The sequence below is a fragment of the Rattus norvegicus genome, chromosome 5, assembly GCF_036323735.1.
Source record: "Rattus norvegicus strain BN/NHsdMcwi chromosome 5, GRCr8, whole genome shotgun sequence".
In the NCBI taxonomy this organism is placed as follows: Eukaryota; Metazoa; Chordata; class Mammalia; order Rodentia; family Muridae; genus Rattus; species Rattus norvegicus.
This window is the reverse complement of record NC_086023.1, coordinates 49,612,229-49,756,407: the sequence shown is the minus strand read 5'-3', so window position 1 is coordinate 49,756,407 and position 144,179 is coordinate 49,612,229. Positions and strand designations below refer to the sequence as shown.

The 144,179-nt window shown below is 37.9% G+C and overlaps 1 long non-coding RNA gene across 1 annotated transcript; it reads right to left on the bottom strand.

The window, feature by feature from the left end:
• Positions 1-36,997: 36,997 nt before the first annotated feature.
• Positions 36,998-101,114, bottom strand: LOC120102847 (uncharacterized). The gene is made up of 5 exons (XR_005504682.2): positions 100,971-101,114; positions 99,925-100,017; positions 97,581-97,672; positions 40,185-40,257; positions 36,998-37,412 (listed from the first exon to the last, which is right to left on the bottom strand). It is a non-coding gene; the product is annotated as an uncharacterized LOC120102847 (long non-coding RNA).
• Positions 101,115-144,179: the final 43,065 nt, after the last annotated feature.

The following is a 144,179-nucleotide window of genomic DNA, read 5'->3' as shown; positions in this document are numbered from 1 at the left end:
CCAAACATTCCAAGGAAAGTATGCTAAAATATCCCCTGGGGACTCTCTTAACTCTATGCTCATAAATGTAAGCATGTTCCCTGTTCTATTTATTCAGAATATTACTAGAAACTGTTTCAAAAGATTTATGCAAAGCTTTTGTGGTTATGTGAGTTAATTAATTTAGTTGTTTACTATCTCAAATACATTGACCCTTCGGTGAATTAATTGCTTTTTGTTACTAGGAAAAAAAGAACTAAATAGAAAATTACTTGAAATGACTAAACAGATAGAAGTCATAGATAAAAATAAAATTAAGTTTACTCAGTTAATTTATTCTCTGATAGTTATTGAAAGTGGGGTTCGGTAATTCCTAAGTGAAACCTACGAGTAGACTGTTTAGCAGTTTCAGCTTCTCTCTCAACATCAGTGACATGGTTAGGGGTTAATATCTCATGGGTTACGAGTGTATGAGTTTACACACATACTCCATCCCACTGTATATGCACAGCTCATATATACAATGTTTATGCTGTTTCCTTTATGTGCTGATACTCAACGTGATGAGGTTCCTCTGAACGTTCCTTCACTTAGTGTTAGACATCAGAGAATACTTGGCTTTGTTCTAGTAGTTTTCTTCGTTTTTAATTAAACCAATAGCCTCTTTCATTTGATAATTACTGTTACACACAAACGTTGTTTGTCTGTCTCTCTCTGTGTGTATATATGCCCAAATATCATATGTATAAATACAAACTATTCAGCCCATTTATGCTGTAGGTTGAGTATATAACATTTTATCAGATAACCAATTAGTTTGCTCATATTTGGGGGAGGCTAATTCTCCCTCCCTGAGTAGTCTTTAGTTTCCTATAATTTATTGCCTAGGTTGGGGACCTTTGAGACTTTCACTGTTCCACATTACCATACCTATTTGTATTGTTGCTGTTCAGGTGTTGTTTCTGTAGACATCTCAATGAATGACTCTTATAACAGGTATCATGTTTTCTAGCCTTTACTATTTTTTTAAACGATGTTCCCTGAGCCACAAATTCAGGAGCTGGGTCAAAATGCCGACTGAGACTAAGTTCTCCATGATCCCTTTATTTTTGCATGATTTCCAGTTGTGTTTTTCCATGAAGGTCTCCACACTTGTTGTAAGGAGAGGATTGTTTTTTATTTAGGGTGAGGACTGTCCTTGTTGTTTGAACTAAGGTTTCATTTTTTAGAACAATCTGAGCTTAAAATTCTGGCCGTGTTGTCCTTCTGCCTGATCTGTATAATTAGCCAGTACTCTAGGATTATGCTGGCTATAATTTTTCAATTTATTCTTAAGATAATAGCACTTGTAAAGATCTCCCCATTGCCAATGTTACTCCTGTGAAAAACACTCACTTTCATGAGTATTTGCTGAGATGAATGATCTCTAATTTTTTTAAAGTAAAATAAATATCTTGAACTAAGAACTTTTATATCGTATATTCTGGACAGGGTTGTGCTTTTCCTCCTTCCTCCAAGATCCTCCCTATTTTCCAGACCCACCCAACTCCATGCTTTCTGTTTTCTTTCTCTTTAGAAAAGAAACAGGCAAATAAAAATACAAACAAAACCAAAAGTAAAAAGCAGTAGAAACATACCATTGTGTTTGAGCTAATGTGTGCACAAAATCAAAAGGACAAAATCAGAAACCATAAGATAAAAATAAAACACAAGTAAAATTTAAAAAAAAAATCGGCCCAATCAACAAATAAGAGACAAAATTCTACAAAAACATGATAGATTTTCTTTTAGGTTGGCCATCTACTGTGGACATAGGGGATGCCCTTAAGGGTGGTTTATATATCATGTGATTCTTCTGGAGAAAAGTAATCTTTTCTTTGCAAGTGGCAGTCAATTAGAGATAGTTCTTGCTTAGTGATGGAGACTTTTATCTACCATGTACTTTTAGGGATGGGACTGAATATATATATTCAGTCATGGTATGTTCTTGGTGCCATCCTTGCCCTATGATTCTTACCTTCTTTCTTCTTGATGTTCCATATAGCCCCCTCAGCTGACACTTTTTGCCCATACCTATTTTTCCTGACTTTCCCACTGTCTTTCACAGAAATCAGAATTTATATTTAACTGGCTCGCTTTATTACTTAGTTTTATAAAGGCATACCTTTTAGCAGAATTCAAAATTGGTTATCATCTCTGAAAGGCATTCTTTAAGTGAATCTTGACCTACAGTCACAATACAAAATGAGGGCACAGTTGGTGCAAAAAGTTTTCAAATGGGGAAGGAACCATGGACATCTCACCCTCTGTATGCTCTCACTGGAGATCTAACTCACAGGGTTTACCTTAGCTGGCCTTCTTAATCCTAAATCGTCCTTTAAGCAAGTCAGAAATGGAGTCACTGCAGCTTCACAGAAGTCCAGTGGAGCCAGCATGCTGACTGAAGTAATGTTCTCACCTTAAGCAGAGGTTTTTCCTTATTGCTTTTTTTTTGAATTTAGCAAAGATGACTTTGATATACCCTCCCGTCTGTCATGAAAGACTCCACTTCCCCTGGCTTGTGTTCTTCCTGCCTGCCTCTGATTGACTTCGTGTAATCCTGATGTTCTCTTTGCTGTTACCTTTCTTGAAGCTAATCTCCTGCAGGGGGTCGTTCACTGCTTTATCATAATACAGTGATAGCTTGTGAGATCTTTTTTTCATCAGTAAAGCTGAGGAATTATCTGCAGAGATAATAAAAATATTTTTCCTTAGAGATGTCACCTCATTAAATCTTTCTGAGTTCTTTTGATAGCTTGCAAATGATACCTTGCCCACTTGAAAAATTAGGAATTTGAGACATTAAAAGTAAAACAGGTTGTCTTTCTATTGCAAGAAATTCTTCAGGATGAGAATATTATTCTAAAGTAGAATTCCAACTCTGTTTCTCTTTGCCATTAAACTAAGTCTAGAGAGGTTTATTCGGGAACTTATCCATTGCTGAATCACTGTAGATGATAAGTATGTATTAACTTCCCTACTCTTTCCCGAACACAGCAATAGTTCCTGAAATTTTCAGTTTTTGTGAAATATTTCTCAGTAGAAGTATCACAGTCCCAATATGTGTTTGGTTCCCGGTAGTGTATATGGGACTCCTATTGATAAGAGGAGAGATGATCAGTCCATGGTTGGCATATCCCTTCATACAGATCATGACACCATTCATCTTAGCACCACACTGACTCAAGAATGAATGAAATGACTACACTACCACTGGCATCACCTGTCTCATCAATTGGCATCTTAGATATTTTGCATATAAAGGTTTAGGATGATATAGTCACTAACTTGGATTTCCATCTCCTACAACTTTCAATCAGTTGGAAAGTAATTCTAACTCATTAAGAACACACTAAGCTACTTACTAACTTAGCACTGTTCCGATACACATCATTTTCCTCAGTTCCACAATGGTTGTTCTAGCAGCTGAACAACACTGTGAAAGAAAGAATGCTTTGTTCTTTGTTACAAAACCAGCTATTGGCTCTGCTAACTTTAAATGTTTAGCATTTTATTTAAATAAAGTATTTTATTTAATAGATTGGGTTGTTTACTGTACAATTTTAATTTTGTAAACATGAACATTGATACATAAATCAATATATATTTGGAAACAAAATTTATATAATTGGTATGTTTTCATAACTGGTTTGAATCACAGGAGCAAAGAATATCCTCTTATTCTGCATTTTAATCAAATACTGAAATAAATAAATCATGTCTTCTTTATACACATTACTTTATTTACTTGCTGGAGGTGGGAGCCTTACTATGTTGCCAAGGCTGTTCTCAAACTACTCAGTTCAACTCCTTTTTCCAGCTCATCCACCAAATAGGTTGTATAGAGGAATTTTCATCCAGCAACATGACTGCTCTGGCTGGGATATAGACAAACACTTATTACAAATCTTTATTTCTTAACATTGTAGGTAATTTTAGTCTGTAGGATGAAGCAACCATATTGGAATGTATTGTCCAATTGAGTGGCATATGAAATCAGAGAAAATGAAGAAATCTGAAAAAGATATGACAAAATGAGCAAAAGTAGGATATCCCCAACTCTCAGGAGAACAGCTTAGTAAAGAGAGTCTACTTAAGAGCAATTCAGGGAGAGAGAGAGAGAGAGAGAGAGAGAGAGAGAGAGAGAGAGAGAGAGAGAGAGAAACAGAGAGAGAGACAGAGAGAGAGACAGAGAGAGACAGAGAGAGAGACAGAGAGAGAGACAGAGAGAGACAGAGAGAGAGACAGAGAGAGAGAGAGAGAGAGAGAGAGAGAGAGAGAGGAAGACAGTTCAGTCTAGTGAATTTGAGTTCTGTTCAGTTCTATTTACATCATTCATTCAGTTGGGAGTCATTGCAATGAGTACAGTGTAGTGGAGTTGAGTTCATTTGTGTGTTCACGCAATTCAGTAGAGGTCAACCGAGGCAGTTGAAGCCAGAGAATAAGAAGGAGACTGAAGATTAAAGCAAATTGTCAAAGTTAGTATGTGGCCAAGCAGAGCAATTCAGTGAAAAGCTTAGAGAAGCCAGATTGAATCAGTTAGCTTGGAGAAGAGTTTGAGCCAGAACGGTTGAGTCGAATGAGCTAGCCAGAGTTCATCTAGACATACAAAGGGCAAGATTATTTAGCAGTAGCCTGCAAGATGACAATTACTTCAGATACTCTTACAAGGTGGGACTGCAGGTGTGCTCCATTGTAGGAGTACAGGTGTGCCCCACTATGGGAATCAGGTGTGTCCCAATGTAGGATTGTAGGTGTGTTCCACAGTGCCCTACTCTGTTGATTCTTCATGATCTCCAGACTTTGGTTGTCCTTTTGCCTAGAAAATGAGGTATTATTTAAGAATGTATATGTTTTGCATTCAAAATATTTTAGCTTTCATAAGGTCAAAGAAAGTACAATTTAATAATAATGGGAGTTGTGATTTCATGTGTTTGGATGATTATATATTTTTACTTAAGTTATATATTTTTTCATGTTTCATATGTGGTAAATGCCTATATGTATTAACAAATCTATTAATGAAATATCTACTTATTGAATAATGTATTTGGATTCATTAGTTTGGTAAACTAATAGTTTTTGTTTACTCCATACCTCTTGCTATTATAAATTTCAATAGAATGCTACTATTACTTGAAAATAATTTAAAGTAAATTTCATGTTAAAAGTTCTCTAGTTATTATGTGTTTTGCTCTATAGTTACAAAACTTATTTTTAAGAGAAGTAAAAATATATTGACTTCTATTTTAATTAACTTTAGAGGAGAGGCTCATCTTAACTTTAAAATTTTAAGTTTTTTAATATAATCTGTTAATTTGGGAACAAAAGAAACATGACTATAAAGAGGGTACAGGGAATGGGGGTGCAAGTTATGAGGAAGCTTATTTTGAGAGATGACTCTTTTGGGGGATGGGGAAGTGTTAGAAAATGAAGCAACATCAGCAATTAAACAAAGGGCCTGAGAGACTGTGACAGACTGAAACAGATGTGTACTATTCTTCTTCAATGAAAAAAGAAGTCTGACCAAGGTCATTTAAGAACTAGGAAGGAAGAATTAATTTTAGCATGACAAAGAGAGATTTTGATTTCCCACACTGGGGACAACTTGAAGGAGACAGAATAGAGGTAGGAAGGATGGTGGAGAGAGCCTTGAAAAGGGCAAATAGAAAATGCATGGCATTTTTGCAGTGTGTTAATAATAACAAGCATGACCTAGATTCCATGTGGTGTGATTTTATAATAAGATAGAGGCAAAATGTACAGCTCTTCTCCAGGTGCGAAAATAGCACATGCTCTTTATGTAAAATTTTAGTAGATCAAAAGTGTAATTTCTTTGTATCGGTTTCTGCTGTTTGCTATTGAATAATTCGTTACTGTTAATTAGAATATGTAGCTGATAGCATAGCAACTTTATTCCACTCAGAGGAAGACCCTCAGATGACACAAAGTAGAGAAAGAACAAACATAGAATATTCCAGAAAAAGAAACCATTTTAACTTCTTCCACTGAATATACAAATGTGAAAGCATCAGGATTGGTTTCCCTTGATTTGAATCACTTTCCATCATAGAACATATTGCACTGACTTTGAACAGCCCCTTAATCATTACTACTTTTTATCCAGAGTAATAATTTCTCATCTGTGTCTGTAGCTGCCGTCAGAGAACAGAAACTGATTTTCTGGAGGTGAACATTCACAAGTGGTTTTGAAGGGCTAATGTAGGTGCTGGGAACCATCCTCTGGTCCTCTGAAGGAAAATGAGCACTTAAAACTGTGAGTCACATCTGAGTGTATGTATACAATATGAGTGAAATAATTTAGGAGCTGATACATAATATTGAGAGGGAACAGTGTACTATCTAGTTTTATGTATCAACTTGACACAAGCTGGAGTTTTCGCAGCAAAAGGAGCCTCAGTTGAGGAAATGCCTCCAAGAGACCCAGCTGTAAGGCATTTTCTCAACTAGTGATCAAGAGGGGAGGACCCAGCCCATTGTGGGTGGTGCCCTCCCTGGGCTGGTGGTCTTGGGTTCTATAAGAGAGCAAGCTGAGCAAGCCAGGGGAAGCAAGCCAGTAAGTAACATCCCTCCATGGCCTCTGTATCAGCTCCTGCTTCCTGACCTGCTTGAGTTCCAGTCCTGACTTCCTTTGGTGAGGAACAGCAATGTGGAAGTGTAAGCTGAATAAACCCTTTCCTCCCCAACTTGCTTCTTGGTCATGGTGTTTGTGCAAGAATAGAAACGTGACTAAGACAAACGGTAATAATCAAGAAGTGGCCTACCTTATAAATATCTTCCTATAATCTATATTCTATCAGATTGACAAATGTGACAATCAGATGTCAGAGAAAGTCATTTCACAAATGGTCTGGTACTTCTGTTTTCATGTTCTTGATCTGGGCATTTGAATTGCAGAAACCTGTCCATGTCAAATTTATGGTTTTGGTTCCATGTTTCCTTACTAACCTCTCTAAATGCCTCTTTATCTAAAAAGAATAACTTAATTTTTATCATTTCTTATATGATTTTTTAAAACGTAGATGTATTCAAAAACCGTGTGGGATAAATTTTGGTTAAGTGCCACTGAACAAAGCGTGCTTTTGTTTTCTGAATGTCTAGGCAAGGGGGGTTATATATCACAATTCTCTGAGGCTTTACTACTCCTAGTATAGAGCTTGTTACACCCTCTGAGGTACAAAATACCAACTGGTATGGGAAACAAGTATCAAAGACACAACCATGGATTCAGATGTCTTCCCACATTATTATTAGAAATCCCTGAAGGGGTTAAAAGTTTTGCTTAACTTCCAGATACAATCTCCCGGGATTTAAAATAAATGTGAATTTTCTAGAATGTACTAGCTAATTCTTGTGATCAGGAATGATTTGAATTAATATATTACAAAGAAACCTGCTAAATACTTTTTGAGAGAAAGTACAATTTATAAATAAAAATTTAAAGTCTGTTAGATAAGGCTTTCAGGATCATGGTAGAATTTTATTGCTTGAAGCAGAAGTAAATTTATACCTCATTCAAGCTACCCAGCATGCAAACAAATATATGTGTATTTTACAAAACCAGAATATAGAACTGTCTTGTTTCCTGTGGATGCTAAATAAAACGCAGTCTAATGTGGTATGGGGTAGACCGCATATTAATTAAAAGTACAGTTCATTGGTCAGGCCTGTTGTCAAATAAAAAAAAAAGAAAAAGAAAACAAACAAACCAACAAATAAATAAGCAACAACTACAAAAAAGATCCCTTCCCTCTGGTATAAGTTAGCTAAAATATGTATGTTTGTTAAATATTGCTACTATGTTTTAGCAAAATTAAAAGACTATATTTGTTTTTCAAAAGACAGTTTGTAAGACATACATGTAGGCAACAAACCTGTATAATAAACCCACATTGTGTCAGGAGGAACATTTTTACCAAAAACTTCCTTGGAGTAAATCCCTTTATAATGAAACCTCATTGTTCCTTTCTAGATGCAAGAGAAAGAAACAAAGTATGGAGAGCATGATTATGAAACTCATATTTAAAAACTCCCTCAGGATTGAAAATACCAATATTAATAACTTCTTTGCAAAGTTAATACTTATAGACTCTCAACTAAGTTGTTATCATAGTTGTTAACATTCAAAAGTGTCATGTAACATTATACATTTCCATGTATATTTTGAAAACTCATTACTTCTTGTGTCTATTTTATATTTCCCGCTAAGTAGGGTTTTATAAACTGTAATATTTTTCTCCTGTATGTAGCACGTAATGTATACTGCTATCTCTTTGCAATTTTATGACTTTTTTTCTCAAGAATAACATCCACCTGATTTCGCTTCCAGATCTATTTACTAGGTCCTATTAAGTGTCAGACATTACAGTAAAGCTCTTGGATACTGTCATGTGTGACACAGACACTTGAAATAAATTTTTTACTGAAGATGCTTAAAGAGATACATGCAAGAAGTGCAGACATCACTTCTGCTCACATTCTTGGCCCAAGAGGAATCCATCTAGAGACCTTTGGACACAGAAACCTAGGAGCAGGCTGGGACAGGATCCTTCTGATTTCCACATAGGCACAGAGTTCCCTGTACCAGATCCTGCTGGGAGAAAGCCAGTCTCCAGGATGCTGACACACAGCTTTACAGGAGGGTAAAGCCACTGTCAGAGACAGCAAGACCAGCTAACACCAGAGAGAACAAAGAGGCAAGAGGCCAAGCCTAGGAAATGAAGCAACAGAAACCAAGACTACTTGGCATAATCAGAACCCAATTCTCCAATGAAAGCAAAACACTACAAAACAAGATTTGAATATATAATCACATCTCATGATGATGATAGAGGACTTTAACTAGGACATAAATAATTCCCTTAAAGAATACAGGACAAGTAGAATCCTTTAAAGGGGAAACACAGAAATCCCTTAAAGAATTACAGAAAAACACAACCAAATAGGTGAAGTAATTGGACAAATCCATCAAAGATCTAAAAATGGAAATAGAAACAATAAACAAATCACAAAAGGAGAGAATGCTGGAGATAGAAAACCTAATAAAGAGATCAGAAGTCATCACTAGCAGAATACAAGAGATAGAAGAGAGAATCTCAGGGGTAGAAGACACCATAGAAAACAATGACACAGCCGTCCAAGAAAATGGAAAATGCAAAAGCTCTTAACTCAAAACATCCAGGAAATAGAGGACACAATGAAAAGATCGAACCTAAGGATAGTAGGTATAAAAGAAAGCAAAGATTCCCAACTTAAAGGGCTAGTAAAAATATTCAACAAAATTATAGAAAACTTCCCTAACCTAAAGAAATGGATGCTCATACACATATAGGAAGCCTTCCTTCAAAACTCCAAATAGATTGGACTAGAAAAGAAATTCTCCAGTCACATAATAGTCAAAATGCCAAATGCATAAAATGAAGAAAGAATATTGAAAGCAGTAAGGAAAAAGTCAAGTAACATGTAAAGGCAAACCTATCAGAATTATACCAGACTTTTAACCAGAGACTATGAAATCCAGAAGATTCTGGGAAGATGTCATACAGACCCTAAGAAAACACAAATGTCTGCCCAGGCAACCATATCTAGTACCACTCTCAATTAATATAGATGGAGAAACCAAGATATTCCATGACAAAACCAAATTTATACAATACATTTCCACTAATCCAGATCTACAAAGGATAATAGATGGAAAATTCCAACACAAGGAGGGAAACTAAACCCTAGAAAAGTCAAGAAAGTAATCCAACAACAAAAATAACAGGAAACAACATTCATTATTCCTTAATATCTCTTAACATCAATGGACTCAATTCTCCAATAAAAAGACATAGAGTCACACACTGGGTACATAAAACAGACTCAAGATTTTGCTGCATACAGGAAATGCAGCTCAGTGACAAAGACAAAAACTACCTCAGAGTAAAAGTCTGAAACACAATTTTCTACACAAATGGAGTAGCCATTCTAATATTGAATAAAATTGACTTTCAACCAAAAGTTATCAAAAAAGTTAAGAAAGGAAACATCATATTCATCAAAGAAAGAAATTGTCCAAGATAAACTCTCAATCCTGACTATCTATGTGCCAAATGCAAGGGCACCTACATTCAGAAAAGAAACCTTACTAAAGCTGAAAACACACATTGTACCTCACACAATAATAGTGGGAGACTTCAACACCCTACTCCCAGCAATGGACCGATCATGGAAAAAGAAACTAAACAGAGAAACACAAAAACTAACAGAAACTATGAAACAAATGGAATATATATATATGTATATATACATATATGTAAATAGATATACCTTCTTCTCAGCACCCGATGAACTGGCCTTAACAGATACAACAAGATTGAAATAATCCCACACATCCTATCAGGTCACCATGGACTAAGCCTTGTCTTCAATACCACCAAACAGGACAGAAAGCCCACATACACTTGGAAGTTGAGCCAAGCTCTACTCAAGGATAACTTGGTCACGGAAGAAATAAAGAAATTAAAGACTTTTTAGGATGTAATGAAAATGAAGGCAGAGCATACTGAAACTTATGCGACACAATGAAAGCAGTACTAAGAGAAAAACTCATAGCTCTGAGTGCCCCCACAAAGAAATTGGAGAGAGCATACACTAACAGTGTGACAGCATACCTAAAAGCTCTAGAAGAAAAAGAAACAAATACACCCAAGAGGAGTAGAAGACAGGAAATAATCAAACACAGGATTAAAATCAACCAAATAGAAACAAAATGAACTAGACAAAGAATCAACAACATCAGCAGATGGTCCTTTGGGAAAATCAACAAGATAGATAAACCCTGATCCAGGCTAATCAAAGGGTACAAAGAGTATATCCAAACTAAAAAATCAGAAATGCAATGGGAGATATAGAAGAGAATCTGAGGAAAGTAAAAAAAAAATCATCAGAACCTACTACAAAAACCTATACTCAACAAAATTGGAAAATCTGGATGAAATGGGCAATTTTCAAGACAGATACCACGTACCAAAGTTAAATCAGGATCAGATAAACCATCTAAATAGCCCATAACACCTAAAGAAATAGAAGCAGTTATTAAAAAGTCTCCCAACCAAAAAGAGCCCAGAGCTGGATGGGTTTAGTGCAGAATTCTGTCAGACCTTCAAGAACATCTTAACCAATGCTCTCCAAACTATTCCACAAAATAGAAACAGAAGGGACACTAGCCAATTCCTTCTAAGAAGCCACAATTACTCTCATACCTAAACCACACAAAAACCCAACAAAGAAAGAGAACTTCAGACCAATTTCCCTTATGAATATTGACACAAAAACACTCAATAAAATTATTGCAAACAGAATCCAAGAACACATCAAAATGACCATCCATCACAATCAAGTAGACTTCTTCCCATGGATACAGGGTTGGTTCGAAATAAGGAAGTCCATTAACATAATCCACCATACAAACAATCTCAAAAAGCAAAAACCTCACATGATCATCACATTACATGCTGAGAAAGTATTTGACAAAATTCAATACCACTTCATGTTGAAAGTCTTAGAAAGATTAGGAATTCAAGGCCTACGCCTGAACATAGTAAAAGCCATATACAGCAAACCTATAGCTAACATCAAACTAAATGAAGAGAAACTTGAAACAATCCCACTAAAATCAGGGACTAGACAAGGCTGCCCACTCTCTCCCTGCTTATTCAATATAGTACTCGAATTCCTAGCCAGAGCAATCAGACAACAAAAAGAGGTCAAAGAGTTACAAACTGGAAAGGAAGAATTCAAAATATCACTATTTGCAGATGATATAGTACTATACTTAAGTGACCCAAAAACTTCCACCAGAGAACTACTAAGCCTGATAAACAACTTCAGCAAAGTGGCTGGGTATAAAATTAACTCAAACAAATCAATAGCCTTCCTCTACTCAAAGGATAAAGAGCATGAGAAAGAAATTAGGGAAATGACACCCTTTACAATAGTTACAAGTAACATAAAATACTTCAGGGTGACTCTAACCAAGCAAGTGAAAGATCTGTATGACAAGAACTTTAAGTTTCTGAAGAAAGAAATTGAAGAAGATCTCAGAAGATGGAAAACCTACCATGTTCATGAATTGACAGGATTAAAATAGGAGAAATGGCCATTTTACTAAAAACAATCCACAGAGTCAATGCAATCCCCATCAAAAGTCCTACTCAGTTCTTCATAGAGTTAGAAAGAGCAATTTGGAATTTCATTTGGAATAACAAAAAACCCAGGATAGCAAAAACTATCCTCAACAATAAAAGCAGTTCAAATGGAATAATCATCCCTGACCTCAAGCAGTATTACAGAGCAATAGTGATAAAAACTGTATGGTATTGGTACAGAGACAGACAGTTAGATCAGTGGAATAGAATTGAAAACCCAAAAATGACCCCACACACCTATAGTCACTTGATCTTTAACAAAAGAGCTAAAACCATCCAGTGGAAAAAAGATAGCCTTTTCAACAAATTGTGCTAAAAACATTTTATTCTTATGCCCCGTGTAAACATCCTCGGCGTTAGTCATCCTTACAACCTTTTCATTCCTGAATCTTGTTTCTTGTGCTCTTATTCTTCTCCATTTTACTTTTTCTTTTTTATGTATTTTTAATGTTTTAGGTATATGAGAGTTTGCCTTCATATATGTTTGTGTATCACACATGCTGGCACTTGAGGTGCTGGTGAAAATGAACAGGACCAATTACAACAAGTGCTTTCAATCACTGAGGCAATCACTCCAGCTTCTATTTTCTTTCTCTATTCAGTTCATCTTCCCAGATGTTCAGAGATTCCATCCACTCTCCATGCTAGAGATGACTGTGTCTTCAGGGGTTTATGTTTTCCGTTTGTTCTACTTTGGAACATATATTTGCTTTGATAGCCTTCAATTTCCCAAACATTTGAAGTACTTTTATTCACCTCTATCAACACTCATTTCCTATTAATTTAATACAATAAAACTTTATATAAACAAAAATTAATAAAAGCATTAATATTTAAGTAACATCCTCTCCTATCAAATTCTCAGGAATGTTATCAAATATCTTACCAATATCTTCTAACTGTAAATTCCCCTTTACAGCATTTTGCATTTTAACTAATCTAGCCTAATTTTATCTCAACACGTTTTCAGATTTCATTCTGAAATATTTGATCAGGGTTCTTTACCAGACACCAGCACTGTCTGCTTAGTGTGTGGGCACCTTCACGAACTGCAGTTGTATTTGTTTTCTCAGAATTGTATTCATGATCTTCCTTCACTGTAAACCATACTTAAGAAAGGTTTTCTGTGAAATAATCTATAATATTTTTTGAGAAAAATTTTAAATAATTGATAAAGTTGGTAACATTTAAGTGAAAAATAGAACAGTATAGCTAATTAATGTTTTCATTTTCTTCATATATACATTTTCAGTTATTTTGAAAGAAAAATGAAAGTTCAGAGGAATGTATTTAGGGTTAATGGACAAAAGTATTTTCCCTGCCAGCCATTAACCTTCACATGGTGTGTTAATCCTAGGTCATTACTGTAATTATAAGGCCAGTGTTTAAATAGCTTGGTTGTACTAGTATATATGTTTTTGTACTTAGGTGGTATTATCATAATTAGCATGTGTATAAGATATCTGAAAAATTATGATTAACTTATTAACCATAAAAATTGGTAGTCTAGATTATCACTCATTTTCCGTTCCCATTATTATAATTAACTCGTTAGTCCAGTTGGAGTAATGTGAGAATCAGAGTTACTTTCAATAATAAGCTTAATATTATAGTTGAGTAGGCTGGGACTTTACTATTGAATTGAAAGTATTTCTTATTAGATGTATTTCATTCACATGAAAAGAACTTCAAGGGTGCAGTTCTGCTAATCCCATGAGGAACTGATGTTAAAGAGAAAGGTGGTGGTTTAGAATATTTTGTAACACGTGCTCCAGATAGAATGTATTACGTTGGGGCTGTTAGATGTTGTAGCAGGTGCTGGGTCTCTGATAGTGTTTTAAACCCTATGATTTCCATTTTAACAATTCTAGCAGAATGAAGTCAACAGAGCCATAATGCAAGCATTTTTTTCCAACCAGGCTAACAACTGAGTGAAATCTGTATAATAGTAGTCCTTACTTTTTTTAAAGATTTATTTATTTATTTTATGTATATGAGTACACTTCAGACACACCAGAAGAGGGCACTGGATCTCATTACAGATGGCTATGAACCACCATGTGGTGACTGGGATTTGAACTCAGGACCTCTGGAAGAGCAGACAGTGCTCTTAACCACTGAACCATCTCTCCAGCCCAATAGTAGTTCTTCTTTTCCATCAAATTAGCACCCTACAACGTACCTCCTGCAGTTCTATGTTTTCCTTACCCCCTATAGGGTCACAGTCACTATCCTTTGACATTCAACCAAGTTTTCTTGTATGCAGGTTAAATTCTAGAGTTTCTTTGATATTAATAATGAAATGTTATTTTTGAACCACTCTATATCAAAGGAGTTAATTAAATAGTTTTCACAGTATGTAGACAATCTGCCTATGAATAGCTTTAAACATACAAAGATGCTAACTGCAAGCCAGGCACTTGTAGACTAGCTTCTTCACATATTCTTTGGGTCATGTTTGCTTTCAGACTCCCAAATCCTAAAATAGCTAATCCAGAAACCTATGATGATTGCAAGAAATTGATTCCAATAAAGACATCAACTCTGGTTGACAATTCACTAAGCATAGTCGGCAGTAAGAAACAGGGTCAGAGATGTTGTATATGCAGGTCACGGGGTGAAAATCTTATGCTAAGACTGCTTCAAAATGATTTCTGATTTGATCTCGATATATTTGCTTTTAAATAAATGAGTCATGGAATTTTCAAGATTGCCAGGCTACTGGCTCTTTGACCCTAAATCTAACAACAACACTGTAAATAGTATCTTTGCATAAGGAGGGTAGGAAAATTTTATTTTAATATAGATAAGCAAATTTAAAACCAGAGGAACTTAGCAGGAATCCTGCTTTTACTCCATGGTTTCTGTGTGAACAAGGGAAATCATGCAATATTTCCATTTTATACTTATATAATTTAACACATACAAGTCTTTTACACATTAATAGGAGATGATAATTTACAGATCATCTATATTAGTGTATGATTATAACTGTTAATGTCAGAATGAAAATGCTTGATATTCTGCAAGGGAGAAATGTGAGGTTTATTACACATTGACAGGTAGATATTTTAGAGGAATTGTGGCTCTTTCTCCAGAGTTAACTAAACATATGGGGAACAGCCATATATAGGGGATGAGTGAATATGATTAATTTGGGGGATGAATATTTTAGATTTATCAACTTTGCATGCAGTTTTAACAGCATAACAATATTTAAAGTTTTCCTTTTTGACAGTAGTTTGTACTTGAATGCCATGCTTGATATGTACTTTAGTAGAATTGTATTGGTAAAAATAATTTCTAGAATTGCATTTTTTGCAGTTTAATTTATTTTTAACATCTATGTTTCACATGCTAATCAAACCCATCATTATCTTTAATCACCAGACCAGATTACTTGATAAAAACTAAATAAATGAGATGCTAATATCGTAGCTTCGGCAGACTTGGATTCTTTGTGGTCAAAAACTCAAGGCATATAATGAGTAAAGGGTTTCTTTGGTCATGATTCTGAACCAATGTTTAGTACATTCCCATAAGTAACTGATCTGACTGAAGGCTTGCTAGAACTAAGTAGTCAGGCTCAAGTCACAACAACTAAAAGCTTAGGAATTTTGGTTGGAGTGATGATCCAGGCTCCTTATTGTTATTTGTGAAATGGCTAACATATGTGTCCAGATGTTTTAGCTACCTTCTAATGGTCTCATTTCCCAGTAGGCAGTAGGTTTATCATGCTTTTCCCATTAATTTTAGCCTCCTCCCAGCATCTGTAACATCTCTGCTGTATGATTTCTTCTGCCACTTTTGTTGCAAGGGCAACAAAACTATTTTTGCCCTTGCACCTGCCTTGACCAGTTTCCAGAAAGAGCTGGGATTGTTGAATCCTGAGCATTATCAGGCAGATGTCTTACCCTCCAGAGAGGCTGGTGCTCCACTCAAGAGAGGCAGGTGCTCCACTCAAGTCCTCTTCTCATCACACTGCCATACAGTTTTATCTGGACTCTGCATTTTGTTCTATTTGGACAGCAACTAGAACTTTCTAGGTAAGCTATTATTTTACAATTTTGAGTAAGCTCTTTTCTCAGCAAAGTAATAAGTATTTGGGAGAAGTAAGCATCAATTTTCAGATCCCTTTTCTATGCCATTCCCCCTGAAGAAGGTAGCAGGGTACAGTTGCTCATCCTTTCCAAATGCCAATTAAGGCAAAGTTAACTGCCTCAGCTGCTTTCAAGTCAAGCAACCCCCAACTATATTTCTTTGTCTAGAAATTTTAATATATATGTATATATAATGTCATATAATGTATAAAATATGTAATATATTAATATGACCCCTTAAATTGTAGGAATTTATGTTTATATATTTGAACCACTATATCTAACAAGTGGGATGCTTACCAAGAATGATAAATACCCTGCCAACCAAGAAGACCCAATCCTAACCTAGTTGATTTCCTGTACTAGATACTGAGTTGCTTAAACCTGAGAAACAGTCTTTATTTGTTTGGTTTCATTTATTTAAGAGATAATAAACCTCACTAAACTCCAGGTTAATAACACAGACATAGAGAAAGGAAGCACACAGTATTTTGGTAAACTACATATTAGTGAAGCAAATCAGTCTGTTGATCTGAATAACTTTTATCCTCAATACAATGTCACTTTAAAGAAGTATCCCCTTCATTCCTGCCTGGCTGACATCTAACAAGCTTGAGAAGAAAGGGATGCCATGTTTTCACTGATATTACCACTAGTTAGATGCTCTCAACTGGCATTTACAATTATTCTCTATTAAGTATATGGAGCATCAGCTAATTTGTCTAAATTGTTCAAACCATGGTTAATTATATAAATTATTCTAATTCGTGCTTAATTCTTTCCTAAACTAACTGCACAGCATGGCAACAAGTGGCAAACAGGAACCAGGAGAAAGGTATCAGTATTTGAGAAACTTATACTGGCAACCATTCTCCACTTGCTGACAGAATGGGATGCAAGAATCAATGTAATCGAATTCCCAGATCGATGTGGAAGTTATTGAAGGAATGGAGGGACCCATGGCTCCAGCTGCATATGTAGCTGAAGATGGCCTTATCTGGCATCAGTGGGAGGGGAGGTCCTTAGCCGTGTGACGGGTCAATGCCCCAGCATAGGGAAATGCTAGGTCGGTGAGGTGGGAGTGGGTAGGTGGGGAAACACTCTTATAGAAGCAGGGGGGATAGGGTAATTGCAGAGGCGAGACCAGGAAGGGGATAATGTTTGAAACATAAATAAGTAAAATAACCAATAAAAATAGCTTTCTATAATTGGACGTTACCATCTTTTCTCTATTCTTGATGAAATGTTGACAGTTTAAAGATCTCAAGTAATATTCAGTTTACAATACTAAAATCATTTAGTTTTTATTCTTACTTAGTAATTGCTTTTAGAAATAAAAATTATCTCTGATGTCTACTGTAGCATTTTCTTAGTATTACCTGTTACCATCTAAATTCTCTAGCCTTCTTCCAATGCTGGCTCGATTTTTATAATATAAACAGGGTTGTGTGTGATAATATTTTCTTCAATTCTAAACAGTTATGTACAGAGCGTATATCATTTTAAATTTTTAAAACTAGATTCTACGGTATAATTGTTACCAGTAGGTCCTGTGTCTAAGAAATCATGCACAATTCAGTATATTTACTTCTGAGAGCATATTATAATGTCATTCCAGAAGAACAAAAGAATAATGGTATAAAGCAAATTGGTTTCACATATTAAAATCATTGAATTATTGAATTTTCTACAAAATCATTAAATTAGTTTTATGAAAGTGTGTAACCAGTTACACACACACATACACAAACACACACAACCACAATCAAACATGTGCATGTATCCTACAGTAACCAAACCTAATTTTACTTTGAACACACAAGGATTTAATCCATATCTTTAAAAGAAAGAAAAAAGATCATGGTGAACTCCATTACAAAAGTCACATTATTCTGACATAAAATAGAGCTTGACATTTGGCCTAATTATACTTTTCAAGTCTTTAATAATCTGCTTATCATTATGGATATTTAAATAAAGAAAACTTTTGATACCTTTTGCCCTTTTACTGTTTCATAGACTTCTTGGAATTAAAAAGGAAATTAAAGTTGTTTCAACTGGAAGTTTTAAGTGATATGTGAATAATAGGTAAAAATGCTGAAACTTCCCTGTCCACATTTTAGAGGAAGGCTATGTTGTATATAAATAAGAGCATCTCTCACATTTGCAAAATGCTTGAAACATTTCAAGGTAGAAAGCAGTGAAAAATTAAATTTTTATCTTTTCAACCAACTATACTCCTCTTAAATATTTAGAGATTTTCTTCATCCTCTTGATTCATATGGTTTAATATTATTTCAATGCATTTCCAGAAATCAACATGTAGTGTGCCTGGCAATGATAAGATCATTAACTTATATTAAGTGCACAGGGAAATCCTTTATTTATTTTTTCAGATAATCAATTAAGTTCTATAAGTTTGGCTTTGTACAATTCTTAGACTATTTAAACATCTATATTTTTGTTAGAATTATTAAACTAAAATTAATTTTACCTTTTTCTGTCCATATTCCTCATTTTATTTTAAATTCTGCCTACATTTTTCCTTCCTCCTCTGTTCCCAGTCCCACTCTCTCTCTCACACCCATAAACACCTCCTCTGTTTCTCTTCCAAAAATGGCTCACCTTGTTAGATACCACCCAGCCTTGATATATTAAGTTGCAGTAAGACTAGGCACCTCCTCTTTTATTTAATTTTTAATATTTGATATACAGAGAATATCATATACAGAGCATGTTACAACAAATGTCAATGTTACATATTTTAATAAAATTGCAACTTCTTTATGTAAATATCAATGAAGTGCTTAGGTAAACTATAAAATAATTATTTAAATAACAATATAAAATAAAGGTAAAGAGAAACTTGCTAAACTTGGTTGGATTCATCTCATAAAAATTAAAGAGTGATTTTTTTTGAAGAGTGTAAACTGAATATAACTATTTTTGTCTATCTTGTCCATAACTGAAATAGTTACAATAGTTTACTAGTTTTAATAAGTACACATAACAGATTAGGTCTGATGTACACTCTCTTCCATTTTATTTTAAGATGAAACCTTAATTCATGCCCTGGGAACTCAGCTATTCCCACACTTTAATATTTTAAATTTCCTATTGCAAGCACCCACATTAACACTGAATTATTAGCTATATTTGGTGCCTCTCAATTTTGGTGCCCTATAAAACACATATTAATATCAAAGACTAAAAATTGTTCTTAATGTCCTCTTCAAAATCTGAAACAATACTTTCCCTGACCCATGTTATTTAGACAATGATCCCTTAAATCCCAAATCCTTAAGCTGTAACATTCCTTAAATTATCAATAATTCCTTATTCAGGATATCTAAATAATTAAGATATAACAAATTTATTTTAATGTATTTCTTTGAAGCTTTAATAACTGCTTTAAATATTCATTTTATTTATTTATTTTATTCATTTAGTGGCAAAATGGCTTCTCAAATTAGTATTTCAAAATTGTGTTGTCTTTACTATATTATCCCAAATCTTGTCAAATTAATGTTTATGATTATATATGGAATAAATATGTGTTATATTCATTTTAGTCTTTCAAAAAGATCCTGGATTTATATTACTTAATACTTTGTCCCAACACTTAGTGTCCATTGGATATTAATTTAAAAATTATACCTGAATGAATAGTGACTAAAGAGACACAACATTCAATGTATTAGTAAATTATGCCTCTCCACAGATGCTACCATAATACAGATATACGTGCATGATGAATTCTACATAAAATAATACCTCATGTCTTATGATTATCCCTCTATTCCTTGTGAGATGTGTCCAAGCTATATATTCATTAAATTATTGGTGTCCTTTATTTTCTAATTAAATATTACCTTAATTTAGATATTTTCTCTCAGGCTGCAGAAAAATTCAAGCTTCATATCCTTTTGTTTTCTTCCAAATTATTATTATTACACTCTTCCTTGAGTAGCTAGTTATGTAAGTGGAACACTGTTTCTGATACATCTGTTTGTGTTTATATGTATCTTCAGGCTCAGAAGCAGTCATCTTCAACTACGCAGTGAGTTCAAGGCATGCTTGGTATACATGAGATCTTATGAAAGAAAGAAGAAGAAAGAAAGGAAGGAAGGAAGAAAGAAAGAAAGAAAGAAAGGGAGAAAGAGAGAAAGAAAATAAATAAATAAACATGGTAATTTTCTCGTGTTCTTTTTATCATATCAAAGTCATTAGCCCCAAAATTCTTCAGCTAATACATTCCTATTCACAGATAAGACAACTATGATCTTCATTTTTCTGCTTTTGCTTATTTTACTATTTGAATAACAACACTGAAACATTTTAAAATATTGATATATTTTTAAAGTCTCCAGCACTTAGGACTTAATGAACATTGCAGAAGAGAGCATGGAAATATCATAAGACCCAGAGGAGTATGCTGTGAAATTGTGTTTCTTAGTAATCTTAGGCCTATACCCATAAAGGTTCCAGATGTGAGCTGAACAAAGATGAAACTGATGGACATACCAAAGTGGCTGGAGAAAATCCCATGAACCCTTACTAGTACATACATACATACATACATACATACATACATACATACATACACACACATACACACATACATAAACACACATGCATGCATGTACACACAGAAATAAACAAAAAACTATACAGAATTGTGAAAAGCTAAGAACAAGAGAGATGGTCTTTCCCAGGGAAGAACGCACCATTTGTCCTGTGGCAAACAGCACTAAAAACATATATATGAGTAGTATAATATAAATTGGAAAAGTTATATCTAGAAATATTACGTATTATTACATATTATATATTATAATACATTACACATTATATATTATAATATGTCATTATATATTATATAATTGTTATACAGTTATACAAATATACTATAATTATATATAATTATATTATATATAATTACATGTATGTAATATATAATTACATATAATATATATGCATGTAGTTATAGTGAAAAATGAGGCTTTGAATTTGAAAGAAAATTTGAGACACAGGAGCATTTGAACAAAGGAAAACACAGGGAGAACTGATATATATATATATATATATATATATATATATATATATATATATTTAAAAAAAACACAAAATACGTTTAGCTTCCATTATAGAACATTGCATCTTCATAAAGTTCTCAGAAATTGTGCTTCTCACAGAGCAATATAGTGGAAAGTATACAGCATAAACCAAAGTAGTAACTTCCCCATAGTTCTAAATTTGTTCTCACCTAAGTCTTAAAGATGCAGTTCTGCCCAATTAAAGAGCCTGTTACAAAAATAACACCTTGTTCTTCTAGGCTCAGCTACATACATCAGCAGAACAACAGCTTCAAATAAGATTAAAATATTCCAGACCTAATTACTTCCAAGACAGGATTCCTCCCTCATAGTTTACTATTGTCAGCAGTCTGCCGTCTCCCAGGAAGACACATGCTATCTTATAGCCTCGGCTTTGACATGGGAAGAGCTGTCCATTGACTTCTCTTTGACACAATGTCCTATATATCCTCAGCACTGGTTTCTCTCTCTCTCTCTCTCTCTCTCTCTCTCTCTCTCTCTCTCTCTCTCTCTCTCTCTGTGTATGTGGTTGTGGCTGTGTGTGTGTGTGTGTGTGTGTGTGTGTGTGTGTGTACACAAGGGAGTATTTATATGGATTCAAAAGTGCTCATGTGACTTTCAGTATATGTGAAGGGAAGAAGTCGGACAGAGTGCAGCTGTCTTCTTCAGTTGCATTTCATTCTACCTATTGAGGTAGAAAATCTCACTTGATCCCAGAGCTCATTAATTCACCTAGACAGTTTGCTCTAGGGGTCTCCAGTTTGTGTCTCTAAAGCAGTGGGAATACAAACAGACTACCCACACTTCTGCCTCATCTGTAGGATTGGAGAGACATCTCATTTTCACACCTAAACAGCAACCATTTAAACTCCTGAACCACCCCTTAACCCTTAATGTCATCTAGGAGGGCTTCAGAGGAAGTCATAGATCTCTGCAATGGAGAAATAGAATAGATTTTGCAGGTGGACTAGAGGTGATTGGGGATGGAAACAGGAGGGATCAGGCAATGCGTGGTGAGTCATGGCTGCAGGTTGGGAGAACAAAGAGAGATGAATGGAACTCAGAGGCGTTTGAGGTGATGTGAAACCTAGTGCAGTGGAAAGTCCCTGCAATCTAGAAGAGTGACTCTGTTGAGGGTTGTTAGTGATGGAGGATACAGAGCCTGAACTCAACATCTTTTGTAATCAGGGATGGCTTTCAGTGGAGGACTGGGATACCAATCCATCCATAAAACCATTGGTTGAAAATGTGTCCTGCCTGCACGATGTGCTGGAGTAAAGGTGATACAGAACTTAGGAGAGCAGTCAACCAATGATTCGTCTACTTTGAAGCAGCCCACACCCGAAAAGGGAACCCATGCTTGATACTGCCTGGATAGCCTGGAAAAACAGATTCGATGGCCTAAGGACCTAGGATAGAATTAAACACAACTGGTAAAAACAAACAAACAAACGCAATGATTCCTAAAGATATTGTGCTATACTCATAGATCAGAGCCTAGCGCAATCATCATCAGACAGGATTCACCAGCAACTAATGAGATCAGAGGCAGAGACCCATAGCCAAATATTTGGATCTTGGAAATCCAACAGAAAATAGGAAGGAAGAATCACAGGGGCAAGAAGGGTTGAGGACACCAGGAGAACAGTCCACAGAGTCAAAAATTAGGGCTCATAAAGGGTCACAGAAACTGAAGTGGCAGTCTGATGTCTGGATGGGTATTCTCGGTCTTCTGAATATATTTTATGGTTCTATTGTTTGATGTTCTTGTGGGTCTCCTAACAGTGTAGGCGGGGTTGTCTCTGACTCTAGGCCTGCTCTTTGGACCCTTTTCCCCTTACTGGGTTGGTTTTTCAAGCATAGGTATAAGGGATTGTGCCTTTTGTACAATGTTTGTTTGATATCCTTGTGAGGCTTGACTTTTCTGAAGGCAAACAGAGAAGTGGATTTGGGGGAGAGGGGAAAGGGTCTGGGAGGAGTGAAGAGAGATGAGACATGGACAGCCTGTGTTATATGAGAGAAGGATACGTTTTGTAAATTACAAAAAAAATTAACTTATTTTAGTGAGTAGATGTCAGAGGACTACTTGCTGTAGTCTGTTTCTTTTTCTCTTATGCAGCTTCTTTGTATCTAACACAGGTCTGCAAGCTTTGTAGAAGGCCTTGATCTGAAGAGCAGTCTTGCTGCCTTCATCCCTCTATTTTTAAGGGATATGACCATTACTCAGTTTCTTGTAAAGTTTTATTTATTGTTTTATCAGCATAAATTCTATTTGCCTTTCCATAAATTTGTTTTATTTTATCATTACATCTTATTCTGTGGATGAATAGTTTTGCTAGTAGTACTTCTAAAATAATTTTGTTTCATCATACCTTTTTTAGCATTCTTTTTTATTCTCCATTCTGTCCCAACTTTGATACTAACAATTGCACTAGTCACCATTTTTCCCATTAGGCACTTGCTTCTTGGTGTTCTGTATAGACATCCTAGCCAGTGATAGGGTATTGGTTGGTTTTTGTAAACTTGACATAAACCTAGACATATCTTTGAAGAGGAAACCTCAATTAAGGAAGCATCTCCATGATACCGGCATGTAGCCAAGTCTGTGGGGACATTTTCTTGGGTACCCAGATCACTGTGGGTAGTGCCGTCACTGGGCAGGTGGCCTCTGGTTATACAAAGAAGCAGGCTGCGGAAGCCATGCAAAGCAACACAGAAAGCAGTGTGTTTCTATGCCTTCTACTTCAGATCTTGCTGCCAAACAATTTGTTGAGTTCGTATCTTAGCTTATTTCAATGAACTGTGACTCAGGACATGTAAGCTAAATAAACCATTTCCTCCCTGAGAGATTTTGAGTTTTTATCGGAAAAATAGCTGGTAGTTGCTTTTTTACTCCATACTTCAATGGCTGACATTCTTTTTCCTCCCCATTTTGGGAGAACTTGTGGAAAAGCTTTCTTCTGTTACACAAACACTCCAAATCCTCCACCAACCAAAGGCCCATTATTTCTTCATCAAATCCCATATCCTCTCACATATTTATGAAAGTTTATGGGGAAATTTTATTTCATGCTTACATGGCACAATTTTATTTCAAATAACATAAAGAAACTCTGTGGCAGAATCCTTCTGTTAAGTCTTTTTTCATGTTAACTGTGATTTAAAAGTGAAAATAAGTGTGTACTAATCTTAATGTTGTCCTCTTATCAAATCCAACACATTAAGACAGTAGAACTTCTGAACATAAAACTCTCTATTCTATACGAAAGTCATATTTGTAAATAAAGCCACATTTGGAGGTAGTAGGAATAAGATTTCGACACACTGACTTGATGGTCACAACTAAGTTCATAAGAAAGATAAATTAATGGGACTGAATTCATCATAGAATTTTGAAGCTCTGTAGTTACCACTAATAGAAGATTATCAAGAATATCAAGGGGTTGGGGATTTAGCTCAGTGGTACCACGCTTGCCTAGCAAGTGCAAGGCCCTGAATTCGGTCCCCAGCTCTGAAAAAAAAGATAAAAGAAAAAAAAAGAGTATCAAGACAATCGAAAACCAGAAAGAAAACCTAGAGCTCCGCCAGAGACCTGCTATTTGGAACCAGTATTCTTTAAGTTGAACAAATGCTCTTTTTAAAGAAAACTTTTGAAACTTGTAGTTTATTCTGTATTTTATTTATGCTGGTCCTTTTTACAGAGTAAACATGAAATAAAGGATGCTTCCAGGAGTGCATCCTCAAATACTTTAATCATCTGTCTCATATTTCTTCCATAGTCTGAGAAAGTGGAAGCCATGAAGAAGTTGTGAAGTTTTCTGTCATATGTAAATTCAGAAAAGTTGATAAGACACTAAATACAAGGTTGCTGTGGGAAGAAAGGCTAAAATAATAAGAGCCTTAGACCAAGAACAAACGAGTAACGTCTATCCTGTTTTCATTACTTTTGCTCCCTCTGACAGAGATAAAGTTAATTATTCTGAGATAAGCAGAGAAGTCTGTTTATTGAATATGACATGCTAGATGCAATTCTGGATTGCGGAATATTGTAATATTAAAGATCAAGGAACTTTTAATGGGTATCAAATGCAATTTTTAATTGAGCCCATTTATTATACACGTGAGCTGTGTTGAAGATTATCCTAAATCAAAAGATTAGGAAAGAGGGTAACAATTAAAAAGTGAATCTAATAAGCTGAGTCTTTTTTTACTTAGATTTTCCTTGAAGTATGTTACATGTTAAACAACAACAAATTACTTTTGCTGACAGCTAAAACTGCATGAGCTCCAAGCTCATATTTGCCTCCTTGCTCAGATCTGTCCTCTCTCTTTGACCTTCAGCTGATATCATACTACTTAGTCTTCACCGCAAATGCTCTATTGATACATTGTCTATGTGGTGCCATGACATCTGAATGAAGGATTTGGTATTTGCGCTCCAGATGCTTGCCTTGCTGACGCCATCTGGATGCTTGGCCTTGTTCTTATAAACCATCTGGGCTTGCTGCTACACTGTCTACTTTCCATCCAGATGTTTGAACATTAAGTGGACAAAGCATGTGGCATAGTCGGTCAAACATAAGTCCATACAAATAAATAGCATTGTGTAAGTAACTGGAGTGACATTATCCCCTCTACTCATCTCAAATTTTTTGTAATGTAGTCATGATGCAATAGATGTTCTCAGATACATATTATTTTTTTAAATATCACATGTCAACAATTAAGGAATGTATAAAACAGTCATTAACATTTAATGAGACCCTACAATATTTAAGACATTTCAGTAGAAAAAATATGTAGTTTAAATTATTTTACATGAGGTTCACTGCCTTTCCCCTGTGCATCTCCCAGGGACCTGTTCCATCTGCAGGACACTGCCAGGCTAAGCTGCAGACACTCATACACGACATACCCCTGGCAAGTCCACAGAGAAGCAAGCATGCACATGATACCTCCATACTACAAAGCTCAGTCGTCTCACTCAGCTTCTGCACAAGCCTGCCCAAAGGACTGCCTCGACGTAATGCCCCAGCACACATACTATGAAGAAGATATTTCTTTTTTTGTCTTTATTAACTTGAGTATTTCTTATTTACATTTTGATTGTTATTCCCTTTCCCCGTTTCTGGGCCAACATCCCACTAACCCCTCCCCCTCCCCTTCTCTATGGGTGTTCCCCTCCCCATCCTCCCCCCATTACCGCCCTCCCCACAACAATCACGTTCACTGGGGATTCAGTCTTGGCAGGACCAAGGGATTTCCCTTCCACTGGTGCTCTTACTAGGATATTCATTGCTATGAATGCAGTTGGAGCCCAGGGTCAGTCCATGTATAGTCTTTAGGTAGTGGCTTAGTCCCTGGAAGCTCTGGTTGGTTGGCATTGTTGTTCATATGGGGTCTCGAGCCCCTTCAAGCTGAAGAAGATATTTCTATGTGAGTAGGTTGTATTGCAAAACAACATTCGGTGTAAAAACAGTCTGTTCTATTACCAAAGCCCATTTGCCATAGAGAAATGGTCTCCAATGGGAATCACTTACAGAAATCTGAAGATGTAGACTATAAAAAACAATTATTAAACCCATTAGGAAATTCAAGGAGCTTAAAGAGGAAATGAAACAATAGCTCAGTAATAAGTCAGGCTAGTGATAAATGCATGAATAATGTTGAAGACAAGATATGTCTGAATGAAATGATGAAGACAACTCAGGATTTGAAACTGAATTCAGTAAAAGATAATTATTCATAAGAACTTAAACTGAAACAAAGATATTATTTAAAAAATTCAAAAGTAGAATTGGAGAACACAGGTCAAATTTTTATAATAAATTAGGTAAAATGGTAGATAAAATAATGGATTACAAAATAGAATAATTGGACCACTGAAACAAAAACTGTGGGAGAATATTAAAAACACATGAATAACAACATGTAGGAACTAACATGAAGAGACCAAATCTTAAAGTTATAGTACTCAATTATGGAAAACCCAGTAGTCCCTCTGGTTTGAACCTACACCCAGAGAAGACATGGGGTGCTGGCTCTGCACCCACTCCTATAACACCCAGAGGGAGCCGGACTCCCAAGTTCTATGAAACACCCAAGATCACATGTGAGGTCACAACATCTGCACCAACAACAGGAGTAACTGGGACCCCGAGGATCCATGGACTCAGAAACCCCTGACCAGCAAGTAGCACAGATTTCTTCCAGTTTGAACCTGCACCTAAAGCAGACCTGGGGCATTGGCACTGCACCCACTCCTACAACACCCAAAGTGAGCCTGATTTCCAGGTGCTCAAAACACTCAGGATCACAGGTAAAGCCACATCTGCCCTAACACCAGGAGTAACTGGGTTACCCCAGGATCCATGGACTCAGGAATACCCACCCAACCAGAGAAATGGGTTTCTTCCAGTTTGAAACTGTGCTAGAGCAGACCTGGGACATTGGCTCGGCACCCACTCCCACAACACCTATAGGAAAATCCCAGGTGCTCTGACATGCCCAGGATCACAGGATCACAGAGGAAGCATGACTCCCAGGAAATGAGAAATACCCAGGATCACTGAAGATCTGACACACTCAAGACCACAGTTGAGGCCATCAACATCTTTCTCAATGCCTGGCATAACTGGGACCCCCATAGGAACCAGAGAAGCACAAGTCCTTGCCTGGTCAGAGGCATGGGTTACTTTCAGATTGCACCTGTGCCAGGAGCAAATCGAGGACACCAACTCCATAAACCTGCAACACTCAGTAGAAAAAAGACACCATTTTTGACAAATGGTACAGGTTCAACTGTTGGTCAGCATGAAGAAGAATGTAAAATGACCCGTTATTATTTACTTCTACAAAGCTCATATTCAAGTTGATCAAGGACTTCCACATAAAACCAGATACAATGAATCTAATGGAAGAGAAAGTGGGAAAGAACCTCAAACACATTGAGAAAAGAAAAATTTCCTGCTAAGAACACCAATGGCTTATGCCCTAAAATCAAGAACTGACAAGTGGTACCTCATAAAATTGAATTTTAAGGCAAAGGACACTATCAATAGGACAAAATGGCAATTTACAGATTGGTCAAAGATCTTTACCAACCCTACATTTGAGAGAGGACTAATATTCAAATATACAAAGAACCCAAGAAGTTAGACTCTAGAACACCAAATAACCATATTAAAAATAGGGTACAGAGTTAAACAGAGAATTCTCAATTAACGAATCACAAATGGCTGAGAAGCACTTAAGAAATGTTGAACATCCTTAGTCATCTGGGAAATGCAAATCAAAACAACCCTGAGATTCCACTTCACACCGGTCACAATGGTTAAGATCAAAAACTCAGGTGATAGCAGATGTTGGCAAGGATGTAGGAAAAGAGGAACACTCCTTCACTGTTAGTGGAATTGAAAGCTGGTACAACCACTTTAGAAATCATACTGGATTTTCCTCAGAAAATTGGACATAGTACTACCTGATGACTCAGCTATACCACTCCTCGGCGTATACCCAATAGATGCTCCAACATATAACAGGGACACGTGCTCCATCATGTTTATAGCGGCCTTATTTATAATAGCCAGAAGCTATAAACAACCTAGATGTCCCTCAACAGAGGAATGGATACAAAAGATGTGGTACATTTACACTATGGAATACTATTCAGCTTTTAAAAGCAATGGCTTCATGAAATTAGCAGACAAATGGACAGAACTTGAAAATATCATCCTGCGTGGGGTAACCTAGACACAAAAGAACACACATGGAATGTATACACTTATAAATGGATATTGGCCAAAAAGAGGCTCGAAATACCCATGATACAACTCACAGACCATGTGAAACTCAAAAGGAAAGAAAACCACACCAAAGTGTGAGTGCTACCGTCTTACTCACAAGGGGAAAGAAAATAATCTCTGGGAAGCAGACCAAGAGAGGGAACTGGGAAGGAGAGAGGAGGGGGAGGGAAAACAGGGGCTAGTTCAAATATGGGAGAAGAGGGGGAAAAGTACAGAGGGTCAGGAATGTGAAAGTAGGTGTGTAGCAGTGGGGTAGGGGGAACTAGGGGTAGCCACTAGAAGTTTCAGATGCCAGGGACCCAAAGAGGTATCCAGGACCCAAGAGGGAAGACATTAGCCAAAATACCCAACAAGTTGGAGATAGAACCTGTAGAGACCATATCCAGTGGATAGGGTCGGCCTCCAGTTGAGGAATGGGACCAGGGTCACCCACACACCTCACAAATATTTATGCAGAATTCTTTCTGTCAAAAGGAAATCCAGGGACAAAGAGTGAAGCAGAGACTGAAGGAAGGGCCATCCAGAGACTGCTTCACGTGGGGATCCATCCCATGTGCAGACACCAAACCCAGAAACTATTGCTGATGCCTAGAACTGCTGGCATCTGCTAGGAACCTAATATAGCTGTCCCCTGAGAGGCTCTGCTAGAGACAAATACAGATGCAGATTTACAGACCCAAACATCGGACTGTGTGTGGGGACCACAAGGGAGAGGTAAGTGCAAGAACTGTAGGACCTGAAGGGTTTTGCAACCCAATAGGAAGAACAACAAAATCAATCTACTAGATGCACCCGCCCCGATAAAAAAGAATCCAATATCATTGTTACAACATCGTTCAAGAGGATTGCAAGACAAACCTTTTCCAAAGTAAGGGAGGATGTACCTAGGCAAGGAACAAGGAACTCACAAAATATGAAAATGGTAAGATCAGAAAATAAATTTATCATGACACACTATCGTTAAGATAGTAGCTATAAAACACAGAAGGTTAAAGTGTCAAGGAAAAAAAAGTGCAAGTCAGACCTGTAAGAATAATAGTGGATTACTCGGGGTTGGGGATTTAGCTCAGTGGTAGAGTGCTTGCCTAGCAAACGCAAGGCCCTGGGTTTGGTCCACAGCTCCGGAAAAAAAAAAGAATAATAGTGGATTTCTCAATAAAAATTTAAAATCTGAGCAGATACTGAAACAATGCATTTCAGATTTAAAAAAAAACAAAAACTGTTGGCATTCTATAATACTGTACATAGTAGAATATCAAGTTCATAGACATTTTATTAAGAACATGTGTTTCAAGTAGCTAAAATTCTACACACCACAGTAGTGTTTAACATGTAAACTCACAGTTTCTTGTAGCTATGTGAGGTTATATAGAAATAAAAAAATCTGTCTTATTATGTAAGTTTGAAAATTTAGTAGTCTATTACACGCACACATTATCATGTAGCCATTCATTTCTATTTTACTGTTGCTACTGCTGCTATTCCTCGTCCTCCTCGTCCTCCTCTTCCTCCTCGTCCTCCTCTTCCTCCTCGTCCTCCTCATCCTCCTCATCCTCCTCGTCCTCCTCATCCTCCTCATCCTCCTCCTTCTCCTTCTCCTCCTCCTCCTCGTCCTCCTCCTCCTCCTCCTCCTCCTCCTCCTCCTCTTCTTCTTCTTCATCTTCTTCTTGTAAGGGCAAGGAGAACATGACCTCAGGTGGGTAGGAATGTAGGGACATCGACATAGAATTGGTGAGTGTAAAAAATATGATAAATGTATACTGAATAAAAAAAACTATGAAAGTTAAAATGAACCCTAAGACTATTTGTGAAAAGATCTAAGTTTAGAAAACATGGGCTAAAAAAGAACAATGTGATAGGATCATTTCTGAATTTGATTTGTACATACATTTCTAAAGGCCAACTGTGAAAAGGGAGATGAAGGTCCAAACAATTTGACAAAGGAATTATTAAAAATAAAGATTTTACTTTGCAGAAACTGAATGCTTGAAACCTTAATATTTATAAGTGACAGGGAGTTATTGACCCAGCAGGAATAAAGGGGTCATCTGTCTACTTTCACAATATCACTGTATATGCCATGTATCTGAGATGTAAGGGATCAAAGATGAAATTGTACAACCATTAACAAAGATATCACACAACCCAGAAGAGATCACAGCTTAAACAAGGACTGAATTGAGGGATCAGAAAGTACAAGATTGCTTCAGGAGACACGAGTTAGAATTTATAAGCCTGAAGATCAGTAGTTTATAGTAGATGAAAGGCAGAGACACTAAGAATTAGCTCTCAGATATCTGACCTTCGCAGGCAATGCCCATTCCAGCAGTCACAGAGAGAAGGTGAGCAGAAGGAGGAAGGCTGAGGGATGTTAAGGAGAGTGCAAGTAAGATAGTTACTATCAAAACTTCCTATGGACCCTTTGATGCATCAGTAATATAAGCTACCCATAATGCAGATAGATGTAAACACCAGTTTTCTACTTGTAGAGAGTCTTTTCTGTTTGCAATCTTATTCTTATGGGAAAATATTATCTGTTTATAAAACTGTTGCTCTCCTGTTTAAATAGTCAGTAACTGCTGACTTTACTGCTGTGATCTAATAAAAAAGAAAAAGAAAAGAAAAGAAAAAGAAAACCTTCACTTGGTGAACAGGAATTCAGGCTTAGGCAGTACCTGAGTTAATCCCTCTTCAGTAGAGGTGGGCTTGAATATATCCTCTCAGGAGCCCACTGGCACCTTCCTTATGCAAGGACAAAGAAGGTTACTGTGATAAAGAGGGAAGACACCTGAACCACTGCTTTCAGTGCAGGGAGGCTCTTTAAAAAGCCAAGGATTGAGTCAGACTAACGGCTAGCCAAGAAGCTTAAATGATATAAGTTAGGTTCTACACAGAGCAGATATAAATGATATTCCAGCTCAGACATTGCCTGCGGTTTCAGATAAACTTTCTCTAACCATGTTTCTAAATGAACAAAGGTAGAAACTCTGGTAAGCTAAAAGTATACTGACTAATATGCTACTTCTGCACATGGGGGCCCTATTCCTGTTCCTCTTTATCAAGAACTCTTTTGTCCTAATCCTGCAGTATTTTATTGGATACACCAGTGGGTGTGGAGCTTTGATCTATATCAGTACAATATAGGAATGAATGTGTCTGTAAATACACATGAGCTCATGCACACACAGACACACACAGAGACAGACACAGACACACACACACATGCACATGCACACACGCACACACACACACATGCACACACACACAGAGCTGGGGGTGAGAATAATGGGAAAGGGAAAGAGAAAAGGGAGGAGTGATTTAAGTGCCATATTTCCACTAAAAATGTCAAATTCTGCTTTAATGAAGATAATATTAGAGAAAACGATAACTAGAATCGAATATCCAGATAAGATACTTAACTTTTATATTGGGTACTTTTTTTGATTTTTGCCTTGTTTCATACTAAGTTTTATTGACATCTATCAATTGTATAAAATGTTTGCTTCTGCAGTGTCGTTGTTACTTCCTCTTTACATTGACTCTCTTGGGTCCTCACAAGTACCCATCTAGAGATCATCAGCTAATCCAGCTCTCAGAGAGAAAGTTTTCCGCTCTTCCTTCTCTGATGTTGTTGCTTGTAGCCTTGTTACACCGAGGAACATTCCTTCCATATCTAACTTGTTCAGAACATTTACTGTGAAGTGATGTTAGAAGTTATCAGTGGCTTTTGTGCACCCGTTTTTATGATGTAGCTTCTGTCCTTCCTTTTTTTGATCTATTAGATCATGTTTTTCATCCAGATTTGTTGACCGATCCTTTTATCAGTATAGTATTGTACTGAATTTGATATTATATCATTAAGGAACCCTGCACCCGTGTTAAGTATATTTGTAAGTAGATTTATGTGTATATATTCATTTATCCAGTGAAACAGGTTCCCTTCCTAATTCACACACGCGCACACACACACACACACACACACACACACACACATACACATACATATATATATATGTGGTATTACACACAAACATGCATGTGTGTGTGTGTCCCATATATACTATACTTATAAATATATTTCATTCATTTATTGACTTTTTCAAGATGACAACAAAATGCACAGTTGCTCTTTATACCAACAACTGTCTGAATGATGAAGAAAAATCCTGTCATCCATTTTGGAATGTGATGCAGTTCACGAGCTTCCAGGGTTATTGGAAATTTTCTGGCTTCGAATTCTTATAACTACTGAGCCAAGCTTGCAGGTGTCTGTTGCATCTTTGACAGGGAAAGCAGCAGCTGTCTTTGTCTCTTACACTTATTAGACAAATGAGGAGACTTGTATAAAATACTCCAAGTCTTAGATTTTTAATTTGGAATATAATGTTAAGCAAACCATCAATAAATTTGAAACATTGACTAACAAAAATAATTTTGTTTTTATTTGTTTAAATAAAAGTTGTTAAAATTTGATGTGTATTATTCATTTTTATGTAACTGCTAGGAAAAATATAAGTTTGAATTGAATATATCACTTTCTGTTGGTTTAGTGGTTTGTAAAGAAAGATTTTAGGTAGCCATTTATGCATTCTATTGTTTTCTCCTAGTGTTTACCTACATAACTGAGGTTAGAGTTGAGTACTGTATGTAGCCTAGAAAATCCTTAAACTCACTGCCCTCTTCATTCAGGTTTCTAAACTCTAAATGTACAGTTATGTACCCCTTGCTTAGTTTATCTAAAAGTTTTAAATATATGCATATATGATGTGAGGTAATATTTGGGTCAATAAATGACATTATATATAGTGGTTTTCATTTGATGATACAATTGAGATAAAATTTTTACTGTCCAGGGTCATAAGACTAACTTCATAGTGCTAAGTGTCTTGATATGTTTGCGGTTAGGTTAATATAAGCAATCCTAAAGCACTGCCAGGCATACAAAAATAGACTATAGATAGCTACATTTAGTACAACATACTCTAACCTGACAAGTGACCATGCTAGTAGTTTATGCAACGGTACATCATGTATGGCCTATGTATTTTAACTTTTAAAGCTAATTGCCCATTTCTAACATGGGCTCTGTTAAGCTGGTTATAACCTCATAACTTTGGTGTTTGTCTGATGATTGTATACTTTCCATCTTATTGTTGATGCCTTTATATACATATACTTTCCTTTATAATGACCACGGTGCACACAACATTCACTGTTAGTGTTGAAAATAAGAGGTCGCAGTGAATCTTAATTGTAAAATTACAATTAGAAATGATTAAGACATGTAAAAATGGAAAAGGCAGTGGTGATTACTACTACTCAGACACGTCCTTTTGTACCTCAGAAAATCTAGAAGAATAAGGAAAGAAGACAGAGTTGCTAACTGATTCACTTCACTGAAAATATCAAAAACAATACAAATTCCTGAAGGACTTACACCAAATATCCAGAAACTTCTCCAAACTCATGTTAAAGAGGGGACAGATATCTCTATCAGTATTAATATAACCATAGCAAAATCAATACAATGGTGTTGAGAAAAATTGCTGGACCTAATAATGATGTTGAAATTCTGCTGTAGCTCAAGTAATTTGAGAATCATTACTCATTTTATAATGTCAATGAGAACATTCAGAGTGAGTTTGCTTATGCTGATATTAGAGCAACTGTAGACCTTTTGGAAATCATTGAGAATGAACATGAAGGAAAGCTATTTGTCAGGGGACATTATGATAAGGATGAGATGGCTATTTTGGAAATGGATAGATAAAAGGAGTTTCATCTATAAGAAAGCAGAGTCAATGCCAGACTTTGAAGTTTTTAATTTCTTCAAAATAGTTTTATTTGGAAGCAATGTTACATATTTTTAACCAAATACCTGGTGCCATAAAATGCCAGGGACCTCAAAGACCTTTCACTAAATACACAGTGTAGTTTTAATCAGAAGCACTTACTAGCTAGGGATAAATTAGCCTCTCTTCCAGTGTGCTCTCTTGACATGCTGTGTCAACAAAGCAGGCAATTACTGATTGGAAACTAATATTCTCTTTCTAATTTTGCTTATAACTGGTAATGATCCATAGTTCCTTATAAGATTCACCCCAGGATTAAGGTGGTTTCTGTCCTCAAACACCAAGGTTTTGATCGAACTAATGGAACAGGAATTGAATAAATTTGAGGGAGCACCTCTACATATGGTGTTACATTAGCTGAGGAAGGTGTTGAAAATACACTGACTCAGTTATTGACTACATCAGAAAAAAGGTCTAGGCTTGATGTCGTGCTATAAACGAGAGTGTGTATGCCCTTTTTAGAACTGAAGAGATCCACCATCACAACAATGTATTCTTCAAGGATGAAAAGGAAGTAAAAACTCTATAGTCTGTTGTGAAATGATAACTTCCACCTTCGTGTGGATAAGGAGAGGATGTAGGACCCCCACAGAATTAGATAGAAGAGCCACCTATAATAGAAAAGAGATTGCAGAAAATAAAACTGGAATAAAGGGAGAAAAGTTTTATAGTAAAAGATTTTGAAGCTTTTGAGCAAATCCTTAAAACCTGCATAGTCTGCAGCAAATGGAATTGCAGCACTGAGAGACATGGATACATCCCACAATTCTTAACTCAGAGACTGACTTCTACTGACAATCATGACAAATAAAATATTACTTTTTCTCCAATGGCCACTCAATGGGATTACAGCCCACTGTTAATGGCAGGTTCCATACCTAGCAATATATGGCCAAAACAACAAATTGAAACTTTGGCGGTTCTTTGCCTTACAATATTTTGTTAAGGCATTTTTCTTTCTTTCTATTTTCTTCTCTTTCTTTCCCCCTTTCCTTACAGGCACTGGGTTACACACTATAGCTTTCAGTTTTTTGTTTTTATTGGATTCCTATGTTTCTCTGCATCTGTGTGCAATTCTCTTGTTTTTTTCTTTGAAACTTTTTTTCCTGTTCGTTGTTTTGCTCTATTCCAATTGGTCTGCTTTTGTTTTAGCTTTATCTTGTTTTATTATTATTCTTTAGATGCCTGCTTGTTTTATAATATTTATTAGCACTTTTCTGCATCCACTTTGAACGTACAGCTTTTTTTCCTTTCTTCTTTTGATGTGGCCTATCATGTTTTGTATTGATGAACCATTCTTTTATCTGCAGTAAGTTCTTGGGTGTTATTCCTTTCAATGTGTTACTGGAGTAAGTTCGTTAGTGCATCATTAAAGATCAGTGTACCTATGTTAACTATATTTGTGTGTAGATTTAAGTTAGTGTTTTCATTTGTGTTTGCATATTGTTTTCTAAGGAAAGTGAGAAAGGGTATCTATTTTCCTGGGAAGGGCAGTGGAAAGAATCTTCTAGGAGATAGAGGATGGGAAACCATATCAGAATGTATTTTATGAAAAAGATTTATTTCATTAAAAAGAATATTCTACGTTATTCATTTTTATTTATATTTCAAACGTTATCCTCTTTCCCCCACCCAACCATCCACCCCTTCCCACCTCCTTGCCCTAACATTCCCCTACACTTGGGGGGGGTTGTCCAGCCTTGGCAGGACTAAGGGGCTTCTCTTCCCTTTGGTGCCCAACAAGGCCATGCTCTGCTACATATGCAGCTAAGTCATGGGTCTGTCCATGTGTACTCTGTGGATGGTGGTTTAGTCCTGGGAGCTCTGGTTGGTTGGTATTGTTGTTCTTATGGGGTTGCAAGCCCCTTCAGATCCTTCAATCCTTGCTCTAACTCCTCCCATGGGGACCCCATTCTCAGTTCAATGGTTGACTGCTAACATTCGCCTCTGTATTTGTCATGCTCTGGCACAGCCTCTCAGGAGACAGCTATATCCGGCTCCTGTCAGCATGCACTTCTTTGCATTAGCAATATTATCTGGGTTTGGCAGTGCCAGCGGCCAGCCCTGACATTAGTCTTCTTTCTCCTGTTGGTCCTTCTTGAGGCAGTGAAGGGGAAGAGCATTGGCGGGGCGGGGGTTAAGACTTCGTCTTTCAAGATATTTAGGGTTGCTTTATAATAAGTTTACTTATCTAAGTCTAAGTTACTATGTTACTATAGCTGATTTACTTATCTATGTCTAAGTCACTATGCTCTGCTACTGTAAATGACCCACCTTCTGTGTTCCTCTCAGGCCAGAAACTGCAGTCTTTGGCATTTAGCACCCCATTCTAAAATAGCAGGAGATAAAGTAGAGGATTAACTGCTAGAACCTTTTCCCTTTTGTCTCTATGCCTCTTGCTTGTCAGGCTAGGGGGAAGTTTGGAGGAATAAACTTCTATTTAACCAAGAGAAGTGAATAGCGCTTGCAGAAGTGAAAACTTTTACCTCGGCACATATGCATAAACTTACTTAAGTTCGTACACAGATTCGTGAATGCACATTTATTCATTTCCACTCAAACCAGTTGGGTTCGGGTTACAATTCTCACAATAGCATTCTTACACATACATATGCATACATTCTCACAATTACATACTTACACATACATCCATACTTACATATGCATATGGAGCAAAAGACCAAGCACCATTGCAGAAAGAACTCACTCATTCTGGATGAAAGATTAGCTCCAATCTTTATTGCATAGGGAAAGAAATAGCTTCTATCCTTTTAAAGCTAAATGAATTAAACCCAAGTTTGTAAGAGAAAAGACGTGTTCCTTTTGACAAGATTAAGCCTGCCTGGCTATTGAGAAATAACCTGTTCTGTCTCATGGTAAGGAAAAACCTGCCTGTTCTGCTCTCTCCAACTTCTTCTTTTTTCCTCTTTCCCTCTGCATTCTGCACATTGCTCTGTTATGTTACCTACAGTCTCTAAGTTGTTCCACTCTGCATCTTGTTAGCCCAGATCTTTTTTAAGCTCAGCTCTCCTTAGCTCAATTCACCTTCGCTCAGTCCTCTCCAGTTCAGTCCCTTCCCAGCTCAGTCCTGACTCTTTTTGTCCTCAGCACTTAAACATCTTTCAGAATACATGGTCAGTGTTAAAAAGTTCATCACAAGTTCACATGAAAAATCAAATCATAAATTGAAATAGAAGTTTACAACAGAGTATGTTTACATGCAAACCCATTAGGAGTAATTATTTGGCTAAATATCCATCACCTGTCTTAGCTCTACCGGTTCACTGAAGGTTTAAAACCATAACTAAGTTATTAGTGAAGTTTTGTATAGATAAACCCAGTCAATATTTTGTCCTCTGTCCTAGTATCTATAATAAATTGTTAGTTCCCTTATCATGACCTTTGGTTAATTGTTTTACAACCTCTTGGAATGTGCTCTTAGTAGGAGAAAGTCTGATTATCATCTAAGAGCAATTGACTAGTGACACTTGGGAGACTGGCAGAGTTCTCACTGCAGTTTTGACTATCAGAAAAAGACTTAATAGCAGTCCCAGTATAAAAGAGCTTGGTAATCACTGATATAATTTTGGGAATTCTTATAGGATCATCATTAAGACTAAAGAAGCCATCTGTTTGTCTATATAGCATCACTACGAGACAGTAGATCTTCATAGATCTGCAGAGATCTGCTCCAAAGGGGTGTGCTATTACTTAATGATTGTTATATATGTTTAATAATAACAACAGGAAAAGCATTTTAATAGCAGGAATCTTTCCTAAAATGAATCCCTTACAGCCTTGCTTAATAGGGGCAAACCAGTCGCAGATTATGTAATAATTGGAGGCTGGTTATCTCAGGATGATCACCCGCTAGTTATTAGCTTATCCCGTTATAGCTCCTGACATGGCAACTCGATGTATACAGGCTGGATCTACAGGTTGGGCAGGCTCTGATTGGCCATTCCTTCAGTCTCTGCTCCAAACTTTGTCTCCATATCTCCTCCTATGAATATTTTTGTTCCTTCTTCTAAGAAGGACTGAAACATCAACACCTTGGTGGTGCTTTTTGAGCTTCATGTGGGTTGTGGATTATATCTTGGGTATTAAAAGAGGAAAATGCTCATATTACCTTTCAAGTAATCTATGACATACTGTTATAGAAAACGGCAAAAGCAATTGAAACGAAGCAAATCTTCACTGCGTATTCCTCAGAAATCCCTGTACCAGCACCATCACAGAGAAATGGCAATGCAATGCACTGGTGTGAAAGTAGACAGATGGTGCTGATGATGGGATCCCATCACAGCAATGAATAATAAGTGTGTATTGATTTTTATAAATTAATGCAAGTTAGAGAAAATTAAGCAGTAAGTTCTTATAGAATTAATATTTTTAAATATTTTTGATTCATTGTGAATTTCACAGCATGCACCCCAATTCTAATAATTTCTCTTCCCTTCCATATCCATTCAATACCCTCATAATCCCCCTTCAAAATAAAATAAAAATAATAAAAAGATTATCTCTCTCTGAAAACTATAGTGTTCATGGTGTGTCACACAGTATACTCTTGTCCAAACAGCTCACTTACAAATTCTTATTAACATGATTTATTGGTGTGATTTGAAGCCTTTGACTTCTGCAACAGGATGTATACTGGATTATCACCAGGAATCCTCTTCAACACCCTGATGTTGTCCCGTGTCATGCATATCCTGCAGCTTTGGTTTTGCAGAAATCGTCCCTTCACAAGCTCCACCAGGTTATAGATATAGTAGACGTTGGGGGGTTGGGGTGTGTGGCAACTCAAAGCTCTGAATCTGGGTTTTGTGGTAGCTGAGTTGGTCATGCACCAGTTCTCCTGCACCCATGACCTAAGGCCATCTATCCCAGGCAAGGAGCATGGCCAGCTCTCCTCTGCTTATACTTTCTAACTCTCCTTTGCTGCCGTAGTGAGGGACACAATTTGTTCTCTCACACCTATGAGACCAGAGCGAGCCCTTCTGAGTTGCCCAGGTGAGGAGGGCAGGAGCACCCTTCTAATACTGATAAGATCAGGGCCAGCTCTTGAACAGAATGACCCCAGTACCAGATCTCTCACCTTGACACCACCAGGGCCTTCTCTCCAATACTTCCCAGGTGAGGAGTGGTGCCAGCTTTTCCAAGTGTTGCAGCTGGAAAGGGAGAATGAAGATTTATAGAAGCAATATCTGTTTTGTTTGGCTATGCAAAGTATTTTAAATGAATGCTGCAGATGCAAATTTATTTTGAAAAACTATACATTCATAAGAGTGAGCAAATGGTAAGATATTACTAAAGAAATAAAATAATTCTCATGATTTTACTGTATCAATATAGTAAGTGATCTATACTTAGATACAATAATAATTTATAGTACCATACACGAATATACTTCATAACAATATTTAATAATAATACAATGTAATACACAGTCTGGAGTAATGTGAACTAACAATTCTTAGTGTGAACTAAGAATATAGTCTGTAGCACTGTAAACTAATATAGTCTGAAGTAATACTCAGTATTATAAAAAGGAAATGTGAACAATAGCATAGACTGGAGTGATAGACAGTGATTAAGTCTGGAGGACTGTCCAGACAATAATTCAGTTTGGATTACTGTATGAGAATGCAGGTTGGAATATTGCACAGTAAGAGTGCTGAAAACTATATCATGATATAATCTCCGTTAGTTTCTAAGAATACAGTCTTAGGTAATGTATAGGAATACAGATCTGTACTAATATGTGCAATGCAGTCTCTAGCACTGTACACTGATGCTCACCGGTGAGTACAATAAGATTTTAGTATTCCACATTCATTCACCTCTTACTGACTTGCTTATGTACTTTCTATTCTACTGAGATCAATTTAAAAGTGTACTCCATCAGTAGTGACATTAAAATAAACTAAGAGGAAAACTTTTTCTGAATGGCGGGAAAATAATGAAATTGCAGTTTATATTAAACTTAGAATTATAATCAGTGGTCATTAATCTGAAAATAATTATAGGCTATAGGAATCAAGGATGTAGATTGAGTGGGAACATGCAAGATTGTAGCATTGCCTTTAATTGAGAGGCAATAAATTTTCAAAAGGGGGCACAGGAACTGATTTATATGTGGAAATAGAAATCAAGTAAAATTTGTTACCTGTGAGCTTTAAATGTTCTGACACATCATAATGTATTTAAAGTAAATTAATATTGAAAGTTCACCTAATTTTTTTCACAAAATGGAACTTTCATGGAAAATGGAAAGCAGAACATAGTTACAAGATAATTTTGCAAAAATCCCATCCTTAGAAGAAATAAAAATAAAATAGAAAAATCGTACATGGAATAATTGAATTTTATTATAGAATTGAGTAGTCACTCCCATGTACCTTAAACAGATTTGTACCATAAACAATACACCTTGATTAAAAGCCTGACAAAGTTTTTAGTGAATAAATGTCAATACCCAAATGCATTTAATGATCAATTATAAGGTTAGTGGAACAGATACATTACAGACGCACAAAATGTTAGACAGGGAAACGAAAAGCTATCAGTTCCATTAGAGGCTGAGAGTTAGAGTTCACAATTGTCCAAGGTTTCCGTAGATGGAGGGAACATAGATGAGGCCCTTGCTCTTCCTTATCTATTTGTTTGTTTGACTTCAAACAAGTAGCTATGACTTTGCAAGCGGTTTGCAAGTCACTTCTCTGCTCTTGATAAACTATAGGGATACATTTTTCTGTTGGTTGCATGATTCTTAAGTGTTTTAACGTATATGTGTTCATTTTAAAATTTAATATGATGTCATAAGCTGTTTCCCGTGAAGACACTATTCCATTATACTTGAAAGGGCCTATGTAATCCCTGAAGTACATTCTTCTACTTAAAAATAGTAAAGACACACCACGGAAGACCTTGGCATCTGATAGCTCAATGAGAAACAATGAGAATGTCCCACATATTTTAGAGGTTTAAGACCATGTCTCCATTCCCTTACCATCCATTGAGATCAATTGCACTGGTAATATGCCTCTTTCAAGATAGGGGGGCTGATACTATAGTCGACCCTGGTACCTCATACCACATCAACACTGATGTTATGGCAAAGCACTGTCATAGACTTCACTAATACCATCAACACAGTGAGCATGACCCATAAGTTTCAGTGCAATGACTCCCTTATCCTAACTTGTTCTGCTTTCCAAACACAAATTGTTAACAGCTATCCCAGAATGATCACTAAATACCCCTAGATTTTAACAAGATTAAAGATTAGAGGGAACATATTAACATACTCAAATCTGTATATCAAAATCCTACAAACAATAGCATGGTAAATGGAGAAACATTCAAGGAATTTCTACTATAATCAGGCACAATAAAAGCATATCAATGCTTCATCCTGTTGAAGAGAGTGCTGGAAGTCTTAGAACAGTAAGACAAAATACATAAAAAATAAAACTTGATGTATACAGAATATAGATTGAAAGGGAAGCACTCAAAATATCCTTGCTTGCAAATGACTTACTGTATATTAGTGATGCTAAGGCTTTGCCAGTGTAGGGAATGTCATGGTGGGGAGGCTGGAAGGGGAGTGGTTGGAGAAGGGGAACACCTTTGTAGAAGAAGGGGGAGGGGAATGGGATGGGGGTTTATTTGAAGTGAAAATAAAAAAAAATCCAATAAAGAAAGACTTTACCTGACAACTCTTAGAGCTGATAAAGTGGCAGGTTACTCAGTAACATTCCTCTATGCCAATGACGAGCCTGTGAGCAAAAGTACTTGAAAAAGAGTCCATTTGTGCTAGTCTGACAAGAAAAGGACATTGGAGTAAACATAACCAAGGATATGAAAGACATCTACACTGAAACTTTCAACACTGAAGACAGTGAAAAAGATACTAGAATACCATAATGACATCCCATGACATGAATTAAACACCTTTTAGAAATGATGCAGAGAAACTAGGTATCGAATACAGTAGAATTCAATAGATACCTATCTGATACTTGGCACAAAAATCAACTCTAAATCATTCAAACGGTTCAGCAGAGAACCCGAGACTCCTGGAGAATTCATAGGCTACTAGTATGCAGAAAAACAAGCACAGGCAAGATCTTTTTAAATAGGCCTGTGGACACTCAGGGAAGAATGCCAACAACTGTGAAATGGGACTACATGAAACTATAATGCTTCTTTCTCTACAGCAAAAGAAACTCTCATTTAATAGAAAGCCAATCTACAGAAAGGGAGAAAAATCTATGCCTGCTATACATCTAGTAAAAGATTAGTGTCTGGAGTGTAAAGAGAACTAAAACAACTATGCTTCAAGAAAATAAACAACCCAATTAAGAAATTGGCAATGGTGCTGACAGTAAATTCTCAGAAGAAATAGGAAGAAATAGAAGTGGTTTATAAACATTATAAAAAACATTACATATTTTTATCCATTAGAGATATGCAACATTAAAAGTGTTTTGAAATTCCACCGCAAATCAAGTCAGAATGGTTATTGTCAAGAAAAAAACTTACAACAGAGTCAGAGAAGAATATGGGAACGAGATATTATGTTTATTGACTATTGTTAGAAATATAATTTGTATAACCTCTATAGAATTTCATGGTGATTTGGCAAAGAGCTCAAAATAAATCAACCTACATAGAAGACAAAACCTATATATAACCCAGTTATGAAGGAATCAATCTACTCCATGTACATTGTTATTCCATGACTAGGAAATGGAATAATTCTAAATGGTCATTGATTTTCCATTACATAACAAATATATGGTAGATGTATGTAATACAATTCTTTTTTAGAAAAACCACGTTACTTTATGTTCATATGTTTGGTTTTAATCCCAGATGTGGGATTAAAAAGCTACTACACAGCAGGTGACTGTGATTTGTTTCCTATGCCATCTGATTTTGTCAGTGGCTTTTAGTTTAATTATGGAGAATCTGCAAAAGGTATAAATGGGAGAGTACCAAGAAGGACTGTGCTGGCTGCTGTTCCGTCTACTACTCCTGGTTACCATTCTTGTGGTGGCCAAGTGTTTGTGAGCAAAGGGATGAGAAGAAATTGGAGATATTCTGATGATGAAGACTGTACTTGCCCCCAAGGAACTCTACATCCTTAATCAGCAAGAAGTAGTCTAAAGAGGTCTATATCCCCTTTTCCCTCTAACCTTCTTTCTCTCCTACCTAGCATTGGGAGGTTGGAAGGTATTAGGGTAAAAAAAGGGTTAGAAGGGTAGAAGTATAAGAGGGAAATGGGAGAGGGGTGGGGAAAGAGGGGAACATGATCTACTATTGGATAGGATAAAATGACTGAAGCCCTGAGGCCCAGCAGAAAGAATGGAAACAGGAGACCTCAGGAGAAAGGAGGTTGGGAGGACCCTCCAGAATATACCAGAGACCTGGAAAGTGAAAGGCTCTCAGGACTCAAATGGGGTGACCCTACATGAAATACCCTACAGTGGGGAGACGGAACTTGAGCCCACATCCAGCAGAAAGACAGGGCATAAAGTGAGGAATGGGGTTGCTTTCCCATAGTCAAAGCTCTGACCCACAGTCCTCTTGTCTGAAAGAAATGCAGGGATGGAAAGAGAGAAGAACCTGAGGGAAAAAAGGTCCAGTGACAGGCCCAATGTGGAATCCAGCTCAAGGGGAGGCTCCAATACCTGACACCATTACTGAGGCTATTGGGAGCCCACAGAAAGGGCACTATCATGATTCCCTTCCAAAAGACTCAACAAGCAACTGAGAGTCAGATGCAGATATGTGCACTCAACCAATGAGCAAAAGCTGCTGTTGAATTACGGAAAAGTTGGAGCAAGCTCAGGAGGTGGGCAACCTCGTAGGAGGACCAGCAGTCTCAACTAACCTGGACCCTCCCTCCCCCGAAGATCTCTCAGACACTGGGTCACCAACCAGGCAGCATATACCAGCTGAGATGAGAACTCCAACACATACAGCAGAGAACTCCAGCAACTGTGTTCAGTCAGAGATGTACCTAACTCTCAAAATACTAGAGGCCCCAGGAAGTTTAGAAGTCTGGTGGGGTGGGTGTCCTGGAGACAGGCGGGAGGAGAGATAATGGATGTGGAACAGTCGGAGGATGGACCAGGAGGGGAACAAAATCTGGAATGTAAAAAAAAATACCCCCACGAATAGCCAATACATACATATGATTGAATTCTACTTATCAATAAAAATACTTATGAAACTGACAGAAATATATTACACTGAATAAAGTAAGGCAGTCATGGGTTTGTTCTCTCTCAATCATGGATCATATATTAAAATATTTAGATTTTGGTATTAAAGTCAGAGTGTGTGTCTGTAGAGGCCAGGAGGTATTAAAGGATCCATGAGAGACATGAGAGGAAGAGAGTTGCCACACATGTGATATGTAAGCAGAGAAAGATTATGAGGAATACTTGGATTTCGGCAGTGATTGGGTGGGAAATGAGGTAATGTTATTGGATGGGATGGGTCATTCAAAACAAAGGATATGAGAATATACCCTACAGAATTCTCCCACTCTGTAAGCTAACTAACATAAAGAAGTAATTTTAAAATTTGTATGGGGGTGCTGAAGAGATGATTGGCAGGCTAAGAGTGCTTGCTGTTCTTTCAGAGGATTGGAGTTCAGTTTTCAGCACCCAGATTAGATGACTATCAGCAACTGCCTGTAACTTCATATTGAGGAGATTAAAAAAGGAAAAAAAACTCTATTCTTTGGACACACACACACACTTGCACACTAATACATAAAGATATTAAAAAATGAATATGTAATTGGAACTGAAAGTTGACTCAGTGCCCTTGACGCTCTTGCAGAGGACTTTGATTCAGTTCCAAATACCCAAATGTTTGGCTCACAACCACCAGTAACTGCAGTTCCGGTGAATCCAATTTTCTCTTCTAATTTATATCAGTACCAAGGACATAGTAGTATACTTATATACATCCAAGCAAAATAATCATATATAACTTTAATTTCAAGTTGTTGGTTGGGTATCCAATAAAGGCTCTCGAAACTGGGGCAGTTTTCCATTGATTTGTTTTTTAATCCACAAAACCTTGATGGTAAAACTCTTCAGCTAATGACAGAACACTCTGGATGCACAACACAAATAAATCAAATTGTAACTGAGATAGGAACATTTGCCCTACTGACTTATGTTTACAATGTAGAAGCTGCTATGTTGTCTGCTTGAAAGATGTACTTATTATTGTATTGGGTCCATGGCAATTTTGCATGCAGTTTTCTTTTTTATGTTTGATTTGAAGCTTTATTCATGGGAAGGAATACACAAATCTCAAATGTTATTATGAGTATGAGCAAAATAGAACTTAGATGTATTGGAAGGTCAGAGGCACTTATGGAGAGCGTATTAGTGATGTTATATTAATCAGAACCATAGCAAACAGCTTTTGAAATATTTATCTTTAAATCCTTATAGTAGTACTGCTCTTATCCTTGGTGAAAGAAACATCTTTTCACTGTAAGGACAGTAAGCCATGGTTAATATAGAAGTCATATTAGTCAATGTGCTGAGAAAAAGTGACTGTTGTGAGCTCACTCCTAATTAGGACAACTATGTTAGGTATTCTAAGTTCCAAAGAACATCATGACAAAAATACTACAAAACCGTAAAATTGGAAGATTTAGTAAGAGAACTATGGAAACTTGCTGTCTTCTGGATCGGTTATGGTGTCAGTAGGAGAAGACTAATTGAGAAGAAGAGGCCTGCATGTTTAGGAAGGGGAAATGAGAAGTTAATCATAGCTGAATATGTTTATAACATGTTGCATACATTTATTAATTGTCAAAAATAAAAAAATTCTTTCAAGCCTACACAAATGGTGTAAGAAGATGAATTTTCAAGTAATTGTCAATGATGGCCATGTTTTACGTGCATCATATCACTCAATATTGAGAACCATCATTAGGGTGAATGTCACAAATACCTGCTTTTCATTTCTGAAGAAGAAAGCATAAAAATAGTAAAGCTGGCCAGTCTTTCATAATGTGACGTATAGACATGGATTCACACTACAAACTTGTGATTAGGGAGCCCATGTTATAAGTATACTCAGAACATCTAAATTGCATCTATAACATAGTCATTCTGATTTGCAATGGAGAAAATAAAATATGAAAAGGTCTTTAATGATCAAAAGAATATAAAACTCTAAAATTATGTCAGAAAATTATAGAGTTGAGCATAGGCAGGGTTGTAATTTATCATTAAGTGACAAGTTTAATGTTTTAGGGAGTTATTAAGTTTATAGTATTAGTTTGAGGATAAATAAATCACAGTTATAGAATATTGAGTGATCTAATATCTGAAATGATGTGTTTGTTTGTAGAGTGATCTGCCCCCAGGCATCTGAGGCTACCTAGAACTTACTCTGTAGATGAAAATGACACTAAATTGATCTTTCTATGTCTTGACTTTTGTGCTTCGTAAAGGATGTTGTTTTAAATGAACATAGAATGAGTAAGGAGGGGATGGACTAAAGAGAAGAGGGAAGGCCAGAGAGAGCCAAAGGATGGAGGTGGGACAGATCCTGTGTTTATGCTATGACTACCAGATAACTGATTGGTTGCTCTCTCATCAACAGCCAGGTAAATGGGACAGCCTTCTCCTCTGAAGTGTTAATTGTAATGCTTCCCTTACCTTATAATTCTGAGAATTTCAATAGGAAAACGAAAAGCATTCAATGATAGCAAATTCCATATGCAATAATATATTATATAATAGTAAAAGTAGAGAGAGGAATGATATATGTTGGCTACTATTGAAAGGGTTCTCTCTGATAACGAATTGTGGACCAAAACATTTAATGTGTTCCTTACACATTGTACCATTAAAGAAGCCTGTGTCTCAAAATTGTCACTGTTATATCATCTACGGTTGTAGCTCTGGTTTCAGAAGGTGGGGGTGTTGTGGAAGGAACTGCAATTCTGAGAGCAGTGCACACTCTAGGCAAAGTAGAAAAATGTTAAGCGTCTTATGATTAGATTACTTATTACTTTCTACCTAATTTCAGAATTCTGTAGGGGCCTGGAACTCATATTTAAAAGGTGTGCACAGGATGCCATTCATTAAAGCCCAAGCAAACCTAGTTGGAACTTTATTAAAAATTGACTAATAGACACTCTAGATAATTGAAATGACAGCTTGTTTTGACAGCTGCAAGCAAGAATGTTCTTGTTCAAAACAGTGAGTATAAATCTCTTTAATTTCCACACAGAATAACCACGTATAGTACTAATTTAGTTCGGTCAGTTTAAAGAATATATAGTAAAATGAAACTTCGTTGCTGCCTGTGGAGGCTAGTAATTTGAGGTTTTACCAATCATAGGTGTTCATAAGATCTGGACACACGAGCCTTGGAGTGGAATGGGAGGAAATGGAAATTCGCTCACGAGTGACCAAGTATATAAAGAACAGAACAACCATTATAAATAACACCGTGTCAAATTGGGAAATCAAGAAACACTTTCGAAGGATTTGTCGCCAAAATCCCCTAACAAGCAGCATGAACAGGGGCGCGTTTATCATCTGTAAGCCCCTGTAGGCATTTCATAATTGTATTGCCAATGCTAAGGAGTGAAACAGAAGAAATAACTTAATTTCTTAAGTAACAAAACGAGTCAAATCCCAGGTCAAGTATAAACCACATAACATGAAGTTGTATCAGTTTTCCCTTGTTAGGACATGGCTGACTTGGTTTTATTACATTTACATCCATAAAGGAAATCATAAGGGCAAAAGTAGGTGATGAGCAAATTAAAGCTTGCCAAGTGGATTCACATCAGATTAAAGAGGAAGTTGAAACCTACATGCCAATCTTGGGCTGTGTGCTTCACGCTCTCCTGATATTAGCTCACTCAATTCATGCATTTTATTTCTTTCCAGGTTGCATCCAAGTAGTCATTTTATTGGAGACACAACAAGCTGAAAATTTAAATTTCATTGGTATTACACTTAACACTTTTTTTGGTGAAAGATTAAACTCTTACAGAATGGAAAACCAGTCCATGAATTCTATGTGGTTGTATGTTGAAATTTATCTATTTTCTTTGTTGGACAGATCGGTACAAGACATTTGTTTAACACTGTACAGAGCAGAGTTGCCAACACCAGTTTAACTTTGTTAAATGCTTCTTCCAAATGGACTAGCAAAGGCCACTAATCTCATAATAAAGGTAATGAAAAGGCAATGTTTCTCTTTCAAATGAAACAAGCTTAAAAAGCAGAGAACTAACAGGTTGCTGCAGTCAGAATCACTCTCACAATGAAGAGCCTTTGCTTCTCTTCCTTCCTACGTCTTTCTCAGTGTAACCCGATCTGAATTCACAACAATGTGAGTGCAATGAGTTTTGAGATTTTCTGAGAAAATGGTCCTTTCTACTTACAGGTAAATCCAGTCCTATATAAAGTCATTCGTTTGACATTAAGTGTAAAATTTACTTAGTCTTTAAAATTCCCAGGTTTTATTTTTCTTTCTCGTTTTTGTTTACTTGTGCATTATAATTTAATTACAACATTTTTCCTTTCATGTTCCTCCATTCAAACATGCCCACATAGACCTTCCCATGCTCCTTCCAAAGCATGGCCAGTTTTTGCCAGTAATTATTTTTCTGTTCATACCTGTATTTGCATATATGTATATGAGTATGATATACATGTATGCATGCACACATACATATATACATATATACTTAAAGTATTCTTAAATATAACATTGAACCAATATAATGTTCCTGTTAAGTATATTTTCAGGGCTGTTATTTAACACTGGGCATTTTGTTGGTGTGACCTTCCCTGAGGAGGAACACTTCTGCTTCCAGCTATACTCTCTTACCTATACTTCTTGTGGAGGGGTGACACTTCACTGGCTTTTCCCTATCTAGTCTGAGTGATTATGCTGGTATATCTATTTCATAGATTCTGATGTTAACAGAAGGCATTGTTTCACTGCAAATTTTCTAATTCTCTGGCTCTTACAATCTTTGTACCCCTTCTTTCATACTGTTATCTGAGTACTGAGTACTAGCCCATACCAACGAACACCATGAAACAATAACTCTACCATGTAACAAATGAAAATCATACCTTGGCAATAAGAAACAGCTCTCTAAATGAATTTAATACCTGTCAAACCAAAGGTATACCATGCCTGGTACTGGGAATTTAACTATTCAGAGCTAATGAAACTGAAGGAGAATCTGCAATTGCTAGGTTATTAAACAAGTATAATCTCTACAACAATCTATAAATAATTGTCCTTTGTACACAGATAAGTGTAGTCTCATCCTTTCATCAAGAGAACTTCTCTTTACAACAGAGACCACTACAAAAACACCCAAAAGGCAGAATTATGGTGAAATAGACCTGTTTTCATCATAAAACATTCATTTCTTTGTTCAAAGCATAATATTTATGTGGCATATGTTTAATATTTTAAAAGTAAACAAGGACCATGACTTACTGATTGCTCGATATATTCCATGAAAGAGTGTATTGTTATTAAAGTATACTGGTTTTTATTCCTAAAATGTAAGTACCAACCTAAATATTTAATGTCTGTGAAGCATTTTATAAGGAAAACATACCAAAGTATTTAAATATAATTGTAAGAAATGGAATTGTTCATTGAGTTGGAGTTTTCACTGATGAAAGTCAATTTCATTCAATATAAGATAAAATTATTTTACTATTGATATTGAAAAGTACACACACACACACACACACACACACACACACACACACACACCTCCTTTACTGTGTTTTAAAACATATTTGGGAAGAAGTCAAAAGCCAGATTCACATTTAAAACACGGTGAGACAAAAGAGAATGAACAGGGAAATTGCATAAAAAGATTAGATGTGCATCAGTCTCACTCTTAAACATAAAGCAAGGAAGACATCCATTTGATGTAGAGGCTAATCTGAAAGTTTAAGAGGTAAACTACTGAGAGTTTCTGAGATGAAGGACCTCCACATCAAACCACATACACTCAAACTAATAGAAGAAAAACTAGGGCAGCATCTGGAACACATGGGCACTGGAAAAAACTTTCTGAACGAAACACCAATGGCTCATGCTCTAAGATCAAGAATCGACAAATGGGACTTCATAAAACTGCAAAGCTTCTGTAAGGCAAAGGACACTGTGGTTAGGACAAAACGGCAACCAACAGATTGGGAAAAGATCTTTACCAATCCTACAACAGATAGAGGCCTTATATCCAAAATATACAAAGAACTCAAGAAGTTAGACCGCAGGGAGACAAATAACCCTATTAAAAAATGGGGTTCAGAGCTAAACAAACAATTCACAGCTGAGGAATGCCGAATGGCTGAGAAACACCTAAAGAAATGTTCAACATCTTTAGTCATAAGGGAAATGCAAATCAAAACAACCCTGAGATTTCACCTCACACCAGTGAGAATGGCTAAGATCAAAAATTCAGGTGACAGCAAATGCTGGCGAAGATGCGGAGAAAGAGGAACACTCCTCCATTGTTGGTGGGATTGCAGACTGGTACAACCATTCTGGAAATCAGTCTGGAGGTTCCTCAGAAAATTGGACATTGAACTGCCTGAGGATCCAGCTATACCTCTCTTGGGCATATACCCAAAAGATGCCCCAACATATAAAAAAGACACATGCTCCACTATGTTCATAGCAGCCTTATTTATAATAGCCAGAAGCTGGAAAGAACCCAGATGCCCTTCACCAGAGGAATGGATACAGAAAATGTGGTACATCTACACAATGGAATATTACTCAGCTATCAAAAACAATGACTTTATGAAATTCATAGGCAAATGGTTGGAACTGGAAAATATCATCCTGAGTGAGGTAACCCAATCACAGAAAAACACACATGGTATGCACTCATTGATAAGTGGCTATCAGCCCAAATGCTTGAATTACCCTAGATGCCTAGAAGAAATGAAACTCAAGAGGGATGATCAAAATGTGAATGCTACACTCCTTCTTTAAAAGGGGAACAAGAATACCCTTGGCAGGGAATAGAGAGGCAAAGATTAAAACAGACACAGAAGGAAGACCCATTCAGAGCCTGCCCCACATGTGGCCCATACATATACAGCCACCCAATTAGACAAGATGGATGAAGCAAAGAAGTGCAGACCGACAGGAGCCGGATGTAGATCGCTCCTGAGAGACACAGCCAGAATACAGCAAATACAGAGGCGAATGCCAGCAGCAAACCACTGAACTGAGAACGGGATCCCCGTTGAAGGAATCAGAGAAAGAACTGGAAGAGCTTGAAGGAGCTCGAGACCCGTTATGAACAACAATGCCAAGCAACCAGAGCTTCCAGGGACTAAGCCAGTACCTAAAGATTATACATGGACTGACCCTGGACTCTGACCTCATAGGTAGCAATGAATATTCTAGTAAGAGCACCAGTGGAAGGGGAAGCCCTTGGTCCTGCTAAGACTGAACCCCCAGTGAACGTGATTGTTGGGGGGAGGGCGGCAATGGGGGGAGGATGGGGAGGGGAACACCCATAAAGAAGGGGAGGGGGAGGGATTAGGGGGATGTTTGCCCGGAAACCGGGAAAGGGAATAACACTCGAAATGTAAATAAGAAACACTCAAGTTCAAGTTAATAAAAAAAAAAAAAGAAAGATGGCAGTAAAATTTTGGGAAGGAAATGACTGCCAGGCATGGTGATGCAATGATGGCCCTTGAACTCTTAATCCATCTAATATGTGAGATGAGGTATGTTGATGGATTTGCACTCATTGCATGATCAAAAATACAATTCTGGATTTGCAAGAATGACAGAAGGCTTCCTCATTTAGCATCCTGGGGATTCTTCACAAAGACCAGTCATTCAAGGTCCAAACGAGTAGGGACCTTGATATGTTTTCTAATATTTTTTTTGCATGGATATATTAGGGATGAATTTCTTTGCATATGCAACTGTTCTACTTACAGGATAGTTGTGCATGGCATTCTAATGTGATTTTCAATTTTCAGTGGCACAGTGCAGTGAAGAATTATTTGCAGGATGAAAGGACAAAAATGCAAACTCAAGACAGTAGATGTAGAAGGACTTGACAATTTAAGTATGAATAGATAAAAATTGATTTTAATTAAAATTAAAGTAAATTTGAAGATTGATATCACATGAGAAAGCTCTCAATGCTGCTTTGCTGATATGAAATAAATAAATTTTAATAATGATTTATTTAAATTACCAAATAGATGACAAAATAAATAATTTGAAATTAAAATACTGGTATTAGACAAAATAAACTGCAGGGGATATTTATTTCAGTTTGGTTTTTTCATTGGTAAAGCAAAGAAACATAACAAAATAGATTTTATAGAAGAGAAGATAATAATTTTGAGAAAAACGAAAATGGGAATTATCAATAGTAGGGGTTGGAAGGCTATGCGCCTTCGCTTTCCCTGAATTTTGTTATCTGAAAGTGTAATGCTGTGAATATATGCACAAGTATATTAACAACTATAACTCACATCTTTTAAGTGTCTTTATCATTATTTGAGAAATGAAATGCAGAATAATTGTCAGTATAGACATAACTGAAAAGCAGATATTTTCTAAGCAAGACATCCATAAATGAAATGAACGACCATGTTTCTTGCGTAATATAAGTCACAGGCTGAGTCCTGAAAGGTGATGACTTTATTCTAAAGTGTATTATGATAAACTATCATCCACGGCTCCAGCATCATGTCCAACCATCACATAGTTCCACGTGCCGTACCACCACAGCAATCCGGCAATTGTACAAATAATCTTACAAACTTCCCTTGACTCAACTATTGGAAGCAGTCATTAGAATGTTCTATAATTGTGTGATACTTTTGGATCTTCGAGAAAGTAAACAATACAGATGTTCAATACTATAGAGTGCTGGTTTAAGACTTGAAACATTACCATAAAGGATTGTATCATTTCTTCAGTATTCTACATATTCCTCCCTTAATGAGCCCATTCTTCCCTCGACTCCATTAGTCATGTGGACATAACTAGAGTGTTCACCATTGCCAAGCCGACTGGTATTATGATTATGTGGCTGGGTTTGCTGGGCAGGTCACTCTGGGCATTGTTAGGCAGGTATATCTAACAGAATAATGGAGAAGAGGCAGGTAAACAGTTTCAAAACAAGAAACAATAAAGATGAGCAGTATAATGAGAGGGGGGATGAAGAGGAGAGAGAGATAGGTGCACTCTGGATTCCAAAAAGCTTTCCTATTTCTGGTTATAGGTCCTTGTGATGTGCTTTTCTCTTTAAGTTTCAGTTTTCTAAAAAAAAAAAGACATTTTTATTGTTTATTTGTGTGTGTGTGTGTGTGTGTGTGTGTGTGTGTGTGTGCAAGTTAGTTGAATGACTTTTTTTTTCCATAAGCTTATAAATAGGCAATCTAGTACAGTCTGTAAGATCCAGAGTGAAGTTTACCTTTCTGCTTTAGGATACGTTAAGTAATAAAGAAGTTACCACTGTAAATAAAAAGAAATGAAAATTGTTACTTCTGTGTGGTTAAAAAAATAACTCAATTTCTTATTTGTTTTTGCTTTTATTATATGTACCATGTATATTCTGTGTATTTTGTATGCTCAAAAATATGGTAAACTTTTATACTAATGATTTTTTAATATTTTATTAGATATATTTTTTACTTACATTTCAAATGTTATTCCCCTTCACGTATTCCTGTCCATAAACCCCCGTTTCCTCCCCTTCCCCTCCCCTATAGGGATATTCTCCCTATACATACCCCTTATTGCCTTCCCCCATATTCTCCTGCACTTGGGGTCCAACCTTTGCGTGACCAAGGGGTTTCCCTTCCACTGGTGCCCCAACAAGGTTATTCTGCTATATATGCAGTTGGAGTCATGGTGAGTCCATGTATAGCCTTTCAGTAGTGGTTTAGTCCCTGGAAGTTCTGATTGGTTGGCATTGTTGTTTCTATGGGGTTGCAATCTCCTTCAACTCTTTCAATACTTCCTCTAATTCCCCCCAAGGGGGTCCTATCCTCAGTTCAGTGGTTTGCTGCTAGCATTGACCTCTGTATTGGACATGCTCTGGATGTGTCTCTCAGGAGAGATCTATATCTGGTCCCTTTCAGCATGCATTTTTTAACTTCATCAATCTTATCTAGTTTTGGTGGCTGTATATATATGGGCCACATGTGGGTCAGGCTCTGAATGGCCATTCCTTGAGTCGCTGCTCTAAACATTGCTTCCATATCCCCTCCTATGAATATTTTCCCCTTTTAAGAAGGAGGGGAAGCATCAGTATTTTGGTCATCCTTCTTCTTGAGCTTCCTGTGGTCTGTGGGTAATTTGAGCTTTTTAGCTAATATCCACTTATCAATGAGTGCATGCCAAGTGTGTTTTTCTGTGATTGAGTTACCTCACTCAGGATGATATTTTCTAGTCCATTCCATTTGCCTATGAATTTCATGAAGTCATTGTTTTTGATAGCTGAGTAGTACTCCATTGTGTTGATGTACCACATTTTTTGAATCCATTCCTCTGCTGAAGGGCATCTGGGTTCTTTTCAGCTTCTGGATATTATAAATAAGGCTGCTATGAACATAGTGGAGCACGTTTCTTTGTTGTATGTTGGAGCATCTTTTGGGTATATGCCCAAGAGAGGTATAGCTGGGTCCTCAGGTAGCGGAATGTTCAGTTTTCTGGGGAACCTCCAGACTGGTTTCCAGAGTGGTTGTACAAGTCTGCAATCCCATCAACAATGGAGGAGTGTTCCTCTTTTTCCACATCCTTGCCAACATCTGCTATTACCTGAGTTTTTCATCCTAGCCATTCTGACTGATGTGTGGTGGAATCTCAGGGTTGTTTTGATTTGCCTTTCCCTGATGACTAAGGATGTTGAACATTTCTTTAGGTTCTTTTTCGGCATTCAACAATCCTCAGTTGAGAATGTTTTGTTTAGCTCTGTATCCCATTTTTAATAGGGTTACTTGGCTCTTCAGAGTCTAACTTCTTGAGTTCTTTGTATATTTTCGATATTAGCCCTCTATCAGATGTAAGATTGGTAAAGATCCTTTCCCAATCTGTTCATTGCTGTTTTGTCCTAATGGCAGTTTCTTTTGCCTTACAGAATTTTTGCAGTTTTATGAGGTACGATTTGTCAATTCTTGATCTTATAGCATGAGCCATTGGTGTTTTGTTCAGGAAATTTTCCCCAGTGACCATGTATTCGAGACTTTTCCCCACTTTTTCTTCTATTAGTTTGAGTGTAACTGGTTTTATGTGGAGGTCCCTGATCCACTTGGACTTAAGCTTTGTACAAGGCAATAAGAATGGATCGATTTGCATTCTTCTACATACTGATCTCCAGTTAAACTAGTACCATTTGTTGTTTTAGCTCCTTTATCAAAGATCAAGTGACCATATGTGTGTGGGTTCATTTCTGGGTCTTCAATTCTGTTCCACTGATCTATCTGCCTATCTCTGTACCAATATCATACAGGTTTTATGACTATTGCTCTGAAATACTGCTTGAAGTCAGGGATGGTGATTACCCCAGAAGTTCTTTTATTGTTGAGTATAGTTTTGCTATCCTGAGTTTTTTGTTATTCCAAATGAATTTGCAAATTGCTCTTTCTATCTCTATAAAGAATTGAGTAGGAATTTTGATGGGGATTGCATTGAATCTGTAGATTGTTTTTTGTAAAACGGCCATCTTTACTATATTAATCCTGCCAATCCATGAGCATGGAAGATCTTTCCATCTTCTGAGATCTTCCTCAATTTCTTTCTTCAGAGAGTTGAAGTTCTTGTCATACAGATCTTTCACTTGCTTATTTAATGTCACATCAAGATATTTATATTGTTTGCGACTATTGTGAAGCATGTCATTTCCTTAATTTCTTTATCAGCTTGTTTATCCTTTGAGTAGAGGAGGGCTACTGATTTGTTTGAGTTAATATTATACTCAGACACTTTGTTGAAATTGTTTATCAGATTAAGTAGTTCTCTGGTCTAACTTTTGGGGTCACGTAAGTACACTGTCATATCATCTGCAAATAGTGATATTTTGATTTCTTCCCTTCCAAGTTGTATCCCTTTGACCTCCTTTCTCTGTCTGATTGCTCTGACTGGGGCTTTGAGTACCATTGAATAAGTAGGGAGAGAGTGGGCAGCCTTGTCTAGTGCCTGATTTTAGTGGGTTTTAATTTTTGTTAGGTCCTAGTAAGAAATTAACCTGTTTATTTTAAAATGAGTCATCATATCAAATGATAGGAATCCCTCCCACAAAGGGGAAGAAACAGAAATTGCCTACAATAATGAAGCAATTACTTGCTCTACGCCATCAATAATATGAAGGAAAATGGGCATAGTGTGTCCAAGTGAGAGGGAGAAACTTGACTTGCAAATTGTCCAAATAAGACTGTATATGTTCTTAGTGCTTTAACCCATTTGACACAAGGTCTAGATGGACCCCATCCGTCCTTCAGATCATGTATTTGCATCAGAACATTTCAGAAAACATATGGATATTTTATTCTCATTGTATCTTATTTTGCCATCTGTCAGAGATGACCATCATGAAGACTTCTATTGAAGATAGAGCACAGGTATATCTTTTTTTTTTTAATTTTTTTTATTTATTCATTTATTATATATAAGTACACTGTAGCTGTCTTCAGATACACCAGAAGAGGGCATCAGATCTCTTTACAGATGGTTGTGAGCCACCATGTGGTTGCTGGGAATTGAACTCATGACCTCTGGAAGAGCAGTCGGGTGCTCTTAACCGCTGAGCCATCTCTCCAGCCCCACAGGTATATCTTGGTCCAGAAAAAGTTCCTCAGAAATCTTGATTCTAATTTTCATAGTGATTTGATATTTTTCCTCATTTAGTTATATCAATAAACAGCAATAAACCAACAAATAACCTGAACTCATTCATACGCGTGCGCGCGCGCACACACACACACACACACACACACACAAACACACACACACACACAGACAAATGAAACGAGTACTGTTATTTGTCAAGTTCAAGTTTAGAGAGATACCAAGTTACAGAAACAGTGAAGATGAGGATGGGTGATAGGAACATTAGAACAGTCAGGAGATGGATCACCCAGCAAGTCAATCCAGAAGTCTTCTGTTTGAGAAGGAAAAATTCTTGCTTCTATTTCTACTACATATGTAATCTTTAATCTTGTAAACACAAAAGCAAGCATTAGACATGCAATTTATATTGTTTCATTTTCTGTCTGAGTACATTGCAATCTTTAATGCAATTGCAATGTGCTGATGTCATATGAATTACATTTTAATCCTTAGAAAGGTTAACACCCTTTCTGGGAGCTTCTAAGGTTCTATATCTGTGGAGGTGGTAAAAGAGAAATGTGAACATCATCTCCCCTGTTATAAGAACCACAAGCAGTAATAGTAAGCCACTCTTTTATCTGCCCCCTTCTCTCTGTCTCTTTGTTTATATAAAACATTATTTCATATTGAGGCTTATGCATTTATAACATTAACAGTTTTGCATGCCCAATTTCTGATCCCTTGTTACCAAGCCTCTTTAGCTGTAACACCTTAATACCAACTTCTCTGTGTCAGATACAGTAGGACATTCCACATATGTTCTGAAGACCAGAAAAGTCATAAAATATCTCTAAATTCTTGTTTTTCCCTTGGTGACAACTGAATTTTTAAAGAAACTTACAGTACAAGCTATAAATTAGCAAGCACTAACTAGCTTATTTTAGGATATTTTATGATCAAATAATCATTCAACAGTGAAATTTCTGATTTTGAGACTTAAAATAAAAATTAAAACATTAGGGGAAAGGTTATTGTTTTGAGAAAACCTATTGGTTTAGCATTGGACATGATATATTTTATAAAAATATATTTAATAAAATAAGTGGAAAGTAAAATTTTAATGTTAGTAGTATAAATTGATATACAAAGCAGAGGAAGATATAATAAGGTAATTAGAGATATTGATAATTTGAACAATATCATATATCCAGGGAGTGTAAAATTTTGAAAGCTGTACTGTACACATTGTTGGAATATTAGAATCTCAGAGTATACTTCCTCAGTGCAAGTTTTGGTTGAATAATTTGGTATATGACGAAAAATAAAGGAAGCATGTTTCTCTTCTGAAAGGCGCAGCTGTGGTATTTAAAGATGCACTATCAAACTCAGTTACTAACGTGCATAAGAGTTATAGCCAATGGAGCTTCAGAACACAATAAGAGTAAAGCATCAGAGATTTACACGTCTTTGTTATCATATTAGGGAGAGGAAAAAGTAGATGAAGCCACGTATCTTTTTCTAGAAATACGAACAATAAAACACAGGGAATAAATGACAGAACGATAGCATCAACACCTCACAAATCTTAAGAAATTAAAAAATCCAAACTTTAAATATGAACATTCCTGCTGTATGAAAATAAGAGTTAGACCCAGACTGGGAGAAAACATTGAAGGTACCCTATATGAAAAAGTGTTTAACATAACGATAATACAAACTGAACTTCAGTATCTGTAAAAGCACAACTGGATGGTAAAATACGCAGATAGTTAACCACAAAATCAGCAGAACTCCCTGCAGCCAGGGAAAAGAGGCTGGGCTTGAAGAAAGGCTAATTTGCCCCAATGGGAGCTGACTATGCTTTATTAACTGTTTCCAGTGACGCTGAGAAGTGTTTACCTTTGTTTATTTAGGAAGCTACATATTTGTCTTATGCTCTCTATGTTTTATTAACAGTAAGAATATTTTAAAGCACTAGTATGAAAGTTAAGTAGAGGACACGCCCCTTTAGCACACTCCTATATTTGGGCTAAGTTTTGTTAGAATATATTTCTCACTACGCACTCCTTTATTCACTAATCCTAATATTTAATTCCTTTCTCTAAGTTTGTCGCTAGAAGACATAGCATAACTATAGATTCATGCTACACTGAATGACTATATTTTCCACTTCCTTTATTTAGTTGATTAGAAATATTTATCAACTGAACTTTTTTTTTTCTCGGAGCTGGGGACCGAACCCAGGGCCTTGAGCTTCCTAGGCAAGCGCTCTACCACTGAGCTAAATCCCCAACCCCTTCAACTGAACTTTTGCAACTTGAAAATTCACACCGGGAGCTGAGATAACTGATATAAAAGTGATTCAAAATGAATGCATGTGCCAATATCTGCAAATAAATGTATAGGTGGGTAAGACATTAAGATTTTTAAGACATTCAGGATCATAGCACAGTGTTGTGCAAATCAACATAAGCTCGGTCCATCAAAGACCTTTGTAAATGGAGAAGAACAGGAACAATTGATACATATTATTATATAAATAATGCTGTGTTCATGTATCCAAGTGTCCTAGTCTACTCTCCTAATGCTATGATAATACACTGACCAGAACCAAGTTGGGGGAGAAAGGGTTTGTTTTTTGCCTTACTGCTTACATTCTATCAAGAAGAAGTCAGGAAAGGACCTCAAGGAAGGAACAGAAGAAATCAAAAACCATGGAGAAATATTTCTTGATAGCTTATTTCCCTAGGATTTCTCTGCCTACATTTTCTTTTTTATAACCTATGACTACCTGGCCATGGGTGCCACCTCTCAAAAATGCTCTGGCTCCTCCTATATCAACTATCAATTAAGTTTTGCCTTCAGATCAGTCTGGTAGAAACGTTTTCTCAATTGAGTTTTTCTCTTCTCTGATGACCATAGCATGTACCAAGTTGAAAAGAAAACTAAGTAGCACTACAAAAACTACTAAATTCATTGTCATTGTTCCCAATACTTATAAAAATGTATATCTAAGCAAAATAAATGAAAGAATGAACAGAGAAACTTTATGATGTTAAATATCATAGTAGCATAAAAAACTTAAATTAAGTATGCTTAAAAGTATAAAAATTTTCTGAATTGCCTTCTGCCTAGCATCCTCATAAGTCGTGGCACAGACTCAAGTCTCAAAATTCTGAATTTAATGCATTCATGTAATAATTTCAGACCTAATATTGTATAGCAAAATATAAGTAAAACCTGAGTGTCCTTCATACTCTTTTGAAAAAGAATCCATATGTGGAAAATATCTCATATGTAAATTGCATGCACTAGAACATAGTATACCCTGAGTCTTCCAGGCCCTTTTATACTGAAAATTATCTCAACTATAGAATTCTTCTAGAGCCATGTGTGTTATACACAAAAATTTATTATTAAACACTAACCTATTGACTCTTAATCCATAATAGTGTACCCTGAAAAGAGAAGTTTCTTACCAAAGAAGAAAGCCACCCTTCTTGGAATTAGAATTATAGATTATATTATATTATATTATATTAAATTATTAGATTATATTAAATCCCATACGGTATTAGACTTCATAGCACTTCTAGGTCAAGTGCTGCTGTAGCCAATGAACAATCGATAATGTTTGAGTAGGAAGCCTAATCATTATACATTCCACCATGGCCTTCAGTAAATTCAATAACCTTCTACTTTGATCATCTGTTTGGAATGCTCTCTTATCAACATTTGGTGGAATGTGACTGTCTCATTGGCATCTCCTTAATTTTCCTAAAACTTTCCTCAGTCTATAAATTGCCTTCTCAGTTTTTGTGTTCAAGATACTGATAGTGACACTTTTCAGAATGAGATAATATGTCACAGGACTTGATTAAATGAATTCCATAACTTCAAAAATGAGCCCTGAGACCTGAACATTTACATATTTTTATTAAAAATACCTTCCAAATTTGTTGCAGATAATTCAGGCAGGTATTTATTAACTGCGGATGCTGGGGAACAGAAATATGTTTACTTGTCCATTGTCCAATTCTTTACCCTTCTACTCCATTAGATAGTTTTTGGAAAATACTAGGTCAACGTCTTTTTACTCATTGTTTTAAATTGTATTTTTCTTGCACATTTCATGTATTTAAAATATGTATCCCAAACCCATACACCCTCCCTCCCCCCGATTCTATGAGAATGTTACCACTTCCATCCACCCAGTCCAACCTCAACGCCTTGGCATTACCCTATGCTAAGACTGAGCCTTCAAAGGACCAAGGACTTTTCCTCCTATTGATGATGGACAATGCCATCCTCTGTTACCTATGTGGCTGTAGTCATGGGTCCCTCCACATGTACTCATTAGTTGGTGGTTTAGTCCCTGCGAGTTCTGGTAGGATCTGGTTGATTGATATTGTAGTTCTTCCTATGGTGTTGCAAACCCCTTCAGCTCATTCAATTTTTTCTCTAACTCTTCCATTGGGATCCCCCTGTTCGTCCAATGGTTAGCTGCAACCATCCTCATCTGTATCAGTAGGGCTCTGGCAGCGTCTCTCAGGAGACATTCATATCTGGCTCCTGTCAGCAAGAATTTCTTGTCATCAGCAATAGTAACTGGGTTTGGTAGCTGCAAACCAGGAGAGATTTTATAAGGTGTGAAATATTTTCTTTAAAATTTTTCTTTGCCTACAACCTACAGAATGGCTGTACCTTGATGCTCAAGATGCTTCCAGGCAACTGAAAATATAGCCCATGCTATAAATTTCAGAAATGAAAAATCATTTCACTATTCATTTAAATTTCAACTTTTTTTACTATCTACTGTTGTTAATCTACATCGCCTAACAGTTGACTTCACATTTCTTAACTACACTCTCGTTATTTTCATCCCCTATATATGTAATTCATGTACTTGTTACATATATTGAATTCTTTCTACTTGTAAAACTTATGTGTTTTCTCTTCTCCTGTACAAAACCAAGGTGACTCAACATGTTTTGAAGAACATGTGCTACCTCCACTTGGCAAGCAAGAACCCACGTTTGCCTGGCTATCAGAAGGCTTTGGAATCATTAAGCTCATTGAGTGCCCTTACTGTTCATAACTTAATACAGGAACACAGAATTTTGCTGATGAAGAAGAAAACCGGTAAGGGAATGTGCATCCCATATGTTATGCTGCCCTTTACACAGGCATTGTACTGATTCACAGAGGCATGATTTTTCTGTCATGTCAGTTGCAGTGAAAAAGAAGCCAGGAAGAGAAAATATCTAAAGGAGAAAGCTCCAGACCCTGTAAATATTCCTTTGGAAAATTTGCAAAGAAATTTGATAATTTTATTTTCACTTATTTTTAAATATTACATATCTGTTCAAATTGGATGCTGGTAATGTTTTATCCAAACATAGAGAACTTTCATGCAATGCCAAAACAATGAAGAATACAAGATTAGAAGTCCAGTTGGTATACCCCAGGTATGTCCTTTCATTCTAGCAGGAAAACCATCAGTAGCTTTCTTCTTTTAGGGAACGAAGAAAGAGACCCATGGAGATAATGTGGAGTTGTGTACATGTTCCATGGAGAATGCACACTGCAGTTAAACAGGGAAGTGGGGAGTGCTAAATATTAGAAACAAATTGACAAATGGAAAAATAACAAACTATAAGCCAGTGGCAGACAAACTGGCTCTGACTCGAACAGGCGATGCCACCAGTAAGACACTCCTTTCTTTCATATATTCTTAGTACCAAAGCAGCTAATTGCACCAGACCAAGTAAAGGCAACTTCTAAGGAAACCCCTATCTATTTCAGAAAATAGATTCCTGAACATCCCATAGATGTGGAGTTAATGAAGCATAAGTACAGGAACTTTGGCAGCTGCAAGGACAAAAGGAACTTAGTATAATTGACAGTTCTTAACTCATGGACAAGGTCAAAGGGCAGCAATGCCAGCCCAGTAACTAACAGACAGCAGACAGACAGTTAAGGTCAATTACCAGTGAAGCCCAAGTCAGAGATATGCGGAGTTGTACTTTAATCACCCCTGAGTGGACAGCACATGAAGAGGTCAAAATCATTTCTCTGGTTGGGCTAGTGTGCAGGCTTAGAGTGTGGGAGTCTTATATTTATTCACTTCATTATAATGAAAGCTGACATACAGAACCAACTAGTCTTATAGGAATTGTCTCATCCTTTATTGCATATCTGCCACATAACCACTATATAAAGAAATTCAAAAGCTTTTCTTCTTTTGGGAACCCCTTCCACTCTTGGGTATGTTGTGTACATTTTTTTAACTGAATATTTTTTAATGTAAAAAGTATTTATTTATTTATGTTTATTTTTACACACTCAAGATTTTATTCCTTCCCAGTCTACCCTCCTACTGTTCCGCATCTCATACCTCCTCTCCATGCCCCTTGTCTCCACTAGGATGTCCCCAACCCACCCACCCTACCAGACCTCTAAACACCCTGGGGAATTCAATCTCTTAGGATTAGGTCCATCTGCTCTTATTGAACCCAGACCTGAGAGTTCTCTGCTGTGTATGTGTTGGAAGCCTCATATCAGCTGGTGTATGATGCCTGGTTGGTGATCCAGTGTCTGAGAGATCTCAGGGGTCCAGGTTAATTGAGACTGCTGTTCTTTCTAAAGGGTTGCCCTCCTCCTCAGCTTTTCCCTAATTGAGCCACAGGGGAGAGCAGCTTCTGTACATTCGTTGAGTGCAAATATCTGCATCTGACTCTTTCAGCTGCTTTTAGGGTCTTTAGGGAGGCAGTCGTAGTAGGTCCCATTTTGTGAGCACTCCATAGCCTCAGTAATGGTGTCAGACTTGTGGTGCCCCTGCCCCCTGGAGCTCGATCCCCTTTTGGACCTGTCCATGGACCTTCTTTTCCTCAGGCTCTTTTCCATTTCAATTCCTGCATTTCTTTCTGACAGGAAGAATTATGGGTCAGAGTTTTGACTGTAGGACAGCAACTCCATTCTTCACTTTAATGCCCTGTCTTTCTGCTGGAAGTGGGCTCTAGAATATCCCTCTCCCTACTATAGGGCATTTTATCTAGGGTCCCTCCTTTGAGTTCTAAGGGCTTCTCACCTCCCAAATGTCCCAGGACAGAAAAATGGATACAGAAAATGCGGTTCATTTACACACTGGAATACTATTCAAGCATTAAGAATGAGAACATCCTGAGTTTTGTAGGCAAATGGATGGAACTAGAAAATATAATCCTGAATAAGATAACTGAGACCCAAAAGGACATGCATGATATGTACTCGCTAATATGTGGAAATCAGCCAAAAAAAAAAAAAGCACACAATACCCAAGATACAGAGAACTCAAAATGGTCAACAAGCTGAAGGGCCCAAGTAAGGATGCCTCAGTCCCACTTGGGAGGGAGAAGAAGACAACCACAAGTGGGAGGGAAGGAGGGATGGGGAGGGGAAGGGCATGGGCTGTGGGGAAAATGGATCATGATCCAGTATTGAGCAGAGGGAAAGGACTCAAGCCCTGAGGGCCAGCAGAAAGAATGGAAACAGGCGACCTTGGGAGGTAGGAGTTTGGAAGGACCCTCCAGAATGTTGTGTACTTTTAAAAGATTTATCTTTACCCTAATTTTCCCCTCTCCCCTAATAGCTCTTAATAATTCTAGCCCTTGTTTTTCTATTTCCCACTACTGTCTTTATTTTTAATCTTCATTAGCGTGATCCAGCCAATGCAGGAGCCACTGTCCGAGGATGATCTTTAGTGACCTGAGTGTCTGGAACCCTAGCTTTCAGATTCATGCACAACTGAATTAAGAATTGCCCTGTGAAACTAAAATAATAATAATTACTATTATTATTATTAGTAGTAGTGGTATAGTAGTAGTAGTAATATTTTTATTGTAATAAACAGATATCTAGGAAGTTTTAATAGCTATACAATATATTATTTCAACATATAATAGATATATCAATATGAAGAGTATAATAGTGGCCTCTTCCTTAGAAGGGAAACAGCGTATTCCCTCAAGGAGCAGGTAATCTTTTGTAAGTCTCCATGGGTCTTTGTGAAATGACAAAGTATGTGGTAGACAGAGTTAATGAGATTTGGGATATGCAAAGTTATCCTCAAAGTCAGCAGAGACATGAAGGAAAAGTGATATGAGAGGAGGACTTTGAAAATCACCTGTGAGAAAACTAACCTCAGAGAAGATGCTGCAAGAAAGAAATGGTTCCAGAGACAGCAGTTAGTGGGTCTCAGGATGCTTAGGGCTAGGAATTCATATGTCCAATTCATACCGGAATGCCCAGTGTACACACTGAGTTCTGTCTTTACCCAAGAAAATGGGTAGAAAACTAAATCCTTCCTTGAAAGGTTATTATGTCTAACTTAATTCTGAAAGAACCAGAGATCACAGTGGAAATAAGTACTAAGGAATGCATAGACTAATTCAAGACAGATTGAAGGTCCAAGACAGATTGAAGATGTGACACAAGTCTCATCTACTGCTTTTGTTTATTGCAGTATGTAGTGATAATTTCTTGAAGCTTTCTCTTACTCAAACCTTGCGTAAGAAATTGTCATTTAATTAGGAGTAATCAAGTTCCTTTCGTGTAACAGTTTAAACATCTAGGATAGGACAAAAGTAATTGTTTCCAACATTCTTGGTTATTACAGTATTCACCAAATAAAACATAGAAAGCACTAATGGTCACAGAATCTAAGCTTCAGAAAGTATCTACTATGACTACTGTCTTTTTATTTGGAATCAGAAAGACTCATCAGACAGGCGGTGTTCAAATGTCACTTCCAAAGTCAGTCTTCTTTTACTCCCTAGACCTGTGTACCCATTCAGTTTTGTTTCACTCTGACCCGAGTAAAAGTTTGTCTCAGTAATTGCTTTATTACTGCTATATTTATTGATATTAGAAGTCTTTGTATAGTTTTAAAAGTCATCTACAAGCATTAAGTTTCCTAGTGGTATAAAAATTTACCTTTAGTGTACCCAACTAGAAAGCACATATTAAGATTGTAACCATTCTATCTCAAAACTGCAGATATATGTCTTCATTAACATATATTATTTGTATAAAATGGGCTGGTTAGTATGTAGTTTGTTAAAATAAGTGAAATGTTACTGATCCAGTACTATTGAATGAAAATCATATTTGGAATACAATGATTGCCTAGAAATGCAAAGGAGAAACAAAATCCCATTTTATCTTTTCCTTGACTACAGGCAAATAAGCAGTGTTCATCAGATAGTCTCTAAATAACTTTCTGTGATCATAATTATGTGTGAAAGGTAGTTCTTTCAGAAATAACAGAAAGAAAAGTGTAAATTGTCATTATTTTATTTTCTATATTTATATGTTGTTTTGAATTACAGTGAACGCTAAAAATCAGTTTTTCTCTGCCTAGTTAAAACACAGACCCTCTCTGTGATATCTGTAAAGTTAATATTTCTTACCAGTCATGTTATGCAACCATCTACGCTGTTAACTTTAAAACCAACTTCACATTTAGAATCCATACAGTATACAATGCTGCCTGTGTTCCCTTTGTAGTGGTGACCTATATTTTTTGAATGGAGAAGCCATTCTTATTCGACAATGATAACTGTCTTAAATAATAGTTTCCCCCTTTAAATTCCCATTTAAAAGGCAGAAGTAGTCATCACTAAATAAAAATTCCTTTACTAGATTTTATTATCCTTCTGTTCTTATTTTGGAAAGTGTTTTATGTACATAGTGATATAATACATTTCATGCACTTACTTCGAATGGCATTCTGAAGCCCTCAGCAATGTTGTCTCTTTTCCAGTATTATTGTCCTCTTATTATTTCATAATAGAATTTGGTTTTCAGTGGTTTGCCAAGTGATTTCATTTAAATTCTAAATAGTCTAAATTTTCACATGCCTTGTCAAAATATAAAACATAAATGTGGGGGGCAACAGCAAGAAAAGCCTTCAATTGTCTGCCGAGAAATACTATATATTCTTAGAAGGGAAGAAAAAGAAAGGGAATAATATGAAAACCAAAAACTCTAGCAATATGGCATATCTACCATAGGACTTTTCTAGAAATGGCTCCCTAGACCAGTAATAATGTCCTGTGTTAGTATCTAACTAGATGTAGGCCGACCTCTTTTTGTTTTAACAGAAAAAGAAATGTAGATTGTAATGTAAATCATGTACCTAATGTCATCAGATCTGGAGACCTGGAAAGGTTTAGCCACTTCACCTGGATATAAAAACAGGCCTCTGCTAAGTGCAAGGTACTGTCTCTTAATCTGACTGGTAATGTCTTCCATAAGTGATGAGAAATTTTTATTAGAAATTATAGCAAAGCTGGTATAACTTCAGTTTCTTTTATCACAGACTTTTTAATAATATTAAAAGAGTCTCTGTATCAGTCCCTGTATTTACACCTAAAACTTGTAATCTTGTGTTCTGATCACCGGGCACTTATCCTACAGACTGAGAAGTTACAGGAATATACAAGTGTGTGGTCTTGAAGGTCATTACAATATTCCCAAAAGAGTAAGGACCATTTCACTTCATTTAGTAGCTAACACTAACCTGCTCTCTTCAGATATCACTGTTGGATGAATTTCTCCATAGTCTTGAAAATAAAGGTGCCCAGACTTCAAAACAGTTAAATAAAGCTTTATCCAATAGCTGAAAGCTAAAATATTCAATGTTATTTTTAGAGGCTTTTTGAATATTTTATTTTTTTTAAATTCACTTGGGCCAATAAAATTTGTTGTTTGAATCCTCCAAACTAGAAATAACAGAGGAAGACTCCAAAAAAAGGGAAAAAGTAAATATAATATATGGTTCAAGTTTGGAATGGATGTGAAAATCTAGGTGGCGCAGAGTAACAGTAGCTCCAAACCAGAGAAAGACTTCCCATTAGTTAAAGCACCAACTTAAAACTCATATCATACATTGAGAGAGGTTAGCTTAATGATCTGTAAGGAACAACGTTTCTGTAGAGCATGTTTGATCATATTTATTCAGAGTCTCAAACTACCAACAAACACTAGAATGGAAATGAGGCAATCAATGACAGAAAAAAAACATAGAGAGAGAGAGAGAGAGAGAGAGAGAGAGAGAGAGAGAGAGAGATGTATGAGACAGAGACAGAGACAGAGAGACACAAAACACATATAGACACATAGAGACAGAAACAGAAAAAGGGTTCTTCATGTAGGTGTAGCACTGAAGAACAATTGTAATAGTGTTTTCTCACAGAAAACTTGCAGCTCTGAAGCCTTTGGAGGTAGATAACAATGTATCTTTAGTCTTCAAATCCCTCCCTCCTAATGAAGGATTGGAATAGGTCAGTTTCATAAACACCGGCTATCATGCTATGAGTGTGGTTAAGGAATGGCTCCTCACAGATATGAGTACCAATCTGTGTTTCCACACAGGGAAAAAGAAGAAACCCAAAACAAAACAAAACAAACAAAACAACAAACCCTCAAAACCTGAGGGCTATATCTGCGATGAAGTCAAGGGACAAATACACGGTAAATAAAATTCTAGGACAACGTTATGTTACTATTGATCTATCAAAATTCTATGTAACACTCACTATCTCGGATCTCTTTATGGATGGAATATTTTAAGACAATTCATTTTCTTCTTTTTTTTTTTAACTTGAGTATTTCTTATATACATTTCAAGTGTTATTCCCTTTCCCGGTTTCCGGGCAAATCCCCCTCCCCCCTCCCCTTCCTTATGGGTGTTCCCCCCCCAACCCTCCCCCCATTGCCGCCCTCCCCCCATAGTCTAGTTCACTGGGGGTTCAGTCTTAGCAGGACCCAGGGCTTCCCCTTCCACTGGTGCTCTTACTAGGATATTCATTGCTACCTATGGGGTCAGAGTCCAGGGTCAGTCCATATATAGTCTTTAGGTAGTGGCTTAGTCCCTGGAAGCTCTGGTTGCTTGACATTGTTGTACTTTTGGGGTCTCGAGCCCCTTCAAGCTCTTCCAGTTCTTTCTCTGATTCCTTCAACGGGGGACCTATTCTCAGCTCAGTGGTTTGCTGCTGGCATTCGCCTCTGTATTTGCTGTATTCTGGCTGTGTCTCTCAGGAGCGATCTACATCCGGCTCCTGTCGGTCTGCACTTCTTTGCTTCATCCATCTTGTCCAATTGGGTGGCTGTATATGTATGGGCCACCTGTGGGGCAGGCTCTGAATGGGTGTTCCTTCAGTCTCTGTTTTAATCTTTGCCTCTCCCTTCCCAGCCAAGGGTATTCTTTTTCCTCATTTAAAGAAGGAGTGAAGCATTCACATTTTGATCATCCGTCTTGAGTTTCGTTTGTTCTAGGGATCTAGGGTAATTCAAGCATTTGGGCTAATAGCCACTTATCAATGAGTGCATACCATGTATGTCTTTCTGTGATTGGGTTAGCTCACTCAGGATGATATTTTCCAGTTCCAACCATTTGCCTACGAATTTCATAGACTCGTTGTTTTTGATAGCTGAGTAATATTCCATTGTGTAGATGTACCACATTTTCTGTATCCATTCCTCTGTTGAAGGGCATCTGGGTTCTTTCCATTTTCTGGCTATTATAAATAAGGCTGCGATGAACATAGTGGAGCACGTGTCTCTTTTATATGTTGAGGCATCTTTTGGGTATATGCCCAAGAGAGGTATAGCTGGATCCTCAGGCAGTTCAATGTCCAATTTTCTGAGGAACCTCCAGACTGATTTCCAGAATGGTTTTACCAGTCTGCAATCCCACCAACAATGGAGGAGTGTTCCTCTTTCTCCACATCCTCGCCAGCATCTGCTGTCACCTGAGTTTTTGATCTTAGCCATTCTCACTGGTGTGAGGTGAAATCTCAGGGTTGTTTTGATTTGCATTTCCCTTATGACTAAAGATGTTGAACATTTCTTTAGGTGTTTCTCAGCCATTCGGCATTCCTCAGCTGTGAATTCTTTGTTTAGCTCTGAACCCCATTTTTTAATAGGGTTATTTGTTTCCCTGCGGTCTAACTTCTTGAGTTCTTTGTATATTTTGGATATAAGGCCTCTATCTGTTGTAGGATTGGTAAAGATCTTTTCCCAGTCTGTTGGTTGCCGTTTTGTCCTAACCACCGTGTCCTTTGCCTTACAGAAGCTTTGCAGTTTTATGAGATCCCATTTGTCGATTCTTGATCTTAGAGCAGAAGCCATTGGTGTTTTGTTCAGGAAATTTTTTCCAGTGCCCATGTGTTCCAGATCCTTCCCTAGTTTTTCTTCTATTAGTTTGAGTGTGTCTGGTTTGATGTGGAGGTCCTTGATCCACTTGGACTTAAGCTTTGTACAGAGTGATCAGCATGGATCGATCTGCATTCTACTACATGTTGCCCTCCAGTTGAACCAGCACCATTTACTGAAAATGCTATCTTTTTTCCATTGGATGGTTTTGGCTCCTTTGTCAAAAATCAAGTGACCATAGGTGTGTGGGTTCATTTCTGGGTCTTCAATTCTATTCCATTGGTCTATCTGTCTGTCTCTGTACCAATACCATGCAGTTTTTATCACTATTGCTCTGTAATACTGCTTGAGTTCAGGGATAGTGATTCCCCCTGAAGTCCTTTTATTGTTGAGGATAGCTTTAGCTATCCTGGGTTTTTTGTTATTCCAGATGAATTTGCAAATTGTTCTGTCTAACTCTTTGAAGAATTGGATTGGAATTTTGATGGGGATTGCATTGAATCTGTAGATTGCTTTTGGTAAAATGGCCATTTTTACTATATTAATCCTGCCAATCCATGAGCATGGGAGATCTTTCCATCTTCTGAGGTCTTCTTCAATTTCTTTCCTCAGTGTCTTGAAGTTCTTATTGTACAGATCTTTTACTTGCTTGGTTAAAGTCACACCGAGGTACTTTATATTATTTGGGTCTATTATGAAGGGTGTCGTTTCCCTAATTTCTTTCTCGGCTTGTTTCTCTTTTTTATAGAGGAAGGCAACTGATTTATTTGAGTTATTTTATACCCAGCCACTCTGCTGAAGTTGTTTATCAGCTTTAGTAGTTCTCTGGTGGAACTTTTGGGATCACTTAAATATACTATCATGTCATCTGCAAATAGTGATATTTTGACTTCTTCTTTTCCGATCTGTATCCCTTTGATCTCCTTTTGTTGTCTGATTGCTCTGGCTAGAACTTCAAGAACTATATTGAATAAGTAGGGAGAGAGTGGGCAGCCTTGTCTAGTCCCTGATTTTAGTGGGATTGCTTCGAGTTTCTCTCCATTTAGTTTAATGTTAGCAACTGGTTTGCTGTATATGGCTTTTACTATGTTTAGGTATGGGCCTTGAATTCCTATTCTTTCCAGGACTTTTATCATGAAGGGGTGTTGAATTTTGTCAAATGCTTTCTCAGCATCTAATGAAATGATCATGTGGTTTTGTTCTTTCAGTTTGTTTATATGATGGATCACGTTGATGGTTTTCCGTATATTAAACCATCCCTGCATGCCTGGGATGAAGCCTACTTGATCATGGTGGATGATTGTTTTGATGTGCTCTTGAATTCGGTTTGCCAGAATTTTATTGAGTATTTTTGCGTCGATATTCATAAGGGAAATTGGTCTGAAGTTCTCTTTCTTTGTTGTGTCTTTGTGTGGTTTAGGTATAAGAGTAATTGTGGCTTCGTAGAAGGAATTCGGTAGTGCTCCATCTGTTTCAATTTTGTGGAATAGTTTGGATAATATTGGTATGAGGTCTTCTATGAAGGTTTGATAGAATTCTGCACTAAACCCATCTGGACCTGGGCTCTTTTTGGTTGGAAGACCTTTAATGACTGCTTCTATTTCCTTAGGAGTTATGGGGTTGTTTAACTGGTTTATCTGTTCCTGATTTAACTTCGATACCTGGTATCTGTCTAGGAAATTGTCCATTTCCTGAAGATTTTCAAATTTTGTTGAATATAGGTTTTTATAGTAAGATCTGATGATTTTTTGAATTTCCTCTGAATCTGTAGTTATGTCTCCCTTTTCATTTCTAATTTTGTTAATTTGGATGCACTCTCTGTGTCCTCTCGTTAGTCTGGCTAAGGGTTTATCTATCTTGTTGATTTTCTCAAAGAACCAACTTTTGGTTCTGTTGATTCTTTCTATGGTCCTTTTTGTTTCTACTTGGTTGATTTCAGCTCTGAGTTTGATTATTTCCTGCCTTCTACTCCTCCTGGGTGTATTTGCTTCTTTTTGTTCTAGAGCTTTTAGGTGTGCTGTCAAGCTGCTGACATATGCTCTTTCTTGTTTCTTTCTGCAGGCACTCAGCGCTATGAGTTTTCCTCTTAGCACAGCTTTCATTGTGTCCCATAAGTTTGGGTATGTTGTATCTTCATTTTCATTAAATTCTAAAAAGTTTTTAGTTTCTTTCTTTATTTCTTCCTTGACCAGGTTATCATTGAGTAGAGCATTGTTCAATTTCCACGTATATGTGGGCATTCTTCCCTTATTGTTATTGAAGACCAGTTTTAGGCCGTGGTGGTCCGATAGCATGCATGGGATTATCTCTATCTTTCTGTACCTGTTGAGGCCCGTTTTTTGACCAATTATATGGTCAATTTTGGGGAAAGTACCATGAGGAGCTGAGAAGAAGGTATATCCTTTTGCTTTAGGATAGAATGTTCTATAAATATCCGTTAAGTCCATTTGGCTCATGACTTCTCTTAGTCTGTCGACATCACTGTTTAATTTCTGTTTCCATGATCTGTCCATTGATGAGAGTGGGGTGTTGAAATCTCCCACTATTATTGTGTGAGGTGCAATGTGTGTTTTGAGCTTTAGTAAGGTTTCTTTTACGTATGTAGGTGCCCTTGTATTTGGGGCATAGATATTTAGGATTGAGAGTTCATCTTGGTGGATTTTTCCTTTGATGAATATGAAGTGTCCTTCCTTATCTTTTTTGATGACTTTTAGTTGGAAATTGATTTTATTTGATATTAGAATGGCTACTCCAGCTTGCTTCTTCTGACCATTTGCTTGGAAAGTTGTTTTCCAGCCTTTCACTCTGAGGTAGTGTCTGTCTTTGTCTCTGAGGTGTGTTTCCTGTAGGCAGCAGAATGCAGGGTCCTCGTTGCGTATCCAGTTTGTTAATCTATGTCTTTTTATTGGGGAATTGAGGCCATTGATATTGAGAGATATTAAGGAATACTGATTATTGCTTCCCGTTATATTCATATTTGATGTGAGGTTATGTTTGTGTGCTTTCATTCTCTTTGTTTTGTTGCCAAGACGATTAGTTTCTTGCTTCTTCTAGGGTATAGCTTGCCTCCTTATGTTGGGCTTTACCATTTATTATCCTTTGTAGTGCTGGATTTGTAGAAAGATATTGTGTAAATTTGGTTTTGTCATGGAATATCTTGGTTTCTCCATCAATGTTAATTGAGAGTTTTGCTGGATACAGTAACCTGGGCTGGCATTTGTGTTCTCTTAGGGTCTGTATGACATCAGTCCAGGATCTTCTGGCCTTCATAGTTTCTGGCGAGAAGTCTGGTGTGATTCTGATAGGTCTCCCTTTATATGTTACTTGACCTTTTTCCCTTACTGCTTTTAATATTCTTTCTTTATTTTGTGCGTTTGGTGTTTTGACAATTATGTGACGGGAGGTGTTTCTTTTCTGGTCCAATCTATTTGGAGTTCTGTAGGCTTCTTGTATGTCTATGGGTATCTCTTTTTTTAAGTCAGAGAAGTTTTCTTCTATGATTTTGTTGAAGATATTTACTGGTCCTTTGAGCTGGGAGTCTTCACTCTCTTCTATACCTATTATCGTTAGGTTTGATCTTCTCATTGAGTCCTGGATTTCCTGTATGTTTTGGACCAGTAGCTTTTTCTGTTTACATTATCTTTGACAGTTGAGTCAATGATTTCTATGGAATCTTCTGCTCCTGAGATTCTCTCTTCCATCTCTTGTATTCTGTTGGTGAGGCTTGTATCTACAGCTCCTTGTCTCTTCTTTTGGTTTTCTATATCCAGGGTTGTTTCCATGTGTTCTTTCTTGATTGCTTCTATTTCCATTTTTAATTCCTTCAACTGTTTGATTGTGTTTTCCTGGAATTCTTTCAGGGATTTTTGCGATTCCTCTCTGTAGGCTTTTACTTGTTTATTAATGTTTTCCTGTGCTTCCCTAAGTGTGTTCATGTCTTTCTTGAAGTCCTCCAGCATCATGATCAAATATGATTTTGTAACTAGATCTTGCTTTTCTGGTGTGTTTGGATATTCCATGTTTGTTTTGGTGGGAGAATTGGGCTCCGATGATGGCATGTAGTCTTGGTTTCTGTTGCTTGGGTACCTGCGCTTGCCTCTCGCCATCAGATTATCTCTAGTGTTACTTTGTTCTGCTATTTCTGACAGTGGCTAGACTGTCCTATAAGCCTGTGTGACAGGAGTGCTGTAGACCTGTTTTCCTCTCTTTCAGTCAGTTATGGGGACAGAGTGTTCTGCTTTCTGGCATGTAGTTTTTCCTCTCTACAGGTCTTCAGCTGTTCCTGTGGGCCTGTGTCTTGAGTTCACCAGGCAGCTTTCTTGCAGCAGAAAATTTGGTCTTACCTGTGGTCCCGAGGCTCAGGTTCGCTCGTGGGGTGCTACCCACGGGCTCTCTGCAGCGGCAGCAACCAGGAAGACCTGTGCCGCCCCTTCCGGGAACTTCAGTGCACCAGGGTTCCAGATGGTCTTTGGCTTTTTCCTCTGGCGTCCGAGATGTGTGTGCAGGGAGCAGTCTCTTCTGGTTTCCCAGGCTTGTCTGCCTCTCTGAAGGTTTAGCTCTCCCTCCCACGGGATTTGGGTGCAGAGAACTGTTTATCCGGTCTGTTTCTTTCAGGTTCCGGCGGTGTCTCAGGCACAGGGGTCCTGCCGCTCCTGGGCCCTTCCCCACGGGAGCCCAGAGGCCTTATACAGTTTCCTCTTGGGCCAGGGATGTGGGCAGGGGTGAGCAGAGTTGGTGGTCTCTTCCGCTCTGCAGCCTCAGGAGTGCCCACCTGACCAGGCGGTTGGGTCTCTCTCTCACCGGGTCTGGGAGCAGAGAGCTGCTGTGGGCCGGGATCCGCGGGTGTGGGACTTCCCGACAATTCATTTTCTAATATCCAGCAGTCTGAACTATTTTTGCCTTCAGGTTTAGGAGGTCAATTTTTTGTTAATTCTGTTCCAATGATAAGGCAGAAGGTCATGGTGGTATAAGCATGTAGCAAAGAATGAAGTAGAAAAAAAATTGGGTCTGGATACAAAGAAAATGAAATGGATCAAGTAATCAAAGAATATGTTACATTTTAAATTACCCAAAGATAATTATTGAGGAAATCTAGCCCACAGTGGGCAAACCTGTGAATAATAGGTATGGAGAAAGGAGGAGAAACCCAGGGCAAAGGCACAGACACATGTTTAGCAAAGTCATGCAAGAAAACTTCCCAAATCTAAAGAAAGAAAGGTGCTGATCAAAGTCCAAGAAGCATATAGAATACCAAATAGAAAAGGCTAGAAAGGAAACCCCCAATGGGACATAATAACCAAATCCTAAATGTACATAACAAAGGCAGGTTATTAAAAGCTTCAATGGAAATGGACCCAGTTACATATAAAGGCAGAAAAATTAGAGTAACAACTGATTTGCTAATGGACTCGGAAAGTCAGATATGAATGAACGGATACTATATCAGCTTTGAAAGACTAGACAGCAGCCCAGCTTCTCCATGTAGAAAACTACTAATTATAATTAAAGGGGAAAGAAAAATATTTCATGGTGAAAACAAATTTAAACAAGTTATGTACACCAATCCAGCTACACAGAAAGTACCAGACAACTTCAATGTCTCAGGCTCTCAGATCAACAACTGATAAATGGGACCTAATGGAATTAAAAAGTTTCTGGAAGCCAAAGGGCACAGTCAATTGGACAAATCATCAACCTACAGAATGGGGAAAAAAAACCTTCACTAGCCTCATATCCAATAGAGGGCTAACACTCAAAATATATAAGAAATTCAAGAAGGTAAGTCCAAAAAAACCACATAATGCAATTAAAGCATGGGATACAGAGCTAAACAGAGAATTCACAGCAGAGAAATCTTGAATGCCTGGGAAGCACTTAGAGAAATGTTCAACATCCTGGGTCATCATGGAAATGCAAATCAAAATAACCCTGAGATTCCACTTCACACCAGTCAGAATGGCTAGGATCAAAAACTCAGGTGAAAGGACATGTTGCCAAGGATGTGGAGAAAGAAGAACACCTGTCCATTGCTGGTGGGACTGCAAACTAATACATCACTTTGGAATCCAATGTGGAGGTTCCTCAAAAAATTGGAAATAGATCTACCTGAAGATCCACCTACACCATTCTTGGACATATACCCAAAAGATGCTCCCCACACCATTGGGACATATGGACCATGATATTCAGAGCAGGGTTATTTTTAATAACCCAAAGTTGGAAACAACCCAGATGCCCCACAATGAAAAAATGGATACAGAAATTGTGGTTCATTCACACAATGGAATGCTATTCAGCTATTAAGAATAAAGACTTCAGGAAATTTGCGGACAAATGAATGAAACTAGGAAATAACATTCTGAGTGAGGTAACTCAAATCCAAAAGGATATACATGGTATGTACTCATTAATAAGTGAATATTAGCCAAAAACTACAGAATAACTGGGGTATAACCCACAGAATTTAAGAACTTTAACAAGCAGAAATGCCAAGTGAGGATGCTTCCCCCACTTGGTGGGGGAAGAAAATGATCACAGGAGGTAAAGTAAAGAAAGGATTTGAGCAGGACAGGGGATTAGAGGGGAAACAGAATCACATACGGTATGGGGGACAGGAGAGAAACACAAAGGGCCATCAGAAAGAATGGAAATATGGGAAATATGCAGTCTCAGAAGATAAGAGGTAGAAAGATCATCTAGAAAGTACCAGAGACCTGGGAGGTAAAGAATCTCATGACTCCATGGGAGTAAACTTAGATGAAGTACCCAACAGTGGGAAGTAAGAACTTGAAATGTCCACCTCCAGTAGATAGACACGGCCTGAAGATGAGGGATGTGTTACCAACCCACAGTCAAAATTGCTGACTCAGAAATATTCCTGTCTAAAAAAAACTTAATACTAAAAAATATTTTTCTTTCCCCTTTAATTATAATTAGTAGTTTTCTATATAGTCTTATATAGTCATAGCTACCTGTGGCTATTTAAAGCCACATGGATGTGGGTTGTCCTGCTCTTCATCCACCTTTCTTCCTCCTTCCTCCTTATACTGTCTGTACGGTCTCTAAATATTCTCAGCCCGCTTTCCTTTTTCATTGCCCAATCGCAGGTCTTGCCTTATCTTGTGCCCGCCCTCACCTAAATATAGATATCAACACATATATATGTGCTACAATCAAATATATATTATATATATATATACATATATATATATTACACCTATCATGTGGTAACATGTAACAAAAGAAATATAAACCTAGAGATAAGTGAAGAGAGATGCTATCAAGAAATGCCCTGGTAGAAGACAATATACTTACAAGTAAATTAAAATCAAAGGTTAGATTTCAAGGTGGTAAATTTTTATCAAATATAGATTCAGAAGCAAATGATAAATAGATAGCAGTGTCTGATGAATGACAGGAAGTTGTTAGTCAAATTATATGTTTTTATCATCCATTTTAAGTATTCTTTTTTTTTTTCAGTTTATTTACTTAGCTTTTATTATATTTATAAATATTGATGAGAAATCTGGCCCTCTTCACCAGGAAATGTTATATTTCTAGACAAGTAGGTTAAAATGTACAAATTATAAGGATTGAAAATATACAGATTATTATATCAGTTTAAAATACTAATCCAGTTTTTATGTTTTATGGTGAGAGTGTATGTTCACTCTGAAAAATCATACCTAGTATATGTCAAATGTAAACTTTTAACATGTGAATGAAGGGATAATATAATATATGCATTTACTTGGCTATAAATCTGTATTAAGTCTTCATCCTCATCATAATCCAATTCAAACAGAACTAGTTAATTGCATATATTTTGTTTTTTTTTTTTTTTTTTTTTTTTTATTAACTTGAGTATTTCTTATATACATTTCGAGTGTTATTCCCTTTCCCGGTTTCCGGGCAAACATCCCCCTCCCCCCTCCCCTTCCTTATGGGTGTTCCCCTCCCAACCCTCCCCCCATTGCCGCCCTCCCCCCATAGACTAGTTCACTGGGGGTTCAGTCTTAGCAGGACCCAGGGCTTCCCCTTCCACTGGTGCTCTTACTAGGATATTCATTGCTACCTATGGGGTCAGAGTCCAGGGTCAGTCCATGTATAGTCTTTAGGTAGTGGCTTAGTCCCTGGAAGCTCTGGTTGCTTGGCATTGTTGTACTTTTGGGGTCTCGAGCCCCTTCAAGCTCTTCCAGTTCTTTCTCTGATTCCTTCAATAGGGGACCTATTCTCAGTTCAGTGGTTTGCTGCTGGCATTCGCCTCTATATTTGCTGTATTCTGGCTGTGTCTCTCAGGAGCGATCTACATCCGGCTCCTGTCGGTCTGCACTTCTTTGCTTCATCCATCTTGTCTAATTGGGTGGCTGTATATGTATGGGCCACCTGTGGGGCAGGCTCTGAATGGGTGTTCCTTCAGTCTCTGTTTTAATCTTTGCCTCTCCCTTCCCTGCCAAGGGTATTCTTTTTCCTCATTTAAAGAAGGAGTGAAGCATTCACATTTTGATCATCCGTCTTGAGTTTCCTTTGTTCTAGGGATCTAGGGTAATTCAAGCATTTGGGCTAATAGCCACTTATCAATGAGTGCATACCATGTATGTCTTTCTGTGATTGGGTTAGCTGACTCAGGATGATATTTTCCAGTTCCAACCATTTGCCTACGAATTTCATAAACTCGTTGTTTTTGATAGCTGAGTAATATTCCATTGTGTAGATGTACCACATTTTCTGTATCCATTCCTCTGTTGAAGGGCATCTGGGTTCTTTCCATTTTCTGGCTATTATAAATAAGGCTGCGATGAACATAGTGGAGCACGTGTCTCTTTTATATGTTGAGGCATCTTTTGGGTATATGCCCAAGAGAGGTATAGCTGGATCCTCAGGCAGTTCAATGTCCAATTTTCTGAGGAACCTCCAGACTGATTTCCAGAATGGTTTTACCAGTCTGCAATCCCACCAACAATGGAGGAGTGTTCCTCTTTCTCCACATCCTCGCCAGCATCTGCTGTCACCTGAGTTTTTGATCTTAGCCAATCACACTGGTGTGAGGTGAAATCTCAGGGTTGTTTTGATTTGCATTTCCCTTATGACTAAAGATGTTGAACATTTCTTTAGGTGTTTCTCAGCCATTCGGCATTCCTCAGCTGTGAATTCTTTGTTTAGCTCTGAACCCCATTTTTTAATAGGGTTATTTGTTTCCCTGCGGTCTAACTTCTTGAGTTCTTTGTATATTTTGGAAATAAGGCCTCTATCTGTTGTAGGATTGGTAAAGATCTTTTCCCAATCTGTTGGTTGCCGTTTTGTCCTAACCACAGTGTCCTTTGCCTTACAGAAGCTTTGCAGTTTTATGAGATCCCATTTGTCGATTCTTGATCTTAGAGCATAAGCCATTGGTGTTTTGTTCAGGAAATTTTTTCCAGTGCCCATGTGTTCCAGATCCTTCCCTAGTTTTTCTTCTATTAGTTTGAGTGTGTCTGGTTTGATGTGGAGGTCCTTGATCCACTTGGACTTAAGCTTTGTACAGGGTGATAAGGATGGATCGATCTGCATTCTTCTACATGTTGCCCTCCAGTTGAACCAGCACCATTTGCTGAAAATGCTATCTTTTTTCCATTGGATGGTTTTGGCTACTTTGTCAAAAATCAAGTGACCATAGGTGTGTGGGTTCATTTCTGGGTCTTCAATTCTATTCCATTGGTCTATCTGTCTGTCTCTGTACCAATACCATGCAGTTTTTATCACTATTGCTCTGTAATACTGCTTGAGTTCAGGGATAGTGATTCCCCCTGAAGTCCTTTTATTGTTGAGGATAGCTTTAGCTATCCTGGGTTTTTTGTTATTCCAGATGAATTTGCAAATTGTTCTGTCTAACTCTTTGAAGAATTGGATTGGTATTTTGATGGGGATTGCATTGAAACTGTAGATTGCTTTTGGTAAAATGGCCATTTTTACCATATTAATCCTGCCAATCCATGAGCATGGGAGATCTTTCCTTCTTCTGAGGTCTTCTTCAATTTCTTTCCTCAGTGTCTTGAAGTTCTTATTGTACAGATCTTTTACTTGCTTGGTTAAAGTCACACCGAGGTACTTTATATTATTTGGGTCTATTATGAAGGGTGTCGTTTCCCTAATTTCTTTCTCGGCTTGTTTCTCTTTTGTATAGAGGAAGGCAACTGATTTATTTGAGTTAATTTTATACCCAGCCACTTTGCTGAAGTTGTTTATCAGCTTTAGTAGTTCTCTGGTGGAACTTTTGGGATCACTTAAATATACTATCATGTCATCTGCAAATAGTGATATTTTGACCTCTTCTTTTCCGATCTGTATCCCTTTGATCTCCTTTTGTTGTCTGATTGCTCTGGCTAGAACTTCAAGAACTATATTGAATAAGTAGGGAGAGAGTGGGCAGCCTTGTCTAGTCCCTGATTTTAGTGGGATTGCTTCAAGTTTCTCTCCATTTAGTTTAATGTTAGCAACTGGTTTGCTGTATATGGCTTTTACTATGTTTAGGTATGGGCCTTGAATTCCTATTCTTTCCAGGACTTTTATCATGAAGGGGTGTTGAATTTTGTCAAATGCTTTCTCAGCATCTAATGAAATGATCATGTGGTTCTGTTCTTTCAGTTTGTTTATATAATGGATCACGTTGATGGTTTTCCGTATATTAAACCATCCCTGCATGCCTGGGATGAAGCCTACTTGATCATGGTGGATGATTGTTTTGATGTGCTCTTGAATTCGGTTTGCCAGAATTTTATTGAGTATTTTTGCGTCGATATTCATAAGGGAAATTGGTCTGAAGTTCTCTTTCTTTGTTGTGTCTTTGTGTGGTTTAGGTATAAGAGTAATTGTGGCTTCGTAGAAGGAATTCGGTAGTGCTCCATCTGTTTCAATTTTGTGGAATAGTTTGGATAATATTGGTATGAGGTCTTCTATGAAGGTTTGATAGAATTCTGCACTAAACCCGTCTGGACCTGGGCTCTTTTTGGTTGGGAGACCTTTAATGACTGCTTCTATTTCCTTAGGAGTTATGGGGTTGTTTAACTGGTTTATCTGTTCCTGATTTAACTTCGATACCTGGTATCTGTCTAGGAAATTGTCCATTTCCTGAAGATTTTCAAATTTTGTTGAATATAGGTTTTTATAGTAAGATCTGATGATTTTTTGAATTTCCTCCAAATCTGTAGTTATGTCTCCCTTTTCATTTCTGATTTTGTTAATTTGGACACACTCTCTGTGTCCTCTCGTTAGTCTGGCTAAGGGTTTATCTATCTTGTTGATTTTCTCAAAGAACCAACTTTTGGTTCTGTTGATTCTTTCTATGGTCCTTTTTGTTTCTACTTGGTTGATTTCAGCTCTGAGTTTGATTATTTCCTGCCTTCTACTCCTCCTGGGTGTATTTGCTTCTTTTTGTTCTAGAGCTTTTAGGTGTGCTGTCAAGCTGCTGACATATGCTCTTTCCTGTTTCTTTCTGCAGGCACTCAGCGCTATGAGTTTTCCTCTTAGCACAGCTTTCATTGTGTCCCATAAGTTTGAGTATGTTGTATCTTCATTTTCATTAAATTCTAAAAAGTTTTTAATTTCTTTCTTTCTTTCTTCCTTGACCAGGTTATCATTGAGTAGAGCATTGTTCAATTTCCACGTATATGTGGGCATTCTTCCCTTATTGTTATTGAAGACCAGTTTTAGGCCGTGGTGGTCCGATAGCACGCATGGGATTATTTCTATCTTTCTGTACCTGTTGAGGCCCGTTTTTTGACCAATTATATGGTCAATTTTGGAGAAAGTACCATGAGGAGCTGAGAAGAAGGTATATCCTTTTGCTTTAGGATAGAATGTTCTATAAATATCCGTTAAGTCCATTTGGCTCATGACTTCTCTTAGTCTGTCTACATCACTGTTTAATTTCTGTTTCCATGATCTGTCCATTGATGAGAGTGGGGTGTTGAAGTCTCCCACTATTATTGTGTGAGGTGCAATGTGTGTTTTGAGCTTTAGTAAGGTTTCTTTTACGTATGTAGGTGCCCTTGTATTTGGGGCATAGATATTTAGGATTGAGAGTTCATCTTGGTTGATTTTTCCTTTGATGAATATGAAGTGTCCTTCCTTATCTTTTTTGATGACTTTTAGTTGGAAATTGATTTTATTTGATATTAGAATGGCTACTCCAGCTTGCTTCTTCTGACCATTTGCTTGGAAAGTTGTTTTCCAGCCTTTCACTCTGAGGTAGTGTCTGTCTTTGTCTCTGAGGTGTGTTTCCTGTAGGAAGCAGAATGCAGGGTCCTCGTTGCGTATCCAGTTTGTTAATCTATGTCTTTTTATTGGGGAGTTGAGGCCATTGATATTGAGAGATATTAAGGAATAGTGATTATTGCTTCCCGTTATATTCATATTTGATGTGAGGTTATGTTTGTGTGCTTTCATTCTCTTTGTTTTGTTGCCAAGACGATTAGTTTCTTGCTTCTTCTAGGGTATAGCTTGCCTCCTTATGTTGGGCTTTACCATTTATTATCCTTTGTAGTGCTGGATTTGTAGAAAGATATTGTGTAAATTTGGTTTTGTCATGGAATATCTTGGTTTCTCCATCAATGTTAATTGAGAGTTTTGCTGGATACAGTAACCTGGGCTGGCATTTGTGTTCTCTTAGGGTCTGTATAACATCAGTCCAGGATCTTCTGGCCTTCATAGTTTCTGGCGAGAAGTCTGGTGTGATTCTGATAGGTCTCCCTTTATATGTTACTTGACCTTTTTCCCTTACTGCTTTTAATATTCTTTCTTTATTTTGTGCGTTTGGTGTTTTGACAATTATGTGACGGGAGGTGTTTCTTTTCTGGTCCAATCTATTTGGAGTTCTGTAGGCTTCCTGTATGTCTATGGGTATCTCTTTTTTTAGGTTAGGGAAGTTTTCTTCTATGATTTTGTTGAAGATATTTACTGGTCCTTTGAGCTGGGAGTCTTCACTCTCTTCTATACCTATTATCCTTAGGTTTGATCTTCTCATTGAATCCTGGATTTCCTGTCTGTTTTGGACCAGTAGCTTTTTCCGCTTTACATTATCTTTGACAGTTGAGTCAATGATTTCTATGGAATCTTCTGCTCCTGAGATTCTCTCTTCCATCTCTTGTATTCTGTTTGTGAAGCTTGTATCTACAGCTCCTTGTCTCTTCTTTTGGTTTTCTATATCCAGGGTTGTTTCCATGTGTTCTTTCTTGATTGCTTCTATTTCCATTTTTAATTCCTTCAACTGTTTGATTGTGTTTTCCTGGAATTCTTTCAGGGATTTTTGCGATTCCTCTCTGTAGGCTTTTACTTGTTTATTAATGTTTTCCTGTGCTTCCCTAAGTGTGTTCAGGTCTTTCCTGAAGTCCTCCAGCATCATGATCAAATATGATTTTGAAACTAGATCTTGCTTTTCTGGTGTGTTTGCATATTCCATGTTTGTTTTGGTGGGAGAATTGGGCTCCGATGATGGCATGTAGTCTTGGTTTCTGTTGCTTGGGTTCCTGCGCTTGCCTCTCGCCATCAGATTATCTCTAGTGTTACTTTGTTCTGCTATTTCTGACAGTGGCTAGACTGTCCTATAAGCCTGTGTGTCAGGAGTGCTGTAGACCTGTTTTCCTCTCTTTCAGTCAGTTATGGGGACAGAGTGTTCTGCTTTCGGGCGTGTAGTTTTTCCTCTCTACAGGTCTTCAGCTGTTCCTGTGGGCCTGTGTCTTGAGTTCACCAGGCAGCTTTCTTGCAGCAGAAAATTTGGTCTTACCTGTGGTCCCGAGGCTCAGGTTTGCTCGTGGGGTGCTGTCCAGGGGCTCTCTGCAGCGGCAGCAACCAGGAAGACCTGTGCCGCCCCTTCCGGGAGCTTCAGTGCACCAGGGTTCCAGATGGTCTTTGGCTTTTTCCTCTGGAGTCCGAGATGTGTGTGCAGGGAGCAGTCTCTTCTGGTTTCCCAGGCTTGTCTGCCTCTCTGAAGGTTTAGCTCTCCCTCCCACGGGATTTGGGTGCAGAGAACTGTTTATCCGGTCTGTTTCTTTCAGGTTCTGGCGGTGTCTCTGGCAGGGGTCCTGCTGCTCCTGGGCCCTCCCCCACGGGAGCCCAGAGGCCTTATACAGTTTCCTCTTGGGCCAGGGATGTGGGCAGGGGTGAGCAGTGTTGGTGGTCTCTTCCGCTCTGCAGCCTCAGGAGTGCCCACCTGACCAGGCGGTTGGGTCTCTCTCTCACCCGGTCTGGGAGCAGAGAGCTGCTCCATTTTAAGTATTCTTATAAATCAATATTAGCCTGAGTTTTATTTTTATTAATTATTTCATTTATAGATCCCAAATCTTGCTTCCCTCTTAGTCCTCCACACACATAGAATTCTTACCCCATTTCCTCTTCTCTCTGACTCAAAAAGGATGTCCCCCAATCCCTACCCTGGGAACTCAAGTTTCTAAAGGATTAGGTGTATCTTCTTCCTTTGAGGTCAGATAATGCAGCCCTCTGCTACGTATGTGTCAGAGGCCTTGGACCATCCCATGTATACTCTTTGGTTGGTGGCTCAGTCTCTGGGAGCTCCCAGGGATCCAGTGTAAAATAATGTGGAAGTGAAAATGGAAGAGACCACCTTAATAGTCAGACACACTCCCCAATAGAAGGATGGGGACAACCACCTGCAAAACTTTTGACCTAAATTTGCTCCTGTCTGAAAGAAATACAGAGACGAGGAGCAGAGACTGAAGGAATAGCCGACCAATGACTGACCCAACTTGGGATTTATCTTACGGGCTGTTACCAATCCGATACTTTTTACAGATGTAATGTTGTACTTGCAGAGTGTAGCTTAGCATGGCTGTCCTCTGAGATGCTCTACCCAGCAGCTGACTGAGACAGATGCTGACACTCACAGCCAAGCATTGGATGGAGGTTAGGGACCGCTATGGCAGAGTTAGGGGAAAGACTGAGAGAATCGAAGGGGATGGCAACCACACAGGAAACCTTAGCTATTCTTACTCATCTCATACCAGCAGGAAATTACTCATTCCAGACAGAAGTGCCTGGATTTGTTCTTCATAAAGATAAAGTCTGTATGAACTATCTCTAATGCCAGGGACAATTAACCTAATAGAAAGGAGAAAATATAAATTAGAATTGCTTTTTCTTCTCTAATCATTCTCTTCTTAAATATACCAAACTACAAACATTGAATAATTATTCTCACATATTTAACATCCACTTTCTCACAACACCAGAACCAAGACTTGTAGATACAGGCACTGGCTTGGTAAAAAAAAAAAAAAAAAACCAAAAAACCCAAACCCCTACAAGGTTCATAGTATTATAAACCAATCATCTTAAATTTTTTGGTAAAAATACACACATCCACAAAAAGCATGTAGCTTCAATGGAAAGCATCTTGACAGTTCTCACAATAATAAATAATCTATCAATTATACCTCTGGAGATATGGCAAGATAGTTTCAGACAAGAATTGAGTTCATATTGGCACTTATTTTTAAGGAAGCATTGTTTAGAACAAACAAAATGTGTGTGGGGGAGATGTTCACTGACAGATTCTTGGATCAGCACAATTTTAGTATAGATATAAAATGAAATATTTGATCTAAAACATGAGATTATGACTCATACTGCAATGTGGACAGATGTTGGAAAGTAAGACAGACACAAGAGTATTTCATGGGGAAAAATGAATAAACCTCATATTCAGAATTGTGTAATCCCAGTAATATGAGGTGGCATGAAAGAAAGACAGTAGTGTAGTGGCTTTAAGGGGAATGGGGGGAAGACAAAATGAAATATTATTTATAAGTATAATTTGATGTGAATATGAAGTTTTAAATGCTTATTTATTTTTATTAGTGTGTATCTTTGGGTGTCTACAGGTCTGGCTGTGCACCATGTAGGCATAGGGGCCTGCATATGCCACAAAACAATGTTGGAGCCTAAAACAACCATAGTTACAGCTAATTTTGAGATATGTGTAGGTTCTGAGAAGCAAACACTGTTCCTCCACAGGAGCAGCAAATGTGCTCAATCAGTGAGTCATCTCTCAAACCTCTGTGATTTCGTTCTTGAAAAGAAATTTGAAAAAAATCTATATCATTTCCAAAACCTATAAGGTGATAGCAGAAGGCATTTTAATAAGTGGCAATTTTAGTATTTCATAGATGCTGTTCTTCCATTTGTTTGTAGCCCAGATCCACTGAGAAAACTAATTTAATCTAAATCTCCTCTATATCCTATCTTCCTTTGATATCTTGACTACTTCCTTAGTTGATACATCACGATTAATTAAAAATAAGGTTGCATAGGTGCAGATAAAATTTCAATTAGCAATTAATAGTAACAGTGTTAATGATTTAAAACTTTAAAAAACCCTAAGAAAAGCTCATTTATTAATGTGGTTTTAATTAATAATGAAATTTAATTTATATTAATCAAAAGATTCAGAGTTATTTAGAGCAGTGTTCATCAGGCTCTACTCTGCCAGAAGTTTTTCTCTTTTGTTCATACCGTGTCTTTCATGGAGTTTTTATAATGATCCCATTTTAGCTTATATCCATGTAAATGAGCATACATATTTGGTCACAAACATACCAGTGGACCCTTAACAGCATGTTTATTCATTTTTATATTCTTGTCCTTGCAAAATTTCTAATGAATGTCTGTGTGATAATGTCAAAAATGTCATCAGGGACTCTTCACAAATGTTCTGCAAACAGAATTTTCTCTCCAATTCTTTCCACGTTGCCAACAATTATTAACCTCCTCCAATAAAACTATTTTTTCCATTCACCTGACTCACTAATGATTCACAGTTTCTGTCCAAAGCATGTTTCCTTCTCTCCATTGCGTGCGCGCGCACACGTGTGTGTGCGTGTGTGTGTTTGTGTGTGAACACAAAAGTCCAAAGTATATCAATGGATTGGAGTATCATAACTCTTTCTAATATAGAGGTTTTGAATCTGGAAGTTGTGTGACTTCTCTTACTGCCATCTACAACTCAAGTTTTTTTTTTTTTAATATGGAGAACACTACTAATTCCACTCAGGATATTAATATTCTTAATGTCTATGTATCATAACTTGTAAATGAAACTCTGGGAAGCTATTTTCCTTTGTTGACTTACATTCACATACAATGATCCTTTTGTACTCATTCCTCACCTTTAATTTTGACAGTGGCCATGGTTTTGAAAAGAACCTAATTTAACTAGTTAAGGCACAGTGATCTCGGATAGTAGCAGAATAAGTATTCTGAACTAGAAGAACGACAGTGGCCTCAGAACCCACAGGACAGAGTTCTAGTTTCAAAAGTCATCTTGTTTGGTTTCCTGTTTCCAAGCTCTTTACATACATGATATATTTTCAGCATCAACTAATTATAATGTCCTACTATTTTTCATGGCTTTGATACGATTGTGATTCAGGAAGAATTATACTATTTCTGTTCCTTTTACTTTTGTCTTTGTTTCAAAGTTTGAGCCAAAGCCTTGCATATGCTAGACAAGATCTATACCACCAAGTCCCAGGACCAGATTATCTATTTTCTAGTATACAACTATCAGTTAGCAGAGAATGTAAGACATTCTAGTAACTGCTTAGATTTAGGGCAAAATTCCTAACCAACTTTTTAGGCATAAGGTAGAGTATTGAGTTAGTTATATGTAAGTATGGGGCTCAAATATAAGCAAGAAATTATGATATATTTATATATATCTTCTGGTAGCTATGAAGTTATTTAAGAATCCAAGGCAAAAATTCCTTTAGACACTAATATAGTTGTGCAGATTCTGAAAATGAAGTCAATCTATGTTTCTAGAATAAAGAATTATGCAGGACTCATGCCACTGAGTTCTTCATGGATATTACTGAAGGGAGGTGGCTATTACCCCCAAATTAGCCCTACAATATGTAACAAGTGTAGGGAAAATTTACTGCTAATAAATAACTGTGAGAAAGAGGCTTAAGACATAAGGGGCAGGAACATGGGAACTATTTAGGCAGATGGTAATATAGATAATTAGTTTTTAAAGGTAATGCATATAGCTCTTTTCCTTATAACTTATGACTTTAATCACCATTACAGAAAACTCATATTTGTTGTCTTTGTTAGAATGACTTCTGATAATTTTTCTGTTTGTTTTATAAACTTTCTATGCTATCAAGTTTTACATTATGAAAACTATAATTTCTAAACTAATTTTTCTTATAAAATGTTGTTTGGGCCCAGGAGCAGCAGGACCCCTGCCTGAGACACCGCCGGAACCTGAAGGAAACAGACCGAATAAACAGTTCTCTGCACCCAAATCCCGTGGGAGGGAGAGCTAAACCTTCAGAGAGGCAGACAAGCCTGGGAAACCAGAAGAGACTTCTCTCTGCACACACATCTCGGACGCCAGAGGAAAAAGCCAAAGACCATCTGGAACCCTGGTGCACTGAAGCTCCCGGAAGGGGCGGCACAGGTCTTCCTGGTTGCTGCCGCTGCAGAGAGCCCGTGGGCAGCACCCCACGAGCGAACTTGAGCCTCGGGACCACAGGTAAGACCAAATTTTCTGCTGCAAGAAAGCTGCCTGGTGAACTCAAGACACAGGCCCACAGGAACAGCTGAAGACCTGTAGAGAGGAAAAACTACACGCCCGAAAGCAGAACACTCTGTCCCCATAACTGACTGAAAGAGAGGAAAACAGGTCTACAGCACTCCTGATACACAGGCTTATAGGACAGTCTAGCCACTGTCAGAAATAGCAGAACAAAGTAACACTAGAGAAAATCTGATGGCGAGAGGCAAGCACAGGAACCCAAGCAACAGAAACCAAGATTACATGGCATCATCGGAGCCCAATTCTCCCATCAAAACAAACATGGAATATCCAAACACACAAGAAAAGCAAGATCTAGTTTCAAAATCATTTTTGATCATGATGCTGGAGGACTTCAAGAAAGACATGAAGAACTCCCTTAGAGAACAAGTAGAAGCCTACAGAGAGGAATCGCAAAAATGCCTGAAAGAATTCCAGGAAAACATAAATAAACAAGTAGAAGCCCATAGAGAGGAGACACAAAAATCCCTGAAAGAATTCCATGAAAACATAAATAAACAAGTAGAAGCCCATAGAGAGGAGACACAAAAATCCCTGAAAGAATTCCAGGAAAACACAATCAAACAGTAGAAGGAATTAAAAATGGAAATAGAAGCAATCAAGAAAGAACACATGGAAACAACCCTGGATATAGAAAACCAAAAGAAGAAACAAGGAGCTATAGATACAAGCTTCACCAACAGAATACAAGAGATGGAAGAGAGAATCTCAGGAGCAGAAGATTCCATAGAAATCATTGAATCAACTTTCAAAGATAATGTAAAGCGGAAAAAGCTACTGGTCCAAAACATACAGGAAATCCAGGACTCAATGAGAAGATCAAACCTAAGGATAATAGGTATAAAAGAGAGTGAAGACTCCCAGATCAAAGGACCAGTAAATATCTTCAACAAAATCATAGAAGAAAACTTCCCTAACCTAAAAAAAGAGATACCCATAGAAACAAGAAGCCTACAGAACTCCAAATAGATTGGACCAGAAAAGAAACACCTCCCGTCACATAATTGTCAAAAAACAAACGCACAAAATAAAGAAAGAATATTAAAAGCAGTAAGGGAAAAAGGTCAAGTAACATATAAAGGGAGACCTATCAGAATCACACCAGACTTCTCGCCAGAAACTATGAAGGCCAGAAGATCCTGGACTGATGTCATACAGACCCTAAGAGAACACAAATGCCAGCCCAGGTTACTGTATCCAGCAAAACTCTCAATTAACATTGATGGAGAAACCAAGATATTCCATGACAAAACCAAATTTACACAATATCTTTCTACAAATCCAGCACTACAAAGGATAATAAATGGTAAAGCCCAACATAAGGAGGCAAGCTATACCCTAGAAGAAGCAAGAACTAATCGTCTTGGCAACAAAACAAAGAGAATGAAAGCACACAAACATAACCTCACATCAAATATGAATATAACGGGAAGCAATAATCACTATTCCTTAATATCTCTCAATATCAATGGCCTCAACTCCCCAATAAAAAGACATAGATTAACAAACTGGATACGCAACGAGGACCCTGCATTCTGCTTCCTACAGGAAACACACCTCAGAGACAAAGACAGACACTACCTCAGAGTGAAAGGCTGGAAAACAACTTTCCAAGCAAATGGTCAGAAGAAGCAAGCTGGAGTAGCCATTCTAATATCAAATAAAATCAATTTCCAACTAAAAGTCATCAAAAAAGATAAGGAAGGACACTTCATATTCATCAAAGGAAAAATCAACCAAGATGAACTCTCAATCCTAAATATCTATGCCCCAAATACAAGGGCACCTACATACGTAAAAGAAACCTTACTAAAGCTCAAAACACACATTGCACCTCACACAACAATAGTGGGAGATTTCAACACCCCACTCTCATCAATGGACAGATCATGGAAACAGAAATTAAACAGAGACGTAGACAGACTAAGAGAAGTCATGAGCCAAATGGACTTAACAGATATTTGTAGAACATTCTATCCTAAAGCAAAAGGATATACCTTCTTCTCAGCTCCTCATGGTACTTTCTCCAAAATTGACCATATAATTGGTCAAAAAACGGGGCTCAACAGGTACAGAAAGATAGAAATAATCCCATGCGTGCTATCGGACCACCACGGCCTAAAACTGGTCTTCAATAACAATAAGGGAAGAATGCCCACATATACGTGGAAATTGAACAATGCTCTACTCAATGATAACCTGGTCAAGGAAGAAATAAAGAAAGAAATTAAAAACTTTTTAGAATTTAATGAAAATGAAGGTACAACATACCCAAACTTATGGGACACAATGAAAGCTGTGCTAAGAGGCAAACTCATAGCGCTGAGTGCCTGCAGAAAGAAACAGGAAAGAGCATATGTCAGCAGCTTGACCACACACCTAAAAGTTCTAGAACAAAAAGAAGCAAATACACCCAGGAGGAGTAGAAGGCAGGAAATAATCAAACTCAGAGCTGAAATCAACCAAGTAGAAAAAAAAGGACCATAGAAAGAATCAACAGAACCAAAAGTTGGTTCTATGAAAATCGACAAGATAGATAAACTCTTAGCCAGACTAACGAGAGGACACAGAGAGTGCGTCCAAATTAACAAAACCAGAAATGAAAAGGGAGACATAACTACAGATTCGGAGGAAATTCAAAAAATCATCAGATCTTACTATAAAAACCTATATTCAACAAAACTTGAAAATCTTCAGGAAATGGACAATTTCCTAGACAGATACCAGGTATCGAAGTTAAATCAGGAACAGATAAACCAGTTAAACAAACCCATAACTCCTAAGGAAATAGAAGCAATCATTAAAGGTCTCCCAACCAAAAAGAGCCCAGGTCCAGACGGGTTTAGTGCAGAATTCTATCAAACCTTCATAGAAGACCTCATACCAATATTATCCAAACTATTCCACAACATTGAAACAGATGGAGCCCTACCAAATTCCTTCTACGAAGCCACAATTACTCTTATACCTAAACCACACAAAGACACAACAAAGAAAGAGAACTTCAGACCAATTTCCCTTATGAATATCGACGCAAAAATACTCAATAAAATTCTGGCAAACCGAATTCAAGAGAACATCAAAACAATCATCCACCATGATCAAGTAGGCTTCATCCCAGGCATGCAGGGATGGTTTAATATACGGAAAACCATCAACGTGATCCATTATATAAACAAACTGAAAGAACAGAACCACATGATCATTTCATTAGATGCTGAGAAAGCATTTGACAAAATTCAACACCCCTTCATGTAAAAGTCCTGGAAAGAATAGGAATTCAAGGCCCTTACCTAAACATAGTAAAAGCCATACACAGCAAACCAGTTCCTAACATTAAACTAAGTGGAGAGAAACTTGAAGCAATCCCACTAAAATCAGGGACTAGACAAGGCTGCCCACTCTCTCCCTACTTATTCAATATAGTTCTTGAAGTTCTAGCCAGAGCAATCAGACAACAAAAGGAGATCAAAGGGATACAGATCGGAAAAGAAGAGGTCAAAATATCACTATTTGCAGATGACATGATAGTATATTTAAGTGATCCGAAAAGTTCCACCAGAGAACTACTAAAGCTGATAAACAACTTCAGCAAAGTGGCTGGGTATAAAATTAACTCAAATAAATCAGTTGCCTTCCTCTATACAAAAGAGAAACAAGCCGAGAAAGAAATTAGGGAAACGACACCCTTCATAATAGACCCAAATCATATAAAGTACCTCGGTGTGACTTTAACCAAGCAAGTAAAAGATCTGTACAATAAGAACTTCAAGACACTGAGGAAAGAAATTGAAGAAGACCTCAGAAGAAGGAAAGATCTCCCATGCTCATGGATTGGCAGGATTTATATAGTAAAAATGGCCATTTTACCAAAGCAATCTACAGATTCAATGCAATCCCCATCAAAATACCAATCCAATTCTTCAAAGAGTTAGACAGAACAATTTGCAAATTCATCTGGAATAACAAAAAACCCAGGATAGCTAAATCTATCCTCAACAATAAAAGGACTTCAGGGCGAATCACTATCCCTGAACTCAAGCAGTAGTACAGAGCAATAGTGATAAAAACTGCATGGTATTGGTACAGAGACAGACAGGTAGACCAATGGAATAGAATTGAAGACCCAGAAATGAACCCACACACCTATGGTCACTTGATTTTTGACAAAGGAGCCAAAACCATCCAATGGAAAAAAGATAGCATTTTCAGCAAATGGTGCTGGTTCAACTGGTGGGCAACATGTAGAAGAATGCAGATTGATCCATCCTTATCATCCTGTACAAAGCTCAAGTCCAAGTGGATCAAGGACCTCCACATCAAACCAGACACACTCAAACTAATAGAAGAAAAACTAGGGAAGCATCTGGAACACATGGGCACTGGAAAAAATTTCCTGAACAAAACACCAATGGCTTATGCTCTAAGATCAAGAATCGACAAATGGGATCTCATAAAACTGCAAAGCTTCTTTAAGGCAAAGGACACTGTGGTTAGGACAAAACGGTAACCAACAGATTGGGAAAAGATCTTTACCAATCCTACAACAGATAGAGGCCTTATATCCAAAATATACAAAGAACTCAAGAAGTTAGACCGCAGGGAAACAAATAACCCTATTAAAAATGGGGTTCAGAGCTAAACAAAGAATTCACAGCTGAGGAATGCCGAATGTCTGAGAAACACCTAAAGAAATGTTCAACATCTTTAGTCATAAGGGAAATGTAAATCAAAACAACCCTGAGATTTCACCTCACACCAGTGAGAATGGCTAAGATCAAAAACTCAGGGGACAACAGATGCTGGCGAGGATGTGGAGAAAGAGGAACACTCCTCCATTGGTGGTGGGATTGCATACTGGTACAACCATTCTGGAAATCAGTCTGGAGGATCCTCAGAAAATTGGACATTGAACTGCCTGAGGGTCCAGCTATACCTCTCTTGGGCATATACCCAAAAGATGCCCCAACATATAAAAGAGACACATGCTCCACTATGTTCATCGCAGCCTTATTTATAATAGCCAGAAACTGGAAAGAACCCAGATGCCTTTCAACAGAGGAATGGATACAGAAAATGTGGTACATCTACACAATGGAATATTACTCAGCTATCAAAAACAACGAGTTTATGAAATTCGTAGGCAAATGGTAGGAACTGGAAAATATCATCCTGAGTGAGCTAACCCAATCGCAGAAAGAAATACATGGTATGCACTCATTGATAAGTGGCTATTAGCCCAAATGCTTGAATTACCCTAGATCCCTAGAACAAACGAAACTCAAGAAGGATGATCAAAATGTGAATGCTTCACTCCTTCTTTAAATGAGGAAAAAGAATACCCTTGGCAGGGAAGGGAGAGGCAAAGATTAAAACAGAGACTGAAGGAACACCCATTCAGAGCCTGCCCCACATGTGGCCCATACATATACAGCCACCCAATTAGACAAGATGGATGAAGCAAAGAAGTGCAGACCGACAGGAGCCGGATGTAGATCTCTCCTGAGAGACACAGCCAGAATACAGCAAATACAGAGGCGAATGCCAGCAGCAAACCACTGAACTGAGAATAGGTCCCCCGTTGAAGGAATCAGAGAAAGAACTGGAAGAGTTTGAAGGGGCTCGAGACCCCAAAAGTAGCACAATGTCAAGCAACCAGAGCTTCCAGGGACTAAGCCACTACCTAAAGACTATACATGGACTGACCCTGGACTCTGACCCCATAGGTAGCAATGAATATCCTAGTAAGAGCACCAGTGGAAGGGGAAGCCCTGGGTCCTGCTAAGACTGAACCCCCAGTGAACTAGACTATGGGGGGAGGGCGGCAATGGGGAGAGGGTTGGGAGGGGAACACCCATAAGGAAGGGGAAGAGGGGGAGGGGGATGTTTGCCCGGAAACCGGGAAAGGGAATAACACTTGAAATGTATATAAGAAATACTCAAGTTAATAAAAAAAAATGACAAAAAAAATGTTGTTTGGTAGAGTTGAGAATTTAGAAAACTATATGCATCAGTAAGGTAAGATACAATATAAGAAGGGTGATGTTGATGGTAATGTGTTACCTGACTCCCCCTTGACCTTGTTTTCTTGATATTTAAAAATTAGAGTGGTAAGCATAGTGGACCTTCTCCATTTCTTCACATAGCGATTCTCTTATGAAAGAATTCTATCTATATTACTGTCAAGTGGGAATCTTTTCCCACATGCTCCGTGAATATAAATACTCCTTTAGAGTGGAGAGCAATGAGGTTCAGAGACGAGGTTGGGGTGAGGTTCAATCATGCCTTGGACAGTGGTCTTCAGTGGTTGTTTCCAGACTCATATAAAATGTAGTGAACTGTGAAGGTTTCAGAAGCCTCTTGCACTGACTTATCATTTAAAGGCGGTTTGAGCCATATGGGAACAGTTGTATGGTTTCCAGAAGGAAATGCTAAATTAAAGGTTTCACCTGATAGCTTAAAAATATCACTCCAAACCCAGGAAATCTGAAATATATAGTACTCACAAAGCAATTAAGTTTCTCTTAAAAATATCCTACATTTAGATTTAAAGGTGACTGTAACTTTCAGAAGTGATTAGGGCATAAGCATTTGGATGCAGACGTATCATTAATAATTATATGGTAATGCTCCAGTTGGTGCATAAACACATGATTCCTGGCCACTGGGTATAAATGAGGCATAAACAAGCACATCTGGAATGTTCTCGATATGTAGGAGGTTGATTGATTGATAATAACAAATGGATCATACCTGGCCATTTAAAATGATTTAGAAGAGAACCCAGCTGTAAATAGGCTGTAAGGAGAATGCTGTAGTATTAAGAGTAATTAATGAAATAAGTTTCAGTACAGTTTTGACAATGGAATTGGAAGCCTTCGGAGATGCCAAAAAAACCAGATTTTTCTCCCTAGACATAAGATTTTGAAGAATTAACTTAATGTCTATATAAAAATTCATCCTAAGAGAAATATTATGTGAACTCCTAAAATATAATAGAGGTTATATGTATTTGTTTTTATATTTATGGAGAACACATTCATGTTGAAGATGAATTGAAACATTCTTTAGCTTGATCACATTAAAGTTGAGGAATAAAAATGCTGTCCCCTGAAGTAGTTTTATATTTCAAGGGAAAATGTTTTAACATGATATTTTATAAAACTGTATGAAAAATGCACTAAATTTTAAAGAAGGAAACTGTAAACAAATGTCAGTAGCCTTTAACCTCTTTTTATGCATTTGTGGATAAAGGTGCTAGCATTTCCGGATTTTACTCCTGTGGCTAAATGTGTCTCCCTCACAGTGAGATGAGTTCAGTCCACTGAATGAGCTGACCTTCCCCTGAGCTGAATGGGGGTTGCAGTCACACTGTCCCATGAGCTGACTGTGGGTCATCATTACAGAACCACTCTGTGTCTGCTTCAGTATGACTAGGTCACCATCTGCTTTAAAATTCTGCATTGTAATTAACATTTGTTTCCCTTACAGGGTCTTGGACATAGTGCTAAGTGTTAAATGCCAAACTTTATGATAACAAAGACACAACGGATGCAGTTCTTCATCCAATCCCTTTCCCTGGCTTTCAATAATGGGCATCATAATTGGTTATTGTTTAGAATATAACATACACTGAGATTTAAGTGGACTTTTACTGAATAATGTTATGGTCCACTCGAACATTCATTAAGTGTCCATATTTTTTGGACATATTTTGCCACCCACTTTAGTTTATCCAAACTCATTTCTATATTGTTATTTCTTTCAATGTAAAAACTACCCCTAGATAACTAAGTGTCTTATATTTATCATGATAATTATGAGCCAAGTGTGGAAACATACCTGTAAATGACAGCTCTTAGAATATGAGAGGAGGACACTGAATTTAAGGTCACTTCCAACTAAGTTAAGGTCAGTCTGAGTCACATGAAAGCCTGTTTCAAAACAAAAAGCAAAATAACTAAATTAGAAACTCATACTAATATGCTGATGCAGACCCATTTTATTGATTTTATCAAAATTTGTGTTTTCTCTTAACAATAATTGTATAAGGTAGGTATCTTAAACCAATTGTCTGACCTACAAACCATAGCTCAAATTACCAACACTTCTTGGGAGGTACTTACTTGAACCTGTACCTTCAGACTTTACCTTAGAGATTAACATGATCTTTTAATTAGATAGAATTTTTGTTTGAAATGGATTCATTTTAAAGTGACTTCAACAGTCATTCAATTATTAATTTTTGGTCCAATATGTTAAATATATTTATTGGGTTTTTGCATTTTATTGGATATTTTATGTGTTTACATTTCAAATGCTATCCAGTTTCCCAATTCCCACTTCCCATCTCCCCTTCCTGATCTTCTATGAGGATGTTCCTTCTACCACATACCCACTTCCGTTTCACCACCCCGGCATTCCCCTTCACTAGGGAAATGAGCCTTCACAAGGCCTTCTCCTCCTATTGATAACAGACAATGCAATCCTCATCCTCTGCTACGTAAGTGGCTGGATTCATGATTCAGTCCATGTGTACTGTTTGCTTGGTGCTTTAGTCCTCGGAAGCTCTCTGGGATCTGGTTGGTTGACATTGTTGTTCTTCCTATAGGGTTGTAAACCCCTTCAGCTCCATATGTCCTTTCTCTAACTCCTCCACTGAGACCCCATGCTCAGTCTGATGTTTAGCTGCAAGCATCCTCATCTGTATCAGTAAGACTCTGGCAGAGTCTTCCAGTAGACAGCCATATCAGGCGCTTGTCACCAAGCACTTCTTGGCATCATCACGGTGACTGGGTTTGATGGCTGCATATGGAATGGATCCTCCAGGTGGAGCAATATCTGGATGGCCTTTCCTTCAGTCTCTATTCCACACCTTGTCTCCATATTTCCTCCCTTGAGTATTTTATTTCCTCTTCTAAGAAGTACTGAAGCATGCACATGTTGGTCTACCTTCTTCTTGAGCTTAATGTGAATTGTATATTAGGTATTCCAAACTTTTGGGCTATTCTATGCTTATCAGTGAGTCCATATCATGTGTGTTCTTTTGTGACAGGGTTATCTTCTTCCAAAGGATATTTTCTAGTTCCATCCATTTGCCTAAAAATGCCATGAAGTCATTGTTTCCCATAGCTGACTAGTACTCCATATGTAAATGTACACTATTTTCTGTATCCATCCCTCTGTTGAAGGATATCTGGGTTCTTTCCAGCTTCTGGCTATTATAAATAAGGCTTCTAGGAACATAGTGAAGAATGTGTTTTGGTATATGTTAGAGCATCTTTTGGGTGTATGCCAGAGTGGTATAGCTAGGTCCTCGGGTACAATTATGTACAATTTTCTGAGGAATCTGCAGACTGATTTTCAGAGTGGTTGTACCATCTTGCAATTCTACCAACAATGGAGGAGTGTTCCTCTTTCTTCACATCCTTGCTAGCATCTGAGAAACTAACAGTGTAGTATGTAGTACACACACAGACACAGACACAGACACACACATACACATACACACACCAACATACACATACACACACACCAACATACACACACACACACTCACACATACCAACATGTATACACACACATAAATATACACATGGGGGGGAGAGAGAGAGAGAGAGAGAGAGAGAGAGAGAGAGAGAGAGAGAAAGAGAGAGAGAGAGACTTGGGGGTAATAATATATATGTGCACTTGATAATATTTCACCTTAATCATAACCTTTACCAGTGCTATTAAGTACACATTTGTGTGTGTGTGTGTGTGTGTGTGTGTGTGCAGAATGCCAAACCCGCTAGACTGTGTACATATTTCTGCATTTTTCCACTAATGTCAATATTGACTCATATTTTACTATAAATTGTGTGCTATTATACCTCATGACACCAAAAATGTGACTTTTGCATATTTACCTTGTAGTTAAACAGAAGGACTATGATATAATTTGTTCTTTGCTTAGCATATGGGATATGAAAATTACAAAAAGAAAATAAAAAGTAGATAAAATTGTTCACTGTTCGAAAATCATAGCATTTTAGTTGGGTTTTCCATTGCTGTGAAAAGGTACTGTGTCTGTGAACTGCTTGAGGAGGAAATTGTTTATTTCAGCTTATGGCTGGTCAGAGTGGCAACTCAAAGGGGTAAGAGTAGGCAGCAGCTAATGCAGAGACCATGAAGGAGTACTTCTTACTGGCTGCTTCTTCATGGGTCACCCAGTCTGCTGTCTTGTATCACTGGAGTCCAGCAGCTCATGGTTGGCACTGCACACTGTTAACTGGATCTTCTGTCATTAATAATGAATCAATGAATCAATAAAGTGCACCATAGGCTTGCTCTGAACATAGTAGAAGCATTTTCTCATTTGAAGTTCCATTTTCTAAAATAACTCTTAGCCTTTCTCAAATCAACCTAAAACTAACCAAATTGTCTAATTGTCAACTTACATACAAATGTCACCGCTAAGCCATAATCTCTCTCTTCTAGATTCCCCTGAGATGTCATGTTAATATCAATTATACAACATAAAACACGCTTCAAATTTTAAATCCCAAATGTTTTTAAAATTAAAATACTTGAAAAGTTTAGCCACTTCTTAACTTCTCTCTAAAATATTCAAAGTTTCTTAATTGTGGTTCCCGGTAATGTCACAATAAACTTCCTACTTTCTTCCTTCAATAGTGAAGAAACAGGACCTAGTAACAACCAGAACAAAGAAAAACCAAATTCCAAGAAGGTAAAAGTCAATGTCAGGTTTCTGGGACTCATGGTTTTCTAGACTCCAGATGACTTGCCACAACAAACATACAACATCTCCTAGGCATAGGTTGGATTTACTTGTCTGTTATTACTGCTTTTCCTTGGTACTGGCATCTCCAAAATGCTTTGGTCTCTGTTTATGGGCTGTATCTTCACAAGTAGCCTTCCCTGGGATCTCTTCAGGGATCCGACCCAGCCACATGATGTCAAGCCTCAACTAACCATGACCCTTTCAGTCTTGAGTCTTACACTGAAACTGGGGCTATACTTTCAACAATGGTGCCACCAGGCTTTTCTTTAGGGACACCAGCTATGCCACAGTTCCAACTCTCAGCTGTGCTTCATGGACCTCACTGCCATGCCCTCTATCCTTCTCTTAAGTAGTGCCAAGTTCAGCTATCAGCATGAGATACAGCCATGACACTCTGATCACAGCTTCTGTGGGCTTAGCTGGAGCAAATACTTTCAGAATAATTTCACCTCAGTGATACTGGTCTCTTTTTAATCATCCATAGTTTCTCAGGTCTAACTGACCAGTCCTTAATGTCCCAGTAAAGCAAAGGTTTCCCTTTAAGGAACTGATCTCTTAATCATAGCTGACACATCATCTCTAGTTGACCAGAACCAGAGTTTCTTACTTCAAAATATTGAAAGGCTTTCTGACCTGAGTGTTTGAAAACTCTCAAAGTTCCATTTGTGACTTCACAAGGTAGGCCTCTGTTACCTGCTCTGATTTCAGTATTATCTTGCAATTCCCACAGAATAGCACACTGCTTTACGTGCTCAACAGTTTTGCAGCTCAAAGTTCAAGTGCTACCACAATCCTCTCCAAAACACATGGTCAAATTTACGACAGCAGTGTCCATAATAGGTACCAATGTCAGGAAATAGAATGAAGAGAAATGTTTTTATTCATACACATGTGAATTAATTGAAGTTTCTATTGCTGTGCTAAAAATTTATGAGCAAAAAACTTGGGGTGGAGGGAAGAGTTTATTTCAACTTAAAACTTTCAGGTCTCAGTCTGTTGCTGAGAGAAGTCATAGCAGGAACTTAAGGAAGGAATCTCAAGCGAGGAAATGGTACAGAGGCTATGGAGAAGTGGTGCTTACTGGCTGGCTCATCATGGCTTAATCAGCCTCTTTCTAGAGCACCCAGTACTACTAGCACAGGGTTGGCACTGCACAGAATGATCTGAGGCTCCCATATCAACATTCAATCAAGAAAACACTCTGTAGACTTATTTAGAGGTAAGTTTCATGAGGTCATTTTCTCAACTGAAGTTCCCTCTCTGAAAATGACTCACCTGTTTGACATAAATCCAGCCAGCACAAGTGGTTCACAGTCACTTAGCTAGTAGACCATTGCATGTTCCTTGGACTAGGCAATGGACCACTCACATTTTTCATAACTTGTCACACAATTATCCAAGGCATTAAAACAGAACTCGTCCATTGTGACATACCTAAATAAGTAAAAGCCTGCCTTAGGGTGCTGTACTTAATGGCTCTTTAAGAAAAAGTCACTCTCTTCTACATTGGTGATGGATAATGTGACAAGAGTATTTCGATTAAATTCTAACTTTGGAATACTTAATAAATTAGTAAGAGCGATGTAAGTAAGTGCCACTCAAATTCACCTGTCACGATGCAGAAGGCTTCAACTGATCTTTCTCCCCTTTTGCCTGCTTTCCTGAGAGCTGCTAGCAGGTGAGGGGTCATAGCTCATGAAAGAACAGCATGAGAGCAAGAGGTAAAGTTCACATGTAATAATTCTCTGCTTATTTGGATCTTTTCTTCAGTCTGAACACTTGGAGAAGACATAGTTCTGAAGACAGAGACCTTACTTACCTCTCAATTCTTCACCATTGGTTCATTCTCTTTTTTAATGGTTATTTTATTTATTTACATTTCAAATGTTGTCCCCTTCCTGGTTTCCCCTCAGCAAACCCTCTATCCCTTCCCCCCTTTGCCTCTAAGAAGATACTCCTACACCCAAACCCCATCGCCTCAGTGCTCTAGCATCCCCTTACACTGGACTATCAAGCCTCCACAGGACCAAGGCCTCCCCTCCCATTGATGCCAGATAAGGCCATCCTCTGCTACATACGCAGTTGGAGCCATGGGTTCCTCCATGTGTACTCTTAAGTTGGTGGTTTAGTCTCCAGAAGCTCTGGGGGGGGGGAGTCAAATTAGTTGCTATTGTTGTTCTCCCTATCAGCTCCTTCAGTCCTTCCCCCAATTCATCCATTTGGATCCCTGGGCTGATTTCTATGGCTGGTTGTAAGTATCTGCATCTGTATTAGTCAGGTGCTGGCTGAGCCTCTCAGGAGACAGCTATACCCAGCTTCTGTCAGCGAACTCTTCTTGGCATCAGCAATAGTCATTATTTCTATCAAATGTTTTTGTTCTTTTAAAGTTCATGTGGTAGAAAAATTATTTTCAGCTAGTGTTTTAGGTATTTGTTAAGGAAATCAAACATATACACACACACGCACACACACACACACACACACACATGTGCACGCGCGCACACTAATTATAGTAGCATAGTAGCATATGCCATACAAACAACCTTGTTATGCTCAATACAATCAAAAGTATGAAGAGATCTCAAAAATCTGGACATCCGGCCTTTGCACCTGTCTGTGGAGACCATATTCCTTCATTAATTTAACTGAGGTAGAAACACATGTTCACTGTGAGGGGCACCATTCTCTGGGATATTAAAAAAGAGAATGTGCACTAAACCCAGTGATTCATCCTGCTCTCTGCTTCCTAACTGTGGATAAAATGTGGCCAGCTTCCTCTTGACCCTGGCACCATGGCTGCCTACCGTGATGAACTGAATACCAGATTTATAGTCAGAAAAGCCCTTCCTCCTTCCTTGGGTTGCATTTGTGAGGGTATTCAGTCCCAGCAAATGAAATGTAACTAAGTTTAGTCTGATACTAAGATAAAATGCTTTAATGATTGAAACTAAAGATAATCTTTTAAAATTTATAAATATAGCATTTTACAATCCCATATGTTACATAATATTTATGGAGAAATCTAAGTAGAAAATGTAAATGTGTATGCACACACACACACACACACACACATATAATATGCATGCATATGAATTCTCAAAGTCTTAGGTAGAATGGTATACTTATAAAACTCACACTGAAAATTGAGGTTCCTAGGATTTCATCCTCTTTTCAATATTAAGAACATGTCTAAACTTCATGAAACTGCCTAATTTCTGTTACAGATGAGACTGTAAATATACCTCTAGGTGCGCATGGATGAAGACTTGCTGTCCTGGTTACAGAACTCTTGGCAGAGGAAACAACAGGAGGTGAGGACTATTTATGTTGTTTTAGATCACTGTAGGTACATTACTTAAGGATTTGTCCAATAACACCTCTTCCCCTTCCCCTCTCCCCGTCTTTTTCTCTCCATCTCCTTCTCTCCCCTCTCCTTCCTTCTCTTTGTGTGTTACTGTGTGTGTATATGTGTGTGTGTGTGTGTGTATCTGTCTCTCTGTCTATCTGCCTCACTGTTTCTGAAACCATAATTTTGATCTAGATTGAATATCTAGTCTCCCTAGTCTCTATAACAATGATGTTGACTATATAAACCTTGGTTCGGTCAACTTACCTCATCGGTCAACTCGGCATTAACTTGCTATTCAGAACTACTTGCATTGATCCTTGATTTATTTTTCTATATTTTTTCTCCTTTTTCTCACCACTCATCTTTTCTTTATATCAATATGATCTTCACATTTCTGATCATAACTGTAATAGGCAATTATTTATTTTCCTTATTTGAATCGTTGCCTCTTTAGTGCTTTATGGGATAGGAGCAATGTTTTATCCTTGGATAATTCTAATGTAGGTAGTGGAAATGATAGTGTAAATGCAATTGGCTGTACAACTATGGAAAAATTCACAAAAATTAGAATCAGTATTTATGTTCTGACTTAGCTTACCACCTTTTGAAATACTCAAAATTATTGTGATAGATGTTTCTGAACATAGTGTACATCATTGAACTAAGATTTACAGTGCATCCCTTGAATAATAATACAAGTTATTAAGAGAAAGGACATTCTCAATGCCGTGATTTCCCAGTTGCTTTTACTCCAGAGAATCTTTAACTTCCCTCTGTATTGTCCACTTTGACATCACACGGTTCACATCTCACTTTCTTAGGATTTGATTTTTCAGATTCTATGAGTAAAAGTATAGGTCTATTATATATATATATATATATATATATATATATATATATATATATACACACACATACATACATACGTATATATAATTAGTAAAGCATTAATGATTTGGGAAACACATTCTTGTACAGGAAGTTATTATGTTCTTAATTCCCATATAACTTTAGTCTATTTGATGTAACATTTTGGCAAATAGTATCAAATCTTCTTTTCCAAAAGAAATTCTCTTCAAGCACCATGTATGCTAAAGCAGTCCTTGTTTCTGACTATGGGTCCTACTACACCTGTACCTATTTTAATACTTATGACCTACAGTGGATATCTTGAGTTAATAAGGTCCCTTTATATTATATGAAAGATATCTATCTTTTTGTGTTTCTTTTCTATGTAGTATAATATTAGGTATGCAGCAGTCAGTTGGTCAATACCTCATATATAATCACATTATATAATTAAATTGCTGCTAATAATTAAATGCGCTAATTCCAATTTCAGAGCATCCAAGTATTTTATACATTTCCTTTATTTAGAATCATTGATAGCAGAGCTATGAAGGGAGAGGCTGAAGTATGTTTACACACAGTGTCTAATTCATCCATTTTTCTTAATATGGGAAAATACTATATTAAGGTGTCATAGAATGAGGGATATAACAACAACAACAACAAAATCTTTGTTCTCGCATCTTCTTGTTTGTATCACAGAAGGGCACAGACCCAATATGATGTTAGGTGATTACTGCGGAGGTAAGATATTAAATACATATATAGCCTCACGTGACATGGGAGAGTTGAATCAAAATGAAAGTAGAACATGCATATTGTTTTTGCATTGTACCTGCCAATCAAGCTAAATATTTGTGAGGAACTGAGAAGCAATTTTCACTAGTGTACATTATACCATGTAGGTCAGATTCTTTTATGTAAATTTTTCACCTGGGTGTTTAAATTTCCATAATAAGGGTAGTTCTGAAAAGTATTGTTCTTTTTATTTTTCTCTCTTAAATTTATTCTGAGTTGTATGCAGCAAAGGTTTTACCAAGTATGATATCTATAAGATGTATTATTTTAATAGTTGCGGAAACGTAAGCAGAGTGTGGGTAGCAGTGCTATTACAGGAACATCCTCTTTATGCAGTAGTGCATTGTATCTTAAGCTTGGAAAGAGGTAATAGAGGCTCAGACATATGTGTTAATTGAAAATAAAACTTCAAAGTAGTTTGTCTCGTGGTGAGTCTCGATATTCATTAGCTTAAAGTAGCTTTTTTAAAAATTTTTCAATGGATCTAGTTGACAATTTGCACATTTTTTTAAAATCCATTTTCCTAAAGTGTTCTATAAATCTTCATAGGAAAATCTCTTTTTCGTGTTGTGACTAATACTTTCTAGATTAATGATTTATTGACTAACTTGAGAGGCTCTAGAGACAACCCTGGAAGAAACCTTTGATTCAACCTGGGAAGCATTGTTAGATTAGGCTAGTGTCTTTGCATTTCTGTGAAGAATTGTATTGGATTGGTTATGTGCAGTGGGAAGACCCACCCTAAAATTGGGTATTACTTTTCCATGGGCAAGGCATAAGGTATCCCTAGGAAAGTTTTGCTTAGACCTCTTTGCCTTTTTCTGTTGCTAGGACATCTCTCTACTCTGCTACTGTTAATGCTTCTACCTTTGCCTGATATCAGAACCTAAGTTCTTCAGCTTTCCACTATGCACTGAAGGTTCAATAGCTACTTTGGAGTGTTTCATTTTAGACAGATTATGTTTCTATCTTTGTGCTCTAAGCAGCCACTGTGTTCAGTTGCTGGTTTCCAGTATGAAGAGAGTCACCTGGACAAGCCAGGCTGTGTTTGTAAGTCAACATAGTACATACACTTTTAAAATCTATTCAGTCTACCAGGTCTTTCCCTCTAGAGAGCTCTCACTAACACAAGCAGTTAGTTTTAGCTCCAGGCTTAGTCTTTCTTATGTGCTAGCATACTGCTTCTTTCTCAACAGAAAGTTATCAGACATGTTTCTGCTCATTTTTCGTCTAAGACAAAGAGTATCAAGCCAAAGACATTTTCCAGAACATCCATGATTTATTCATAATTACTCCTACAATTTTAGATCATTATATAGGAATTTAAAAAAATGAATATAGGAACTTAAAAAATGAACTATTTCGTATTTTTATTCGTTAATCATTTATTTCTAATATTCATAGGAATATGTGTATAGGAAAGAAAAGCTTCACATGAAAAAAATGAGAAAGAGCAATAAAGGATCCATTGAAATGGTAAAACCAGGTAAAAAGAAAAAGAAGACTAATGGACTACCCTATACCCATAGTTAAAAAGTTTTTTTATCTGTGTAACATTTTTTAGTCAAATAACAGGCTCTACTCCAAATGGGTATTGCTGTATCCTCTTTCAACATATGAAAACAACTTCATAAACTTTCGAAGCCAAAATTCTTTGGACTGTCTCTAATCATCCTCCTGTATCTAATCCGTGAGAAAAATTCCACTGATTCTACCTTGAAAAGAGTCTTCATCTTAGTTCTCTTTCCATTACTTTTGTAACAACAGAGCCAGATCCCGGATGCCTGGCAACAGTCTCTCTGCTGCTCCACCTGCATTTTCTGCATTTGCCATTGCTCCCCACATACTGTTTGCTTGAAATTGTTTCAAAAGTGTGAACCAGATCATGTCACTGCTGAAATTTGCAATGGCTCAAACCACACTGAAAGGCCGATAGGTAATTAGTAAGGACTTAGCCAGTTCTTATTTTCCTCTTCTGTCATTTTTTTCTCAAAGTTGCTATAAAAACACAGACCATTTTCCTAAGCAAAGTATTCTATCCTCTTTGAGATTTCAGACTGCCATGGCCCTGACTAGGATGTTGTTTCCCACCATTACCTGGATACACATATACTTTATAGATGGACCATTGTATTTCAATACCAAACTTGTGTTGAATCTGTCAATAGTTTGCTACCCTTGATAGACATCTCTTGCAACCAATCCATCTTTTATAACCATGGTTCACTTGATGTCTCCTCTTAGTTTGGAGTGTTTGGTATATCATTACAGTATGCTTCACTGTTTTTACTTTGCATAGAATTAAGCCATATCTAATATGAAGATTTATATATGTTATTGACTATTTGTTTTCCACAAATACTGGTTTGTCAAAACCTTAACCTAAAGTTCCATTAAGAGATGGGATTTTGGGTTTTGATCCAACTAAATTGGGGTCATGATAAGGCAAAATGTCTAAAATTTATTTTCTTTGCTATTGGAATTGGCAAGGAAGTTGGCCTTAACCAACTCAGGTGTCCTGTTACTTTTATAGGATACTTTTCTGCTTCTATACTTGCCAATAATAAATATTTCCTAAGCCAAACATTCTATTTACTCCTACGTATAGAAACCAAGAACTTCTGAATGACTTTCATGACTTCAAACAAAGCTTCAACTTCTTACCTAGTTTTGTTTTTATTGCTCCTCCTAGTATTAGGATTATATGGAAACTTATTATTCTATCTAATGTGGTTTATAGACTGTCCTTACAATCCTACTTTTATTTCCATTAGGTTTTTGATAAATCATATAGTGTTTGCTAACGCTTTCTTCGGGTGTGTCTAGTACACCATTCCTTTTGTCACCCTTGGAGTAGTTAGTTTCAAAGATTTTATTTCTTATCTTGGGAAAGGTCATTGAATATTTCCAAAGTTAGATATAGTTGTTTCATCTTATCTTCTGTTATGCTCTGTATTTAAAAGCTCAGTGAAATGAAGTTCTACCATATCTTGGTGGTTCTTTGTACTGACTCTTTCAAAGTGAAAGGTTTATTATACCTGTATTTCCAAGAAGTGTCTTTTATATAGTGTAAACAATCAAAATTCACCAACTATGAATTTTAGGGAACAGACAAAACAGGACATCTAACAAGATGACGCTCCTAAAACTGCCCTCATGTAATAGCTGGATTGTTGAATGTTTTTAAAGAGAGTGATAATATGTTGGGACATGTACAATGTCCCTAAGAAGCAAGAGGAGGAAACATATATTGTAAAAAGCCAAATAGACTGATTCACCATTTCTTCCACCTGTCCTTAAGATTATGGAAAATTTTGTTTTATCCAGCTAAACTGACACTCTAATGGTGCCTTAGGCAATGCTACACAGATGACTGTTGCCAAGGAATAGCAAAAGCCTGTATATAAAAGGCAGCAGCCAGCAGGTAAATGTGCACTGAATTAGGTAGCAGACAAGCTAAAGCCAAGCCAGAAACACAAAGAGCACTTATTCACAAGCCAAGGCTATTCTTCCACACGGGCTTTGTGGACAAGCCTGCTGTTCTCACGCTGATTTTCTCTGTTATTCCATCCCATTCTGACAAGCATACTGCCAGCAGAAGCCATCCAGCACAGGCAACTCTGTGTTTCTAGCCTTTGCCATGTTTTTGTAACCCTGAAGTTTAACTGCCTCCCAGCTCTTTATTCCATTCACTTTTTTTCTTCTGTAAATGCATGCAGAGAGGAGTCACCAGAAAATTGTCTGGGACTGTAAATGAGTTAATGTTGCATAGCAGAGCTTCAGCATTGTCTTACTTTCTGCTCTTTCTCTTTTGTCTTTCTTTGTGTTTCATCTTTGTCGCTTAATTTATTTGTTTCTGTGGCAAGATTTCAACTTTCAAGAAAAGGAGCTGTTCTTTAATCTTCGTTTGCTGGTTTACAATGGCATATATTTTATCCCTTTGACTCAGTTCAGATTTGTACAAATTACTTTCTTGCTTTCAACTTTAGTTGCCTGATCAAATGAGCTTGTATTTAATAGTGATAGCATGCATAGTTTTCTAAAGACCAGAACAAATGTTTTGTCAGTGTTATATTTGCTAAAAAGGAATCAAGGTGTTTCAGGATGAATGCTGTTGTGGTTTGAAAAAGAATAGCTACCTTAGGGTGATAGGTGTGAATGTTTGGGTCCCAGATGATGGAACTTTTTGGGAAGGATTAGGAGGGGTGATCTTATTGGAGGAGGTGTGTCAAAACATTTACAGTTCTCTAGAGAACTCTCTCTCTCTCTTTCTCTCTCTCTCTCTCTCTCTCTCTCTCTCTCTCTCTCTCTCTCTCTTTCCCTTGCACCCTTCCCCTCTCTATGCTTACAGTTGTTTCAACATGTAAGCTCTTATTTATTTTCTCAGTGCCATGCCAGCCTACCTGCCACCATGAACTCCACTATGATGGTCAGAAAGCCATTCTCTAAAACTATAAGCAAACTCCAAATTAAATGTTTTCTTTCAGAAATAAAAAAGTAACTAAGATAGATGCTACACTCTTCCTGTGACTTCTCTAACTTGGGGTCTTAAGTCGGTTTAGCTATATATGTACTTTACCTTCTGGGTTCAGTATCCCTGCAACCCACTGAAATGTTTTTCTTTCCATAGCACAACTTATCATTGATTTGATTGCTTTAAATTTTCTAATATATTCTGAAAGCAGGCTTATTGAGTGTGTTTGCAATGATTATATGTTAGGACAACTACAAATGTCACTGAGAAGCAGGAATAAGGACAATCTTGATAGGAACAAAAATCACATAAATTTCAGGAGTTGTCATAAATACAAGTAATAAACACACTCAGAAAAATTCAGAAAAATAATACCATACATAATAGACAGGAAGGAGAAAAGAAGGAAAATAAGGAAGGTAGTACGGAGAAAAGAAAGTTAAGTAGGAAAGAAGGAAGTAAATGAGTAAGACAACAAAAACACCAGAGGGCAGAATAATTTTCTTTTCTCATGGATTGTTTGAATTAATATTATAAAACTTTCTATCCTATCATAAAGAATCCAGGGATTCTGTGAAATTCTTATCAATATTCTCATGCATTATTTCACATAATTGAGAAAAATTTTGCAGAGGAACAAAAGATTTTGGATAGAAAAATAGTACTGACCAATGAAAAAATCTGATGAAATATCACCACATTTGACTTCATACTATATTATGAAAAACAAACAAACAATAAAAACAAACAAAAAAACCCTCCAGAATGACAGGACATAAAAACAAAAGTCATATTGATCAATAGAATAAAATTGAGGACCTAGATATAATCCAACACAAGTACATCTGCTTAATTTTTAAATGAATAATATACCCAATATTTATTTTATGGGCATGTGAGTGTGTTTGTGTGTGTGTGTGTGTGTGTGTGTGTGTGTGTGTGTGTGTGTGTGTGTGCATAACACATGTAACACATATGTACAAAGATCTAGCAGAGGTAAGAAGAGAGCCTCAAAGCCCTGGATGTCCTACAACTGGAGTAACAGACACTTATGAGCCCTCCAGGTGATTTCTGAAAATAATTTCAAGTCTAATATAAGAACAGCAAGTATTCCTTTTTTTGTACCATTACTCCATTTTAATCTTTACCACTATGTTCTATCTTCCCAATGACACCTTACAAAATGTTTTACAGGATCACTCCTACATCCACCATGGTTTTAACAAAGTAGCTTATAATCCACACCAGATAAAAGACAGCTTCTTCAATAAATGGTACTGTTCAGATTATATAACAATGTGTAAAATAATAAAATATGGAGACAGGAACTGAAGCATAAACCAGAGAAATTGCTGCTTATTGACTTTCTCTTCATAGCTTGTTCAGCCTGCTTTTCTACACCATCCAGGATGGCCTGCTCAGGAAGGCACCACCTCCTTTGGAATGGGCCAACAGCAGGTATTCTTAAATGCTGAGCCATCTCTTCATTGCTCCCTACTGACCTGATTTTTGACAAAGATGTCAAATACAGATTGTCAAAAAGACAATATATTTAATAGACGATGTTGGAATAACTTGAAAATAACAGGTAGAGGAATGAAACATGAAGCTTCTCTTTCACTCAATATAAATCCGTTCTAAATGGATCAAATACCTCAGCTCTTATCCAGAAACATAGAACAACTTCTAGAAGAAAGAGTAAGGAGTCCATTTAGGGATATAAGATCAGGTAAGGATTTTCTTAATAAGATTATTGTTACCATGAGACTGAGAACTGTAATCAGTAAAAGAGACCAGGAAATTCAAATGCTTCATCTCTACAGAGAAAACATCTTTTCCAGCTTTACATCTGATGGAAGATTCATGTCTAGAATTACAGAAAATTAAAGAGAAGAGCACACTCACACATGCACATGCACACACACCAAAACAAAGCAAAATACTCAACTCCTATTAGAAAGTTGATTTTGAAACTGAACATATAGTTTTCAGAATAAAAAATACAAATATAAAAGTAGATTTGAAAGTGTTCACTATACTTAGCTATCTAGAGAATACAATTAAAATTCCTTTGAGATTGCATGTTACTTCAGTTGGAATTGCTCACATTAAGAAATCAGATTATAGCAATGATGTTGAGCATGTGATGAGAAGGAAAGTGTCATGCTGTATGATTAAGGGAGACTAACTTAGTATATGCACTGTACAAATAAGTCTGGTATTCCAAGCAAATAGTCAATCAAACATTACAAGAAGGTTAGATGAGGTAGTACACTCTTATAATCCTTGCACTAGAAACACAGACACAGTAGGATCTCTAATGAGACGCCATCTAAACAAAAAACAAAAACTATATGAAGGCCTACCCTGTGAGGAACTACACCAGTCCTGGGAATATACTGAAAGGACTATGTTAAACAAACTTTATTTACACCAATTGGTTAGGGCACCAATATAACTATAAAGTGATGAATGACTAATAAAAATATATAGTGCCTATATGAATTTTATTATGATATAATTAAAGCAGAAGTTGTGGTACTGTTTAGGTAAATTGTTAACCCAGACTTTGAATGAAAAGTGTCACTTGTTACATTCTTCTGTGGATCTTAGATTTATATGTTTAATTTCAATTATCTATAAAATCTAGGAGAGTATAGATGGATCATGAATGGAGTTGAATAATACGTTTCTTAAGAGAAGGTCAGTGGTAAAATGCAGATGATATGAAGGTAGAAAAAATGGGGATGTAGTTTTAAGTGATGATAAGACTGGAAGGGCAGGGCAGGAGGCAAGTCATTGGCTAGATACATAACACGAAGGATACTTGAAACAACTCATAAGGAAAGCTATGATTATATAAATATGGAAAACTTTCCCTTGCATTGTTGTCATAGATATCTGGTGCTGCTATTGGCTTTTATTTATTTATTTATTTATTTATTTATTTATTTATATTCATTTTTAAATTCTTTAATCCTCTTTTACAGTCCAGACTTCATTCTCCTTCTGTTTCTTCCAAACCCCGTGACCATTACCCATTCTATGCATTCTCCTACCCCTTGTCTCCAAGATGTCCCCACCCTCCAACTCCCACCTCATCATACCTTCCTACTCTCTGGGGCCTCAAATCTCTCGAGGGTTAATTGCATTCTCTCTCACTGAGACCAGACCAGGCAGACCTTTACTGTATATGTGCCCAGAGCCTCATATCAGCTGTTATATGCTGCATGGTTGGTGGTTCAGTGTTTGAGAGATCTCGGGGTCTAGGTCAGTTGAGACTCCTGGTTTTCCCATGGGGCCACCCTCCTCCTCAGCTTTTTCTAGCTTTCCCCAATTCAACCACAGGGGTCCTTAGCTTCTGTTTATTGGTTGGGTGCTAGTATCTGCATCTGATTCTTTCAGCTGCTTGCTGGGCCTCTAAGATGGCAGTCATGTTAGGCTCCTGTCTGCGAACACACCATAGCATGAGTAACTGTTTCAAGCACCAAGGCCTTCCCTTGAACTGAATCCAAATTTGGGCCTGTCACTGGACCTCCTTTCTCCCATACTCTCCATTTTTGTCCCTGAAATTCCTTCAAACAGAAACAATTATGGGTCAGAGATTTTTGACTATGGAATGGCAACTCCATTCCTCCGCTTGATGTCCTGTTCCTCCACTGGAGGAAGAGCCTACAAGTACCCTCTCCCCCCTGTAGAGCACGCCATCCAAGGTTCCTCCCTATGAGTCCTGACAGGTCTCCGGTACATTCTAGAGGGTCCCCCCCACCTCCTCCATTCCAAGGTTGCCTGTTTCCATTCTTTCTACTGACCCTCCAGAATTCATTTTCCCTTCCACACCCCAATATCTGATCATGTTCCCCATTTCCTCACTGTCCCCTTTCTCACCCAAGTCAAGGACTTCAAAATAAAACCATATTCACTAAATCTAATAAAAATGAAAGTGAGAAAGAGCCTAGAACTTATTGACTCACAGGGAAATTTCCTAAACAGAACCAATGGCTCGGGCTCTAAGATCAAAAATTGATAAATTGGAACTCATAAAACTGGAATGCTTCTGTAAGGCAAAGGACATAGTCAAGAGGACAAAGTAGCAACCTACAGATTGGGGAAAAATACCCACTAACCTCACATTTAATAGAGAGCTAATATCCAAAATACAAAAAGAAGTCAAGAAGTGACCCAGAAGTGCGGACCATCCTGAGACCACAGGACAGACTGCCATTTCTGCTTACCGTTGCCCACATCCCTGGCCCAAGAAGAAACTGGCCTAGTGCCTCTGGGCACAGGAATATAGGGGCAGTCAGCAGCAGACACGTGTGGTTCCAGTCTGCACCTGGAAGTGAATTGAACCAGTCAAACATCTCCCTGCAGCCAAATCCATGAGGGAGAAAGCTGGATCCTCAGAAGTGTGGAACCTCCTGAGAAATCAGAGGAGACTACCCTCTGTACACATTCCTGACCCAAGAGGGAATCAGCCAGTGCCAGCTGTGTCCCCTGGGCACAGGGACCTAGGAGCCGTCAGGGGCAGGAAGCTTTTGATTCCTGCCTGTACCAAGAGCAACTGAAGGAAAGTCACCAGGAGCGCCTACACACCTGAGAGCAGAGGTAGGACCAACTTTTCTGCTCCAAGTGACCTGACTGGTGGACTCAGGACACACAAAGACAGAAGCCCTCTGGGACAGGGCACTTCTGGTTTCTGGCTGTGCCCTGAAATGAACTGATCCCATCCCACAGCTCCCTGCCTCCAAATCCAGTGCAGGAAAGAGCTGAACACTCAGAAGTGCTGACCTTCCTGAGACTACAGGACAGACTGCCACTTCTGCCCACTTTGCACACATCCCTCGGCCAAGAGGAAACTGCATAGTGCCTCTGGACACAGGAATATAAGTACAGTCAGTGGCAGCTACCTGCAGTTCTAGTCTGTGCCCAGAACTGAACTGAACTGGTCAAACAGCTCCCTACACCCAAATTACGTAGCAGAGAGAGCTGAACCCTCAGAAGTGCAGACCCTCCTGAGAAATTAGAGGAGAATACCCTGTGCCCACATTCCCGACCCAGGAGGGAATCATCTAGTGTCAACTATGCCCCCGTGGCCGCAGAGACCTAGGAGCAGTCAGGGGCAGGACTCTTCTGATTCCTGCCTGCACCAAGAGCTGAAAGAGAGTCACCAGGAGCATTTACACACCGGAGAACAGAGCATTTTGTTCCCAGGAACAGATGAAAGAAAACTGGAAAACAGATCTACAGGAGTGCTGAAACAGAGGCCTACAGGAGGGTCAAGCCACCGTCAGAAACAGCAAGACAAGCTAACACGAGACACAACCTGATGGCAAAAGGCAAGCACAGGAACCTAAGCAACAGAAACCAAGACTACTTGGCATCATCAGAACCCAGTTCTCCTGCCAAAGCAAATTTTGGATATCTAAACACAACAGAAAAGCAAGATTTAGATTTAAAAATCACATTTTAGAATGATGATGGAGGACTTTATGAAGGGCATAAATAACTCCCTTAGAGAAATATAAGACAACACAAAACAAGTAGAAGCCCTTAAAGAGGAAACACAAAAATCCCTTAAAGAATTACAGGAAAACCCAACCAAACAGGTGAAGGAATTAAACAAAACTGTCCAGGATTTAAAAATGGAAAAAGAAACAATAAAGAAAACACAGAGGGAGTAGATAGAAAACCTAGGAAAGAAATCAGGAGTCATAGATGCAAGCATCACCAACAGAATACAAGAGATAGAAGAAAGAATCTCAGGGCAGAAGACACCATAGACAACATTGGCACAACCATCAAAGATAATGTAAAACGGAAAAAGCTCCTAGCCCAAAACATCGAGGAAATCCAGGACACAATGAGAAGATCAAACCTAAGTATAATGGGAATAGAAGAGAGTAAAAACTCCAAACTTAAAAGGCCAGTAAATATATTCAACAAAATTATAGAAGAAAACTTCCCTAACCTAAAGAGAGAGATGCCCATAAACATACAAGAAGCCTACAGAATTCCAAGTAGATCAGACCAGAAGTAAAATTCCTCCCGTCACATAATAGTCAAAACAACAAATGCACAAAACAAAGAAAGAATAGTAAAGTCAGTAAGGGGAAAAGGTCAAGTGACATATAAAGACAGACGTATTAAGAATTACACCAGACTTCTCACCATAGACTATGAAAACCAGGAGATCGTGGACAGATGTCACACAGACCCTAAGGGAACACAAATGCCAGCCCAGGCTAATATATCCAGCAAAACTCTCAATTAACATAGATGGAGAAACCAAGATATTCCATGACAAAACTAAATTTGCACAATATCTTTCTACAAATCCACACCTACAGAGGATAATAGATGGAAAACTCCAACACAAGAAGGGAAACTACCCTGTAGAAAAGCAAGAAAGTAATCTCCTTGCAACAAAACCAAAACAAGAGAGATACGCAAACATAATTTCACCTCTACATATGAAAATAACAGGAAGCAACAATCTCTATTATTTAATATTTCTTAATTTTAATGGACTCAATTCCCCAATAAAAAAGGCAACAACTAACAGACTGGATATATAAGAAGATCCAGCATTTCTCTGCATACAGGAAACACACCTCAGAGACAAAGAGAGACACGACCTCAGAGTAAATGACTGGAAAACAAATTCCAAGCAAATGGTCCCAAGACACAAGCTGGAGTAGCCATAATAATATTGAATAAAATTGATTTTCAACCAAAAGTCATCAAAAAAGATAAGGAGGTACACTTCATATTCATCAAAGAAAAAGTCCACCAAGATGAGCTCTCAATCATAAAAACCTATGCTCCAAATGCAAGGGCACCTACATTCACAAAAGAAACCTTATTAAAGCTCAAATCACACATTGTACCTCACAAAATAATAGTAGGAGATTCATCATCCACTCTAGTCAATGGACAGATTATGGAAACAGAAATTAAAAAGAGACATAGAGAAACTAACAGAAGTTATGAACCAAATGGTTTTAACAGATATTTATAGAACATTCTATCCTAAAACAAAGGGATATTCACATGGTACTTTCTCCAAAATTGACAATATAATCAGCCACAAAGCAGACCTCAACATATATAGTAAGATAAAAATAATCCCATGATCCCATGCATATTATCAAATAACCACGCTCTAAGGCTATTGCTTAATAATAACAATAATGTCAGAACACCCACATGTACATGGAAGTTGAACAATGATCTACTCAATGACAACTTGATCAAGGAAGAAATAAAGAAATAAATTAAAGCCATCCTAGAATTTAATGAAAATAAAGGCACAACATACCCACACTTATGAGATAAAATGAAAGGACGGATAAGAGGAAAATTCATAGCTCTGAATGCCTGCCAAAAGAAACAGGAGAGAGCATATATCAACAACTTGGCATTACACCTAAAAGCTGTAGAATAAAAAGGAACAAATACACTCAAATGGAGTAGAAGGCAGGAAATAATCAAATTCAGGACTGAAATCAACCAAGTAGAAACAAAAAGGTTTACACAAGAATCAACAAAACCAGGAGCTGGTTCTATGACAAAATCAACAAGGTAGATAGACCTTTATACAGACAACTAGAGGGCACATAGAGTATATAGAAATTAACAAAATCACAAATGAAAAGAGAGACATAACAACAGAATCTGAGAAAATACAAAAAACTATCAGATCCTACTACAAAAGACAATATTCAACAAAACTGGAAAATCTGGAGGAAATGGATAATTTTCTGGACAAATACCAGTTACCAAATTTAAATCAGAAAAACCATCTAAACAAACCCATAACTCCTAAAGAAATAGAAGGATTTATTGAAACTCTCCCAACCAAAAAGAGCCCAGGACTAGACAGGTTTAGTGCAGAATTCTATCAGGCCTTCATAGAAGACCTCATACAAATACTGTCCAAAGTATTCCACAAAATTGAAACAGATGGAGCACTACCGAATTCCTTCTATGAAGCCACAATTACTCTTATACCTAAACCACACAAAGACCCAACAAAGAAAGAGAACTTCAGACCAATTTCCCTTATGAATATTGACCCAAAAATACTCAATAAAATTCTTACAAACAGAATCCAAGAACACATCAAAATAACCATCCATCATAATCAAGTAGGCTTCATCCCAGGGATGCAAGGATGGTTCAATATATGGAAGTCCACCAATGAAATCCACTATATAAACAAACTCAAAGGAAAAAGCCCACATGATTATTTCATTAGATGCTGAGAAAGCATTTGACTAAATTCACAACCCCTTCATGATAAAAGTCCTGGAAAGATCAGGAATTCATGACCCATAGCTAAACATAGTGAAATCAATATATGGCAAACCAGCAGGTACCATCTAAATGGAGAGAAACTTGAAGCAATCCCACTAAAATCAGGGACTAGACTCCCTACTTATTCAATATAGTTTTCAAAGTCCTAGCTTGAGCAACCAGACAACAAAAGGAAGTCAAATGGATAAGAATTGGAAACGAAGAAGTCAAAATATCACTATTTGCAGATGATATAATAGTATACTTAAGTAACCCTAAAAGTTCTATCAGAGAACTACTAAACTTGATAAACAACATCAGCACAGTGTCTAGATATAAAATTAACTCGAACAAACCACTAGCCTTCTTCTACTCCAAGGACAAACAGGCTGAGAAAGCAATTAGGGAAATGACATCCTTCACAATAGTCCCAAATAAGGTAAAATACCTCAGGGTAACTCTAACTAAGCAAGTGAAAGATCTGTATGACAAGAAATTCAAGTCTCTGAAGAAAGAAATCAAAGAAGATCTCTGAAGATGGGAAGACATGCCATGCTCATGGATTGGCAGTATTAATATTGTAAAAATGGTCATTTTTGCCAAAATCAATCTACACATTCAATGCAATCCCCATCAAAATCCCAACTAAATTCTTCATAAAGACAGAAAGAGCATTTTCCAATTTCATTTGGAATAACAAAAAACCCAGGATAGCGAAAACTATACTCAACAATTAATAAAACTTCTGGGGGAATCACCATCCCTGACCTCAATCAGTATTACAGAGCAATAGTGATAAAATCTATATGGTATTGGTACAGAGACAGGCAGATAGATCCATGAAATAGAATTGAAGACCCAGAAATGAACCCACACACCTATGGTCACTTGATCTTTGACAATGAAACTAAATCATCCAATGAAAATCAGATAGCATTTTCAACAAATGGTTCTGGTTCAACTGGAGGTCAGCATGTAGAAGAATGCAAATCGAACCATTCTTATCACACTGCACAAAGGTTAAGTCCAAGTGGATCAAGGACCTCCACATCAAACCAAATACACTCAAACTAATCGAAAAAAAAAACTGGGGAAGAGTCTCGAACACATGAGCACTATAGAAAAATTCGTGAATAAAACACTAAAGGCTTATCCTCTAAGATCAAGAATTGACAAATGGGGCCTCATAAAGCTGCAAAGCTTGTGTAAGGCAAATGACACTGTCATTAGGACAAAATGGCAACAAACTGATTGGGAAAAAGATCTTTACCAATCCTACATCTGATAGAGGACTAATACCCAAAATATACAAAGAACTCAAGAAGTTAGACACCAAAGAGCCAAATAACCCTATTAAAAATGGGGTACATTGCTATACAATGAATTCACAGGTGAGGAATATCTTATGCCTGAGAAGCACCTAAAGAAATGGTCAATATCCCAATATCCATAGTCATCAAGGAAATGCAAATCAAAACAACCCTGAGATTCCACCTCTCACTAGTCAGAATGGCTAGGATAAAGAACTCAGGCTACAGTAGATGCTGGTGAGAATGTGGAGAAAGAGGAACACTCCTCCATTGTTGCTGTGATTGCACACTGGTACAACTACTCTGGAAATCAGTCTGGAATTTTCTCAGAAAATTGGACATTCCACTACTGAGGACCCAGCTATACCTCTCCTGAGCATATACCAAAAAGATGTTCCAACATACAAAAAAATACATGCTCTACTATGTTCATAGAAGCCTTATTTATAATGGCCAGAAGCTGGAAAGAACCCAGATGCCCTTCAACAGAAGAATGGATTCAGAAAATATGGTATATCTACACAATGGAGTACTACTCAGCTATCAAAAACAATGACTTTGTGAAATTCATAGGCAAATGGAATGAACTAGAAAATATCATACTGAGTGAGGTAACCCAATCACAGAAAAACACACATAGTATGCACTCACTGATAAGTGGATGTTACCCAAATGCCTGAATTACCCAAGGTGCTTTGGAAGATCAAAATGCAGATGCTTTACTCCTTCTTAAAAGAGGGAACAAAAATATCCATAGGAGGGGATATGGAGGCAAAGTTTAGAACAGAGACTGAAGGAACAGTCATTCAGAGCCTGCCCCACATGTGATCCATATATAAAACCACCAAAACTAGATAAGATTGATGAAGCTAAGAAGTTCATGCTGACAGGAACCGGATATAGATCTCTTTTGAGAGACACAACCAAAGCATGTCAAATACAGAGGTGAATGCTAGCAGCAAACCACTGAGCTGAGAATAGGACCCCCGTTGGAGGAATTAGAGAAAGGCTTGAAAGAACTGAAGGGGCTTTCAACCCCATAAGAACAACAATGCCAACCAACTACAGCTTCCAGAGAGTAAACCATTACCCAAAGACTGTACATGGATGGACCCATGACTCCAGCTACATATTTAGCAGACAATGGCCTTATAGGGCACCAGTGGAAGAAGCCCTTGGTTCTGCCAAGGTTGGACCCCCAGTGCAGCAGAGTGTTTTGGGGGGTAAATGGGAGTAACACCCTTGTGGGGAGTGGGAGTGGGAGGGGATAGGGGAACTTATGGGCAGGAAACCAGTAAAGGGAATAACATTTAAATGTAAATACAGAAATATATCCAATAAAAAAGTCCCCCCTAAAAAATGTGGAACTTAATAAAAAAAAAAAACCACCAAAAACCCAAACAACCCAATTAAAATCAGGTATAGAACTAAAAAGAGAATTCACAGCAGTTGGATCTTGAAGGGCTGAGAATCACCTAATGAAATGTTTAAAGTCCTTATTGATCAGGGAAATGAAAATTAAAACAACTCTTACACCAATAAGAATGACTAAGATCGGGGTTGCAGATTTAGCTCAGTGGTAGAGAGCTTGCCTAGGAAGTGCAAGGACCTGGGTTCGGTCCCCAGCTCTGAAAAAAAAGAACCAGAAAAAAAAAAAGAATGACTAAGATCAAAAAATTCAGGAGACAGCACATGCTGGTGAGAATTTGGAGAAAGAGGAATACTCTTCCTTTGCTGGTAGGATAGCAAATTGGTACAATAACTCTTGAAATCAATCTGGAGGTTCCTCAGAAAATTGGAAATAGATCTACCTGAAGATGCAGTTATACAAGTCTTAGGCATATACCCAAAAGATATCCCAGCATGCTACCAGTGCTTGTGTTCCCCTATGTTTATAGTGGCCTTATTTGTGATAACCAGAATCTGGAAACAACCCAAATGTCCCCATGACAGAAGAATAAATACAGAAAATTTGGTTCATTTACACAATGGAATACTATTCGGCTATTTTGTTAAATAATATTACTTCATTAATAGCACCTGTACAAGCAAATTCATCTGAGTTCATGAAATTCAAAATGTTATTCAAAGAATAGAAAGAAAGAATTTTGGAAATAGGAGAAAACTTGTTGAATGAAACAACAGTGAAAGACAAACAGAAGTAACCTGGTTAGGGGAACGGCAACTGGCCATAGTGATAATTTGAGTTTCCTCTCTGCAAACTATTTTTTAAAAAATCAGAATTTTATTATATCATAATTTAGTAACAATTTTTTTGAAAATTTTTATGTATCTTATTGATATATTTTATATGTAGTTAGTTGGATTACATCTCTGTGACTTCTGTATGCCGCTCTTTTGCCACCATGCATCTAGCTTGGTCAGCACGTAATCTGGAATTTCATTTGCATACCATGAGTAACTAGAGATGTAGAACTTCTGTGCCATTTTCTTCATTCTCGTGATGACCAATGTTTTACAACACTCATGTTTTTTTTCTTTTTGCACTTGGTGCTTTGTCCCACACAAACAAAAATAGGCCACGGAAGCCATTTTCTCTAGAGTGTATGATTGATGAATTACCACTTATCTTCTAATTGCGTGTTAAGAATGGAGTTGCCTCTGGCAGATTAATAAGACAACTTTTGAGTGAGTCATTAGTATGCCTAATATTTCATGTGAATTAATTTGTGACTATACATGTATACACATATACATACAGCATAGGACTAAGAAAATAAGATGTACTTAGTAAACATTTTTCTATACATGGAGTGCAAATAATGATTTTGATGATGTTTGAGTGTATGGATTTTAGTGTGTTTGGTGTGTTTAGTGTGTTTAGTGTGTTTGGTTAGCCCACATGCCTAGTGATGGTTCCAGACTCAATAGGCTAGCTATGTTTTTCTGCATCAATTAACAATTTTAAAAAAACCTTGTCTCAATGCCCCAGTGTAAGGGAATGCCAGGGCAGGGAGGTCAGAGCAAATGGGTAGGTAAGTGAGGGAACACCATTATAGAGGCAGGGGGAGGGTGGAAATGAAACATTTGTAATTTTAACATTTCTGGGGAATATTGAGCTTGCCACCAATGATGGTTTGTACATGTTTGGCCCAGGTAGTAGCACTAATAGAAGGTGTAGCATTGTTGGAATAGGTGTGCCACTGTAGGTGTAGGCTTTAACACCCTGGTCCTAGCTGCCTGGAAGTCAGTATTCTGCTAACAGCCTTCAGATGAAGATGTAAAATTCTGAGCTTCTCCTGTACCATGCCTGTCTGGATGCTGCCATGTTCCTGTCTTGATGATAATGGACTGAACCTCTGCACCTGTAAGTCAGCCCAAATTACATGTTGTCCTTAATCTTTATGAGAGTTGCTTTAGTCATGGTGTCTGTTGATAGCAGTAAAACCCTAAGACAGAAGTTGGTACTAGGGACTAGGGTATGCGCTGATAGGCCTGACTGTGCTTTTGTTTGGAAGAATGTGGATTTGGGGATTTGGAAAACCATGGAATGTTTAATGGGACTTAATGAGCCATCTTAGTAGGAATATGGAAGATTTGATTTCAGTAAGTGACTTGAACTGTGCAGAACTGGCCTAATAGGTTTTAGAAGAATTTCAGTATGTGGCAGAGAAACTGTTTTGTGGTATTTTGGTGAAGAATGTGGCTACTTTTTGCTGTTGTCTGAAGAGTCTGCCTGAGGCTGAGGTGAAGAGATTCAGATTAACTGCTTTGACAAAAGGTGTCTCACAGACACCAATATAGACTTTGTTCTCTGGTTAAAATGAGAAAGTTAAAAGATGAAATATATGATTTAAGAATTAAAGGGGCACCAGGAAGTGAAATGAAGCTGAATCCTGCATTCTAGGAGATAGCAGATTGGAACTTTGGGGCAAGATCCTACCCAGCAAAAATTAGATCAAAGATACACACCTTTGATCCCAAAAGATAAAGTCCAGCAGATCTCTCAGTGTTCAAGGCCAGTCTGGGACAGAGCAAGTTGTAGGTGAAGGGAAGCTTAAATCCATGCATGTTGGTACACACTGTTAATCACAGAATAAAGGCAAGCAGATCTCTGAGTGCAAGGCAAACCTGGGACAGAGCAAGTTCTTGGTGAAGAAAAGCTTAAATCCAGAAGTGGTAGTATACACCTTTAATCCCAGGAGACAGGCATGCAGATCTCTGAGTTCAAAGTCAATCTACAGAGCAATATCCAGGACAACCAAGATTAGGTAGTGACAGAGTTGGAAAACAGAAAGCTAGTGATAATGTAATAGAACAAGGTGGCCAAGTTCCAGCTCCTACAAGCAGCAGAAGAAGGTGACTACTGGGTCAATTGATGCTGGTTACCTAGAGCTAAGAAACTGGAAGTGATTAGGTAGAGACTAGCATCACTGAGGTGAAATCTTCTGGAAAGTGTTTTCTGACAGCAAAAAGAAACTGGGTTCCAGGGATAGCCAAGGTTGTACTTAGTACTGCTGCTATACTTGGTAATGTGTAAGAGTCACCCAGGCTTGAAGCTTGGCACTGTCAGAGGCTATGGAAGACTACTGGTAAAGATGAAGCCTCAGTTGTAGTTGAAGGCTCAGTACTGAAAGTGTCCTGTAAAATAGTTGAAATTTGGTACCATGAAGAGAGCCTATAAGAGGCCATTTGTGAATCCTAGTTGCAGTGAAAGACCCCAGCATATTGGAAATGCCAGTACCATGGGATGCTCACCAAAAACAGCAGTGATAGTAGAATTGATCAACCTGAGCTTAGACTGCTACAGAGGGCAGAGCTGGAGAAATGATGCCAGCCCTGTGGAGGAGTCCAGAAGATCAAATATGGAGTCCTTGGGGACTTTAAGATGTTTGAGATGCCAGAGTCATGGGCTATCTGCTGAGGAAAGCTGCAAACAGAATAGAATTAGCCCAGGAGGAAGAAGTTTGTTACAGTCAACAAAGATAAAAAGGAGTTGCAGATCTGAAGACTGCCTTGACATTAGACATAGAGATGCAGAGTTTGGAGATTGCCCAGCTGGTTTCCTGTCTTGCCTTGGAAATTACAGTTAAATGAATGGATGAGTCTCAGAAGAGACTTTGATCTTCAGACTTTAAACATTCTTGAAAGTGCTATAGACTATGGGAACTTTGGAAGTTGGACTGTATGTATTTTGTACCACGCTATGTTTAGGTATGGCCCCCAAAGATTAATATGTATGAACAAGCATATGTGGAATGTGATGGTTTGTATATGTCTGGCCTAGAGAGTGGCACTATTAGGAGGTGTAGTTTTGTTAAAATAGGTGTGTCACTGTGGGTATGGGCTTTAATACCCTAGTCCTAGCTACCTGGAAGTCAGTATTCTGTTAGCAGCCTTCTGATGAAGATGTAGAACTCTCAGCTCCTCCTACACTATGCCTCTCTTGATGCTGCCATGTCCCCACCTTGATGATAATGGACTGAACCACTGCACCTATAAGCCAGCCCCAATTAAATGTTGTCCTTATAAGAGTTGTCATGGTGTCTGTTGTCAGCAATAAAACCCTAACTGAGATACCACCATGTATTATCTAGATTTAGAGCATTTAAATGATGTTATTAATTCAAATAGAAACATATATTGAGAAAGCAAAGTTACACACGAGGAAGCATTTCATAGTTAATACACTGTAGAGGGACAACTTGAAAGTTTGTGGGAAAAAAAAGCATGATTGGCAGTCTCAGTCCTCTTCCTTCCCTAAGTATATCATCTTATTAGGTAAGTATGTATTTCTCTGGAAATGAAGTGGAATTTTCCTTTTCACTTTGTAGAGAAAGGGTTATTATACACTGATTAACTTCAAGTCTTAAGTATTTTGTATAAATTTAACTACTTCCTCTAATGAACTGAGTTTTATGACATTTACTCACCTATGATGCCATCAAAATGGACCACTAGAGCACCATTGGAACAGGAGTGAGTGGCAGAATGGTTGTTCTAAATTGTTTATGGGCATTCTCAAGTAAAACCATATTTTAGAACCTGCTCTTGTGAAGTTGTCTACTCCATGTTGACTGAAAACAAAAGTGATATTGATATTTCTGAATATCTTTGCACCAAGTGATTCATTTTAAATCATGTTCTTTAAAAGCTGTAAGTTCAGAAACAGACGTCTGTAATCATAGATATCTATTTTTTGTAACATAATATTTTTAGTTCTCCTAGATATGGCCCTCTGTTTCCTCTGCCCCCCCCCAAAGAAGAACAATCAATCAAACAAAAAACCCTACAAGTCTAATACATTTTGCCCATATTCTCACTGGAGCATGGTCTGAGCCCTTCCTACCTGTACTCCTGCCAGAAGTCATCAATTGTGGAAAGCATCCATATCATGAACTTTAACAGGTCTCTTCGATGTCTTCCTGTCTAAGCTGGTGTATTTTGTGGGAGGACCAGATGAAGAGAGAGGAGGAATTGTCAAGAAGCCTCATATGACTTTCTTTCTTAACTGTGAGTCTACTGTCATTGCTACTACTGCAAAAATAACTTTCTTACAATCTATGGTCAGGAAGAACATGGATGTCCACGTGGTTTCTGGTAACAGCATTGACCATGGACATCCACATGAGTTCCAGTGATGGCACATGCCATGGACCTCTCCATGATTTCTGGTAGGAGTACAGATCAAGGACATCAAAATGGCCCTCTGCCAAAACATAGGCCATGGAGACTATTATGGCCCTGGCTGGTAACATAGACAACGGACATCAACATGGTGTATGAGGCATGGACTAGGACACCAATATGATTCTGAGTGGCAATGATAAATTCCTGATATGGATGCTTTCCACAATTGATGACTTCTGGCAGGAGTATAGGTAGGAAGGACTCAGACCATGCTCCAGTGAGAATATGGGCAAAATGTATTAGACTTGTAGGGTTTTTTGTTTGATTGATTGTTCTAGGACATCAACATAGATTTTGATGGCAGAAGAGACCATAGATATACACACGATGGTAATACGGTTAATGGGTAGACATCAACACGGCCTTCTACAGAAACACAGACCATGTACATGCACATAGACTCGATGGATAAGACAGATTGCAGACCTCAACATGGTCTCTAACAAAAGCTTAAACCATGGACCTCAATACTGCCCTTAGCTACAGCCCATACCTCAGACACCTTCATGGCCCACAGTGAAATCACAACCCATAGTCCTCAAAATGTCCTCCAGGACAACATGGCTTAGAGTTGAGGCATAGTCATCTGCATGGCCTATAGTGGTAACATGGGTCATTGACAAAAGCACTGATCACAGCTGCAGCCAAATCATAGACCCCAAAATGTATCTAGGAAGTAGCATGGATCCCAAATATCAACATGGAGTTAGGTGACAGCACAACCACTCACAGCATGGCTGACCCTAGACTATTTTCTACTTTTTTTTTCAATTTGCAATTTAGAGTTGTAGGCAATGTTATGTGTAAGTAAAAGTATAATGCTTTATTTTTTTTCTTTCAAATCTAAATGATCATTTAACCTGACAAATGTGTGTAGCTTTCCAAGCACCACATGGCTTATATTTGTATACTAGAATTGGATAAGCCCATATTGTTTTCAAATCCATGGAGGTGCTACTCAAAGGTGCCTCTGTGCATTTTGCAATGAGAGCTGGGGAGTCACGGGCAGCATTAAGCAGTACATTGATGAGCAAATATGGGATAGCAGACTGCCGATTGTAGAGAAAGCATTAATGAACCATCCCCAGATGATCTACTGATGACCCACAGGACTGCAAAATGAATCATATGACCTATTTTTTAATTAAAAAATGTATTTTAAATGAATTATTTATGAACCCGTACAGCTGTAACCTTGATAATATTAAACTCTACTGGGCTGTTGGAAGGTACTCATTGCACTGACTCTTCCCAGACAAACATACAGAATGCAGAAATGTAGCTGGCTGAAAAAAAATGTAAAGTGGTCTCCTAAGAGGTGGAGATAAATGAGCCCATCAATTCACATTGCCTTCTTACCACAGACAGTCACAAAAGCTTTGTGTTAAATGTTTTATTTGGGGTTACTTGAAATCTTCTAATGTCTATGCTTCTGCCGTTCCAGTTTTGTAATACAGCTACTCAGCACATCCGTGCTGTATTTTGCTTGGGATAAAATTAATGAGCATGACACTTAAGTTTATTTTGATGATTCATTAAATCTGCGAAAAAAATAAAACCTAAAAAATTACTTGGATGTTTGGAAAATAAAAGATGTGTTTTCCGGGAGCTAGTCAAAGAGATGGGAATCTTTTTAAGAGAGAAGTAGCTTTAACGTACGGATACAGATTAGTCACTATATAAGGCTACATAACAGTCTAGTTAATTTTTCTTACATCTAATTTCTAATGCCTCTTTATATAAAAGTCTGTTTTGAGAAAGCACACTCTAAAGACAGGATGAAATTCTTCTCTAATTAAAAGTATTTTTAGTCAGAGATTATATTCTGTGTGGACTAAAGCCCAGGATATAATTTTAAGGTGAAATAGAAGGCAGAGAAGAAGTGAACAAAAGAGTATGAACAATTAGATAACTTTAATCTAATGAAGCCACAAGCACTAGTTCAATTTTTATTTTAGTTAGAATGTGGAATGGGAAAGAAATAGGGAAAGCATGTGAAAACCGTGATGAAGGTACAGGATGAGGAATCAGTGGCTAAAGTGTTTGCAGTCAAAACTTGTAGACACAATTTGCTTCATCCATGTCAAAGTGTGGTACCGTTTCAGTGATGCGTATATGTAACTTGAACTCTGGGTATTTGGAGACAAGTGGAACCCTGAAGCTTTCTGTCCACCTAGTTTAGCTGAAATGACAAAGTCAAGATTCAGTGAGAGACCTTGTTTTGAAATAGAAATATAGAAAGCACTACAGTCTAACACCAGACATCAACTTCCATATCGACAGCTACACTCATGGGCATGCATATGTGCTCCACACACAGGTGCGCAACAAACACATTAAAGAAAATAAATCATAATCAGAATAGGATATGTACTTAGCTCTAATTAAAGAAAAAAAACCTAAAAATCAGAAACGACATTGATTCTATGTGTGTATTATTAAATACAAAACTCAAAATACTTCATATAAATACTTCATTTTTTGTTACAGAATCCAGATTGTGATTATTCTCTTACTAGAGCACTAAGAAAAGCCTTTGAGAAGTTGGGGAGCAATAGCACAGGTCTAGACTGGCTTTAATAAGAAGCAGGGCTCTGACAGTCATGAGACAAGGCCATCCCATATCCAGCGCACAAAATAGCATAGCTTCTCATTAGCATTGGTAAAAAAAGGATGATAAAAATATGATAAAAGAATGTGAACATAAGTTTAAGAACAGCAGAACTATTTGTATATATAAATTACGTGGCATGAAATTTGGGGGTGTAAAAATAAGGACGTATAGTACTGCTGTATTTTTTTTCTTTTTCTTTTTTATTAACTTGAGTATTTCTTATATACATTTCGAGTATTATTCCCTTTCCCGGTTTCCGGGCAAACATCCCCCTACCCCCTTCCCTTCCCTATGGGTGATCCCCTCCCAACCTTCCCCCCATTGCCGCCCTCCCCCCAACAGTCTAGTTCACTGGGGGTTCAGTCTTAGCAGGACACAGGGCTTCCCCTTCCACTAGTGCTCTTACTAGGATATTCATTGCTATCTATGAGGTCAGAGTCCAGGGTCAGTCCATGTATAGTCTTTAGGTAGTGGCTTAGTCCCTGGAAGCTCTAGTTGTTTGGCATTGTTGTAATATGGGGACTCGAGCCCCTTCAAGCTCTTCCAGGTCTTTCTCTGATTCCTTCAACGGCGGTCCTATTCTCAGTTCAGTGGTTTGCTACTGGCATTTACCTCTGTATTTGCTGTATTCTGGCTGTGTCTCTCAGGAGCGATCTACATCCGGCTCCTGTCGGTCTGCACTTCTTTGCTTCATCCATCTTGTCTAATTGGGTGGCTCTATATGTATGGGCCACATGTGGGGCAGGCTCTGAATGCGTGTTCCTTCAGTCTCTGTTTTAATCTTTGCCTCTCTCTTCCCTGCCAAGGGTATTCTTGTTCCCCTTTTAAAGAAGGAGTGAAGCATTCACATTTTGATCATCTGTCTTGAGTTTCATTTGTTCTAGGCATCTAGGGTAATTCAAACATTTGGGCTAATAGCCACTTATCAATGAGTGCATACCATGTATGTCTTTCTGTGATTGGGTTAGCTCACTCAGGATGATATTTTCCAGTCCCAACCATTTGCCTACGAATTTTATAAAGTCGTTGTTCTTGATAGCTGAGTAATATTCCATTGTGTAGATGTACCACATTTTCTGTATCCATTCCTCTGTTGAAGGGCATCTGGGTTCTTTCCAGTTTCTGGCTATTATAAATAAGGCTGCTATGAACATAGTGGAGCACGTGTCTTTTTTATATGTTGGGGCATCTTTTGGGTATATGCCCAAGAGAGGTATAGCTGGATCCTCAGGCAGTATCAATGTCCAATTTTCTGAGGAACCTCCAGACTGATTTCCAGAATGGTTTTACCAGTCTGCAATCCCACCAACAATGGAGGAGTGTTCCTCTTTCTCAGCATCCTCGCCAGCATCTGCTGTCACCTGAGTTTTTGATCTTAGCCATTCTCACTGGTGTGAGGTGAAATCTCAGGTTTGTTTTGATTTGCATTTCCCTTATGACTAAAGATGTTGAACATTTCTTTAGGTGTTTCTCAGCCATTCGGCATTCCTCAGCTGTGAATTCTTTGTTTAGCTCTGAACCACATTTTTTAATAGGGTTATTTGTCTCCCTGCGGTCTAACTTCTTGAGTTCTTTGTTTATTTTGGATATAAGGCCTCTATCTGTTGTAGGATTGGTAAAGATCTTTTCCCAACCTGTTGGTTGCCATTTTGTCCTAACCACAGTGTCCTTTGCCTTACAGAAGCTTTGCAGTTTTATGAGATACCATTTGTCGATTCTTGATCTTAGAGCATAAGCCATTGGTGTTTTGTTCAGGAAATTTTTTCCAGTGCCCATGTGTTCCAGATGCTTCCCTAGTTTTTCTTCTATTAGTTTGAGTGTGTCTGGTTTGATGTGGAGGTCCTTGATCCACTTGGACTTAAGCTTTGTACAGGGTGATAAGCATGGATCGATCTGCATTCTTCTACATGTTGACCTCCAGTTGAACCAGCACCATTTGCTGAAAATGCTATCTTTTTTCCATTGGATGGTTTTGGCTCCTTTGTCAAAAATCAAGTGACCATAGGTGTGTGGGTTCATTTCTCTGTCTTCAATTCTATTCCATTGGTCTATCTGTCTGTCTCTGTACCAATATCATGCAGTATTTATCACTATTGCTCTGTAATACTGCTTGAGTTCAGGGATAGTGATTCCCCCTGAAGTCCTTTTATTGTTGAGGATAGTTTTAGCTATCAAGGGTTCTTTGTTATTCCAAATGAATTTGCAAATTGTTCTGTCTAACTCTTTGAAGAATTGGATTGGTATTTTGATGGGGATTGCACTGAATCTGTAGATCGCTTTGGTAAAATGGCCATTTTTACTATATTAATCCTGTCAATCCATGAGCATGGGAGATCTTTCCTTCTTCTGAGGTCTTCTTCAATTTCTTTCCTCAGTGTCTTGAAGTTCTTATTGTACAGATCTTTTACTTGCTTGGTTAAAGTCACACCGAGGTATTTTATATTATTTGGGTCTATAATGAAGGGTGTCGTTTCCCTAATTTCCTTCTCGGCTTGTTTCCCTTTTGTGTAGAGGAAGGCAACTGATTTATTTGCGTTAATTTTATACCCAGCCACTTTGCTGAAGTTGTTTATCAGCTTTAGTAGTTCTCTGGTGGAACTTTTGGGATCACTTAAATATACTATCATGTCATCTGCAAGTAGTGATATTTTGACTTCTTCTTTTCCGATCTGTATCCCCTTGACCTCCTTTTGTTGTCTGATTGCTCTGGCTAGAACTTCAAGAACTATATTGAATAAGTAGGTAGAGAGTGGGCATCTTTGTCTAGTTCCTGATTATAGTGGGATTGCTTCAAGTTTCTCTCCACTTAGTTTAATGTTAGGAACTGGTTTGCTGTGTATGGCTTTTACTATGTTTAGGTAAGGGCCTTGAATTCCTATTCTTTCCAGGACTTTTATCATGAAGGGGTGTTGAATTTTGTCAAATGCTTTCTCAGCATCTAATGAAATGATCATGTGGTTTTGTTCTTTCAGTTTGTTTATATAATGGATCACGTTGATGGTTTTCCGTATATTAAACCATCCCTGCATGCCTGGGAGGAAGTCTACTTGATCATGGTGGATGATGGTTTTGATGTGATCTTGGATTCGGTTTGCCAGAATTTTATTGAGTATTTTTGCGTCGATATTCATAAGGGAAATTGGTCTGAAGTTCTCTTTGTTGGGTCTTTGTGTGGTTTAGGTATAAGAGTAATTGGGGCTTCATAGAAGGAATTCGGTAGTGCTCCATCTGTTTCAATTTTGTGGAATAGTTTGGATAATATTGGTATGAGGTCTTCTATGAAGGTTTGATAGAATTCTGCACTAAACCCGTCTGGACCTGGGCTCTTTTTGGTTGGGAGACCTTTAATGACTGCTTCTATTTCCTTAGGAGTTATGGGGTTGTTTAACTGGTTTATCTGTTCCTGATTTAACTTCGGTACCTGGTATCTGTCTAGGAAATTGTCCATTTCCTGTAGATTTTTGAGTTTTGTTGAATATAGGCTTTTATAGTAAGATCTGATAATTTTTTGAATTTCCTCTGAATCTGTAGTTATGTCTCCCTTTTCATTTCTGATTTTGTTCATTTGGACACACTCTCTGGGTCCTCTCGTTAGTCTGGCTAAGGGTTTAACTATCTTGTTGATTTTCTCAAAGAACCAACTTTTGGTTCTGTTGATTCTTTCTATGGTCCTTTTTGTTTCTACTTGGTTGATTTCAGCTCTGAGTTTGATTATTTCCTGCCTACTCCTCCTCCTGGGTGTATTTGCTTCTTTTTGTTCTTGAGCTTTTAGGTGTGCTGTCAAGCTGCTGACATATGCTCTTTCCTGTTTCTTTCTGCAGGCACTCAGCGCTATGAGTTTTCCTCTTAGCACAGCTTTCATTGTGTCCCATAAGTTTGGGTATGTTGTACCTTCATTTTCATTAAATTCTAAAAAGTTTTTAATTTCTTTCGTTCTTTCTTCCTTGACCAGGTTATCATTGAGTAGAGCATTGTTCAATTTCCACGTATATGTGGGCATTCTTCCCTTATTGTTATTGAAGACCAGTTTTAGGCCGTGGTGGTCCAATAGCACGCATGGGATTATTTCTATCTTTCTGTACCTGTTGAGGCCCTTTTTTTGACCGATTATATGGTCAATTTTGGAGAAATTACCATGAGGAGCTGAGAAGAAGGTATATCCTTTTGCTTTAGGATAGAATGTTCTATAAATATCCGTTAAGTCCATTTGGCTCATGACTTCTCTTAGTCTGTCTACGTCTCTGTTTAATTTCTGTTTCCATGATCTGTCCATTGATGAGAGTGGGGTGTTGAAATCTCCCACTATTGTTGTGTGAGGTGCAATGTGTGTTTTGAGCTTTAGTAAGGTTTCTTTTACGTATGTAGGTGCCCTTGTATTTGGGGCATAGTTATTTAGGATGGAGAGTTCATCTTGGTGGATTTTTCCTTTGATGAATATGAAGTGTCCTTCCTTATCTTTTTTGATGACTTTTAGTTGGAAATTGATTTTATTTGATATTAGAATGGCTACTCCAGCTTGCTTCTTCTGACCATTTGCTTGGAAAGTTGTTTTCCAGCCTTTCACTCTGAGGTAGTGTCTGTCTTTGTCTCTGAGGTGTGTTTCCTGTAGGCAGCAGAATGCAGGGTCCTCGTTGCGTATCCAGTTTGTTAATCTATGTCTTTTTATTGGGGAGATGAGGCCATTGATGTTGAGAGATATTAAGGAATAGTGATTATTGTTTCCTGTTATATTCATATTTGGATGTGAGGTTATGTTTGTGTGCTTTTCTTCTCTTTGTTTTCTTGCCAAGACGATTAGTTTCTTGCTTCTTCTAGGGTATAGCTTGCCTCCTTATGTTGGCTTTACCATTTATTATCCTTTGTAGTGCTGGATTTCTAGAAATATATTGTGTAAATTTGGTTTTGTCATGGAATATCTTGGTTTCTCCATCTATTTAATTGAGAGTTTTGCAGGATACAGTAACCTGGGCTGGCATTTGTGTTCTCTTAGGGTCTGTATGACATCAGTCCAGGATCTTCTGGCCTTCATAGTTTCTGGAGAAAAATCTGGTGTGATTCTGATAGGTCTGCCTTTATATGTTACTTGACATTTTTCCCTTACTGCTTTTAATATTCTTTCTTTATTTTGTGCGTATGGTGTTTTGACTATTATGTGACGGGAGGTGTTTCTTTTCTGGTCTAATCTATTTGGAGTTCTGTAGGGTTCTTGTATGCCTATGGGTATCTCTTTTTTTAGGTTAGGGAAGTTTTCTTCTATGATTTTGTTGAAGATATTTACTGGTCTTTTCAGCTGGGAGTCTTCACACTCTTCTATAGCTATTATCCTTAGGTTTGATCTTCTCATTGAGTCCTGGATTTCCTGTATGTTTTGGACCAGTATCTTTTTCTCCTTTACATTATCTCTGACAGTTGAGTCAATGACTTCTATGGAATCTTCTGCTCCTGAGTTTCTCTCTTCCATCTCTTGTGTTCTGTTGGTGAAGCTTGTATCTACAGCTCCTTGTCTCTTCTTTTGGTTTTCTATATCTAGGGTTGTTTCCATGTGTTCTTTTTTGATTGCTTCTATTTCCATTTTTAATTCCTTCAACTGTTTGATTGTGTTTTCCTGGAATTCTTTCAGGGATTTTTGCGATTCCTCTCTGTAGGCTTCTACTTGTTTATTAATGTTTTCCTGTGTTTCTCTAAGGGAGTTCTTCACGTCTTTCTTGAAGTCCTCCAGCATCATTATCAAATATGATTTTGAAACTAGATCTTGCTTTTCTGGTGTGTTTGGATATTCCATGTTTGTTTTGGTGGGAGAATTGGGCTCCGATGATGCCATGTAGTCTTGGTTTCTGTTGCTTGGGTTCCTGCGCTTGCCTCTCGCCATCAGATTATCTCTAGTGTTACTTTGTTCTGCTATTTCTGACATTGGCTAGACTGTCCTATAAGCCTGTGTGTCAGGAGTGCTGTATACCTGTTTTCCTGTTTTCTTACAGCCAGTTATGGGACAGAGTGTTCTCCTTTCGGGCGTGTAGTTTTTCCTCTCTACAGGTCTTCAGCTGTTCCTGTGGGCCTGTGTCTTGAGTTCACCAGGCAGGTCACTTGCAGCAGAAAAGTTGGTCTTACCTGTGGTCCTGAGGCTCAAGTTTGCTCGTGGGGTGCTGCGCCTGAGCTCACTGTGGTGGCAGCAACCAGGAAGATCTGCGCCGCCCTTTCCGGGAGCTTCAGTGCACCAGGGTTCCAGATGGCATTTTGTGTTTTCCTCTGGCGTCCGAGATGTGTGTGCAGAGTGCAGTCTCTTCTGATTTCCCAGGCGTGTCTGCCTCTCTGAAGGTTTAGCTCTCCCTCCCACGGGATTTGGGTGCAGAGAACTGTTTATCCGGTCTGTTTCCTTCAGGTTCCGGAGGTGTCTCAGGTGCAGTGGTCCTCCTGCTCCTGGGCCCTCCTCCACGGGAACCCAGAGGCCTTATACAGTTTCCTCTTCGGCCAGGGATGTGGGCAGGGGTCGGCAGTGTTGGTGGTCTCTTCTGCTCTGCGGCCTCAGGAGTGCCCACCTGACCAGGCGGTGAGGTCTCTCTCCTGCGGGGTCTGGGAGCAGAGAGCTAGTACTGCTGTATTGTAATACTTTAATATTTTCTACTGATTTTTGTAAAATTAAATTTGAGTGGAATGTCGAAAAACATTTTTGATGTGGAACAAGTTTGGGAATATTTTTTTCAGGTTCTCCATTCATTTAGCAAAAGCTTTCAGGACCAAAGCTCAGGTTTGAGAAGAGGGTAGGTAGTAATCACATCTGAATGTTATATATATCATACTTTGAACTACCTTCAGATATTAACCTATGTTTATTTTCATTTTTAGAAGTAAAATATTTAAATACTAAGCAATTTTACACAGTCTTCTGTGTAACATTTTATGCAATTCCACATGTTAAGTACACTATATTGTATGAAGATAATCATAATCACAGTTTTAATTACTTTTTTTTCTTTTACTGAATTGGTACTGAAGCTCCACCTATTTGGAAGTAGTGACCTATCGAAGAACTAAAGTCACTATTAGCAGAGAGTCAGCTAACAGTCAATAATTAAATAGTGATTATAATTAATGTGAAAATTAAGCATCAAGTGCACAGAATGTTTTCAAGTTACTGAAATATCAGTTGTTGGCTTTAACAGCTCAATTCTTCCCCTGCCTTTTCTTCTCCCCTTTCTAACTAAAGATTAAGATTTAAAGGACCCCTGCCTAAGACAATGGCTGCTATAAACCAGTGCTCCTGAGAAAGTTTCTATTTACGACATGGTCAGGCTTATTGATCTCTCAGTAAGACACATTCACTGTAATTTATGCTTTAGCAATAGTTGTGTTCATGGATAAAGAAATTTCAGAATGAATTTGCAGCTAATGAACTATATAAATGTCTAAGTAATTACCTTGGGCAGGCTTATCGGTCAATTAGAATTATTACACTTGTTACTGAGTTTTTAAATACTGTGTGGATACAGGTGGCGGTTGTTCCTTTGGTACATTGCATTTTTCTGCTATAAACAGAGAACGACCCAATAAAATGTCAGGACCCCTTAAGTACTTTATATGAGCGTATGTGATTACAGAGGAGTATATGAGGATTTACTAGGTAAATATAAATGGTGATGAATGCCTGTGAATGCATGTGCCGGTCTGAAGTCTTACTGAAAACCATTCTTTTTACTATAGTTATTACTATTAATATTTTTTTCTATTTAAAATGAATTTATTGGTCTAGGTGCCTATGTTTGCTCTGGTTACAACTTTAAGATTTTTTTTTACTAACTTGAGTATTTCTTATATACATTTCAAGTGTTATTCCCTTTCCCGGTTTCCGGGCAAACATCCCCCTCCCCCCTCCCCTTCCTTATGGGTGTTCCCCTCCCAACCCTCCCCCCATTGCCGCCCTCCCCCCATAGACTAGTTCACTGGGGGTTCAGTCTTAGCAGGACCCAGGGCTTCCCCTTCCACTGGTGCTCTTACTAGGATATTCATTGCTACCTATGGGGTCAGAGTCCAGGGTCAGTCCATGTATAGTCTTTAGGTAGTGGCTTAGTCCCTGGAAGCTCTGGTTGCTTGGCATTGTTGTACATATGGGGTCTTGAGCCCCTTCAAGCTCTTCCAGTTCTTTCTCTGATTCCTTCAACAGGGGTCCTATTCTCAGTTCAGTGGTTTGCTGCTGGCATTCGCCTCTGTATTTGCTGTATTTTGGCTGTGTCTCTCAGGAGCAATCTACATCCGGCTCCTGTCGGTCTGCACTTCTTTGCTTCATCCATCTTGTCTAATTGGGTGGCTCTATATGTATGGGCCACATGTGGGGCAGGCTCTGAATGGGTGTTCCTTCAGTCTCTGTTTTAATCTTTGCCTCTCCCTTCCCTGCCAAGGGTATTCTTTTTCCTCATTTAAAGAAGGAGTGAAGCATTCACCTATTGATCATCCGTCTTGAGTTTCCTTTGTTCTAGGGATCTAGGGTAATTCAAGCATTTGGGCTAATAGCCACTTATCAATGAGTGCATACCATGTATGTCTTTCGGTGATTGAGTTAGCTCACACAGGATGATATTTTCCAGTTCCAACCATTTGCCTACGAATTTCATAAACTCGTTGTTTTTGATAGCTGAGTAATATTCCATTGTGTAGATGTACCACACTTTCTTGCATCCATTCCTCTGTTGAAGGGCATCTGGGTTCTTTCCAGTTTCTGGCTATTATAAATAAGGCTGCAATGAACATAGTGGAGCGCGTGTCTCTTTTATATGTTGAGGCAGCTTTTGGGTATATGCCCAAGAGAGGTATAGCTGGATCCTCAGGCAGTTCAATGTCCAATTTTCTGAGGAACCTCCAGACTGATTTCCAGAATGGTTTTACCAGTCTGCAATCCCACCAACAATGGAGGAGTGTTCCTCTTTCTCCACATCCTCGTCAGCATCTGCTGTCACCTGAGTTTCTGATCTTAGCCATTCTCACTGGAGTGAGGTGAAATCTAAGGGTTGTTTTGATTTGCATTTCCCTTATGACTAAAGATGTTGAACATTTCTTTAGGTGTTTCTCAGCCATTCGGCATTCCTCAGCTGTGAATTCTTTGTTTAGCTCTGAACCCCGTTTTTAATAGGGTTATTTGTTTCCCTGCGGTCTAACTTCTTGAGTTCTTTGTATATTTTGGATATAAGGCCTCTATCTGTTGTAGGATTGGTAAAGATCTTTTCCCAATCTGTTGGTTGCTGTTTTGTCCTAACCACAGTGTCCTTTGCCTTACAGAAGCTTTGCAGTTTTATGAGATACCATTTGTCGATTCTTGATCTTAGAGCATAAGCCATTGGTGTTTTGTTCAGGAAATTTTTTCCAGTGCCCATGTGTTCCAGATGCTTCCCTAGTTTTTCTTCTATTAGTTTGAGTGTGTCTGGTTTGATGTGGAGGTCCTTGATCCACTTGGACTTAAGCTTTGTACAGGGTGATAAGGATGGATCGATCTGCATTCTTCTACATGTTGCCCTCCAGTTGAACCAGCACCATTTGCTGAAAATGCTATCTTTTTTCCATTGGATGGTTTTGGCTCCTTTGTCAAAAATCAAGTGACCATAGGTGTGTGGGTTCATTTCTCTGTCTTCAATTCTATTCCATTGGTCTATCTGTCTGTCTCTGTACCAATATCATGCAGTATTTATCACTATTGCTCTGTAATACTGCTTGAGTTCAGGGATAGTGATTCCCCCTGAAGTCCTTTTATAGTTGAGGATAGCTTTAGCTATCCTGGGTTTTTTGTTATTCCAGATGAATTTGCAAATTGTTCTGTCTAACTCTTTGAAGAATTGGATTGGTATTTTGATGGGGATTGCATTGAATCTGTAGATTGCTTTTGGTAAAATGGCCATTTTTACTATATTAATCCTGCCAATCCATGAGCATGGGAGATCTTTCCATCTTCTGAGGTCTTCTTCAATTTCTTTCCTCAGTGTCTTGAAGTTCTTATTGTACAGATCTTTTACTTGCTTGTTTAAAGTCACACCGAGGTACTTTATATTATTTGGGTCTATTATGAAGGGTGTCGTTTCCCTAATTTCTTTCTCGGCTTGTTTCTCTTTTGTATAGAGGAAGGCAACTGATTTATTTGAGTTAATTTTATACCCAGCCACCTTGCTGAAGTTGTTTATCAGCTTTAGTAGTTCTCTGGTGGAACTTTTGGGATCACTTAAATATACTATCATGTCATCTGCAAATAGTGATATTTTGACCTTTTCTTTTCCGATCTGTATCCCCTTGATCTCCTTTTGTTGTCTGATTGCTCTGGCTAGAACTTCAAGAACTATATTGAATAAGTAGGGAGAGAGTGGGCAGCCTTGTCTAGTCCCTGATTTTAGTGGGATTGCTTCAAGTTTCTCTCCATTTAGTTTAATGTTAGCAACTGGTTTGCTGTTATGGCTTTTACTATATTTAGGAATGGGCCTTGAATTCCTATTCTTTCCAGGACTTTTATCATGAAGGGGTGTTGAATTTTGTCAAATGCTTTCTCAGCATCTAATGAAATGATCATGTGGTTCTGTTCTTTCAGTTTGTTTATATAATGGATCACGTTGATGGTTTTCCGTATATTAAACCATCCCTGCATGCCTGGGATGAAGCCTACTTGATCATGGTGGATGATTGTTTTGATGTTCTCTTGAATTCGGTTTGCCAGAATTTTATTGAGTATTTTTGCGTCGATATTCATAAGGGAAATTGGTCTGAAGTTCTCTTTCTTTGTTGTGTCTTTGTGTTTTAGGTATAAGAGTAATTGTGGCTTCGTAGAAGGAATTCGGTAGTGCTCCATCTGTTTCAATTTTGTGGAATAGTTTGGATAATATTGGTATGAGGTCTTCTATGAAGGTTTGATAGAATTCTGCACTAAACCCGTCTGGACCTGGGCTCTTTTTGGTTGGGAGACCTTTAATGACTGCTTCTATTTCCTTAGGAGTTATGGGGTTGTTTAACTGGTTTATCTGTTCCTGATTTAACTTCGATACCTGGTATCTGTCTAGGAAATTGTCCATTTCCTGAAGATTTTCAAGTTTTGTTGAATATAGGTTTTTATAGTAAGATCTGATGATTTTTTGAATTTCCTCTGAATCTGTAGTTATGGCTCCCTTTTCATTTCTGATTTTGTTAATTTGGACGCACTCTCTGTGTCCTCTCGTTAGTCTGGCTAAGGGTTTATCTATCTTGTTGATTTTCTCAAAGAACCAACTTTTGGTTCTGTTGATTCTTTCTATGGTCCTTTTTGTTTCTACTTGGTTGATTTCAGCTCTGAGTTTGATTATTTCCTGCCTTCTACTCCTCCTGGGTGTATTTGCTTCTTTTTGTTCTTGAGCTTTTAGGTGTGCTGTCAAGCTGCTGACATATGCTCTTTCCTGTTTCTTTCTGCAGGCACTCAGCGCTATGAGTTTTCCTCTTAGCACAGCTTTCATTGTGTCCCATAAGTTTGGGTATGTTGTACCTTCATTTTCATTAAATTCTAAAAAGTTTTTAATTTCTTTCTTTATTTCTTCCTTGACCAGGTTATCATTGAGTAGAGCATTGTTCAATTTCCACGTATATGTGGGCATTCTTCCCTTATTGTTATTGAAGACCAGTTTTAGGCCCTGGTGGTCCAATAGCACGCATGGGATTATTTCTATCTTTCTGTACCTGTTGAGGCCCGTTTTTTGACCAATTGTATGGTCAATTTTGGAGAAAGTACCATGAGGAGCTTAGAAGAAGTTATATCCTTTTGCTTTAGGATAGAATGTTCTATAAATATCCGTTAAGTCCATTTGGCTTATGACTTCTCTTAGTCTGTCGACATCACTGTTTAATTTCTGTTTCCATGATCTGTCCATTGATGAGAGTGGGGTGTTGAAATCTCCCACTATTGTTGTGTGAGGTGCAATATGTGTTTTGAGCTTTAGTAAGGTTTCTTTTACGTATGTAGGTGCCCTTGTATTTGGGGCATAGTTATTTAGGATGGAGAGTTCATCTTGGTGATTTTTCCTTTGATGAATATGAAGTGTCCTTCCTTATCTTTTTTGATGACTTTTAGTTGGAAATTGATTTTATTTGATATTAGAATGGCTACTCCAGCTTGCTTCTTCTGACCATTTGCTTGGAAAGTTGTTTTCTAGCCTTTAACTCTGAGGTAGTGTTTGTCTTTGTCTCTGAGGTGTGTTTCCTGTAGGCAGCAGAATGCAGGGTCCTCGTTGCGTATCCAGTTTGTTAATCTATGTCTTTTTATTGGGGAGTTGAGGCCATTGATATTGAGAGATATTAAGGAATAGTGATTATTGCTTCCTGTTATATTCATATTTGGATGTGAGGTTATGTTTGTGTGCTTTCATTCTCTTTGTTTTGTTGCCAAGACGATTAATTTCTTGCTTCTTCTAGGGTATAGCTTGCCTCCTTATGTTGGGCTTTACCATTTATTATCCTTTGTAGTGCTGGATTTGTAGAAAGATATTGTGTAAATTTGGTTTTGTCATGGAATATCTTGGTTTCTCCATCTATTTAATTGAGAGTTTTGCTGGATACAGTAACCTGGGCTGGCATTTGTGTTCTCTTAGGGTCTGTATGACATCAGTCCAGGATCTTCTGGCCTTCATAGTTTCTGGCGAGAAGTCTGGTGTGATTCTGATAGGTCTGCCTTTATATGTTACTTGACCTTTTTCCCTTACTGCTTTTAATATTCTTTCTTTATTTTGTGCATTTGGTGTTTTGACAATTATGTGACGGGAGGTGTTTCTTTTCTGGTCCAATCTATTTGGAGTTCTGTAGGCTTCTTGTATGCGTATGGGTATCTCTTTTTTTAGGTTAGGGAAGTTTTCTTCTATGATTTTGTTGAAGATATTTACTGGTCCTTTGAGCTGGGAGTTTTCACTCTCTTCTATAGCTATTATCCTTGGGTTTGTCTTCTCATTGAGTCCTGGATTTCCTGTATGTTTTGGACCAGTAGCTTTTTCTGTTTACATTATCTTTGACAGTTGAGTCAATGATTTCTATGGAATCTTCTGCTCCTGAGATTCTCTCTTCCATCTCTTGTATTCTGTTGGTGAAGCTTGTATCTACAGCTCCTTGTCTCTTCTTTTGGTTTTCTTTATCCAGGGTTGTTTCCATGTGTTCTTTCTTGATTGCTTCTATTTCCATTTTTAATTCCTTCAACTCTTTGATTGTGTTTTCCTGGAATTCTTTCAGGGATTTTTGTGTCTCCTCTCTATGGGCTTCTACTTGTTTATTTATGTTTTCCTGGAATTCTTTCAGGGATTTTTGTGTCTCCTCTCTATGGGCTTCTACTTGTTTATTTATGTTTTCCTGGAATTCTTTCAGGGATTTTTGTGTCTCCTCTCTATGGGCTTCTACTTGTTTATTTATGTTTTCCTGGAATTCTTTCAGGCATTTTTGCGATTCCTCTCTGTAGGCTTCTACTTGTTCTCTAAGGGAGTTCTTCAGTCTTTCTTGAAGTCCTCCAGCATCATGATCAAAAATGATTTTGAAACTAGATCTTGCTTTTCTGGTGTGTTTGGATATTCCATGATGTTTTGATGGGAGAATTGGGCTCCGATGGTGCCATGTAGTCTTGGTTTCTGTTGCTTGGGTTCCTGCGCTTGCCTCTTGCCATCAGATTTTCTCTAGTGTTACTTTGTTCTGCTATTTCTGACATTGGCTAGACTGTCCTATAAGCCTGTGTGTCAGGAGTGCTGTAGACCTGTTTTCCTCTCTTTCAGTCAGTTATGGGGACAGAGTGTTGTGCTTTCGGGCGTGTAGTTTTTTCTCTCTACAGGTCTTCAGCTGTTCCTGTGTGCCTGTGTCTTGAGTTCACCAGGCAGCTTTCTTGCAGTAGAAAAGTTGGTTTTACCTGTGGTCCCGAGGCTCAAGTTCGCTCGTGGGGTGCTGCCCACGGGCTCTCCGCAGCGGCAGCAACCAGGAAGACCTGTGCCGCCCCTTCCGGGAGCTTCAGTGCACCAGGGTTCCAGATGGTCTTTGGCTTTTTCCTCTGGCGTCCGAGATGTGTGTGCAGAGAGCAGTCTCTTCTGGTTTCCCAGGCTTGTCTGCCTCTCTGAAGGTTTAGCTCTCCCTCTCACGGGATTTGGGTGCAGAGAACTGTTTATCCGGTCTGTTTCCTTCAGGTTCAGGAGGTGTCTCAGGCAGGGGTCCTGCCACTCCTGGGCCCTCCCCCACTGGAGCCCAGAGGCCTTATACAGTTTCCTCTTGGGCCAGGGATGTGGGCAGGGGTGAGCGGTGTTGGTGGTCTCTTCCGCTCTGCAGCCTCAGGAGTGCCCACCTGACCAGGCGGTGAGGTCTCTCTCTCTCAAGGGGTCTGGGATCAGAGAGCTGCTGCGGGCCGGGATCCGCGGGTGTGGGACTTCCGGTAAACACAGAACGTGCCCGGTCCTAGAGGAATTCTGCTTCCGTGTGTCCCAAGCTCACCAGGCAGCTTTCTTGCAGCAGAAAATTTGGTCTTACCTGTGGTCCCGAGGCTCAAGTTCGCTCGTGGGGTGCTGCCCACGGGCTCTCCGCAGCGGCAGCAACCAGGAAGACCTGTGCCGCCCCTTCCGGGAGCTTCAGTGCACCAGGGTTCCAGATGGTCTTTGGCTTTTTCCTCTGGCGTCCGAGATGTGTGTGCAGAGAGCAGTCTCTTCTGGTTTCCCAGGCTTGTCTGCCTCTCTGAAGTTTTAGCTCTCCCTCCCACGGGATTTGGGTGCAGAGAACTGTTTCTCCGGTCTTTTTCCTTCAGGTTCAGGAGGTGTCTCAGGCAGGGGTCCTGCCGCTCCTGGGCCCTCCCCCACGGGAGCCCAGAGGCCTTATACAGTTTCCTCTTGGGCCAGACATGTGGGCAAGGGTGAGCGGTGTTGGTGGTCTCTTCAGCTCTGCAGCCTCAGGAGTGCCCACCTGACCCGGCGGTGAGGTCTCTCTCTCTCTCTCACGGGGCCTGGGTTAATATTTTTTTTTTAATTTACAATCCACTTGTAACTCCCTCTCCTAGTCCATACTCCCACAGTTCCGCATCCCATTTCTCCTTCCCTTTGTCTTTGAGAGAATGCTCCCCTACCCTGAAACCTCCCCCCTTACTGTGTCCTCAAGTCTCTCAAGGATTAGGTGCATCTTCTCCCACTGAAGCTAGACAGGCAGTCCAATACTGTATATGGAAGCCATTTTTTTAAACATTTCTTTTCTTGTTTATCCCAAGATCTTATATTAATACAAATATCACAATATAAAACATTCAAACTTTCAAAAGTCTGTCTTTAAAAATTCAAACACTTTAAAAGCCCAGTTTTTAAAAATTCATCTGTTTTTTTCTTC